This window comes from Solanum dulcamara, chromosome 11, assembly GCF_947179165.1.
Source record: "Solanum dulcamara chromosome 11, daSolDulc1.2, whole genome shotgun sequence".
NCBI lineage: Eukaryota > Viridiplantae > Streptophyta > Magnoliopsida > Solanales > Solanaceae > Solanum > Solanum dulcamara.
The window spans coordinates 54639331-54758710 of record NC_077247.1 but is presented as its reverse complement, the minus strand read 5'-3'; the positions used below and the strand labels follow the sequence as shown (position 1 = coordinate 54758710).

At 33.1% G+C, this 119380-nt stretch overlaps 13 protein-coding genes, 1 long non-coding RNA gene, 1 other non-coding gene and 1 pseudogene across 31 annotated transcripts; 4 read left to right on the top strand and 12 right to left on the bottom strand.

Annotated features, from left to right (window-relative positions):
- Positions 1 to 10922: 10922 nt before the first annotated feature.
- LOC129874743 (probable carboxylesterase 17) lies at positions 10923 to 11976 on the bottom strand. The gene has a single exon (XM_055950089.1). It carries the CDS (start codon positions 11949 to 11951, stop codon positions 10923 to 10925), a length of 1029 nt encoding a protein of 342 aa, XP_055806064.1. The 5' UTR covers positions 11952 to 11976.
- A 4506-nt stretch (positions 11977 to 16482) lies between these two features.
- Positions 16483 to 25370, bottom strand: LOC129873596 (T-complex protein 1 subunit zeta 1). The gene is made up of 15 exons (XM_055948721.1): positions 25100 to 25370; positions 24936 to 24999; positions 23868 to 24003; positions 22889 to 23040; positions 22737 to 22784; positions 22239 to 22331; positions 20193 to 20299; positions 19992 to 20106; positions 19820 to 19906; positions 18391 to 18595; positions 18169 to 18263; positions 17606 to 17674; positions 17383 to 17490; positions 17180 to 17298; positions 16483 to 16958 (listed from the first exon to the last, which is right to left on the bottom strand). Exons 1-15 carry the CDS (start codon positions 25231 to 25233, stop codon positions 16883 to 16885), a joined length of 1608 nt encoding a protein of 535 aa, XP_055804696.1. The 5' UTR covers positions 25234 to 25370; the 3' UTR covers positions 16483 to 16882.
- A 1403-nt stretch (positions 25371 to 26773) lies between these two features.
- On the bottom strand, positions 26774 to 33708 carry LOC129873660 (uncharacterized). 7 transcript variants are annotated; one of them, XR_008762737.1, is made up of 6 exons: positions 33244 to 33708; positions 32415 to 32620; positions 28902 to 29879; positions 28760 to 28808; positions 28423 to 28497; positions 26774 to 27563 (listed from the first exon to the last, which is right to left on the bottom strand). It is a non-coding gene; the product is annotated as an uncharacterized LOC129873660 (long non-coding RNA). The 7 variants fall into 7 exon arrangements; XR_008762740.1 differs by having other exon boundaries at positions 29045 to 29879; XR_008762735.1 differs by having other exon boundaries at positions 28760 to 29160; positions 29237 to 29879; positions 33244 to 33707.
- A 6603-nt stretch (positions 33709 to 40311) lies between these two features.
- Positions 40312 to 46246, top strand: LOC129873143 (ultraviolet-B receptor UVR8-like). The gene is made up of 11 exons (XM_055948174.1): positions 40312 to 40493; positions 40584 to 40728; positions 40825 to 40935; positions 41028 to 41088; positions 41499 to 41617; positions 42143 to 42228; positions 42336 to 42537; positions 42871 to 42924; positions 43798 to 43908; positions 45261 to 45317; positions 45770 to 46246. The coding sequence occupies exons 1-11, from the start codon at positions 40465 to 40467 to the stop codon at positions 45965 to 45967; spliced, it is 1173 nt and encodes a 390-aa protein (XP_055804149.1). The 5' UTR covers positions 40312 to 40464; the 3' UTR covers positions 45968 to 46246.
- A 26-nt stretch (positions 46247 to 46272) lies between these two features.
- Positions 46273 to 47407, bottom strand: LOC129873144 (membrane protein PM19L-like). 3 transcript variants are annotated; one of them, XM_055948177.1, is made up of 4 exons: positions 47096 to 47407; positions 46835 to 47012; positions 46704 to 46752; positions 46273 to 46600 (listed from the first exon to the last, which is right to left on the bottom strand). In XM_055948177.1, exons 1-4 carry the CDS (start codon positions 47226 to 47228, stop codon positions 46475 to 46477), a joined length of 486 nt encoding a protein of 161 aa, XP_055804152.1. In that variant the 5' UTR covers positions 47229 to 47407; the 3' UTR covers positions 46273 to 46474. The 3 variants fall into 3 exon arrangements, with proteins under 3 accessions (XP_055804152.1, XP_055804151.1, XP_055804150.1); XM_055948176.1 differs by having other exon boundaries at positions 46704 to 46747; XM_055948175.1 differs by having other exon boundaries at positions 46704 to 47012.
- A 713-nt stretch (positions 47408 to 48120) lies between these two features.
- LOC129874280 (RHOMBOID-like protein 9, chloroplastic) lies at positions 48121 to 50940 on the bottom strand. 4 transcript variants are annotated; one of them, XM_055949540.1, is made up of 8 exons: positions 50875 to 50940; positions 50763 to 50797; positions 50279 to 50659; positions 49997 to 50171; positions 49743 to 49908; positions 49137 to 49307; positions 48555 to 48709; positions 48121 to 48475 (listed from the first exon to the last, which is right to left on the bottom strand). In XM_055949540.1, exons 3-8 carry the CDS (start codon positions 50583 to 50585, stop codon positions 48220 to 48222), a joined length of 1230 nt encoding a protein of 409 aa, XP_055805515.1. In that variant the 5' UTR covers positions 50586 to 50659; positions 50763 to 50797; positions 50875 to 50940; the 3' UTR covers positions 48121 to 48219. The 4 variants fall into 4 exon arrangements, with proteins under 4 accessions (XP_055805515.1, XP_055805516.1, XP_055805517.1 ...); XM_055949541.1 differs by having other exon boundaries at positions 50279 to 50651; positions 50875 to 50930; XM_055949542.1 differs by lacking the exon at positions 50763 to 50797 and having other exon boundaries at positions 50875 to 50894.
- A 2735-nt stretch (positions 50941 to 53675) lies between these two features.
- LOC129872721 (uncharacterized) lies at positions 53676 to 54852 on the bottom strand. Its single transcript, XM_055947640.1, has 5 exons — positions 54639 to 54852; positions 54510 to 54554; positions 54097 to 54396; positions 53769 to 53941; positions 53676 to 53684 (listed from the first exon to the last, which is right to left on the bottom strand). Exons 1-5 carry the CDS (start codon positions 54850 to 54852, stop codon positions 53676 to 53678), a joined length of 741 nt encoding a protein of 246 aa, XP_055803615.1.
- An 18-nt stretch (positions 54853 to 54870) lies between these two features.
- On the bottom strand, positions 54871 to 66483 carry LOC129872341 (uncharacterized). 4 transcript variants are annotated; one of them, XM_055947308.1, is made up of 9 exons: positions 65547 to 66483; positions 62040 to 62336; positions 61747 to 61872; positions 60920 to 61000; positions 60499 to 60552; positions 59095 to 59169; positions 58916 to 58983; positions 58160 to 58386; positions 54871 to 54963 (listed from the first exon to the last, which is right to left on the bottom strand). In XM_055947308.1, the coding sequence occupies exons 1-5, from the start codon at positions 66433 to 66435 to the stop codon at positions 60524 to 60526; spliced, it is 1422 nt and encodes a 473-aa protein (XP_055803283.1). In that variant the 5' UTR covers positions 66436 to 66483; the 3' UTR covers positions 54871 to 54963; positions 58160 to 58386; positions 58916 to 58983; positions 59095 to 59169; positions 60499 to 60523. The 4 variants fall into 4 exon arrangements, with proteins under 4 accessions (XP_055803283.1, XP_055803284.1, XP_055803282.1 ...); XM_055947309.1 differs by lacking the exon at positions 54871 to 54963 and having other exon boundaries at positions 57805 to 58386; positions 59086 to 59169; XM_055947307.1 differs by lacking the exon at positions 54871 to 54963 and having other exon boundaries at positions 57805 to 58386.
- A 4482-nt stretch (positions 66484 to 70965) lies between these two features.
- LOC129874688 (allene oxide cyclase, chloroplastic-like) lies at positions 70966 to 72147 on the bottom strand. The gene is made up of 3 exons (XM_055950013.1): positions 71872 to 72147; positions 71646 to 71767; positions 70966 to 71558 (listed from the first exon to the last, which is right to left on the bottom strand). The coding sequence occupies exons 1-3, from the start codon at positions 72092 to 72094 to the stop codon at positions 71157 to 71159; spliced, it is 747 nt and encodes a 248-aa protein (XP_055805988.1). The 5' UTR covers positions 72095 to 72147; the 3' UTR covers positions 70966 to 71156.
- A 7098-nt stretch (positions 72148 to 79245) lies between these two features.
- TRNAD-GUC (transfer RNA aspartic acid (anticodon GUC)) lies at positions 79246 to 79317 on the top strand. Its single transcript has one exon. It is a non-coding gene; the product is annotated as a tRNA-Asp (tRNA).
- A 129-nt stretch (positions 79318 to 79446) lies between these two features.
- On the bottom strand, positions 79447 to 81295 carry LOC129873397 (geranylgeranyl pyrophosphate synthase 7, chloroplastic-like). The gene has a single exon (XM_055948484.1). It carries the CDS (start codon positions 80762 to 80764, stop codon positions 79646 to 79648), a length of 1119 nt encoding a protein of 372 aa, XP_055804459.1. The 5' UTR covers positions 80765 to 81295; the 3' UTR covers positions 79447 to 79645.
- A 17-nt stretch (positions 81296 to 81312) lies between these two features.
- On the bottom strand, positions 81313 to 82792 carry LOC129873398 (geranylgeranyl pyrophosphate synthase, chloroplastic-like). The gene has a single exon (XM_055948485.1). The coding sequence runs from the start codon at positions 82601 to 82603 to the stop codon at positions 81512 to 81514; it is 1092 nt and encodes a 363-aa protein (XP_055804460.1). The 5' UTR covers positions 82604 to 82792; the 3' UTR covers positions 81313 to 81511.
- Positions 82793 to 88779: 5987 nt separating this feature from the next.
- LOC129872334 (probable NEDD8-conjugating enzyme Ubc12-like) lies at positions 88780 to 91169 on the top strand. Of its 2 annotated transcripts, none has more exons than XM_055947289.1 (6): positions 88780 to 88985; positions 89915 to 90029; positions 90210 to 90318; positions 90440 to 90518; positions 90609 to 90725; positions 90817 to 91169. In XM_055947289.1, exons 2-6 carry the CDS (start codon positions 89921 to 89923, stop codon positions 90952 to 90954), a joined length of 552 nt encoding a protein of 183 aa, XP_055803264.1. In that variant the 5' UTR covers positions 88780 to 88985; positions 89915 to 89920; the 3' UTR covers positions 90955 to 91169. The 2 variants fall into 2 exon arrangements, with proteins under 2 accessions (XP_055803264.1, XP_055803265.1); XM_055947290.1 differs by lacking the exon at positions 88780 to 88985 and adding an exon at positions 89038 to 89094.
- A 610-nt stretch (positions 91170 to 91779) lies between these two features.
- On the bottom strand, positions 91780 to 96474 carry LOC129872333 (uncharacterized). Its single transcript, XM_055947288.1, has 4 exons — positions 96033 to 96474; positions 93069 to 93692; positions 92777 to 92958; positions 91780 to 92557 (listed from the first exon to the last, which is right to left on the bottom strand). The coding sequence occupies exons 1-4, from the start codon at positions 96116 to 96118 to the stop codon at positions 91959 to 91961; spliced, it is 1491 nt and encodes a 496-aa protein (XP_055803263.1). The 5' UTR covers positions 96119 to 96474; the 3' UTR covers positions 91780 to 91958.
- A 3166-nt stretch (positions 96475 to 99640) lies between these two features.
- LOC129874258 (anthocyanidin 3-O-glucosyltransferase 5-like) lies at positions 99641 to 101008 on the top strand (annotated as a pseudogene).
- A 1384-nt stretch (positions 101009 to 102392) lies between these two features.
- Positions 102393 to 110902, bottom strand: LOC129874539 (aminopeptidase P1-like). 2 transcript variants are annotated; one of them, XM_055949837.1, is made up of 17 exons: positions 110673 to 110902; positions 110520 to 110583; positions 110257 to 110396; positions 108372 to 108656; positions 108148 to 108270; positions 107744 to 108049; positions 106909 to 106995; positions 106385 to 106452; positions 106148 to 106214; positions 105183 to 105317; positions 105005 to 105085; positions 104245 to 104299; positions 103944 to 104048; positions 103799 to 103870; positions 103255 to 103379; positions 102805 to 102998; positions 102393 to 102721 (listed from the first exon to the last, which is right to left on the bottom strand). In XM_055949837.1, exons 1-16 carry the CDS (start codon positions 110763 to 110765, stop codon positions 102837 to 102839), a joined length of 1968 nt encoding a protein of 655 aa, XP_055805812.1. In that variant the 5' UTR covers positions 110766 to 110902; the 3' UTR covers positions 102393 to 102721; positions 102805 to 102836. The 2 variants fall into 2 exon arrangements, with proteins under 2 accessions (XP_055805812.1, XP_055805811.1); XM_055949836.1 differs by having other exon boundaries at positions 102393 to 102998.
- Positions 110903 to 119380: the final 8478 nt, after the last annotated feature.

Genomic DNA, 119380 nt, shown 5'->3' with positions numbered 1-119380 from the left:
CAACTCAAACTACTTACCCTTAATAGACTCGTGGTCCAAACTATTTACCCTCTTACCCCGCTTTCTCCCTTTTAATTTCCTCCTCTTTGATACCATCAGAGTATAATATACTCTGATGGTATCAAACGTGTATTTACGTCAGTGCCCCTTCACTTGTTCTTCTTTGATACCATTAAAGTATGTTATACTTTGATAGTATCAAGCAGATTCTTCTTGATACCATCAGAGTATAATATACTCTGATAGTATTAAGAAGAAAGAGACGGTGCTTCAACGAAATTGTTTGATACCATCAGAGTATATTATATACTCACATTGTATTAAATGCGCGAGATAGTTAAAAAATAAGGGATATGAAAAATAATGGAGTATTCAATGGTAAATAGTTATAACAATAATTATCCCTTTTAAAAATATATGTTTTTATTTATTATTATTTATATTTCATTTACTTTTTATTCTCAACATTTACTTTTTCATATTATTTATTTATTTATTATTCTATGTTTTATTTGCATAATTTTGTTAGTATTCTAATTTTCAAATTAAAGTAGAACTCATTTTTAAATAAGGTTATGGACTAACGTTTTTCTTTTCTTTTAAATCATACTTGCGTATGTTGTGTTGAAATTTGATATACGAGTATTTTGTTAAATTTTTGGTTTTGAATTTAGAAATTATTTCATATTTTTAATTTCATTTGTTTTAGTAGTATTGACTTGATATTTCACATTGCAAATCATTTATTTTTTCGTTAAACTTGATATATTATTTTTTTGTCAGATCTTTTAATAATTTTATGACATTATATTTGTAATAACAATATTTTTGTCGCACATACATTTTATGATGTTCATATAAATCTTATATTTTTAGTTTTTATGATTAAATTAATTAAAATATACTAATTTAAAAAATATAAATAAAATAGTTTTTATAATATTAGTTAAGAACATATATTTATTAATTAACATATATCTTAAATATTTAATTTACTATCATTTATAAAGGTCCTTATTTGTCTAATATAAATTTTAAAATTTAAATAATTAACTTTTATTTATAAAATTTAATATAATCTTATAATTGCACTTGTGCAGCCAAACAATACGCTAGTAATTATACTGTAATTACATTCTGACAAACAAATAAGTCATTGTAATTATTATCCTAATAATTACGCCAATTCAAATAACTAGGTGGTTTTCCAAATAGCCTCTTATTGTTTGCTTTTTTGTCTAGTCTTTCTCTTTTCTTTTCTTTTTTTGTTTATCTATTTTTGTTTTTGTTTGCTAAGTCGATTCAATTTATTTATTTATTTTGCTTTTTCTAATTTTATTTGGTTAATTATTTTCTTATATATATGTAAATCTATTTTTTTTTTAAATTATGTGTTGTTTGTTTTTTTCTAAAATCTATTTTTTTGTTAGTTATTTTCTTTTTCAAGATAATCTAAGTTGTGTCTTGAAATACAATTTTTAATTGACTGTCTTTGAGTTAGAAGAAAAAATTCATTCAAGAACTTGTTAACAATATTATTCAGTGAAATTTCACAAAGTGGGGTATAGAAAAGATAGGATGTATGCAGATTTTATCACTATTTATCTAAGGTAAAGAGGTTGTTTTCAAAGATCCTTAGCTAAAGCTAATCAAAGCAATAATTTTTAAAAATTGGACATGACAACTAATAACATAGCAATCCGGAGCATATATGCAAGGAAACGTAACAGCAACAAAACAAGGTGTGATTACCTAAATATATGAATAGGTGATATCAGGTACCCAGAGAAAAATATTATATGAATAGGCAAATGATAAAACTGACACGGTGCTCTATACTACTACCAAGCCAAATACATAAATAAGTTAGTAATAAGATAACTTTTAACTTGTATTAACCTTCAATCCTTATTTGCGATCTCCATACTATCATGTCTAAAGTCATGTCCTCGATAAGATAAATATGTGTCATAACATGTTTAATCACTTCTCACTACTAGTTCTTCGGCCTACCTCTACCTCTCTTCGACCCTGCTATATCCAATCTCGCATACTTACTCACAGGTGCATTCACACATCTCCTTATCACATATCCAAATCATCCCAGTCTCCATTCCAACATCTTATCACCACGGAGTCCATGTCTTCTTTGTCTTGGATATCCCCATTCATAATTCTATCGCTCGTAGTATACTTACACATCCATCTCAACATCTTCATTTTCTCCACTTGCATTTTTCTGACTCTAGGACTTCTTAACTAGCCAACTCTCAGCTCAATACAACAAAGTCGGTCTAACCACCACTCCATAAAACTCTCTTTAAGTTTTGGTGACACTTTATCGTCACAAAATGGCAGATGCAAACCTCTACTTCATCAATCTCCTTATTTTCTTTGATTAGAGACCCTAAATACTAAAATCTTTCGCTATCTAAGAACTTGTTACATTACTTTTAAAAATTAATGTTTTCAAGTAATTTATTTTTGGGGGGTTTCATTTGATGTTTGAAGGAGTTGCTTCACTATTATTGTCCCGAAAGATTAAGTGTGCTTCCATATTATTATATCTCCTTTTAAGGGAGGTTGATATTGTTTGACAAAGTGATTGCGCATACAACAATCACGTTAATATTGATTTTTACCTTTAAAGAATTATTTTGACAAATTTTATTGTTCTCCCGTTGACGATACTATACCACTTCCTCGCTCATATCCACGACATAGCTATGACCACGACCATAGTAATTATTTTGTCTTGATTCAGACTATCATGTGTTGATGTCGCTTTAGAAAATGGAGCAGATCAGTGGAATAGACTTCATAATTTTTCATCAACAAGTCATTATGATAGTATTTGTATATAATTTTAATATGAAACTTACTTTGTGAATAGTAGAATTATACTTAGTTATAGTTTTAAATCTTGAAATCGAAGATGTATCGACTCATTTCGAGCTTTCGATAATACCGTACGTTTTAGATGGTCATATCGATCCTTTAAATTAATCCATAATTCAAGAGAATCTTTCACATCTAAATATTCAAATTTAGTCCTTCGTGGAAATGATAACAAAGTAAAATCACAATCTTTACTTTATCTTGACTTGATACTTTATTTTCTTGTTTTACAGTATCTACAAAACCTATAGCGTCAAGATGAATTTCAACATTAAGTATCCATAACAAAAAAATATTTTTGATAATGTCAAGTAGCATAAATTCAAACTTTAATAAAATTAACATGATAAAAACTTAATTTATTTGGAAAACATTAAAGTTTTGTGCTTACAACATATTATAAAATTAGAGAGAGGGAATCAAGAAGAGTGAGTTTTCTCTCACTTTTCATGTCCTTCTTACTACATTAACGGCCTATTTATAAGTCTAAAAGTACACCTGAACGCAAAGTTGTTCATTTCTTTGGACATTAAAGATGCCACATGGACACTCATTCTACACAACATACTCATTTTATTTTTTTACTTTTATTTTTGACCTCTCTTCAAAATTGGATGGTTGATGTATTTCACTTATCCTTGTTGTCATGAAAGAATTCGTAGTTTAACTTCTCTATATAAACTAAAAAAGGTAAAATGTAATTATGCCTTGACAATATAACTTTTTCTCAATTATAATTTAAGTCAGAAATATTATTGAATTTGAAATATATAAATATTGTTATTGTTATTACTAAATAGATGCTCACGCAAAGTTTTTTTTGTTATTCATAATAATCTAATTTCTTACTATATGTCTCCTATTTTAATATTAAAATAAGTGAAAATTACTGGAAATATTATATTTTAATAAATTGTATATTTTCTTTTGTATTATAACTACTAAGTGAAGAAATTGATCATAACTACTACTAAGGCCACTATCTCATGATGTTCTTTCCATGATTAAGAAAGTAGCCATTACTTCTTTTTCAACCATATATATGTGCCAATAAAAATCACATGTTGATCAAGATTACTTTCATAACATATATAACTAAAGTATTGACTTTCTCAAATAATGACAAATCAGAAAAATATTATTATCAACCAAGTAATATCAACCAAGTAAAATGGTTGTCCACTTAAAATGGTGGATAGTCCATTTACTTTTTAAGTGGGTAAAATGCCCATTAATATTTTCCTCCACTTGTAAATATGGCTATAAATATAGCCTTAAACTTCAATGTAAAACACACACAAACACATAAAAGAAAGAATTACTATTACTCTCTCCATATTACTACTCTCTCTATTAATACTTTCTATATACCTATTCTCTTGTTCTTCTTCCTTTATAAAATTGTCAAGTTAGTTAATTCATAACACGTTATCAGCACGAAACACTAATTTTTCAGAAAATTAACTTCTATATCAGGTATATCTACTAAAGAAATTTAATTTTTAAGTTATCTTTGTTACTTTCAAATTAATTTTTATCATGTCAAACTTGTCAAAATTGGAATTTGTGGCACTTGATATTTCTGGTAAAAATTATTTGTCATGGGTACTTGATGCTGAAATTCACCTTACCGCTAAGGGTCTTGGTGATGCTATAATTGAAGGAAATGCAGCATCAAGTCAGGATAAAGCAAAGGCTATGATTTTCCTTCGTCATCATCTAGATGAAAGCCTAAAAATGGAATACTTGACAGTGAAAGATCCACTTGAATTGTGGAAAGACTTAAAAGGGAGGTATGACCACCTCAGGGCAACGGTATTGCCAAGGGCTCGTTATGAGTGGATGCACTTACGGTTTCAAGATTTTAAAACCGTAATTGAGTATAATTCTGCTGTATTTAGAATAACTTCCCAATTAAAATTATGTGGGGAAAATATAAATGATGAGGACATGTTAGAAAAGACACTAACTACTTTTCATGCCTCTAATGTAATATTACAGCAGCAATACCGTGAAAAGGGTTTTAAAAAATACTCTGAATTGATATCATGCCTTCTGGTGGCTGAACAACATAATGCCCTTTTAATGAAAAATCATGAAGCCCGTCCCACTGGAACTGCTCCGTTACCGGAGGCAAATATGATAAAAGCACATGGCCAGTCTGAAAGAAGACATAATAAATATCAAGGTCATAATAATGTGCGTGGGCGTGGCAATGGCAGAGGACGATATAATAATCGTCGTGGTGGTGGTCAACATAAAAGGGAGAACAATATCAGTTCTCAAAATGGCCCTTCAAAAAGTAACTGTCATCGTTGTGGCATGAAAGGCCACTGGAAAAATGAATGTCGGACGCCTGAGCATTTTGTAAGACTTTATCAAAATTCTTTTAAAAGAAAGGCAAATAGAGGTGGTGCCTCTTCTTCTAATGCTCGGATAGAGTCACACTTGGCGTTCGAAAATAATGTTGAGGCAAGGCCTTTGAATAATGATAATATTGAAGCAAATATGGCCTTAAGGGATAATGATTTTAATGACCTCAATGATATTACTCATTTGGAGGTTGAAGATTTTTTTAAGGATCTTAATTGATGTTTAATTTCATGTTTTTCAATATGTTATCATGTACTTCGAATTATTGTGTTTTTACGTTTATGTATTTGAAGAAAAAAAAATAATAATCAAGGTTACATTTTTATGATAATTGTATATTATTTATTACATTGTGCTATTTTACAATGTTGTAATTAATTACTATTAGTGTGCTATTATTTAATCTTAATATCATATTGTTACTAAAAAAAAATATTCGCCTTATTTAATGTCATTATAATAACTATTTATTCTTGTTAATGTTTTAGACATTAATAATATATAATGATTGTATTATTTTTGTCAATAAACAAATTATCTATACATGATGAATAATATTATATTAATATTTTATAATATTTTATATTTATTTTTAATACTTGTGTATAATATTTATTTAAGGTTAATAAGTATATAATTCCATAAACTAAATTATTGTAACATTCATCATAATTGAATCATATAATTTTTTAAATTCTAAATTACCATAATTTAACTTTAAAAAAAAAGGACTTATGTTTTTCTAGCAAAATTGTTACTTATTTTATTTCTTACAATGCATTTTTATTTTATGAAGATAAATAAATTTATCAGTCTTCAATTGGATTCAAGATGAATAATGGAGATATGTGCATTTTGGATAGTGCCACAACTCATACGATATTAAAAGAAAAGAAATATTTTTGTCATTTGATTATGAAAAAGGACTATGTCAATACAATATCTGGTAGTACAAAATTAATTGAAGGCTCTGGAAAAGCAACCTTATTACTACCTGGAGGAACGATATTGGTAATTGATAATGCATTATATTGTAGTAAGTCTCAAAGAAACTTGTTAAGTTTCAAGGTTATTCGCCAAAATGGCTATCATATTGAGACTGCAAATGAAGGAAAGGTTGAATACCTTTATATTACTACAATAAATATGGAGAAGAAAATTGTGCACGAAAAATTACTTGCACTTTCTTCTGGGTTGTACCATACAAATATTGGTACTGTTGAATCACATGCCATTGTAAACAAAAGGTTTACTGATTCTGATGATTTTATCATTTGGCATGACCGGTTGGGCCATCCCGGTTATAATATGATGCGCAGAATTATTGAGAATTCACATGGGCACACTTTGAAGAATCAGAAAATTCTTCAATCTAAGGAATTCTCTTGTGTTGCTTGTTCCCAAGGAAAACTGATTATCAAACCATCAGCAACTAAGGTTGGGATTGAATCCCCTGCGTTTCTGGAACGTATACAGGGTGATATATGTGGGCCAATTCACCCTTCATGTGGACCATTTAAATATTATATGGTCTTGATAGATGCATCTACAAGATGGTCACATGTGTGCTTATTATCAACTCGCAACATGGCTTTTGCGAGATTGTTAGCTCAAATTATAAGGTTAAGAGCACAATTTCCAGATTATGCAATAAAGACAATTCGTCTTGATAATGCTGGTGAGTTCACATCTCAATCATTTAATGATTATTGTATGTCGATTGGAATAAAAGTTGAGCATCCGGTCGCTCATGTACATACACAAAATGGTCTAGCGGAATCATTGATTAAACGCCTCCAATGGATAGCTAGACCATTGCTAATGAGGACAAAACTTCCTATTTCAGTATGGGGGCATGCTATTTTGCATGCAGCAGCACTTGTGCGCGTAAGGCCAACAAATTATCATGAATTTTCCCCATTACAGTTGGCGTTTGGAAGGGAGCCAAATATATCCCATCTTAGAATATTTGGGTGTGCGGTATATGTCCCAATTGCTCCACCACATCGCACAAAGATGGGTCCCCAAAGAAGGTTGGGAATATATGTTGGGTATGAATCTCCTTCTATTATAAAATATCTGGAACCTATGACTGGAGATTTATTTACGGCAAGATTTGCTGATTGTCATTTTGATGAATCAGTATACCCAACATTAGGGGGAGAACATAAGCAGATGAAAAATGAGATAGATTGGAATTCATTGTCACTATCTCATTTAGATCCTCGAACAAATCAATGTGAGCAAGAAGTTCAAAAGATGATTTATTTGCAGAATATTGCAAATCAACTGCCGGATACATTTACTAACCTTCCACGGGTTACTAAATCGCATATCCCAGCTACTAATGCTCAAGTTCGAGTTGATGTCCCGGTAGGACAACTTATTCAGGCAAATGAATCTAGACCACGCTTAAAACGTGGAAGACCATTTGGTTCCAAAGATAAAAATCCTCGAAAAAGGAAAGGAATGAATGATCAAGATGATCATAATTTGGAGGTGAGTGCTCAAGAAGAGCCCAGAGACACAACAAATGGTGATACCACCGAGGAGGTCCAAGTACCTGAAAATAATGAGAATGAAGAAATCTCAATAAGTTATGTGTCGACAGGAAAACGGTGAAACCGAAATAATATTGTGGTCGATAATATTTTTGCTTATAATGTTGCCATTGAAATAATGCAACAAGATAAGGATCTTGAACCAAAATCTGTCGATGAATGCAGACAGAGAAATGATTGGCCAAGATGGAAGGATGCAATTCAAGCAGAGTTAACTTCACTTGAAAAACGTGAAGTTTTCGGATCAATAGTTCGAACACCTGAAGGTGTCAAGCCAGTAGGGCACAAATGGGTTTTTGTGCGTAAACGAAATGAAAAGGGTGAAGTCGTAAGATATAAAGCACGACTTGTAGCCCAAGGTTTTTCGCAAAGACCTGGCATTGACTATATGGAAACATATTCCCCTGTGGTGGATGCAATTACTTTCAGGTATCTAATGAATTTGGCAGTTCATGAAAAGCTTGAAATGCAGTTAATGGACGTGGTCACTGCCTATTTATATGGCTCATTGGACCACGATATTTTTATGAAAATTCCCGAAGGGTTCAAAGTGCCTCAAGCATACAAGGATTCTCAAGAAAATTGCTCAATAAAACTTCAAAAATCCTTGTACGGGTTGAAACAATCAGGGCGAATGTGGTACAATCGTCTTAGCGAATATTTGCTAAAAGAAGGATATAAAAATGATCCAATTTGCCCTTGTGTCTTTATGAGAAGGTCTGGATCTGAATTTGTCATAATAGCAGTATATGTTGATGATTTAAATATTATTGGAACTCCAGAAGAACTTTCAAAGGCAGTAAAATTCTTGAAAAAGGAGTTTGAAATGAAAGATCTTGAAAAGACAAAATTTTGTCTTGGTCTATAAATTGAACATTTTACAAATGGGATATTTGTCCATCAGTCAACATATACTGAAAATATTTTAAAGAGATTTTATATGGATAAAGCACACCCATTGAGTACTCCAATGGTCGTGAGATCTCTTGATATTAATACAGATCCGTTTCGGCCTTATGAAAATGATGAAGAGCTTATTGGTGCTGAAATACCATACCTTAGTGCAATTGGTGCATTAATGTATCTTGCCAACAATTCTAGACCAGATATAGCTTTCTCAGTAAACTTGTTAGCAAGATTTAGTTCTTCACCAACACGCAGACACTGGAATGGAATTAAGCATATATTCAGATACCTTCGAGGTACCATTGATATGGGATTGTTTTACTCAAATGATTCCACGTCACAATTGATTGGTTATGCAGATGCGGGATATTTATCTGATCCCTATAAAGGTCGATCGCAAACAGGCTATTTATTTACATGTGGTGGTACAGCTATATCATGGCGTTCAACAAAGCAAACTATGGTTGCCACTTCCTCAAATCATGCAGAGATAATAGCCATTCATGAAGCAAGTCGAGAATGTGTTTGGTTAAGATCAATAACTGAACACATTCAAGAAACATGTGGTCTTTATTTGACAAAAGACGCTCCAACAATATTGTATGAAGACAATGCTGCATGTATAGCTCAACTGAAGGGAGGATACATCAAAGGAGACAGAACAAAACATATTTCACCAAAATTCTTTTTCACTCATGATCTTCAAAAGAAGGGTGAAATAGATGTCCAACAAATTCGTTCAAGTGACAATTTGGCGGATATGTTCACCAAAGCATTGCCAACTTCAACCTTTGAGAAAATGAGATACAAAATTGGAATGCGTCGTCTTCGAGATATTAAGTGATATTTTCATCAGGGGGAGCAAAATACGCGCTGTACTCTTTTTTCCTTAGTCAAGGTTTTGTCCCACTGGGTTTTCCTGATAAGGTTTTTAATGAGGCAGCACTCAAGGCGTATTATCAGATATGTGTACTCTTTTTCCTTCATTAGGTTTTTTTTCCCACTGGGTTTTTCCTAATAAGGTTTTAACGAGGCACATTTCTCGTGGACATCCAAGGGGGAGTATTATCAACCAAGTAATATCAACCAAGTAAAATGGTTGTCCACTTAAAATGGTGGATAGTCCATTTACTTTTTAAGTGGGTAAAATGCCCATTAATATTTTCCTCCACTTGTAAATATGGCTATAAATATAGCCTTAAACTTCAATGTAAAACACACACAAACACATAAAAGAAAGAATTACTATTACTCTCTCCATATTACTACTCTCTCTATTAATACTTTCTATATACCTATTCTCTTGTTCTTCTTCCTTTATAAAATTGTCAAGTTAGTTAATTTATAACAAATATATCATTCTAGTATACATATTCTAAGTCGCAGCATTCACAACATTAATTAATTTGCACACTAGATATAGTAAAAATAATTAAATCATTCTACATATCCAATCAATACTTACTAGTAGGGCTGAACACGAAAAATCAAAAAATTAAACCAAATCGATAATCAAATCAAACCGGAAAAAAAACCCGACATTTATTTGGTTTGATTTGGTTTGGTTTTTAAATTTAAAAACCGACTATATTTGGTTTGGTTTTGGTTTCAAGTCTAAAAAAACCGAAAAAACCGAACCAAACCGACTTTATATATACATATTTTAAAAATTAAATTTGTATATATATGTGTGTGTGTATTTTAATTTTTTTATGAAAAAAATATAATTTATATTGAGTTTTTATATTTTTGATCTTGGGACATTCTTTTGAATTATACTAAATAAAGTAAAAATAAATAAAATGTGGACTTCATACGCAGAAAAGTTACTCACAATTACAAATAGTAAAACTTTAGGTGAGTCATTTTCTATTATTAAACATGTATGCGTCAATCTTGGCTAGTAGCTACTGGCTACAATGAAATTTATAATAAGAAAATACTTTTGAAATTTATTTTCTGTTTATTCAAATAGTGACTACAAGGTATATTAAAAAACCGACAAAAACCGAAAAAACCGATAAAAACCGACAAAAACCGAATAGTAAAAACCGATATAGTTTGGTTTGGTTTGATTTGACAATTTGAAAACCGACTCAATTGATTTGATTATTTTTTAAATAAAAACCGATCCAAACCGAACCGTGAGCACCCCTACTTACTAGTATAGTTGACTACCTTAACTTATTGATTATAGATAAAGGCCTTGAGATGTGTCATCATATCTTGAGTTGTTGGTTGAGAGAGTGGAGAATTATGCAGAATATGAAATGCATGTCCCACACCTTTATAAACATGTTTTTCCACTTTAATTCCAGCATCTCTCAGTACACTACACATTTCCAAATTCCTATCTTTGAGTATGTCCATCTCCGATATACAGATCAACACAGACGGCAGTTTTATATTATTACTATTCCTTTTGGGGTTACACCACGGATGGTCCCGATTCGAGCCCACTGGCAACGCGATTCGCCAATAAGTATCGGAAGCAGATAAATTCAAAGCAGAGTATGGAGGCTGAACTGAATATTTTTCAGAATGAGTCCGGTATTCGCCTCCGAAAAATGGTTGGATTAAAATAAGCCCTTTGAGACATAAAGGCTTGAGATTATTATTAGACGAATTGAGCCTAACGACTACGTGATAAGCAATATTTGCACCAGCACTGTCACCACTAATGAACATATTTGAAAAATTGCATTTACTAGACCACCAAGTTTGTTCCTTGGAATTAGCTATGGCTTGATTTTTTAGCCACGTTATAGCGTGGAATCCATCGTCGTAAGCAGCAGGAAGACGATTTTCAGGTGCTAATCGATAATTGACTGACATAATTACACATCCAATTTTCGAAGCAAGAGTTGATAAGAAATCATGGTAACATTTCCATGCAGCAGAGCCTACGGAGAAACCGCCACCATGAAAATAAACAAACAAAGGCAATTTCTTTGAAGTATAATTGGTAGGGAGGTAAATTCTGGACCATAAATTAGTGGGATTGTGAAAAATGATATCTTTGGCTGTAACATCATGAGGCAGGGAATTATTAGGTGGGACATTTGGGACAATTTGTGGTCTTTCAATGTGGCCATTGTTGTAAACTTTTATAAGACCTTCAATTTCTTCGACCACAACTATTCCATCTTGTTGTTGATGGTCTTTTCTTACATTGACATTTTGTCTTGGATCGTATGAAATGGCAGTCACCATTTTTTTTTTTTTAGAGGATGATGAGTAATTTGGTTTTCTTTGCTGGGGTTTGGTGGCTCTATGTGTTGGGACTCTAATTTGGAGCTCCTTTTATAGAGAGGTTCGATACCCCACTCAGCAAAAGGTGAAGTAAGAAAAGTCAGGGATTTTACTCATTTTAGGCACAAGATGGATTATTATTTTTGGGGGGTCAATGTAGTTGATATATACTACTTTTTGGGTCAAAATTACTTGATACTCATTATATTGATTGTCAAAATGTATTACACGCAGTGGAGTTATAAATTATAAGTATTTTTTTCATTTTTAATTAGAGAGTTTCTTAAATATTGAATGAATTTAGAGTGTTTTATCCTCCAAATTAGTGGGATTTTTTTAATGCAAATTTAAATTAGTCGATCTTAAAATGAATACTTAATAAATTATATGGATGGATGATGGATCACTGTGCGCCCAAAGAAAAAGCCGTTCAATATTCATAAGAGTATCACCGCATTAGTATTCTTCGTGAAGCTGTCAAAATGAGTTGGCCCAACTCAATTCAATCCAACCCTAAAGAACTAGCGAATTAAATAGGTTAGGACTTAGGACAGACGGATCCTTTTAATAAAGGGCCTATAAAATAGCAGCTCAATCCAGCTCTAAGCGGGTTACGAGTTGGGACGGGTTGACCCTTCAATCAAAAGATGGACAACATTGACTTATTAAAAAGACTATCGAACATTGATGAACACGTTAAAAATTCACATGTCCATGAGTTACACACACTTTAGTGGAATAATTACAAAACAACAGAATATGCAAGATACAATAGTCAACACTCATAAGATTCATCAGAACAACATATATTACATAATCATTTTTTTTTCATAAACTAGACAAGAAAGGAGAAATGAAAAATTAGGCATAAACACAAGTGAACGATGTCAAAGATTCATCGTTATAATAACCTCAATTGTCTAGTTGCTGAAAATTTGGCAAAATAAAACACTACTTAATATATATATATATATAATAAATATTTGTAAAATTCACGATCCACGGACTGACCTTTAAGACTGCGGGTTGAGCCTATGAGGCCGGCGGGCCAAATGAGGCTGGGTTAAAAAACCTCTCTCTTAAATGGGCCTATAAGACTGGCGGGCCAAATGAGGCTGGGTTAAAAAACCTCTCTCCTAAGACCTCTGTTTAAATTTAGCTTTAGGCTACGGATGTGTTTGAGCTGTTCCTATTCCTGTATGCACGTGAAACACGACATGACTTGTTGTATACGACCGGATAAAAAAGAAATAATGTGATTCTAATGATGCTTTTGGTATTTTATGCATATTTAGCTATATGTATATGATAAAAAGTTAATTTTCTATTAACATGACTTCTGCATGTGCATTAGGTGTAGATAAATTTCTATTCCTATAATCTACATGGAATTTATCCGTCATGTCAATAATGCTCAATTTATTAATTTACTTTTTCTTATTATGACTACTATAGGATATTTTTGACATTTTTATTAGCATAAAATAATATGATTTATATTCACGCACTCCATTCTTCAGAATTAATTTGATATATTTTTATCTATTCTAAAAAGATCGACACGCTGGATTTTCACATCTCATTATGCAATTAACATGACTTGTTATATATACATATTGTAGGCTCGACTGGATAAGGAGCAACTCAATATAATCCCACAAAGTGAGGTTTGAGGATAGTAGAGTATACGTAAACTTTATCTTTATCTTGGAGGTAGATAAGTTGTTTTCGATATTTCTCAGCTCAAGAAAAAAATAATTCAAAACAGTACGAAAAAAGAAATAACAAAAGTGGTGAAATGACCATGATAAAATATTATGGATAACATGACAAATCATTTTCAACAGTAATTACAACGAAATAAAAATCGAATTACAAGAAAAAAACAAATAGCAACTGAACACAAAGGATCCAAGAAACTACAAAGAGTAGTCTACTACTAATCCAAACTGAAGTTGAAGATTAAAGATAAAAACCTTTGAAAAAAGCCAAGAGGTCGAGAACCTTCCATTAAACAGCCAAAGAGAAAAAAGAAAACAACAAAGGGAAGCCTAGCTATCTATTTCATGGAGTATCTTTTTTTTAAAAAAAAAAAAAATTCCCCACTTGCATTTGGACTTGATCTTTACCATAAGATAAGGTTAAACGTAAAATGCAAATCGGTAGACATAACTTAGAATAGGGGGGAAAAACTTAAGTTTTATGCACATATAATGCACACACTTTATTCACAATTAGCTTAATTTGATTTATAGTATCAAATAACTTTTCATAGCAAATTTAAAATGACAACTCAAAATGTTAACAATATTCTAGTAGTATGATGTATCTAACTAATTAAATTGTACGGATATTATAAATTGTGATCGCATATAAAAAGCGTGACATGCTGCAAAAACGATAAGGATGACAAAAAAGAAACCTTATTTATCCTTAGAGATGCAAGCATGCAACTATGCAATAGGGACAAGTGATGAGTTAGTCAAAAAAGGAATAAGTTGCGAAAAGATCCATTTTGTGGTTCGTAATATAAGATTTATTTATAGGAAAACCGCTCCTTAATTATTAAAAAAATTTCGGTTCGTTAGAATAAATACTATATCTGCTGTGAGAAGTGAAAAGATCTTTTGATAGTTGAATTGTGCTTTTTTGATGCATGGCATAACCGCACACGGCACATCCCGTAAGTCTATGTGATTCCAGCAACAGCACACATTACATCTTTATAAGAATAAAATCTTCTGCTTGGGACCTACGAAATTTTTTAAAGGCTAGCTATTTAGTACAAGCCAATCTTCATATTTAGTGAGTGCCAATTTGGTAACACGCTAGGAAAAGTAGTGTCCATTAACTATTTCCAACAGATGCCAAAAAAAAAAAACACCTTAATTTGATCTCCTTCTCATTTATCTAAGTTTGATGAATATGTATATAGTTTCTTAAGATTTATGGTGATGAGATATATTTATTGTAGATAAGGGGTCAGTATTGATTTAGTCTTTGTCAAATGTCAATTGGGTGGTTCACAAAATTATTCTTCCATGTGCGAATATACATAATAATGTAGTGGAACTTATCCCATTCAAATATATAGATATATCTGTTAGGCACCTTATTTACACAAGGATTGAGTGGGCTAATAATACTACAGTGTCAACGTTGACCATCCTTTTCAAATCTCCTATACCTTTCAATAAGATTATTTTTTTGCTAAAGACAAAAGAGTTGACCTATATATTTACTCGAGCTCTCACACCCTTTCTTGTTGTGGGAGGCGCAGGGGAACAAATGCCTATTTGAATTGACTTATTTTAAATGTTTTAAAGTATTTTTAAAGTGTTTGGATAAATTTAAAAGATGCTTATAAATATTAAATTTTAACGTAAAATATTAATAATAAATCAAAAGTCATAATTAGAATTTTAAACTTTATGAAGTCAAAAACAAAAGTCAATCCAAACAGACTCTAAGTTCCTCATAGTTTTCAGAGTATTGTTTGTTTTTCTTTTGTTGGCGACTTGCAATAAATGAATAAAATCCAACATTAATCATCCCTTATTTTTGGAGTGTCTTTATAAGAGTTATACGTGAATCTATGTATTATTATTTTATAGTTATAGAGAATAGAATACAAACATTGACTAGTAATACATGGATTAAACATTAAAATGACAAAACAAACCTACATAATAGAGAACAAACTTCAAGAAAGTGTTGAACAAAAATGTACATCAATAATTCTAGCTGTAGCCTCTAGATCGAAGGTAAAAGAAGCACTATCGACAAACAAAATGTCAGTCACTAGAAGACGACAAAATGATCAAATGTAAAATCAATTCCCATTAATAATTTACGTCCATCGTTAGAAGCACTCAGCACATACATCCACTGAATATATGTCTATTCCATGAATTTGTGAGAGAAGACGACAAAATGATCAAACGTAAAATCAATTTCCATTAATAATTTACGTCCATCGTTAGAAAGACGACAAAATGATCAAATGTAAAATCAATTCCCATTAAATAATTCACGTCGATCGTTAGAAGCACTCAGCACATACATCCACTGAGAATATGTCAGGGTCGTTTGGTAGAGTTACAAGAATAATGCTAAATATAATATATTAATAATGTTTGCATTAGTTATACTTGCGTTAAATATTTTTTATGGATTGTTTAGTTTGATATATTAAAAATAGTATGCATTGCATAATTTTTTCAAAAAATATTTATTTACAATATACCCTCCACAAATGTGGTGAGAAAGATGTAAAAAAAGATTTTAAGAGGCAATTGAATCTTTGGCCATACATTAACATGCAATAAATTCCATTGCATTACTAATACCTAAAAATTCATGGTATTAGTAATACCACCTTAATACACAATAAAGTGTACAACAAATACAAGTATTAGTTATACATAGCATGAAAAAATGTATTAAAAAAGATACTACTAATACACATTATTTTTAATTGAAAAAGAGTTGATTGATTGAAACCTCTTTTAGATAGATTTAGGTGGAGAAATACAAGTACCGAAGACGTTAGATATAATAATGGTTCTAATTGTGGAATAGAAGGAAGACATGCTAAAATAGGCAACTGATGAACAAAATTCTCCACCACCATGAAAATGAAATTCACAACCCTTAATTCGTTTACTCTGCACTCTGCAGTGGAGATATAGTCCTATATGCAAAGCCAAGCAAAAAATAACGCTCATTTCTCAGATAACCACCCCTGGTCTCGTACACCAACTACACCCATTCGGCCTGCCCATCTTCTTTCTAATTTCATTCTTTCACCAAGAAGCACCAAATGAACGCCATGAAAAAAAGGAAACGGGAAATCACTGTCCTACGGATAGTAGATGTACATGAAAAGAATGCTAAGTTGGTTTCCGCATATTACGTCCTGCGCGAATTACTTCATCAACAAGTAGCAGCTGAGATGCAATGACAGGGCTGCAAAGGAAAAATAGATTATTGATCAGGTGCAATACAACGGAAACTCAGCTTTTGTAGGGTTGGCGAATTTAAAGGGGAAAAGGAAAAAGAAATAACAGCAAATATTAAGCTCCAGTGCTCACAGAAGAGAAGATTTCTCAAAGAGTAGAGATATTGAAACATGAATTACACATGCTCATACAACAGAACATTACAAGTAATAAGTAACCTCCACATACCCAGAATTCACAATCTGACGCTTAACAGCATAATTGTCAAATATCCCCTCCATTTGGGGATCTATAGGTTCTCCAGTGTGCTGATTTAGTCCAACAATGTTTCCTTTGTCATGCTCTCCCTGCAAAAAGATGAGAGTCAGGATGATATTTTAATTCATTATTGTTGCATTCATGAACATGGAGCAAGAGACTAATTCAGATACCGTCAGCGCTATAATCACATCTTGAGTATCAAGGCCAGAGTTCTCAGCAAGTGTTTTTGGTATCACAAGGAGGGCATTAGCAAAAGCTTCCACACCAAGTTGGGCCCGCTTAACAGATAATTTGTCATAGGCCAAAGTAAGTCAGAAGATATATACAAATATACAACACCTGAATATATCTTGCAGAGGGAAGTATTTAGACAGCAATAAACTGTGCGCATACCCCTTTAACAGTTTTCTTCACTTCGTTGATCAGGTATTGTCGAGCTGCAACTTCAAAGGCCCCAGCACCCTTAAAGTGATCACACAAGAATATACCTCAGGAACAGAAGACGCAGTACTTCATTCTCATGATATGAAGAGAATACACTACTTAGAATGAGTGAATATGCTCAAACTTCCTAACCAACTACAGGCACATGGATGAGAATTCATACACAAAGTAACATCTACTAATTAGAGATAGAGCTCAGATAGGAAGTCTACTAATGCCTTCCTTTTCATACTGTTGTAAAAAATAAAAACCCAAGATAACAGATGACAGTTCCATTTTTTCAAGTAAAGCCTTAGCCAAGATGAAATCAACATCAATACATAGGAGCCAACATGTTTATAAATGCATGTAAAGCATCATAATTCCATGCACATAAGTTTTGGTCCAAAGATAGATAGACAGTCAAAATAATACACAAACAAAGCAAAAGTCATGAAGTGAAGGCACTTCTACATGGAAATTACACAAAATATTCATTTTCTAGAGTTCCAGGCATCAATGGACTAACATACCAGTATAACTGCTTCATCTTCAATGGTATTTTTGACTGCTCTGAGTCCATCACGAACAGCATCTTTAATTTGTGCTATTGTATGGTCATTTGGCCCTGGATAGAAAACAACAGTATTTAACAAGACCAATTCCTCAAACAGTGACATTACACAGACCATCACAGCAAAACAATAGAGTTCACATGAAAAAACATGAAACGAAAACCAAATAAGTCAAAATACCTTTTATGAGAATAGTGCAGGAATAAGGATTTTTGACATTTTCTACAAATGTGTACTTCGCTTCGCCAAGAACATGCTCATACACCAGACCGGCCCAGCCAAGGCACTCAGGAGTAAGGTCATCAACAGAGTTCACTGCGTCACCGCCACATGCCAAAACCAAGCGTTCCATATTTCTTCTCTTTGCTCTTCGAAGAGCAATTATCTAGAACATGAAATGGGAATGATACTCCGTACGTTGGAAGGTGAAAATAAGATTCTTCAAGGTCATCAATCATTCAAATGAAACATTTACGTCACAAAATCTAAACTTTGGCATCTCAAATGCTATTATGGAGCTATAGAAAACAGCCTCCAAGAGAGAACAAATTTTCGTGTTGAGAAATGTGACAATGCATTAACATTTGTTAAAGATAAAAAGAGAATTGCATAAAAGAATGGGGAAGAAATGCTAAAAGGAATGCAATTGTATTTAGGGGTGTCAACTTAGGACAAAGAAACTTATAAACGTATCAAGGGATGTTTATAAACTTTACTTTGAATTTAATGGACTAAATTATATGAAATTCGCTATATTTCATAGAGCACCATCTTTTTAAATATTTTAAATGGTATTTGCATTTTCTATTGAGAAATTCCCATGTTACTTCTCTAGTTGTTGACATTGTAAGTCATATATAGGGGTATGGTCAGTTTCTAATTGTTACGAGTAGTTTAGAACCATATGAACCTCACAGGTTCATAAAATTATATACTTTTTTTGCATTATATTAAGGTTTGTTATTGTTTTATATAACAAATCAAACATTCGAATAATAGTGTAACTCTAAGATGAAGCTCAAGAAATATTAACAAGCCGTTCGGTATTTTGTACTGATATCGAAGAAAACCGAGATGATTGGGACGGTTTTGAAAAGTTTAAATTTGATTATGCGCATTAGAATAACCGAAAGATTGATATGGTATAATTTTTTAAAAATAACCGACCGAACCATACCATTGACACCCCTAATTGTATTCAAGCATACAGTGGCTGACCTTGGTCTACTTAGGACAAACAAACTTCTGATAAACTGTCAACTACGAGAATGCAATACCCTAATATTTCTATCGACACCAATCCTTGCATATAAGTGGGATTACAAAGGCATCCATGCATGTGTTCTCCTGGAACCTTCAGTAGGTCCCCATCATAGCTGCTCCCTTTTTAAGTTAGAAATTCATGATAGGCAAGTATCTTCAATGAGTTTTTTTAATGATCGAGAACAGTTACCCAGAAGGTCCAAAATGGCAACAGAAGGAACCAGTATGTTTCTAGTTAGAGCAAACAGGCAAAACCAAGTTGAAGAAGCCACATGCCTTCGACAACTAAATGATTCAGCTTGATAATTTATTAAAAACTGAATAAACTAGAGCGAAGACAACTTACTCCTTCCCGAGCGAGAAGGTCAAGGGATGTTGGATCAATCCCTTTCTGATTGATAACAACAAAGTTGTTGTCAGTCCCTGAACAAACCTGCACGCAACCAGAATAAAGGCTGTAATAAATATTTCATTACATAAACACACACATGGAAAATACTCCCAACTAAAGTGCAGACCTTGTTTTTAAGATCAATGATCTTTTGCACTCTCTCATCAACTGAGCGCCTTTCGGCAGCAACCATTGCTTCCCTCTGCTCCGCATTCGAGTAGAAAAACCCTGCATTTACTTCACTGAGAAAGAGAAGTGTGTCAACTATGTGAACTCAATAAGTCCAAGTAAATACATGTAATATGAAGCTGTGATGAACAAAGATCACCTCTTCTCATATTCCAATGATACATTACAAGTCATAATGTAACAGTTCTCAGCTCGTCTTTTCATGTCTGGATGTCTTGAACCATGGTCGAGCACAAGACCCTCAACCTGAAAGCAGAAGGAAAACATGAGTACTGCAACATGTTGAATCTGTACTCACAAAGTTCAATTTTCAGTTTTCATAGTCCAGAACAGATGGGTCTGTGGTTGACGCATTTCTAAAGGAGCCTGTCCTAGGTTGATGGTTTTAATAGGCTGACCAATTGGAATAACACCAATTTGATTATTTTTCCAACTTCCCTCATAGCTTGGTTGTTTCTCCGTTATTTTCCTTCCATTCCTCTTTATTTTTGTGTTGCAGATATTCTAGAAATAAAGATAATTATTTCAAGAATTCAAAATTTACATTAAACAAATGGTTAGTAAGCAAAGAATGAATTGAACTTCGCATCTTTTAGCTTTTCATGAATCATCAAAATCCCCAATATTTGTCTTTTGAACATGAATGACGTGTGCAGTTATGGGTGTGATAGAGCTATAGAAGCTCCACTAAAGAGGTAGGATTTATTTTGAGAAAGGAAAGAAATATACATGGTAATGTAGACAAGTTTTCTTGAAGTTAGGAAAATAGAGAAAGGTGCAGGAAACGATATAGAATATATTGCAAGAGAAAAAAAATATTCATGAACCAAACACAACCATTATTTTTGTTTCCTGAAACTGCATCTTAGATAGATAAACTAAGAGACATATCATGCAGCAACACCAACGAGGACAAGTACATCTAATAGAGCCAATTCGGGGCATGAATGCCTTGTATATGTGTCATACACATGCATATCGCAATTCCTCCACCAATGTTAACCTATATACTAAAGAATATTCATGACACACAACCACTGAATATTGTTATAATATTCACTGTTAGACTTTTAGTAAGGCATCTTTCACTTCCCAGACGATCCTCAGAAATGAAAGGAAAATTTATTTAGCACCCTCACCTTTTAATTTTAGTATATCCTGTGAATAATCTTAATGTCCTAAGCATATATTTTTTTTATGACAAGGGAAACCCGCAGCCGCTACCCTTTGGGTAAGCACAGGGTAAAACTCCCGCTCCTATGCAATAGCTCGCAAACCACACATGAGAGATAACCCGCACTAGGCAAACCCGGTGCAACGAGCTCGACCCAGAAGGAAAACCCCTTGCTTACACTAGCAAGGGGTTTCGAACTTGAGACCTCCAACATGGAAGTCCCAAGCCCAAATCACTGAGCCACTCCGAAGGGTAATGTCCTAAGCATATTGAATCAAAAGGAATCAAATATTAAATTTAACAGTTTCCTGTAAGCAGTACTTGTATTTAGAAACTTGAAAGATAAATTCAGCCCACTTTCATCATAAAATTTTAAGTTAGTTCATGAGAAATTGTGAGCAGTTCAGCTTTTCTCTTTTACAATCTAACTTGAAATACATAACTTGTGCAATCCTACAAGTTGAAGACGAATCAAAATCTGATATCTGCTATAATACTTAGTTATGTTATCAATACTTGACAATGTTGTCAATTATTGGATTTCATATTATCATATGGTGCATTCTGTACATAACAAGAACAATAAACAGATTAGAAGTTTAAAAAACAGTAGACAAGAACTATGAAATGTGTTGCAAGTACACTTGGCATTTCAGTTGGAAATTATCATTATATGTATAACAATGACAATTAAGCATGTGTTTAGATTATGGGTCGAAGTGTCGAATGATATTCCTGGTCGACTGGCAACAATAATGAGAAAATGAGAGGAAAGGGTCAAAGCAGCAACTGGATGAAGGAACAATGTTCAATTACAGAGGGAAAAAGAAAATTTACAGTGCAGGCATTTCTTGAAGTTACATGCCTATTTAAGGAGATCTTATGATTTAAATTCGTTTATTATCATATCAGTATCGTACTCTTTAATCTAACGCCAAACAATGGAACACATGAATCACTCTGTAAAAATGACAACAAAGATTCAGAAGTTATAAGTAGCATTTTACATACCAAACGAGTGTCAACATCAAACTTATGGCGCATGTGCATTATTTCAACCATGAAAAGATCAATAGCTTCTTCGGGCTTGCGGATGCAGAGCACCTGTCACACAAGTTACAGGAACTCTAAAAAATATCAGGAGAGGGGAGAAACCCCCCCGGAAGATTATAACAGCAAAGGAATGCTAACTTCAAAAAGATGAAGAGACAGATAACAAGTAATGTCAGTGTACCACGAATCAGTAAGCAAAAGCAAATTCACAAACATGCTATCTATAACCCGTTGTTCTTTTCTTTTCTTTTTTACAACAAACTGGTCTAGATAGAGTGATAAGAGTAAACTCCCTCTGTCAGAACAATATTTCACTTTCTAAAATGATATTATCAGTTTCACTTGATCCTTCCCTTCACAGGAACATGTCCCAAATGGAACAAACCAGGATAAATAAGGACCAAATAGTCTTAAATATAAATCTTTAAGTGCCTAGAAGCAAGGAGTAGCACTCACAGCATTCACAACAATATCTGTCAGTTGATCAGCCAGCGATTCATACAACTGCACGAAACCATAAATTGGTATAAGCTCTAAGAATACAGAAAGGGCAGGGCATTTAAGCAGAAGGACTATAATTCACATCACATTCAGAGTGCAGAAGAAACCTTTGTTCTCAATGTTGTTCTTGCTACCATCTTCAATATCTCTTTATCTGGCTCGTCACCCATCACTACAGGAGTCTTAAATTTTTCAAGAAATTGCAGTGTTGCTCTTTTTGCAATTTCAAAACCATCAACTAGCACACGAGGATGCATCCCTGCAAAAAAGTTCCAAGCACTTACAACCAAAATTAACTAAAGGATACATTTGAGGAGGAAACTGCAACAGTCATCTTTGGCAGGGGCGGGTGTCAAATGGGCGGGTTGAACTGTATTCGGGCGGGTCAAAATGGCTTGGGTTAATAAATGGACGGGTTATTGACGTGTCCAAAAACTACTTGGGCTGAAATGGGTTAAAAAGTGGGTCAAAACCCAACTCGACCAATTATTACTAAGTTCTAATTACTTCATTTTCCTTTTATAATTTTTGAGTACCTAATAAAGTTATTATTTTTCTTTATTATGGTTATCTATTACATATCAAAGAAAAAAAATGTATTTTAGAAAATACTTGACAAGATTTCTCATAGATCAATTTGGACTAGCTATCAACCCAAATTTTGATGGGCTGAGCTAATAGATGGGCAGGTCCAGACCAAACTTGGGGGTTGGGCGGATTATGATTTCATGGGCTAATTTTGTCACATCCAGGTGCAACCAAAAAATGACCTGAATATGATAACTTAACAGATCACCCAAATATTAACATTTCCCAGAACATGTGTATGAACAGACAAGCCAAATGTAATCATGAAATAATTAGCTGCAACACGAACTTTTCACTACACATCTATACAATTAATTTTCTGAATCTTTCTGGATTTTCCATTTAAGGTTGGATTTCATATTACACCGGGTAGTTCAACTGACATTTTATAATCGGATGAATGTTTAGCTTTCCGTAATAATGTCTCTTTTATATCACGAACGACAAGATACAAAAAGAAAACGCAACAGTTGCTGGGAAAGAAAATATATAGCAAACCTTCATCGATGCAACGCTCAGATTGCTTCATGAGCTCTCCAATGAAAAGCACTGTAGATGTAGTTCCATCACCACTTGTATCATCTTGAGCAACAGCAGTCCTAGCAATCATTATTGCAGTTGGGTTTTGTATTTGCTGCAATTTTTTACGCAGAAAATTACCAATACATAGTACTAATTGTTTGTCATTTACAATTAACATCATCAAAGTAATATTCTTCATTTAGCTACATAAAATGAACAGCAAAGGAAAATTGTCCACATAACCAAGACCAGCTTCCATACTAAAAAGTTGTAATAGTAACACATGGCCTAGTTTCAACTTCCATTAGAGCTATAACAGATGAACCACAAAGAAAGATGCTCTATGCAAACGGGACCATCTTAAAAAATGTGCTCCCATCAAATGAAAAGATGATATGCATTAGCATTTCTAATCTTCGGTGTGAATATTTAGTCCCCGAAAAATGCCCAGTACTTTAGCATTGTGGACAAGTAAGATTATCATGTGGTTTATCCTCCATCATTACCACAAACTGAATATCGTACTAATGTGCCAGCCCAAGCCCACCTTGCTCTTCCAATCCCATTTTGAGAGTCGTTCTAGATCTATTGGATTTATATATGCAGCACAAATTCAGACATCAATTTCTCAACTTTTTGTGGATTAATTTAACATATTTATAGAGTACTTTACAAAGAACTATCAATCACAATCTTTACAATTGTAGATTTTTTATATGGGTCCTAGTTTCTAAAGTTATAGATATTTGAAAATTGTTTGGGCAAAGTACTGTAGTCCTCCGGAAGGAATAATAGAGCCATGATTTTTTGCTGCAGAGGGAGTAGCATTTATCTTGTTACAGCATTGACTGCAAATGTGTAAACATCCATCAACAAACTTAATTATACATATCAATACCATCCACACCAATATCAAGTAATTTTCAGGACACTTGAAGTACAACATTGACTGCAAATAAGTAAATCATACAGCAAAATATCTAAAAACAAATACTCCACCGATATAGCTGAAAAAAGACAAAGAGTATAACAAGGAAAACTCACCATCTCCTTCAGCAATGTATTTCCATCCTTAGTAAGTTTAATGTCACCGGCACCACCAACAAGCCTAGCAATTACAAGTATACAAATCTCCATAAAATGACCTAGAAAAACATAGACACTAAACCAAAATAAAAAACCTCAAAACAGAAGAAGGTGCAGGTCACATTTTAATGGTGCCCTTAGGGCCGAGATTGGTCTTGAGAACATCCTGCAAACCCTTGGCGGCATTGATGTTCATGTGAAGCGCCGCCGATTTGTTGAGTACCTCAGCATTTGGATTCAAAACCTTAACAGACATCTGCACTTGCAATGGAGTTTCAGAGGTTAAAGAGATCGCAGTAAGAATGAGAGAGAAGCGGGAGTATCGAAGAGTGAGGGCTGGGTTTTGAGGACTTTCTGGAAGGGTTTTCTTTTGTTCTGTGAAAATGGATAGATCCGGTTTAAACCGCCCCGATCGAGTGAAGGATGTTTTCTTTTTCAATTACAATTTAAAAAAAAACTTTGAATTTCTAATATAATTTATTTTAAAAGGTTTTTAAAAAAATAATTTTTAAATAAAATGAAACTAACCCTAAATCATAAACACCAAAAATTTAACTCCAAATCATAAACCTTAAACTTCTAACCCTATTCCACAATCGACAAGTAAGGATTGCTCAGTTGGTTAAGTACCTACACCTACGACCGATAGGTCCTGGGTTCGAGTCACACTGGAGGGAAAGTGTGAAAACACTATAAATCCTCCAAAATGGGGGTAAAAAAAAAAAAAAATCCACAACCGTAACTCTTAACCATAAAATTTGAACCCTAAGCCATGAATCCCAAACTTCAAACCTATAACCCTTAACACAATCTATTCACCAACCACAATCCTTAGCCCTAAACTTCGAATTCTAAAACATGAACTTCAAATTCTTAATTTTTAACCCTAATCATATTCCACAACCATAAAATCCTAACTTTGAATTTTGAACCCCAAATCATGAAACTCAAAAATCTCAAACTCTTAATCCTAAACTTCTACACTATTTCACAATTCCAATCCTAAACTTCTCTATTCCACAATCTCCTTACTACTGAATTTTGAATCCTAATCATGAACGGCAAATCTTAAATTCTTAATCCTAAACTTTGAACTCTAAAATATGAACCCCAAACTGAAGTTGGTATTCTCAAAAATATCGATCAAAAACCGACTTCTTAGCTAAGGTTAGAAAAAACCTAATTGCGTTTCAATATAGACGTCCGAAGGTCGATTTTTACCAACCTCTAAAGGTCAATTTTAATTTTAAGTTGAAAAATCATGAATTTGATTTTTTTATTTTGTTTTATTTTTTGACTTTCAGAGGTTGGTTTTATATATTTATTTTTTTATTATCTTCAACATTTCCATCCTTAGGAAGTTGGTTATATAATAAAAATTTAAACATATATTATATTAATACTGACCTCAAGAGGTTAGTATTATTTAATATTTATTTTTTTCAAATTTCAACATTCGGAAGTCAATATTATTTATTTTTTGAAATTTTGCCTTCCGAAGGTTGGTATTATTTAATTTTCATTTTCTTACTTTAATTATTTTCGACTCCAGAGGTTGATTTTTTGGATAATTTTGCCCAAAAACCAACTTCCGGAGTTTTTTTTTGGCAACAAAATTGGCAGCAAATTGCTGCAATTTTTATTGCCCACCTGCATTTTCAATACAATAATGCACATATTCAACCCAATCAGCTCAAGAAGCCGCCGCCACGATATTTTTCTACATTTACGTTACACTACTTCAAAATAAACTTAAACTCATTCAAATTAAACTTAAAATCATTCAAATTAAACTAAAAATACAATCAAACAGTTACATAAATGTACGAATGAAAACAATTTCCAGGTTCTCTCAGTAATTGTCGTGTCTATCAGGAAAACAAAGCTTACAGTTCCTATAAATGGAGAGGGATTACACGAATGAAAAGGACAGCACCAGAAGAATCTCACATACAGATGACTCAAGTAAGCTTAGCTTGCCCTGTTTTAGGATCTTATACTATGTGATATTCTCCATAATGCTAATTAATCTCATCAACTTGAACATATGACACACCCTTGTAACTTTACAGGTATATTACATCAAAATGTAGCCCCCCTTCCAAAAGTATTACAATTTAGGAGGCCTATTTGTACTTTTTGTTACAAATAGTCTAAAAGATAAAAAATATCTTCAGTCTGTCCTAACACTTTTTGTTCTTGTAACTTGAATGAACAGGTTTCTTGATCGAGCTGCAGTTATAACCCCATCAGACATGCTGATATTACCAGATAAAAGTGAAATTCCTAACCGATGGAGACTCTGTACTGTGACACAAGTTGAAGAGGTCAAATGTGTTCTAAGGCTACTGCCAATATGGTTTTGTACAATCTTGGGATCCAATGTCTTTGTGCAAGTGCTCTCTCTTCGTCGAGCAAGGATCTGCAACGAACACAAGAATAATGATCTCGGGCTTTCATATCCCACCAGCAAGCATGGCAACATTTGACATCATAAGCACATCTTCCTTCATCATTTGCTATGAGAAGATCTTGATTCCTCTGTATGTGACACTGACCCAAAGTAAGCCTAAGCTCCCAAGTGAGCTACAAAGAATAGGGACAGGGTTACATTTGCTCGTGGTTACATAGTTATTTGAAGAACAGCTTTAGACAATATTCAGATTAAGCTATAACACATATTACTGTATGTCAACCAGTTAAACAACTCGCCACAAAAGATGTTTTAAAATGAAAATCTGGGACTCATGCACAATTTTGCATCTTGAATTGTTCCAACCAAAAACTACAGGACTTAAACGTTGTTTGCATTTTCCCCCCTTTAACATGCTTAGAATGACTAGACATGTTTTTTTTTCCCTAGATAAATCAAATGGACATCATCTAAACTTGAGGCAGACCATATAGTCCATTTTAAAGGTTCCTTTACCTCGCCGTTTCCCTTCCCCCTCTTTTCTCAATTAAAGAAGAATGAAAGATTCTTCAATTAATTATCTGAAATCAATCAACATGGCACTCTTATGCTACTATGAAACTAATAAATGATCTCTTAAATAGGTGTCAAATTATACCTCATTAAGAAGCTAACCCAAACTAGTCAATTCTGAGATTTCTCCTTTGTCATTAGCTAACTGAAATAGTGCGCCAATTGTAATCTAGTATTATAGTAGTTATTATTTTCTTTAAAAAGTAGAGGATGTGATATGGAAATTATAAATCATGTTTGGAGCAAAGTAAAAAACTGTCCATTGTTAAACTTACCGAAACATTTATGAGTATAGCTAGTGTCTCCGTCCCAATTATTTGTTTTTTATTTAAGAAAAGACGATCATTTCATGGGGCTAAAATGAAATCAACACCAACTTCTTCAAATAAAATCAGCAATGAATCAGTGATGTAACCACGAAACGGATCACTGGAAAACAATAATACTACACAAAATTACCTAAAGAAGACAACTATGCAGCCAATCTCGTGTCTGTGAAAACGTTGCAACTGATATGTCAATAACAATCAAGCCCTATTTAGAAAGAATACAGTCACACAGGGTGATAATTGTGTTAATAACCCAATCTTCATTATATAAAATAATCAAATTGAAGCAAATAGAAAACAAGCATCATACATGTGATGTGAAGGAACACATGTAGTCTAAAATAACAAGCATCATACATGTGATATAACACTGGTTCATCAAGAGTAGTGGCTAAATTTAATAGAAAATCAGCCACTTTATTAGCTTCTCTATAACAGTGTGAGAAGGTAAAAAAAAGAATTTGGACCTTCACTTGAAAAAGATTCCATCACAATTCAATGAGTCAATGAAAGGGCCTGGATACAGAAACAAAGTGTAAGTACAAGCACAAGAATTTCCATAAACTTGTGTGTTTGAATTTAGTATGACAGAGATATATAAATGCTTACAAAGTGAGAGCGAATATCATAAAGTAGAGCTAATGTAATCAATAATATTCTGCAGAGTTGCTATTTCCACAGGATCAGTTGTACATTAAATTTCTGACCCTTTTAATATACGAAGCTAATTAAGAGTAGATTGAACACATTACGGTGCCATTGGATATGTTTCTCAAATAGAGAAATAAAGGAAAAGATGATCCAGTATGTGAGTAGTTTCCTCATGTGATACTTGGAGTCGGTCTCAATTGCTCAGATTGAAGCATATCTGAAAGAATTGGTGAACACCAGTAAAAGCTGAAGCAAAAATATACTAGAATACTTGAAAGAAAAGTGAGACTTACAGAGGATAGCCCAGAGCAAGTAGGGGCCTGCAAATTACATGCAAAATAACAACTTAGTTGAATCATGCAAATATGTACTACTCTATAATGGTAATATATACATTCAACAGTGTGCAATTTTATATCATAGAAATACAATAGAACTACACAACTTATAAAGCAACTCTATATACCTTTAGTTGGATTGTGTATACATTTGGTGATTAGAACTAGTTAAAAAATACTTTATGAGAAAGAAAATTTGCAGTAATTTTTTCTTTGAAGAGTTATGAGGGATAATTTGCACAAGTAAAGAAGCTAAAAAATATCTCAAATAAGAAGGATCACTTCTCAAAACAAATAATTTAACTAATCTGTAAATAACTGAAAAACTTCATATAGATGAAAAATGAATAAAATAAGAACGAGAGAACCATAAATGTAGAACACATAACTTGTGTTGTTTGCTTTTCCATAACATGACATTTGCTGCATATGAGCAGTCCACATATAAAGAATATCTGGGAACGCATAACCTGGACGGATTTGAGGAGTGCTGCGACGGTGGAGGTGCTGCAGTGTGAGAGTGGGGCACTGCGATGGTGGAGGGACTGCCAGTGGAGAGCCTACTGTGAGAATGTTGCCAACTAGATTCTTTTCCTGTCTGAACTATGAAAGGTACTACTAAGAGACACATCAAATTATCAAAACAAAGGTATTCTTTAACCCAAAAGGAAAAGCTTCTTAAAAGTAGTGGCTAACATATATTATCATAGGAGACAATGTATATCTTTAAACCAAAATTTGCTTAAAGTGTAGAGCTTCATTTATGATTAATTTCTTATGAATGAACCACGATGAACTTACCTCTTCTAAGCATTTTAGTAAGGCGCCTTATTTTTTACTACATTATTTTCTCTGTGTTGCTCTACAATAACTTAGTTATTGATCTAATTTAATTACATTCACGTACAGAGTAATGAAGTTCGCAGTATCACTGATACCTGATATAGAAAGATACTTCATTTTTTAATTTATTATGGATAAATATTTGTAATTACTTTATAGTGAAAGAATCTTAAGTTATTGGGGTGTAGAAGTTAAACCCTTTCAATATAAAACATTATCATACTTGAAGGAAAGGGACTTGTCCGATTCGATGTAAACCTGGTTGCACTTGAATATAGGAGGACTCAGAGCTTGACCTCTTTAAGTTACCAGTACCTCATCCAAAATAGTTGACAAGTAGGCATTCATCATAATGTGACTATTTGTACGTTGATCACCAAACTACAACAATCTTCCTCTTTTATCCGGACTTATTACTCTCGCAGTTATATTGTTTAATATATATTATTTGCTATGAGCTAACCTAGTTGTTTATTTATCATCTCATAAAGGAAGAGGTAAAAAAAACTTAGAATAGTTTGAGGATTACCAAAATCATAACAGACTAGAGAATTATAGCGTGAAGCTTCATAAAACTAGATTAACAAGAAGAGAAAAACATGTATGATGCAATAATTATAGTGTATACTGGTAAGGGATTACAAAATCAGGATAGACTAGAGAATTATAGTGTAAAGCTTCATAAAACTAGATTAACGAGAAGAGAAATACTTAACAAACTAGTAAAGGAGGATGAAACCAACTTGTTGGAATGTAAGAATGGATAGAATCATCTTCAGTACACAAGTTAATTTACATGGAACAATGAGCTCAGTACACTCCTAGCATCAGCTTTGCTTACCGAAATATTGCACAAACTAAGTCTAGCAATCAATAAACAATTTTGATGGAACAGTTAATTTACGCACAAAACTCATGGCTATATACCTACAAGTACCACAATCCACGTCCCCTTCCACAACCCAACTCAACCCAGAAAAAAACACAGCAACACTCACATTCTATCAGTTCTGATTCTTTATTTAAGCTTCAGTTACACAATGTTTGAAATAAGTTTCAGAAAATAAAGATGAGTGGACCTTAACTCCATTTTCAAATTTATCAAAATATGTTAAGAATTCAGCAAAACTTTAACTCCATTTTCAAATTCTCACAGAAAGATGTCGAACCCTACCTGAGAAGGTGCAGAACCACTACCCTAAATTTGATCGACAAGGGCGAAATTTTGACGGAACTGCTAAAGGGAGAAATAAAGGCTGAAACCTAGGTTCTTTCAAAAATCAAAAACTGTGGCAGTCAAATTAACATAGCAGTGAAATAGAAAGAATAGAGATAATTATGCCTACCAAGTGTTGTATGGAAATCAAACTTTGTATGTGTAAATTTTACAGACTTTCTTGCACGAAATCTTGGGGTTCTGAAGGACTCCCAGTATTGACGGAGAGAACGATACTGAGGTCACTGGTGAATAGAGAAACCTAGTTCCTGGTGCGCGATAGAAAGGGGGAAATATTTTTCCCTAAAGATTTAGCAGACCCTTCTAATTAAACTAGCCTGAGAAGAAGTGCTTGTCATGCTTTGTTTTCCACATTTAGACAGGTATATATACTTCAGAGGGAGGAATGTGAATGTTGAAGAGAATAAGCTATAAAGTGTACTAAAAGGTTTGAGAATGTGGGTGAGCAACTAATCCTGTATTAACAACTACAATCAGTACTACAATTCCTTTCCCTTCTAAGACTGATTTGCAAATGGTTTACACGTACTTAACTTTTTGAATGTATCAGATATGACAGAGACAAGTATCCCGCAAGAAGTGTGACAGATGTTGGCTGCTTGTGAATCAGATTTAAGTTCCTGCTTTAACCAAAACATATAACTTCATGCTCACAGTTAGGAGGTTTAACTTTAATGAATGAGGCTCAGATCTGTGCTTAAGCTCAGGCAAAAAGTGATTCTAACGACGCCATGGCTGCAAAAACCACCAGAAATTCTGGTGGCATGCCCCGCCAAGATACGGCCGGATAACGGTAAATGCCCGATTAATCAGCTCAGAAGGGAATAAAAATTGACATAAATCATCATTGCCTCTTTCAAGCCATCTGATTATACTCACCCTCATCGCTTCCACCAGCAACATTCAATGATATGGCGGAAGCATTAAAATAAAGAAAAAAAAGAGTGGAAGGGCATAGAAACCCTTTGACGATATATAACAACAATCCAAGCAAGCTGTTAATAATATAACTCCCTCCAATAAAATTGATAGAAGAATAGTTGGGATTCTTACAGTAATACAGAAATTATTGGCTGAATACAGAGAGAAGCAATCACCCATTCAATGAACAATCATCAACTCTCTGTAGGCTCATTCTATCCCTTTTGAGCTTTTGCTTTGTTCATTTTCCCAACCGTTAGTTTCCCTAAACTGACAGAGAAAGTTAGGCTCAGATCTGTGTTAAACTCATGCAAAAAGAGAGTCCAACAACACCATGGCTGCAAAAATCACCAGATAATCAGCTCAGAAGAGAATAAAATTGGCAAAAATCATCATCGCCTCTCAATGCCTATAGCAACAGATACCAGGTGGAAAGTGGGCTAAGTACACTACTTATAAGAATAACAAACATAAAAAGAACATCATGGAGAAACGAAATAGAGTTGTGATATACGAATGGAACATCATACTTAGAGGAGAAAAGGTATATCAATTTTCATATAAAGCATATGGCCTCATCATCAGAAGTAGCAAACAAAGGAACATAAGAATTCATTGAAGAGCCTCACCGGTCACTGCTATCGACTATAAGATGTTGAATTTTTCTTAAAGAGAATGCATGCAAGAATTCCAAGAAAATCTGACAATGTCGAGTTCTTGAATTTTCCTTTTTCAGTTTACTACTTCTTTTAAAATACTTCTTGAATTTCCTTGATATGTTCCATGAAAATAAATTCTTAAGACCTACAATTTCTTAAATATGCATTTAAGAATACCAATGTAACTTCAAAAGGCCAACAAGTTTTTGAATTTTTCTTAAAAATTCAACATGCAATATCGAGTTCTTGAATTTTTCTTCTTCATTTTAATGAATGGAAGAATATTAAGAGCAGTAGAATACCAATAGATAGATTGGCGGGAAAATTGATTTAGGGTTTAGGATTTTGATCGGACATCGTCACCGGAACAGTTAAGAGCTGCTCTGGTGGAGTACTCTAAGATGCGCCGGTAGCGTATATAGATGGAAGAATACCACTAGACAGATCGGTCATTCGCTTAATTCTTGAAAATCCTTAAAAGACTTCTGCGAGAATGACAACATAATTTTCTTTAAAAGATTTCCTGAATTTCCTTAAAATCGAATACCAATGTAACTTCAAAAAGCCAACAATTTCTTTCTGGAAAAATGCATACAGATCAGCGGAAGACTTAAGCATGATTTAGGGTTTTCATCGGACACCGTCACCGGGGCAGTTTATATCAGCAAGACAGAAATCTGGTGGCGTACTCTAAGATGCGCCGGTAGCGTATATGATAAGCGGGATTTCGTATTATGATATGGTGGTGAGTTCTAAAATGCACAGGTGGTGTCTCATTTGTAGTTTTCGAATTAGTTAATACACGCGGAAAAAAAAACTAGTTAATACAAAATATATTATTTTTCAAAGTTTTTATTCTAGAGCCCGTTTGGATCAAAACCAACTTAAAGTCTCTTTTTAGCTTTTTGACGTGTTTGTCTAATGCTAACTTTAAGCCATAAATTTCTTAAAGTCAGTCAAAAATGAAAAGTTAGAATTTCTAACTTTTTTTTTCTAGTGCTTATTAAAGCCATTTTGTTTGACCATGAAAATTACTTTTATATCCCTTATATTTTAACTAAATTTCCAAACTACCCTTTTTATTCTTTTAACCCTAAAATTCAAACACTTATTTTCAACATAAGCACTTTTATCCAAACACTCAACTGCTTATTTATAAAAATAACTTCCAGCACTTCAAAGTTCTAAAAGCACTTCATACCTAAAAATTATTTTTTTTAAGCCCATCCAAACAGGCTCCTAGTACTCCACTTATTTATTAAAAATAAAAGGGGGGGGGGGGGAAGGTTTCGAAATAAATTGAACTCTTACCCCATTTACAATTTAGTAGATCTTTCTAATTAATTTTATTTGTAGTTAACATAGAATGATTTTTTAACGTGTCTTTAATTCGTTATGTGGTTATTCTTTTCTTTTTGAATTCTAAAAAAAAATGCCATGTCGCCGTTGAATTCCATTTTGAGAAAAATAGTACGAGTGATACCACAATATTTAAAATGAGGCGAGTGATATCCAGCAAAATCATCATGCCGCCTCGCCTCATTTTATTCAAAATGGGTTGCAACGACATGACAACTCTTTTTAGAATTCATAAAAAAGAAGAGTCGGCACCTAACGAATTAAAAGCGCATTGGAGCACCATTCTACACTACATAACATATAAATTTATTTTTTTATAAAAAGGTATGCAAAATCATGAATTGGGTAAGGGTTCAGAATGTGTTAGGCACCTTTCGAGGTCCACAAATATGGGTCCCACCTGGATCTCGTGAATATGTTGGGATTGATGTGGCAAACAATATTCACTAGCTATTATTATTAATTAGAGAAAACCTATATGATAAAGGAGATAAAATTTTATTTTTTGAAATAAATAAATAATTTAAACATAAATTAATTAAATAAATATAATCTAGGTGATAAAAAATGTCATGAAATTTGAATAGGAGTGACAGTAGCTTGAATTGATAAGATTGGAGATTAAGATCGTATGAATAGTGTGAAAAAAAGATAGAATGACTCAAGTTATAATGGATATATGTGAGAGTAAAAGGATCTTATCTTCGAAATGAGAAACACAATTGGTTTTGCTCATAATCTGTGAGTCTTTGCAATATTTGGCTTATGATATAACTAAATAAAACTATTAGAGTATATATATCAAATAAATGACAAAGTAACTTATAAACATGATGCAAATTCTCATTTAGACTATGATATTTGGCTTTAAAAGATAAGGATGGCGTCTTAGACGATGATGTCTTAGAGCCATGATACGTCAAAGTGAATCTTTAGATCATGAAATAATGTCTTTAGACTATGACGCATTTGGAGTATGATAAACAAAAAGTAAATCATTAGACCATGAAATGATGTTTGGAGACCATGAAAGTGATGTATTTAAACTATGACGCTTTTGAAGCATGATAAGCATAAAATAAATTATTAGGCCATGAAATGATGTTTGCAGGCTATGAAAATAATGTCTTTGAATTATGACGCATTTGGAGCATCATAAGCAGAAAATAAATCCTTAGGCCATGAAGTGATGTTAGCGGACCATGAAAATGATGCCTTTAGATTATGTGACGCCTTTGGAGCATGATAAGCGGAAAGTAAATCCTTAAGCCATGAAATGATGTCTTCAAAGTATGATGTCTTTAGATCATTGAATTATAATTAAAGATAATACACCAGATAACGCAATTTAGTAGGCAAAAATAGTAGGCTCGATGCAAAAGCAATTTTCGTAGTTTGATGCAATAGTGACTCAATGCAGATGCAGTTATTGGGCTCAATGCGATAGTAATGTATATGCAATTCTTGAGCTTGATGCAATAGTGGTTCAATGTATATGCAGTTCTCGAGAACAATACAATATCTTCCTTCTTGTCACCATACCACCAATAGCCTACCACCTTATCTTATGGACACTCTCAAAAAAAGCTTTTGACTTAGTTGATTTCGATTATACCCTAATCTCGAAAGCCCTAAAATTTAAATTATTGATTTATAATTTTCTCCAACTGTAGACTCCGAAGGCTGCTGTTGAGTTAAAATTCTCTGCTATTGAATTTATTAGTAACAACTCCACGATGACTGCTTATATGTTACATGCAATCAAGAGGTCAAGTACAGATTTTCCCCTTCTCGTCTATTTATTATCGCGATTATAAGATGACTTGCATTGAGAAACAAGAATCATCTATCCCTGTGAAAAAGCTTGAGAAAGATAAAAGACAAATTAGAGAATGTTTCTACCTATCTTATGATATTATTTTGATAATTTTTTAAGAAAATTGAGGGTAAGAATAGTGATTATATCACTAATTCAACCAGGACAAAAATTATACGTCTTATCCTTTATTTCAATAACCTACTCTTGATGCCAATAATCAATGTTAATAACACAATTGAATAGAAAAGAAAAGAAATTCACAATTTTTGTATATTTTGAAAGTGAATATCTTTTGTCCAAGAAAGATTTGTTGGAGATTACTTATGGATTGATAAATAGCAAGGTGAATTTTATATGGCCTATAAGGCTCCAAAAAGGGAGAAATCTTGAACTTGAAGAGATATTGCCTAAAGATTTTTTTCAATAGGATAGGAAATAGGGGACAAGTTTTTAAAGGATGGACCCCACAAGTAAAAATCTTGGAGCATTCGAATATTAACAAATTTGTGAATTCTTGGGGATGAAATCAAGTAATAAAAAGCATGAAATATGATGTTTCGATTATCTCAATGCCTATTCAAATTGATCAATCAGTTAATTCTAGGCTTATTAAAGATGTTGGCAATGTTGTGAGGGATAGTAATGAAAAAATTCATAGTGAGAAAGTTGCAACCATAATCAATCAAGTTGTGCTTGACAGGGATGGTTAATTTGTAAGGCAAAAGACAAAGGACATAAAGGAAATGATTTGTTCAAAAGGAGGAGAAAGAAATTTAAGTTGCCAAGAAATCGAAAAAGCTACGCTCTAAGAAATTCTAGTACTCCTAGTATTTTTTTTAAAAAATATTTAGATGCTTATATTATATAGTATCGTACTAGCTAGGGTAGTTTTCTTCCTCTTTGGTTAGGATCTTTAAATTTTGAGTTGTCTAATTGTTTTTCCTTTAAATGTTGGACATTCTATTGTCTTATTATAAAGTTAGTCTTATATTTCTTTTTATTTTAATTCCATGATCAACGAAATGGTCATTCAAAAGATGAACTTTCAGCGCAACAAATAATGGATTTTGCCGTAATAATATAATTCTCACTATATTATATTTAGCAACAATAATAAATATGAATATTTATAATCAATACTCTATATAAATGTCGTTAAAAGTTTTAGTAACTCTGAATGCAATGACATTAACTCAATTGCTACTAGAGTTGGTATAAGAATTTAGATAAGTTATGACTCCAGCATAAAAAAGAGCACATTAATTTTAAAGTTGTGAATGATTGATACAGCTAGTTCTAAGATTTTTTTTCGTAATTATTCTTGAATAAGTTGTACTCATTGATTTTGACCGGAAGAAGGATAGTGCACCATTCATCAATCCAATCATACTATATTTGTCTATCCCATCCTGCCAAGTAAGCAAGTAGCCTTCATTCTATAGAATACCATCTTAAAATAGAATCAATAATAGGGAATACAATAACTCTATCCTTCTGAAAAATTCCTTTTGAGATAATATTTTTTAAAAAATCTTTTGCTGCTAAATATCTTGTAGTGTTCTAATTTCGAAATTTATTTTCTCTCTATAGTTCAATAACTGTCTTGAGAGATGCATAGATTTTTTCCCCACTAACTTGTTGATTTTAATTCTGAATTATGTGTGTCGCACTTCACATTGAGTGCTCTTTTTTTTTTTTTTTCTCTCTCGTCAAAATAAAAATAAATGGATGAAGATAATAATCAAAAAGAACTTCTGGTGTCTCAAACTATTTTGATCGGATTTCCAACCAATATTTTTGTTTTTCACCTTTTCTCACCAAACAGTGCTTTGTAATTTGTGAGGTCCATGCTTTCAATTAATCATATTTCAAGTCTTTTAACAGTTATTTAGGGTGGATATAAAACTAATCTTGATCTAAAATTGTTTTAATTTATGATTTTGATAAAAAAAAATGTCGTTTTTGTTTCTCGATCACATCGTGTGGTCGTACAGAAACTTATAATGCCCCCTACAATACAAATTTATTTTTGGATAATGCAAGGTCTTATTGATTCATCTTTTTAAGTTGAAGATCTGTTGATAAAAAATTACGTACATTGAATATACGGGATATGTTGTTGTTCTATTCATCGTGTCAAATAAATTAAGATCATGTTTAATATCCGATAATAAATATATTAATTAAGTGATAAATAATTACCGTGCTTCTATATTTACATCATCTTTATATTTAACTCGTTTGAACACACATTTATTTTAAATATATAAATGATAAATAGATAGTACGTTTAAAGTTGAGAAAATTAAAATGACTGTATAAATAAATAAGTTAACGTTCAATTCTACTTAACGTTTATTTAGATTGAAAATTATCAAGTCAGATGGATTAAATAGTTCATCATAATCCAACTAGCCTTATAAGAAAATGAATTGTATCTTTTTGGTGGCGTTAATACATTACAGATTAACTAGTTTATGAAGCATTCTCTCCTGTGATATGAGGATGCTAAGATACTCTATAGGATTGTAATAAAATATTTTCGATATATTCAATTTTCCCCTCCTTTTCTTCATTTTTTTAACGGGGAACATGATTTAATCAATAAGTTATAAAAATTATAAAGAATATATATTTGTATCAAATAAACATTGATTATCCCATATTATGGGAATCTTTATTGAAGGCATTTATTACCATTATCACAAATCATAATTTAATATGCATATAAGCTTAACACAAAATTATCATTTTGTAAAGCTACATAATACATTATTCTAAAATCGTAAAATGATATTTTAATAGCAATTACTAATAACACAATTATTAGCTATTACAACTAGTCAATTACAACGAATTACAATGATCTGTCAGTGCAAAAAAAATAAAAAATACCACGTGTGAAAAAGAATATATAGGAATAAGTTGAGATTATAAATAAAATTTTTTATATAACAATAAAAAAAATGGATAAATTTTAAAATTTTAAAACAGGTCAACGGTTAAAATAAAGCAATTTTTGAGATTTAAAGATTTTGATTTTTAAAATCTCTAATAAATAAATAAATTATACGATCAAACAGATATTTGAAATTTCTTTATGAAAAAAAATACTTTCAAAATCTAAGCTAAACGTAAATTTAATCTATTACATCCAAGTCCCATGTTTGGTTTTCATTTTTGCAAACCCTCTTCGATGCACCTTATTTCACTACAATGTTTCTTAAAAAAATATTCACGAGTGCTTCGATTAAAGAAAATGAGAGGGATAGAGGAGCAATATGAATATATTTAATTTAATAATAATAATAATAATAATATATTCAGTAAAATTTTATAAGTGGGTATGAAAAGAATCGAATATAGGCAAATTTTATTACTATCTCATAGAGATAAATATACTATTTTTAAAAGACTCTCAGCTCAAAAACATCAAATATAAATACCAAGAATAAAAAAATAATATAGAAAAACATAATAATTAACAACGAAAACACGGCAAAGCTTATAAAATATATTTAATTTAATTAACGATAATAAATTATAAACTAAAAATATAGGTGACTCAATATATAATAATTAAAATAAAATGTCCTTAAAATATAATAGTAGTACATATCTTAGTGGAATAAAATAAAGTTTATTTTTGAAGCAAATGACTCAACTAACATGACTTGTGATACAGAGCCCGTTTGGATGGGCTTAAAAAAAGTAACTTTTATGTATGAAATGCTTTTAGAACTTTAAAGTGCTGAAAGTTATTTTTATAAATAAGCAGTTGAGTGTTTGGATAAAAGTGCTTAAATGAGGAAAATTATGTTAATTTTAGGGTTAAAAGAATAAAAAGGGTAGTTTGAGAATTTAGTTAAAATATAAGGGATATAAAAGTAATTTCCATGGTCAAAGAAAATGACTTTAAGCACTTAGAAAAAAAAAAGTTAGGAATCCTAACTTTTCATTTTTGACTGACTTTAAGAACTTTCTGGCTTAAAGTTAGCATTAGGCAAACACGTCCAAAAGCTGCAACTTAAAGCCAATCCAAACGGGCTCACAATAATATTACTATTTCACCTTTAATTAAAAATATCGAATTTAAGTCTTGCTGTGATCGGGCTGCACGGGTCCACACTTTGCGGAAACCAAAAAAATAAATAAATAGAGAATGCATCATTATATATATGTATTAGCGGGCGCCTCCACTCAACCAGTCCACTATATAGAAGAGATAAGAGAAGAAGCCAACATTTTTATGCACACACCCAACACCGATTCTTGAAAATCCGAGTGAAAGCTCCAACTTAGCTGTGCAAGAAACAGAAAACTGAGAGCAGCCAGCAACAAGTATATGGCTTCCAGAACCGCCGTCATCGCTTGGTACACCAGCTGAAACTTTTCTTACTCCCTTAAAATTCATAAAACTAATCACTATGTTTAATTTATTGTATATATGTGTTTACTGTTCAGGGGCTCTGGAGAAGATGGTCAATTGGGTATTGGAAACAATGAAGAGAAAGAATGGGTTTGTTCAATTAAAGCTCTAAAATCCGAAAAAGTTTCTTCCCTTGTTGCCGGGAGTAGAAACTCTCTTGCTATTTGTGAAGATGGCAAAGTATGCTCCCAATTACTCTCCTTTTTTCGCTACTGATTAACTTTCTTGCTTTTTTTTTATGTGTGATTTTGGTTTCTGGGTGTGTTTAATAAGCAGTTATTTACGTGGGGTTGGAATCAAAGAGGGACCTTGGGACACCCACCTGAGACCAAAACTGAGAACATTCCTAGTCAGGTTAAAGCTCTTGCCAATGTGAAAATTGCTCAGGTAATACTAGTGTGCCATCGTTAAATTTTAGTTGTGCAAAAGAATTCCTGGAGTTTATTGGTGTAGGTTTTATTGGATTTCTCTGATTGCAGGCAGCGATTGGTGGCTGGCATTGTTTGGCGGTAGATGATCAAGGCAAGGCTTATGCTTGGGGTACGCCTTTGCTTTATTCATCTTTATCCTTATTACCATTTTGTCTCTAGAACAAGAAGGGTTACATACTTACATTAGTATTATTGTATTCCAAATTTATCAGTTAGGGTGACTTTTTTTCCCATTAAAGAATACACAAAAGAAATAAAAGTTTCATTTCTTTGGGTTTGGTAGATTGTATCCACAAAGTTAACATCTTTAAAATTTGTCGTAATCTGCTTTAATAGGATAAGACAAGAAGGGCTCACCATCAAAATAGTTAGGATTGACTCGTACGAATCCTCCATACGCATTTTGCCTCTGGTTTCTTCCAATACTCAGCAATCTGCTTTAATGGTTTAGTGTTCAAATTACTGGATTCTGGTGACTTGGAGCAGTTATTTATTTTTTCAAGTTCATGTCCCTTGCAGGTGGTAACGAGTATGGGCAATGTGGTGAAGAACCGGAAAGGAAAGATGACACTGGAAGGCCTATAAAGAGAGATATTGTGATCCCTAAGCGCTGTGCCACTAAGCTTTCTGTTCATCAGGTGACATTCTCATTATATTGGTTCATTTCATTTGAGGAGCTGGACGTGTGAAGTTTCTTTCCTTGTTTTGTTGTTTGATGACTCTTCAAATGATGATGCAAAGAGTTGTCCTTGTTGGTTTTTGGTTGTGGATCTTTATAAATGCTTAAAAAATAATGGAGCTGCAGGATTCCTGTACTTGCTGAGTACATTCTGGATATTTACATGTGTTCTCTAACCTCTAGTGTCTGGGTCTAAGCCTCATGCCAGCAAATTTGCTGCTAACTCTTGAACTTCTTCCTTTTTGAAAATCCATTCGATAGAAATAGCTTTAAGATACAGGTTCAAGCTCATTTGCTCAATATTCAATTCAATTTCATTAGGGAGAAAAAAATTAATTTACTTAGAGGTTCTCACCAACCAGATCTCAATACACGCAGACCTGTTAACTGCTTTTTCCCTTTCATCTGGATCTTAAATTATGTGCAGCAATATTGAATGTGTTGCCTTCTTTGCCAATTAACTCCTAATTTCTTTACATAACAGGTAGCTGCTGGTGGTACACACTCTGTTGTTCTTACAAGGGAAGGACAAGTATGGACATGGGGTCAACCATGGCCTCCTGGTGACATGTATGATCTATTCTAATCAATGGTCTCTAGTAACCATGAATCCATGATATGTATGATAAATTATCTTTTTGTTTAAGAATTTATCAGTGATGCACTAAACCTTGCAGAAAGCAAATTTCTACTCCTGTCCGTGTACAAGGTCTTGCAAGTGTGAGATTGATTGCAGTAGGGGCCTTTCATAACTTGGCTCTTCTTGACGACGGAGTTCTAATGGCATGGGGTAATAACGAGTATGGGCAACTTGGAACTGGGGATACCCAGCCAAGATCACAACCCATTGCCGTTCAAGGGCTATCTGGTCTCACTTTGGTTTGTATTAATCTGTTCTTTTTGTTATTTTGATTATGATTTTGTTTGGAAGATGATTTGTACTTGATCATTTTGGTCCATATTCTACTTCTCTTTATATTTCTCAAGAAGTATTTCCGTGTGTTGCACATTAAGTTGTTCATCATGGTAAAGGACCAGTTGTCAGTCTAGTTTCTTTGGATATATCACCTTACCAACAAACTTGCTGCTTGAAAAATAACAAGCCCCTACCTATTATATTTTCTAGGACAGAAATGGGCCAAAGAGTTATAATGAGTATATAAGATGTATTAATAAAAGAAGTATGTAAGATATTTCTATTTTCATGTCCAGGTTGATATCGCAGCTGGAGGATGGCATTCTGCAGCTTTGACAGATGAGGGAGAGGTATATCTTTATTTTAAAGTTTTATGTTAGTTCTGCATAATATTTTTTGCTTTGTGTCTCATGTACTTCTTTAACAACATTCAGTATATATGTTCCTTCAAGATAAAATACACCTCCGGCTGAACGTTGTGCATCTGACCATATGTCATTGTTATGGTATCTGATCAAAAGATCTCCTGATCCCTTTATTTCCGGCTTGCGCAAAACCAAAGTGAAAATACTTTGATGATTTGTGCTTTTCTCCCCCTTCTATAAATCTTTTTACATACTAATAATATAGTTCTATGAAGTTACATATAGTTGGAAATATGCATTTTGTTGATAAGAATACATCAGCTTTCTCTCTCATGCTCAAAAAGTGATACACTCTTGGATTGCAAAGGAGGTTGTCAGTATTCTAACAATCTCCTCCACGATGCATGACTCTCTTTTTGCACTTGGAAAATTGATATTGAAGCATTGGGTTGTATGGCAGGTTCCGATGTGGAAGGCCGGTTTCACTCCAAAGCTCTTGAGATGTGAAATATTGTAGCCTGCTTTCTTTAAAACTGCTCTGTTTTGTTAATTATTATCTACCAAAATGATGTAATATATAATCATAGTGCTTGGTTAGCAAATAGGTCCAATATGAGGTCTATTTGGCGGATAAGTTGTCAAACTTTAGGTCCGTACTTTTGCTTTGTAATGGCCATCATTTTTGTCGGTAAGATTGCTTATGGCAGGAGTTCACCTAGATCACTGTGCAGACCTGGCTACACGTTCTCCCAGTTTGCTATCCTGTGCCTTGGAAGAACCTCAATACAGAATCATATTCTCATGATCCTCTATAGTCAACAACCTCTGTCAACTGTGTGTTAACTCTGCTTACTGCAGGTTTATGGCTGGGGAAGAGGGGAACATGGTAGACTTGGATTTGGGGATGACAAGAGTAGTAAAATGGTGCCGCAAACGGTTCAACTTTTAGCTGGGGAGAACATTGTTCAGGTGAGTTATTAGTATCCTTCATTATCAGCGGGTCTCTTTTCTGCTCATCACTATGGAAGTCACTGCCCTGTGCTTCGTCCGCACTCTCTGTGTATCTGATGGAGGTGCGAAGCCGTGGAATATAACTTGCATGTCCAGGAAAAATGAGGACTGCAGTCATGTTCATTATTTTTAGACTTTTTTTTTTTTGATAAAGTTTATTTTAGACTGAATAAGAACGCCGCCTTTGCCAGAATCTTATTTGAGACTGAAATATTGCTCATTAGCTAATTGGCGCAAATATGGCAGGAAGTCGCAGAAGTTTCTAGAATTAAAGGACGCTAGTTTATACAAAATTATGTGCAGTTTAAACTATCAGTGAATATTGCCAGGAGTATTAATCACTGTCAAAGAAATGCAAAAATAATTTAGATTCATATAGTTCTTGAAAAAGCATCCCAAATAGCACCAGGTAAAACATATAGCAAAGAAAGAGATTTTAATGTACGATAAAAATGCAAAACGCAATGGAGCAGCAACAGAGAAACACGGCCAAACTTAAAGGATGAAATAAAAGAATCAAGAGAACAGTCAAGAGTGGAAGTCAGACTTGGACTGATGAAAAAGAAGTAAAAAGACCGGAACTCTTGAGAAAGAAAACAGTGAATCAGTGGTAATAAAGGTGGAACAATGCTCTTTTCTTCGTCAAATTCAGCCATTCTTCCTCATCTAAAGTTTGAGTAAGAATGTGGATTTTTTCTTCTGAGTTTGATTGTATATTTTACATTGTCATTGAGCTCCCCAGGTGAAAGGTAGGGGAGCTAGCTTCAGCAATTTGTTAGGCACTTAGGCTTAAAGTCTCTAATAGTTTTTGCCCATTACAGCTCTGCCCCAATATTTCTCGTCAATTTTGGGGCATACTTAGTATCCATTTGGCATTCTAAAATAGGACACTTGTGACCAAACCAATGGGCGCGGCCAACTGACCAAGGAAACACGCGCCCTAAAAATGAAAAAAATGCAGGAAAACCAAAAAAAAATGTTCTAAAACTTGGCAGCTTGTGTGACCAGTTGATGTCTGATTCCGAGATGCAATATTATATTTTGTATCTGTGCTTGTTAGTTCATCATAGAGAGTGGAACAAGAGTAAACTGATTGTGAATGCTCATGATTGAGATAAGAATTTGTTTAAATATTATATGATCTTATCCACCCTTCGATTATGCCCATTCATTTATTCATCTCCGTTCTCTGAGAAAATTGTTGCTTTCTGTTTCTAAGTGTACCATGATATCCAAGACACAGGTTCACAAGCTTTTAGTGCTTCTCCCTCTCTAGTTTTCTGAGGTGAGTTCTCTTTCTAATGATGCAGGTTTCATGTGGGGGCACACACTCTGTTGCATTAACGCATGATGGTCGAATGTTTTCTGTGAGTACCAGACACTGATTTCCTTCTAATCTTTCAAGTTTGCATAAGCTAGGCTCATGTTAAAGCCCATCTTTTTACTTGCTTAAAATCTTTAACGAAAACATGCAATTGTTTTGCCCAAAACTCTTTAGCCAAGTCGTTATAGCAACAAACATTTGAATAACATTCTTGTGGGCAGTCCGCCATCCCCTTTTAAGCTTTTGGAAAAAGTTGAAACAACAGTTGAACACGTATATTTCTACAATTTGTAGACAACATCTCATATTTCAATTATGAAACATCCAATCCATCTCCAAGGGAGAGATATATCGGAAAATTCTTGGGGTGTGACACTTTAAACATTAGATAAACAGATTGGATATACAGGCGTTTGGTGATAATTACCCAGTATTACTGTGTTTTTGTACTTGGAAGATAAAATAACAACTGATTGGCTATTTGTCATGTTGCAGTTTGGACGGGGAGACCATGGACGACTAGGATATGGTAGAAAGGTGACAACTGGTCATCCATCGGAAGTTCCAATAAATATTCCGCCCCCAAGTGAAGTCAGCAGCGCTGAAGGAGGACGTTGGTGCGCTAAACTCGTTGCTTGTGGTGGCCGCCATACTATGGCTAGTGTAGAGTGGCAGGCATTTGAGTCTGATTAGTCACTATAAAAGTGCCAGTTTTAAGTCTGAATTCAGGTAGGTATCTGATTCAGCGTCGTCACTGTTGTATGAGGTGGTTGTACTTGTATTATTATTGAGCAGTCTATGCAACTGAGGTGGTAAGTCCAGATTTTTTCTCTTTCTGGTTGGGTTGGCGATTACTGGTCCCCTTCTGGGAACTTAGTACTGTCTGCTTCTGTTTATGTACTGGTTCTATGTTGTGAATAGCCTAATTCTGCTGCCTGCTTTGTTGCTTATATTGGAATTCTATTGCCAGTAGTACCATTCTTCCGCACACAACAGACTTAAGAAAACACTTGAAATGCTAACATATTTTCATTGTGTTATTGGGCATACAAAGTACCAAGCAGTCCATCTGGAGACCAGATTAACAGCGGTCCTGCACGTATTTTAACTTATATAGACTGATGTTGTAAGCAACTTTGGTATTTTAATCATCGAGGGTGCAATTTCAGAGCTGGAGCAACGAAGGCTGACTTGAGGAAGCTAGTGTTGAGGTCCATAGGAACCATAAACAGGGCCGTACCTGCTGCGAAAGATCCCAGCGTGCAGCAACAGTATATAGAGTAATTGACTCACCATAGCTATGGTGATCAACGCTTCCAAAGTTTGCTGTCCATTTTACAAAAGAAGTAGAAGAAGTGAAGTCGAATAATATTTGTAGCTAAATATGAAATGGTAGTAGTAATTAATGGAGGTTTACAGAGACAATTACCAGACGTTTCCCTCTGTGACCTCCCATAATTATCTGCTTGCAAACTAAACTGCATCATCATCAGTTGATCAATTTTAAAGATATATTTTGGAAACAAATTGAGTTTGCAAATGATCATGAATAGAGAGTACCCAAAAGCAAGAACAGTAATGGACCAAGAGATGATAGCTGAAGAAGCAGCAGTAGCCAAAGTGTGACACGTCCATTTTCGGAGATGAACAAATCCAGCTAGCATAGAGGAAGCACCCATCACTCCCCCAATCAATGCAAACATCAACATAAAACTTGTCGATGGATTCCCACCTAAATCTTTTTCACAAAACACGACACGAACAATTAATATAATACAATTCAAACAAATGTTATAGTATATTTTATGGAAATTAACTTACGAGGATGATTCTGTTCGCCATCAATGTATTTGTTAAGTGACCAGCCAGCGAGTCCTAGTACAATTAAATAAACTACTAAGTTTATGACCAACAATGGTCCCATAAGGCTTCTCCCACCTCTTCCCACCGCCATTAATTCATACTTTTGCTCATAATCAGATTACCATCAATTTTGTTTTTCCTGAAAATAGGAGTTGAATATTGTTGGATACGTGGTTGCTTCACCAGGACGACATTGCTACGTGTCAGAAATATTTGATATCAATACCTCTGGTGGGCTGCATTTTATGAATTAAGCCCACTTTACACTCTCTCTCTTTCTCTCTCCAAGCCCATGGTTCCACCACCCTGGGCCTCAATAGGTTTTGCCTCAGCAGTGACACTTTTTGACTTTTTAAATTTCTACATTTCCTCGCGAAGGGTAAAAAATTGGAATAATTACCCACATGGTCATTCGACAAAAGTAATTATTAAAAAAATGATCATCTGTTGTATAGATATTATAGTTAGTGTATATTTCATGTATAGTCAAGTTATATTCAGTTTTTGAGTGTATCATAATGTATATTCAGTGTATAACTCATGTATAAGTAATTTATATTGTATAATCAATGTATACTTTATATGACTTTTGCAAGTTATATTGTATAGTCATTGTATATTTTCTATGATTTTAGCTATTTTTTATGTAAATAAAATATGACTATATTTGTTGTAAACTAATTAATTTATTGTATATATTTAAAATTGTCCCTAAAAATTCAAAACCATTCATTTTCAAAGTTCCTTACATTACACATGTATTTTCCTGTGAAAAGGCTTTAGTCGGGCAAGTAGATTCATCTATTGATCAATCTTTATATAGACTTTTGTCATGCTTGAAGTTTATATTTTATATAATTAACAACCATTTAATAGTGGGTCACTTGTAACTGTGTATTTCTTTGTTTATACACTTGTTTAGAACCAACCAAAACATGATGATTCAATTGTACACGAATTTGCAGAGATGAACAGTAAGAAAATTTTGTAAAGCTCATTTATTGAAAATCTGTATATAACACAACACGCCTATTTACAAAGTATATGGGGTTTTAAGCATCCAGCTTCAGCTTATATATGAGTTAGAACTTGTCTCCAGCTCCAGCTCCAGCTCCAGCTATAGAGTTGAGAGGAGGTTCTATTACCAAAAGCAAAGAAGCAAACAGCAGAATAAAGACAGAGAAGTAAATAAGGGATTTACAAAGATCTGAATTTTGTTTAACCAGTGTGATTCCTTCTTTTTGATAACTTTCTGAAGATGCAATATTTTCCACTTGAGGAGTTGGACATATAAGATAACCATATGTTATTCCCATCAATGTTGCTCCAAAGTGTGCCCTGCATACATCACAAACATTGTCAATTTCTTGGTTAAGTTATTATAGAAAAGTTTTTCTTCTCCCTTTAAAGTACTAACCAGTTATCTATAGGCCCAAAGTTGCTTAGCACAAAGCTGAAAGCAGTTGCTATTATTGCCTTTTCGATCATGCTTTTAGGAGCTTCTTTTCCTAGCATGTCTTTGTTCTGGACTTGATATATAAGCCAAGCTCCTATTAGAGCAAAACCAGGTCCCTGAGAATGTGACAGAGTTGGTCAAATGGATCATAAAAGTTGAAGTATGACAAATGAAGAGACAAGAATTTTCAACTAGCTAAGATGTGTACAAATTCAAATTTTAAAAGTGTTGTGATAAAACAGATCAGACTTGTTTCCCATAATCGTTCGTGTAGGTACATGGATAGCTGCCACAAGAACATACAATTTTCACAGTTTTTAGATGAAACCAGTTTTCATTATACAAAGATTCCTTTGGGGCACCATAGAGAACTCCAATTCTTGAATTAGATTTTCATTTTCCAAGTTGATAAACTTACAGACCTTATAATTTACTAAGATATCAAGATGCTTCAACTCCAAATTTCTGAAGATGACAAGATCATTTAAAGCCAAATAGGCTGAACTTGTGGAAAATTTCTAATATAATGGCAATGGAACTTACAGTTCCTCCAACAGTTGGCTCCGGTGTGTGAAGAAAGCTGATGAGGTTATCAGAAATTCCTCCTAGAAGATATATCAGGAAAAATGGAAATGAACCGTATGCTTTACATACTTGAGGCCCAAAACTTAGAAGCACCCAACAACCAAGGGCTATGTGAAGGACTCCTGAGTGCTGCAACATAGAAAGATCAACAATCAAATTAATTGGATTTAGCTTATATCCACCTACATGTACATTATCAGAGTAATTTAACGAGCTATCGAGTATTACTTGTCATATCAGTAGTTATTTGTAATTAGACCTGATATTGTAAAAAAACGTCTGTACCGTCAGTTAAACTCTTACTAACTAACCTATGTTCTGTTCGTAACAACAAATTAAGCTTTTTTTCCCTTATAATAGTTGCTACATATGTAGTTTTACTTCTGTATATTTTGAATAACACTAGTCCAAAGAGAACAAACGTCAATTTTCTGTGTTGTTGCTGGTACAGTGGTACCATTACATCTATCAACCATAAAAAAACTTAATGCTATAATCTTATTGTGCTACAACAATTCTAGGGCAATTAATTACGTAAGGACGAACCAATTTTCAATCTTGTACCAGAAACATCGGTGTTAGAAGCCTCCACCATTCACCAAGTAGGATCAAATGATTAATCTTTGCGCCATATACCATTGGTAGTGACAACATCCCTATTTCCGAGTTCCTGACTGGACTAGCTGTCTCGAAGAGGAATACTGCAATGTTAATAGAAGCCAGTATGCCTCTGCATCAACATAGGCAAAAAGCATTAGAAATGTGCATTACTGAAGTAGCAGTTGCAAAATTTCAAAGGGATCAGGTTGATGTCTTACATAAAGTAAAAACTAGATGATTCTTCGTTCGAACTCTCAATATCCTTAGCTTTTAACTTCATGTACTGTTCTAGTTTCTTAGCCCTGCCACCTCTGTTGATGATTTTCATTGAAAAATATGAAGCTTCTTCAATTGTATTCTCATCCGAAGGTGAGAAGGTATGGAATTTTGGCTCTGCACCAGAATTAAGTATAAAATACTATCAACTTGAAGGTTACAAGATCACAACAAAGTAATTGATATAAAGTTAGTCCATCAACTAGCAGTTGTTGCATTCTTACCTTTTCCCTGAAAATATTCCAAAGATGGTAGTGCCTTCTCTGCCTTAAGTAGATGATATTTTCGTGTTACCTTTTCTTCTCCCGTGCTATCATGAAGCTTTTGGAAGTAAGAATCCAAGGCTCTCAGTTGCTTCTCCTGACTACTCAATGAAGATTTCACTGTCCAAAATATTCTTCTTTGAGAAGTAGGCGAAAACTGGTCTACAAGGGGAAACAATCTGTTATTCTCCCTATATAATATAGGGACAACTTTTTGTGGAATGCTTCCCCTGCTATGGACTCCTCCTAGTAATACTGTGGAGATCATTGTGCTTTATTCAGCAATATACTGAAACGTCACCTCTCTCGTACAACTTAACACATTTTAGACAAGCTGATATACTTGTGCAACAAGAATAAGACTTGTGTCAGGATCAATAAGGGTAATAATTCTTTCAGAGGTTTTTTAGCTTAAGAAATATCATTCTATGTTTGTTTGGCATACCTTAGTATTTAACAAATTCATTTGTGGACGGACATCTGAGGAAATTCAAATAAAGGATCATGAATGTGTATAATAAAACAGGACACCTTAATAATAGAAGAGTTGTACGTACCAGCGTTCTCAGTTCCATTGAATGCTGGGATTATTTACAAGATAAAACTGGCTCTACATTAAAGATAACAACTATTACAAATTAAAGAATTAGAAAGATCCGAATGAAATTGTACCTTATCTCAATTGTCCCACTAAAACTTTGCCAACTGTATTGAAACACTCCCATATCCACTAATTGGCCTTTGGCTAGGTCCCACTAAATCTACTTCACTAAACCGGGATTAATGCTCCAAAAAACTAAAGGAAATGACATTTCAAGATACGTCACAAGTTAAAACTAAAAAGAAATCTTCAGAGGGCTACAAAACAAAATCTCTCAAAACAGGATTAATAAAGGTTTTTTTAATCATAAATCAATGAAATTTTTTGTTACAAAATATGATTTTTCTATCCATTTTCCATCGAATTAGATGAAAAATAAATTATTATTGAAATATTAGGAACCTTTTTAATTTTTATGTGTGAAAACACTAGTATTTTTTTCTCATCAATTTAATCAAAATATATAAGAAAATAGCGAATGAATATTTTTGAGTAAAAAATTTCAATGAGAAAATAGTTAATATTTAGTAGTGATTTCAGAAGGGCAAAATATAGGCTTGACCTTCCTGGCTTTAAAAAAAGCAGCTTTTTCAACATTCCCATTCAAAATTCAAGGTATTCTCTCTTTCAAAATAGAACTTTGCGAGCAATAATATAAAGTTTCACCATATATTAATCAGAAACCGTGCAATCTTGGACATACATGGTTTGAACTGAAACAGTATGTTTGAATAGATTCTTCTGTAGGCACAATTTTTTTGTTTCTAACGGAAGCACGTGATACTCAAGTATACTGTTCATGGGCTCAAAATATTTTGGTTTACATTTAAGCGCAGTACTGTTCATATTTATTTTCGAGTTTAGAACACAACAACTCTCTCGGGTTAAATTTGTTTGTCATGTACTTTTGACTCTTATGGTTTTAAATTAAAAATATATGAAATATATTAAAATGTCATTTTATCTTGTGGTGTTAAACATGTCAAGTGAAAAGTTGAAATTAAAGAGTTATTAACAAAAGAAAGAGACGTTCTCTTTTAAACGGATTAAAAATAAAAGTAAGATAAATAAATTGAAATGGAGGAATGTATATGTTACAAGGAAAAAGAACACCAGTACATATATAACATACCTAGAACTAGAAGGCAAATGAAACATGAAAAAAGAATGTGTAGAAAAAGAAAGAAGTAACGATCGATGACCCTATATATTCAGTTCTGATTGCACTTTAATTTCTCTCATAGCTAGATTTTGTAGTATCTTCTAAGAGAGAAAGAGAGAAATAATATATAATAATAGAAAGAAAGAATCTTTCTACTATATATATATATATATGTTGTTCCATTTAGCATCCATTTATATGGCAAAGAAAGATCTTCTTCTTCTTCTTCCTCTCCCTTGATTTACTATGTTTTTTCTCTTTCTGCTGCTGCTGCTGCTTTTGTCTCATACACAAACTTGGCCTCCATGACAAACATCCTTGCCTGCTGCATTTAGTACTGTTCTGCTCCTGTTTTACTAGTTTGTAATTATTAATATTTCTCTCACCTTCCACCTCATCCTCATTGCTTTTTGTGTCTTCTTTCCCTCTTGCTTCTTTCATTTCCACCTATTAAATACAATATTCAATGTCACCATCTATGTTTAATTAATTTGCATGTGATTCTCAACTCATGAATGTACTTACGTACGTATGTAACAAAACACTTCCATTGGGAAATTGATTAACTATAAACACTTCAAGGCGCATCTAAGACTTTTACAACATAGGTGCATCTCAACCAAAAAAAAAAAAATGTATTAAGTGGGAATTGGTTCCCAGTACTCTAGATAAATAACTTAACATTCAACTAAATATACCATTTAGCATGGGTGCCAATAGATAAACCATATCAATTTTAAAAATATATACATAAAATATCTAGTTAATTTACAAAGAGAACATGAGTTCACGTCCTCCCTATTTTACCCATTAAATTCACCCGACTATAAGTATGACAACCAGTAGACATACACTAAATGCCCAATATAATATTAGTAGGAAAGAAAGAAAATAAAAGAAAAGGTGAGATAAGGTACTCAAAAATAGAATATATACTTATATATAGTAAAATCCAATTTGAGGAGGGGGTGTTGATATGGTACTCGAAAGAAACTTTTCTTGCATGAAATATTGAGAAGTATTAGTTGAGAAGACGACAATTCCTGAAGAATCTTTTAGGTGGAAAGAGCATTTATAGCTTTTTTGGCTTCCTAAAGTGACTTTCTTTCCCTACTAGCAGATGAGCTTGTATAACCATTTCCAGTAAAAATGAAACTAAAAAAGAAGAGGGTGGGGACAAGTGAAAGCTAGGATGTGTCACTTGTTCCAAGAAGTTAATCAGTGCCCACAAAATGCAAGTGAATGAGTTCTGCATGTGCATGGGGTACTTTATGCTGAACGATGCTTTAGGAACCAATAGTATTAGTACTACTTCATCCGTCCTAATTTATATGATATAGTTTGATTTGATACGAAATTTTAAAAAGACTTATGATACTTATAATCTAAAATAAGTCATAGATTTTATGTGATTATCAACCATTTCATTAAAAAGTGAAATAGGCATTTTAAAGTTATATTATTAATAAATGTAGAAATATATCATTGTTTTTTAAACAGACTAAAAAAGGAATATTATATAAAGTCCACCAGTTACCTAGTAGAATTAATACTTCAAGTATAGCAATTCATGCGACCTAGTCAATCTTGATAATCTAGTCTCCCTGCTACAATAAGCTAATGTAAAACTTTTTTTTATATTATTAGTGTATTTTAATTTGAGGAGGGGGTGTTGGATAATTTATTACCTTTTCCTCAGATTTGACTTGAGGAGTAATGATAGGTGAATCATCAGCTACACAGCGTTTTTTTGATCTTTCCTCAATGGATGGAGTACGAGCAGGACTTGGACTTTTTGAACTTAAGACATTACCTGGTGTACTGCTCTGTGTTTCCACATCTCTTGTAATGTTACCCTTCTCTAGAATAATAAAAATGTACAAGTCGTGAGAATGTGAGATTAGGAACTTGGAAAATAACGCGAGCTATGTTGTCAGTGTAAAAAAAGGACTTTTACACTATCAGTATAATTGTAACGTACTAACGAGGAAATGGAAAAAGAACAAGTGTGTGTACCTTTCCTTGGAATTTGGATTTTTAGTTCATGCGGAGGTACTACTTTTATAGGAGGACGTTTTGGATGGAATTGTTGAGTGTGATATTGAGAAGGATAAATCAAAGGTGCAGACATGGTGATTTTACTGGTTGATTGTCGAAACGATCTCCCACTTAATGTTTTTGCAGATAAACATTCCAAAGGAACTTCCCCTGATAAAGGATTGCAGATATATTTCTCAGCTTCATTCCACTTGGAATTTAAAGCCAATCCATCAGGTGACATGTATTCCCAACTGTATATTGTTTTTGCCTGCAATGCTACACTCAAGAAAAAAAAATTCAGTCATGTTGAAAAATGGAAGAATTCAGAAGTGAATTTATACGAACTTACTAACTCTAGATTCTGAATTCGCCTATTCTAAAGGCCTTACCTTTAAGGGCAGTGGTAAAAGAATAAGTTGATGGGTCAATTTCATCTGTGATAAAAAGATTAAAACTTTATGAGAAAATAGTAATAAAACAATCATGAGGAGGGAAAATGGGAGAAGTAGTTTTATTACCTCTTAAGGTGTAGCCAGGGGAAGAAACAGTACTAGAAATGGAAATGTTTGATCTAAAAGATTTTGCATCTTCTCTGAAACTTCTAATATAAGAAGCTGAAAATCTTCTTGAATTTGTGTTTTCTCTGCTAATTTTGGCCTTAAGAGTCCATTCTCTCAGGTTAAAATCAACATCGTCTCGCCTTCTTGAATTTCCAATAGGTGATTGTGCCATACTAGTTTCTAGTTTCATGATGATGAAGTTTTGCTGTGGACTTAAAAAGTTGTTCACTTTTTAAATAGAAGGAAGTAAAGGAGGATATATAAATTTTCAAAAATCTTCTGCCTGCAGAATCAACAAGAAAAAGATGCTAAAAAGAGCAGCTACTCAACAAGTAACTTCCAAAAAACTAAGCCTCAGAGATTTCAAATTTAAATTTTCCTGTTTTTTGACAGCAACCCACACCCTTCTTTTGTAAACAAATTTTTGATAAATAAAAACAAGAAAAAATTATGAGCTGAAAAGTGGGCCAGATATATATTTTTGTGGTTTATTTGCAAACAAAAATCAAGTGGAATGTCTAATCTGATATTGTATTTTACATCAAAAATGGAGGGGATGTTTGGTGACTAAATGCAACAGAGTAGGTAAATTTGGGTATATCAAGTATATAATGATCAATTGTTCATCTCTCATTTTCTGTTGTGTCACTAGTTTGTTGCTCAATTTCTAATTTAGGGGTTGGGAAATTGTACTATAAGGACATGCACATTTTATTTTTGGTTTGTCTTGATACTTGGTAAACAAATAATATGGGTATGGCTTTGAACTCTAGGTTGATTCACCTAAACATTTTGTAGATGAGTGTGATTCAATCTTGGTTTTATTAACTTTCTTGTCCATCTCTAGTTGAAGAAGCTATGTAATCTCTTCAATTTGGAAATCTTGTTTCATAATAATGCTACCAAATGTACCTGACACAATAACAATTATACTGATTCAAGTATTACAAACAAGTTTTTCAACGTCGAAGGTGTTGAAAATTTTCTCGAGAAAAAGATCTCAAGAATGTGACATTTCACCTCATGTTATCAAATGTACCCGAGACTCTAATTCGAGGGTCTATCAGAAATTGTCTCTTTACGACCTTCACAAAATAGGGGTAAAGTTACATACGCACCACCTTCCTCATATCTCACTTGTGTGATTACATTAGATATGTTATTGTTTGTTATTTGCATCCTGATTAAAAAAAATGATCTTAAATTCATGACATTTTTTTAAATCTTTGAATAGTTACTAATAAACCTCACAAAGCTTTTTTTGTTAATAGAAGCAGCCAACATTGAAAGAGACAGAGAGGCAGAGATACCCGCCTTGCTACATTCAAAAATTCAAAAAAGAGAGACTTGATTTTTATTATGCAAATAAAATTCAAATATTTTTACTACATTGAAATTTGCATTCGAATAAGGACATTTGTTGGTGAGGTAATCCAATGTATGAACTTATCCTAAAAGATATTTGAGAGGAGTATAAAAGTTAATGACATTGTTCCTCAGTGTTGGGTTATTTTCATTATGGGTTGGAAAGATAATATTGAAAGAGAAAAGCCGAATAACTAGTTCTAGTGAGAGGGTGAAATTTGGTTCGATAATTTATAAGTGGTTATTAAAGATCATTTTTTCGAATAAATAAATAAAATTTAGTTGGGTGTGTGGACATCCTGAGGATGTCAAGATCATCCTCGTAAGAATTATGGGGGCTGGGTAGTAGTAAATAGGTCCATCATCTCGTGGGCACATAGTTAATGTCAGTTTTTGTCTCACCCATATGCAACGTAGGTTTCATTGGCAGTTTAGATAGAAATTCACTTCTCTTTGAGCCAAGTTCATCCTAGAAAAAAAAATGTTGGATCATTTTCGACTGTTGCACTTCTTTCATTTTATAATGAATGTCTTTTACACAGTTCTGATTTTCTTTTATTTATAATGTATAAATAATTAGAATCGAAAATCATGAATAATAAAAGTCGTGCCAGTAGTCAGGGGAAATAATTTACTTATTTGACGCTCCAAAATGTTGAGTGCAAATGGGAATCCAACTTTTATTTTTCCTGTCCCTAATTTTGAATACTGATTTACCTAAACTTGTTCAGCCAAAAGACAGACAAGGAATTGATGTTTAAAGAATCTTTGCTGTGCAACAGTGCAATTCATGCGGACCACAATTCAAACAGCAGCAAACAGATAAAAAAGAACAAAAACATCAATTACTTTTTCCTTAGGGGTCCGTCCTTCCTTATTTTTATAATAATTTTTCATATTTTTTTAATTAAAAAATTATATTAAATAATATAATTTTTATATATAAATTTATTTAACTAATTCTTATGTTTATTTCTATTTTTATTTCTCATAAATCTTTTTTTTACTTTAACAAACTTAAGATGAAAATTCTATTTTTAAATTAAATAAAAAAAATATATTTTTAAATACATATAAACATCATGAAAATGCACACATAAAAATATTTAAGTTAAAAAAAATTATTTTTAAATACACAGGGACATCATGAAAATGCACACATAAAAACATTTAAGTTAAAGAAAAGATTTATTTTTAAATACATACGAATATCATGAAAATGCACACATAAAAATATTTAAATTAAAGAAGATGAAAGTTTTATTTTAAGAATAAATATTGAATAACAAAAGCTTGCAAAGAAAACATAAAAAACTAAATAAAGTATAGAGTATTTTGTAAACAAATAACCTATTATTAAAATTTATTCAATGCATATTATTTTAAATACAACAAACCAAACACTCAATAAAAAATAATCACAACATAACCTATCCACAGGATAATTACAGTTTAAGATTCATTTTCTCAGAAGTGAAATCTACAAAGTTTAGGTTATTCACACACATATGTTCAACCAATGCCGCCACCCCCCCCCCCCCCCCCCAAAAAAAAAAAAAAAAAAGGGGCAAAACTTTTGAAAAATATTCGAAAGACGACGAATAAAGTTAAAAGAGTTTAAATGGAGGCGCTATCAATTGAAATACTATAGGACACCAGTAAATGTCCGGTCAACAGTTGATCATCAGCCAGAAAAAAGTATAATCTGAATTAAGTTGCATAGAGTACAGAACTTAGAACAGCAGTGAACAGCCATAGATGGTGAAAACAAAATCTTATATTCAACTTAAGTCACCAAGTTGAGTTCTACATCAGAGAAAGATAAAGCAGTAAATAGTTGCGCACCGACTTAATATCCTTGAGATGATTTTCGACTACAATCAATTGTGAAAAGGCTAAAGACTATTTATTCCATAATCTATGGTCTGGGAAAAACGAGGAGGATAATCTCACGGAGTATGACACCTTAAGTTCAAAGCTCTAGGTATCAGAAAACCATAACCTCATCTCCAACATAGCATAATAATTTCTAGCAAGCTTATTACAACAGACACAAGCTAAATTCCCAAAAATAAGCCAATAGTAGACCAATATAATGGCAGAAGCCCTCTTACCACATATCTTAACATAGATGTTTGGTCTCATACCCCATCAATGTTGAGAATTCCAGCAGCAACGACCTGGAACACATGCAACAATTGTATCATCAAACACGTGGCTTCAATGATTACAATGCACTTTGATCTCTGCTGTAATGGAAGCCATGCAGCACAGCGGGCATCAATTGCTGAAAGAGTTGACCTTGTCCAACAGCCACTAGTCAGATCCTCCAATAGCTTCACTGCCAATAAAAACACGATGTAAGATTTATGTTTCTTATACAACCTACTTCTTCTGCATTAATTATATGGTGTGTCAAAAAATACTCCAGAAATTAAAATATGAAACCAAATGACTACAATTCTACTCAACCACAACAGGTGAAGATCTTATTGAGATGGCTCAATTTATCCACCCTTTTCACAAGTTTTCCAAGAAATAATGAAATATAAACCAGATTAGAATCCACCATAAAAGTAGTAATTCTTTAAAGTTGTCCACCACCACAACACACTTAACATCAAAAACATGCATTTATCAATTTCAACGTGCATTCAGTCTCGGTAGCATTCCAATGTGATCAATATTTTGAAGCATTAAATAGTTACAGTTAAACAAGTTGTGGGGAACATAGAGTATGCTACACGATGCACCCTCTGAAAGATCCAATTTCTCAATTGGTCTTTCGCAAACGTTTTACTACATCTCTCTCTGATACTGAGAAGTCTATCATCTCGTAGAAACAATGAGAAAAAGATAAAGATCCTTACTCCAAGAGCTCAGCCTCCTTCACTTGATATGAACCACTTGATAGATATTGACAACTACAGCTCAAAGACTGTTCAGTACCCACAAAAGAAGTACAATAACCAGGTGAAACAAATGAACATGACCAAGTTCTAAACTTGAAGAAGGAATCTATCATACACAAATCGCTTACAATACTTACTCCTCCCACAAGAGTACCCCAGCAAAACCACCCAATTGGCATAACTTGTCTATCCAAATGTGAAACATGAATTACCTGCAATGCAGCCCAAAAAAGGGGGGGGGGGTTAAATTTAATGTTTAAAGCACTATAAAGCACTGAAAATCATGAAATGGAGTACTTTCATGCAGAGCAAAAGACAGGGGGCCCTAGGTATAAGGAACCTGAGATGCACAATGAGATTTGTCATGAAGATCAAGCCTTATGGAGAAGGATCGTCAGTATAAAGTATGGATTGGAGGGTCATTGGTGAACCAAAAAGTCACAACAGCTTTTGGTGCTAGTGTTTGAAAAATAATCAGGAGACTAGGCAAGTTTTGCTGCTACTACAAACTACAAGTTTGGGAGTGGAAGGAAAATGTCTTTCTGGAGTGACAAATCAGTTGGTACACAAACATTAAAAGAGTAACATCCTGACCTATTTAGTTAGTCCTGACACCTGATGCAACCATCCACGAGGTCAGGGACAGCAGGGATGGAACTTAAACTTCAGAAGCTTAGACTACTCAATGACTGGAGAATTAACAGGGTTGCTGAGCTTTTTAAGGTTTCGGAGAAGTTTCAGGGTACAACAGCCACTGAAGAATACATACGGTCCTGAAAACATATAAGGATGGTTAAAATATGATATAAGGCAGCTGTTCGTGTAGTTGGTTGTCAGAAAGGCATGGCTGACACAAGAAAATTTGAAGAGGAGGGGTTAATAGTTATGCTGTAGATGCTTTTTATGTGGGAGGGAATCAGAGACCATCAATCATCTTTTCATTCACCGTGAAGTCACTGATGGGGCAATTGTTTCAATATGAAAGGAATTAAATGAGCTATGACAAATTAAACTGGGGAGATCTCCTAGAGTGCTAGAACAACATAGGAGGAACAGTGAAGCAGAAGAGACGTTGGAGTTCAATCCCCAGTAAGTGCATGGTGGACTGTATGGGGGGGAAGGAAGTCAAGGTGTTTTGAAGGAAAACACTGCTTTACACAGACTGTAAAGATGAGCTGCATGATATCATTTTATTTTTGGTGTAAAGAAGAACTTTTGGAGGATGTAGATGCTTTATTAGATATTATTGAATCCTCGTTAGAAATCGAGGATTTCTTTTGTTTTACTATTGATCTGTAAATATGGTTCCAGCACAGCCTTTGTGCTGGAAGTTATTTTAATAATACTCTTACCATTTTCAGAAGAAAAAAACAAAAAAATAGTTTCTTCCCACGAGCAAACAAAATAACGTGCTATTAACAATATCTTGCTGAGGCCAATCAATATAGGAAATTTCTGGTTGACGCCCTTAAGAAATTAACTTATCAGATAATCCAATATATGTAGAATAAAAATGTTGATGAAGGAGAGAACTCACTGACCACAAAAAAAAAACACTCAGCATCTCTAGGAAATTGCATATGCAAACATGCTTCCTGCAAATAATAGAGGGTGTGAATGTGATCAGATGAGGTTTCATTATAATAAAAGAGTTATTTTCCACCAATGACTGCAATGTCTAGGGCTAATGCTTCATTCCAGCAATGTGATCAACAAATTAGACAGGGAGGATGTCAGCAATTAATATTTAAAAAGTTCAAAATAAATGACCAACGGTTCGCATACACGAAAGAATACCCTTGTATTGGATGAACTCAAACATGTTACTTTAACTTTCGAAATTGACACTGTACTCCTTTTTTTATAAAGCATGCTAACAACCTTGATTGAACTTTGACTCTTTCCATTAGTAGGATAAGATAAAGGGATGCATGATCCATATTGAATTTTAGTTGTGCATACCTTGTCCAAGAAGCAATATTGTATTTGCAGACAAAGCTGCAATTTCTTGGACCTTTTCCCTAGAAAATATTGCTTGCACAACTACATAAATATAAAACAAGAGAACAGTTACTTAAATTGGCTAATAGCTCTAATGTTACAGATGAAGATCAGAATTGATAGAATCATATAATAAAGGGTTAAGTTAACAGTGATCATAGAAGGCCAGTCATGTTTAATGAAATTAATTCATCCCACCTGAAATAACCTCAAGGAAAAGAACATTGCAATTTTGAATAAGCATACAGAATAATTGAAAGACTGAGATACACTAGGAATCAGAAGATTATACTATTCAGAGGGATCCAAAAAACTCGGGGAGAAAAAGAAGACAAGGATTTATCTGGCCATATGATCCATTAGAGATTTTTTAAAAATGCTCACTGTAAACCAAACCACCAATCACCTGATGGAAGACAAATACAGTATTAATGAACTCTGAAGGCACTTTTGATATGGCATAGTCATGAGCACCTTGGGAGGCTAATGGAATTAACCCATGTACCCTCCCAAATGCCACTTGGATTGTACAAGTCACAATGCACTATCAGTGGAATAAAAGGAGCTGATAATACAAAGATGGCAATTGTAAAATAAACAAATGAATATTCTTCACTGGTACATATTATCATACAAGCAAAAAAAAATACGTCAGAAGTTTGAAGTGAGTGCATACTTGGATTTATATCACTTTAAGAGGTGACTGAATCAGAAATATTAAATGCATTATTTATGATATAAAATGTTTCTCCTAAATTAGAAACATAATAATACATGGAAAACAATACCTGAAGTTTGTACAAGCTTCTCTGCAGAGTCTTTGCTGTCAGTTTGATTGACAGAGGCATCCATGTCAGTCACCACAATCATGTGTACAGTATGAAGTGCATCTGATATCCAAACAGTTTGTGATCCTGAAAAGGACTTCCAATGGCATTACAAAACAGAGAAAGATGAAATACTATGACATCACCTTTTTATAAACATTTCTGAAGCAAGATATCAATAAATTAGCCTGGCATTATGTCCCAAAAAAATAAACGAACACAACATTATTAAATTGAAAAGGATGGAAATATACTTGTAGAAGAATCCGGAAGAACAGCGAGTTTTCGAACTTTGATGTTGTGAGTTAATTGTTTCATGTGATAAGGAGTCTCTGATCCATGGACATAAGTTGCAAGGAACAAGAGGTGAATATTTCCTTCGGAATCCAAGATCAGAACCTTGGTTGAAGATAAGGCCTGGATTCCAATTGCTTTTGCTGACTTAGCCGGTATCTTGATAGACTCAAAATTATCATCCTTGTTCTTGAATGCCACGAAGTTTGCAATCCCCTCTCTGGAATCTTGTCTGAGTCTTACAGACCTTAACTTTGCTGCAAGTTAGAATGCACAATCAGCAGCTGTAGGAATTAGGAAATGACAATTGGAGCTTCAAGATCTTAACATGATGGAGATATCACAGAAAACTTAAAAGAAATACATAAATGATGTCAAACTACATTTTTTCAATAGCAAAAACAACCGGTGTACCTTAGTAGTAAGATTAAAGACAAAAACTACCCCAAATAAATGGTAATGGAGCAGACCGGAAAATGAGTAGCAACTAGGGACAAAGGTTTTACTGGAAATAAATATAGCAATCTCCTACAGCCTTGTCGTGCATTCATATCTTTGAGAAGGCAAAATAAACAGAGTAGGAGGAACAAAGGACAAGAAATGGAGTGTCAAGTGTTCTGCACCAAAATTCAAAGAACGGAATTAGGGCTAAAGTCTTCAATTCAGTCGTCAGCTTAACTAATTCACACCGCACTCTACGTCTTTAACAGCGACGTCACACAAATCCAGGGTGTCATACTTTGTGTTGTAGTATTTTTCGTTAAGCAGGATCTGTCAAAAGATGGGGGATAAGGGCAAACATAGCAACCTGGCGTGTTGGTTGATTTTTTGAAACATAGAATTTACTCCCGCCACCCCAAATCAGGGGGGGATTTACCTTACGTCGAGGGGTGTCAAGTGACAATGGTTGGTCGGAATTTTTTATTAAATATGTATACATAATTGGAAGGCAAAATCTAAATAAAGGACAAATATAATGAAGTGACACTACTTAAATCAAAGCGCAGAGCAGCTCATGTGGTCAGGAGCCTCAACTTTCGGTTAAAGGTTGGGAGTTCGAAGCTCAGCAGCACCCTTTCTTTCCACGTTCCCTTTTTAAATTAATTTATTCTTCCTGAAAAATTACAAAATGTATTGGCTGCTTTCTTAGTCAATGATTTTTTAATTTATTCTGCTAGACACATAAACATACTAAAAATTTTCATTAATAAAAAATAAAAAATTCTAAATTTTAATATGGCGTTGTAAAAAATTTTAAATTTATTTTTATTTTAAAATGTGACACTGCTTAGGAAAAATCCTGCATAAGCCACTGCCCAAAATACTTGACCAACCCTCTTTTGCCATCCTTCTAAGAAATATGAGTAATATTTTTCAATGGAAGTTTTCTGCATCATAATTCCTACAATTCGAGTAAATATAACTAAAGCTACTTCACATTATCTCAAGGTCGATTAAACATCTTTCTAAGTAACTACTTCAACCTTTCATGCTTCAAAAATATATTTTAAACGTCTATGCAACACAATGCAATATGAGTAATCGGTTCAAAAAATACTCTTAGTGCCTGCGCGGGTAAAAAGTAAAATCAGATCAAAGCAGTGTTATCAAAAGCAAAAAGCGCAAAGGGGGAAACACATTCAAATATATATGTTTAGTCTAAGACTAATAACTTGTAAGCATGAATGACAAATATATGAACAAAAAATTGAAAAATAATTACGATAAAGTGAAATATCAATTGTTTAGTGTCGTCTCTTCAGAAGAGATTCATTGACAAGGAAAAGTATGTCTTAGAATCTTGATGATGACACTGTAGCGCACATTAAGCGAGGCGAAGCGCTCCACACATTTTGAGCCTCGCTTCAGGGCTTAAGCGCGCTTTAAGCGCGCCTTTGATAACACTGGATCAAAGCATCACCATCATTCCCCACATAAATATGCTAATCCAAGACTTTAAGTAAAGCAGATCATTTCCACGAAAGCTTTATTTTATTTAGTTTCTTCACTTTCAATGATACATTTCTGACCAGGATGTACTTAGCGTTCAAGACAATAAATGTATGTCTTTATCTCTTGGAGAGGGAAAAGGATGGAGATATTCATAACAGACGAGGAGGGAAAAAAGTTTATCATCTAAAGAGAAATCACGACATAAATTAAAGCCATAACTTTGATAAGTCAAACAAAATACTACCACAGTTACGACTACACTGGATATGTTGTTGTTGCTATAAAGTAAGTAGTTAATGGCATCAAGAAGATGTGGTAGATACAAAAGAGAAAGTTGTTAGCTCCATTACATGATTTATTTCTAACATAAAATCAGAAAAATGATGAATATTATTTACAGAAGACAAGCTACTCCCGTAGAATAGATTAAGCAGACATTTAGCAATAAGAATCCACTGTATCCATTCTGCTCTGTTCAGGTTCATTTCATTTTAATACAAATAAAGAGTTTCGTAAAACTATACATTGTGTCAACCTCACTCTTATCCCTAAAGGGATATACAAGTATCTGACCAGATTAAAGTCACTCTTTCATGAACAACTGGCATGATGCAAGTATAACAACAACAAAACCTTAATCATAATTAGTTGGTATCACTTACATGGATCCTTTTATATAAATTGTATTATGTCCTTTACCTACATTTGCTTCAATCCAATCCATTGGATATAAAGCCAACCTTTCTCCACTTGGTCTTAGATCTACTTTGTCCTCTTTTACCATTCTAATCATTATATTGTTGCAGCTATGAATCGGCACATATGGAGATCTCGCACAACATAATAAACCATTTTAAATAACATCTTATTTTATCATGTATGGTTGTTATTTGTGCTCTCTAACATATGTGAGAATCACTACTTTTGACAAATTTTGTGTATCTGCACATCCATCTTAACATCCGAATTTCAACAAGATTATGACATGCATCTTAAAGCTCAAAGATGATCACTCATGAAATTGTTGGTATCAGACTATTCTAATGGGGTGTCATTTACTCAACATACTAGGAACGCACTGTTTTGAAGATAATCTAGCATCTCAAACCCCACGAATTAAGGAGTTATGGGTCTTTCCTACCGGGAGGGGATGGTAGCTAAAGTTGCCAGATAAATAACAAGTGCCTGTCCATTGTATCTGAACTTTCTAAGCAGCTATTTCTACTTAGAAACTGATCCAAGCAATGTGTACATGATATACCAACCAAGGTCTTGCCATTACATACATAACATACACAGACATGCTGGAGCAAACACAGTAGAAATGTGAGTAATATAATAGATACATGTAACAGATCCATGTCTTTTTGCAAAAACCAGTACTACATTTACTGCCAGAATCGGAATTGCAATCTAAAAACAATGCAACAGTTAAAAAAAAAAAACATGGAGTCCCTATGCTAATCTTCTAAAATAGCTATGGAAGGACAGCAAACCAGAAAGTATTCCAGCACCTGATTCAGTGCGGTTCTCGATCCTTTTGTCCAATACACCATTGGAAGGAAACTTCAGTTCTGTTTCCACGCACGTCAATTTGCTACCAACAGCAGAACAAATCTCAGCATTAATACCATGAATCATCCCATTTCGTATAGGTAGCTTCTTTATCTCCATCTTATCTTTTTCTAACCCAGCATTCAAACTTTTCTTAGACGCACCCTTGTCTTTCTTAACTCTTCCTTTGACCAATGGCCGCAAGGGGAATACCCTGACCCCATTATCTTCCCCCAAAATCAGGAACCCAAAAGAAACACTCATAGAAAACACCGACAGAGAACAATCAATCACAGCACACTTGATTAATTTCAGTTCCTCACCCCCCAGGTGCTTCACAGCAAAAACCCAAATCTTACCATTCGAAATAGAGTACAAAGCAAATACATTAACATCCGCAGCCAATTTCACCGAAACCCCATGAGAAACCCCAAAAATCACCCCGAATTTACTCTCATCAAACTTCAAATCAGTGTGATTGCATACAACTTTCGCCGGAGTAAAAGACTTCCTCTTAGAATTAAGGATATAGAAACGAAGGAGAAGCGCGGAGCCTCCAGAAATAGGAGAGGATATGAGAAAGAGGGTATTAGGATTAGGGTTCCGTAAAAGGAGGAAGGCTGCGGCGGATATGGGCAGAGGGAGGGTGGTTTGAGGAGGAGGAAAGGAAGAGATAGAGAAAGGAGAGAAAGAAGGGTAGAGAGATATAGAAGAATCGGAATGGAAGAGAGCTAAAGAGAGAGAAGAAGGTTCAAAGAGGAAAGAAGAAAAGTGTGGTGGTGGAGAAGGGAAAGAAGGAGAAAAGAAAGGGGGTTTTGGAAGAAAAAGCTGATGAGCTTCAAGTACCATTGTTAATGTGAATTTCTGATGAACTTCGACCGAAGAAGAAGAAGAAGAAACAAGGGGAAAATAAGGTAAAAGAGACCTTTGAGAGTTAAATGAAAGATAGGGGATTTGTATTTTTTTTTAATTTTTTTTATTATAAATTTTTAATTAGATGTTAATTATGAAGAGATGGGGTTGAATTAGAATATTTAAAAGTTTAGGGTAAAAATTAAAAAATCAAAAACTTTTAATAAAACCCTAATTTTCATTCATTTACTCCACTTTTTAAACTTTTCTCTATTTCCCTCTTCTCTTCTCTCTTCTGTTCTTCATTCCCCTCAACTCTTCTCTCTTCTGTTCTTCATTTCCCTCTTCTCCTCTCTTCTCTTTTCTTCATTTTTTTAACGCTCTTTTTTTTTTCTTTCATCTTCTTCTTCATTAACTTCTTTACTTTTTTCCTTCTCTGTTTTTCCCTTTATGTTTAAACTTTTTGTGTTTCCATCTTCTTCTTCTTTGGATGTTTCATTCTCATTTTTTTCTTCACTTCGATTTGATTGTGAAAACTATATTAAAAAATTGATGAAAAGAGATGAGAACAGAAGAGAGGATATGTTGTAAATGTTTATATAAACATGAGTTGTTCAAGCAACCAAGAAGATATTTAAACAACCAAAAGTTGTTTAGTTCAAACAACCAGAAGATATTTAAACAACCCTAAATTGTTTAGTTCAAACAACAAAAGTTATTTAAACAACCAAAAAATATTTAAACAACCAAAAGTTGTTTAGTTCAAACAATCAGAAGATATTTAAACAACCCTAAGTTGTTTAGTTCAAACAACCAGAAGTTGTTTAAACAATCAAAAGTTGTTTAGTTCAAACAACCAGAAGATATTTAAACAACCCTAAGTTGTTTAGGTGTTTTTTACAACCCTCTTATATGTTGGACCTATTTGTAAATAACAAAACTTTGGGGTGTATAAAAATATTCTTTTTAAAATTAGCATAACTCATTAATCACTAATTATACTAGAGTCCCTTTTACCCAATTTTTAAAACTTGTGTCCTATATCCTCAAATAGATAACTCAAAAATCTCTTTTAATTAAAATCCCCAAGAAACAAGATTGGATTCTGGACCGGTTTTTTTGTGGCAACGTTAACGTTGATGTTTGGAGAAGGAGGAGACGAGACGCACGAGATGTAGCTAAACCCATTTACTATATTCATAAAATCACATATTAATATAGTATAGTCAAATGTGTTCGATGTATCAATGAGATAAATAAATTAGGTCACTTACAAAATAATTAATTAAAAATTTAATAATAATAATGAACAACTAATATAAGTTGAATTATACCTGTAGTACTGTAGAAAATAGTATATAATTTTGGTTGAGATATTTTTGACAAGTTTGAAAGGTTAAAAGGATGGAAATTAAAGGAGACTTATGGAAGATCATGCCTTATAGGTTGTTTTTAATTAATTAAACGATATACTTGGCATGTGAGTGCTTGTGGGGATCATTGGGGACTCAAAATTGACAAGCACCTTTTGAGGTGTGGCCTGATTTGAATTTGAAACTTTAATGTTAGTGGTCTCAAGTTTAAAACTAGGAGTTTTTCTTTCGAATCAAGCTCGTCACATTGGATTTGTATAATGCAAAATTATCTCTTTTAGAATTTTTACCCTATACGCATCCAAATAGCAACTATGAATTTTATTGTCATAAAAAAAAAAAAAAAACTGGCAAGCGTGCCTATAGCATGCCACCAGAGGAGGGTACTAGTAATTTCTGGCAGGAGCAAAATCAACGAATTTAGGCGAAGTAAAAGATGTACGTGACTAAATTGAAAGCTTTTTTATTTGGTATCAAGTGGTGCATCACAAATGACAAAATGCAGTTGAAGCCGATCGAGAATGGTTTTAAAATAATGGTTGATTGTGTTATCAACAATTCAGATATTAATTCCTTTGAGGCAGAGGAGATCAAAGATCTTTTTAAATGAAGAAGCTCACTTATTGGCTACATATGGTAACAATTTGGATGAACTAAAATTATATTTTGGCTAGAATAATCTTTCTCAACAAGTCAAATACTTCACTAATATGGATAAGTGGTGTCTCCGGCCTGCACTTGGTATATCTAAGAGGAAATAATCAGTTTTGATTACTTCTAAAGCAATCGTACTAATATAGAGTATACATCATTTTCGACTTGTTGTGTGGAGATAAATTTATTGATATTGGATTAGAAGAGCTCGAGTATACTCATAGTTGCAGAGTGTAGACTTCGCAGAGGTCGCGATGGTGCATCCGAGGAGGAGAGATTAATAGACTTAGGAAATTCTTGAAATTGATATATCACACAAATATTGATTTCACTAAAATTAGATTTGAAGTTTGAAATTATATTTGGTAATAAGTTTTCTAAGCAAAGATTTAAAATCAAATTGTATTTTTTCTAATAACCATAGGTAAAAACTATCAAACACTTTCTTTAACTCTTATACAATCTTAACAAACAAGTAGACCTACTTAAATTAGCGATTAACAAAGAATTCCTTATCTTAAATTTTTTTCATAGGCCACATGGATTAAATCTGCCAGCAGAAGACATTTCAATTTTTAGCAGACCATTCTTTGTATTATCAAATCTTCAGCATATTTGTAATCTTCATTTGCTAAAAAAAAACAAAAACTGCACATTGATATACTTAATCGTGATTTATTGTATTCCAACGGATAATTACAATCATTATGTTATTGTAAATCTACGTACTGGTTGGATTTCTTTCTTAAAAAAATAAGACCTTGAATTTCAAGTAATAAATAGGCCCATCAAGTGCATGAGCTCCATAAATTAAATAAAATTAATATAAAGAGTCAGTTGGGGTAGGGAAAACGGCATCCAGTATCCAGTATCCAAAATCTAACTGATTTTATATTCTTAAGCACGTGTTAATGAACACAGATTATTAAACACTCCACCTAATTTTATATTCAGTGTTTTTTATATTATTATAATATGTATTCAGTGTATAACTCATTTATAAGTAATTTATATGTATAGTCAGTGTATACCTTTTACGACTTTTGACAAATTATATTATATAGTCACTATATATTTCCTATGATTTTAGCTATTTTTATGTAAATAATGATGCCAAACTTGTCCGCCTCAGAAACGCGAGCAGTTGTAAAGTACTGCTCCATATCCCAAAGAAAATTTTCCATCTCTTTAGCCGATCTTGAACCAGTGAAAGGTTTTGGTTCAGGAATTTTCACCTTAGAGCGGTCCGCATCATGGCCTGCTTGGGGAGCAGCAGCCATCGCCCTACGTAGTATTACCACTTCAAGGTTTAAGGTTTCGTTCTCCCTTTTCAGACCCTCGATCTGACCCGAGGACGGCTTGCGGAAAATGATTTCGCGAGACGACCTCGGGTCAGATCGAAGGTCTGAAAAGGGAGAACGAAACCTTAAACCTTGAAGTGGTAATACTACGTAGGGCGATGGCTGCTGCTCCCCAAGCAGGTCATGATGCGGACCGCTCTAAGGTGAAAATCCCTGACCCAAAACCTTTCACTGATTCAAGATCGGCCAAAGAGCTGGAAAATTTTCTTTGGAATATGGAGCAGTACTTTACAACTGCTCGCGTTTTTGAGGCGGACAAATATGACTATACTATACTAATTAATTTATTGTATATATATTATCAATTTAAAAGAAGACAAATCATAAGTGAATCACATGTTATGGACTTTAGGATCGTGTTAGGTGTTCGTGGCTGCTTTTGTGTTTCTAATTAATTAAAGTTAGTTGCTAATATTCTCCAGATTTTGTTTGGTAAGAAAGGGAAAGGAAAGTGGGAGGAAGCATCTTAATGTTAGAGAAAGTTGAAAGAATTTTTATTTTTATGATTTGTTTGGATTGGGGATTCATACAATTTATATTTTCCACTATTATCCTTATAAAGTCATAAATATAACTTTTTTACAAGTAATATAATTTATTTCCTAAAAAATATAAAATTTTAATAACAATTTAATTATTTTAAATAATAAAAAATCTCTCAAAAATTCATATTATCATAAAATCTGGTAGTTGAAGTTGCGAATAGGACAAGTGAGGCTTGCTCAGTTGGTTAAGCACCTCCACCCACGATCGGTAGGTCCTGGGTTCGAGTCACACTGGAGGGGAAGTATGGAAACACTATAAATTCTCCAAAATGGGGTAAAAAAATTATAAAAAAAAAAAAGAAGTTGCCAATAGCCATAATGATGAAAGGAAAAGATGAATGCACCCAATACCACACAACATAAAACACTTTAAACTGAAAACAACTTGAACTCATGAGCACTACCATTATATGGAAAAAGAAAAAAAAAAGGTGAGAAAAACGTGTCATTTTCAAGCTTAATAGGAGTGGTAAACATTAATGAAACTTTGAACAAATATGTCCTTGCACGACCAAATTTTATTACTACCAATTGCCCTCGTTTTTTCATTTCTGTACCTTATACAGGAATAAAGTTGGAACTTACACTAGGATAGAATGGAGAAATAAAAATTATTAGGCATATATAATAAGTACAGAATAGTTAATCGAACAACAATAATTAAGATACTAAAAATACAAATCAAAAGGACAATTATTTTTCTTTTTTAAATTCTACAACTCATCATTATTGATTATTCAAAAGGACCCCAAGAAAAGTGGTGATTGCCCATCAACACCCCCCACTCAATTAGTGTAATTTTTCAGTGTGGCCCCAGGCTCACAAGCTTTAGCTTCAGGTGCTGGCTCCACCGTCGGCGACGGAGGAACCGCCTTACACAACAACTCAGACGGCAGATCCGGAATACCCTTCAAGTCAAAAGTGTAGAATAGCTTGAAAGGGAAGATGATTTGCTGCAATTTTACTTGACCGGAAACCCCTGAAAATATGCCGGATCCACCGGTGACGGCCAGATAAGTGTCCTCATAGGTTAAGTACGATCCCTGAACGGCGATGTGACCGTAATCGCCGAAGTAAAAGCTGTAAATAGCTTCATAGCGATCCCCTTTCTTCTCCTCTTCGTGCTTGATCAGAATGCATAGTCCAGCCGTTATTCCAATTCTCTTCTTTAAGTCTGCGGTATATAGCTGCAACATACCAAGAATAAGCAAAACAGGAAAAAAAAATCAAGAAAAGATTCCTTCTTTTTGAGTATTTTGATTGCAAAAACATACTTTGTTGCTAAAGGGGACAAGATCTCCGAGTGAATTGACATTCTTTTGGCTCAATCGAAGATAAGCAGGGCTTCCACGATCACGTTCATTGAGCTCGTAGACACTAAGTTGTTGACCTTCAGCTGAAACCAAGAAAATTCCCACCCCCCAAAAAAAGAAAATTAAGTATGACAGACTGTACTCAGGGTGTTTTATAAAATGTGATAAAGAAGTAAAATATTCTTACTGTTTGTGGCATCTGTTGCGCTGCTCTGGAGCTTCCAGTGAAATGATCTAGAGGCAGTAGTGGAGGTGGTAAGTCTATGAGTTTGAGAAATGAGAGGGTTAGGGAGTTTAAAAGATTGGATCTTTTGCGAAAGAGAAGTAGTAGTTGGGAAGGCAGAGGGTAGCCTATATGAGGAAGAAGAAATGGTTCTAAGAGCAACAGAGGCTGAGGAAACAGTGGCCATGGCTGAAGAAGAAATGAACTTGCAAAGAAATTTGAATGAGGATATTGGTGGGGGTGATTTATTAAATAGAGTGGTGATGGGGTCCAATTTCCATGTGAATTGATTAAATTATTAGTACTACTAATAACAATCTTACTTGATGGACGGTGAAGGATGGGAGTTGTGTGTGGATGTCAGGGAATAGTCAAAGAAGCTTTGGAGGTGTCAAAGAATAAACAACTTCGTTTTTCCAATGTGAAAAATAGTGTCTACACGTGTTTCTCTTGTAGTTGGTTGTCTCTGCTGTTTTTGAAGTAGCTATTCATTTGTGGGCTTGACCTTGGTCTTCCCAGATTATGTTGTCACTTCTACCCTTTCAGCAACCAACTTATAAGTATATATCTATTGTTACAAAATAATATATGTATATGTTATTTTTCATCATAATTTATTTTCATTATATTTTATTCATCATCATAATTTGTTTTTACTATATTTTATTCTCCATCATAATGTATTTTTATCATATTTTATTTCTTCTTTTAGGCTTATAAATAGGCATTCTTGTAAGCATGGATAAACACACAAAAAGAGAAAAAAATAATAAGATTACTCATTTGTTCTCTCTTCCTCTTCTTAAGTTGATTTGTCATTTTAGTTATAACATATTATCAGCACGAAGTCTCTTATAAGATATGCAAAGTTATCTTCATTTTAATATTTTTGAATGGATGATTCATTGTATTGAAGTGCAAAATAAGAGAAGCACGAGATTTAGTGTAATCTAAGAATGATAAAAAGGGATATTCAATTATGCATAGCAATAAACTGTTATGACAAGTATAAAAGATAAATAAAATGAAAGATCGATTATTAATACTGGAGACATATTTTTTAAGTGGCATGGAGTTTGAGATGTATTTTCTTGAAATTCAATTCACTTATTCATATAATATAAGGTGGTAGTAGACTGTATTAATTAATGAAAATAAATTTTCTTATTAAAATACCATATAAGTTCTTCTTAATTTTTAATAGTTAAAATTTTATTAGTTTAATCTAATTTAAATATTTTTATGATAGTTTTTATCATGTCAAAATTGGATTTGTGGCATTTGAAATTTCGGGCAAAAATTATTTGTCATGTGTACTTGATGCTGAAATCCACCTTACCGCTAAGGGTCTTAGTGATGCTATAATCGATGGAAATGAAGCATCAAGTCAGAATAAAGCGAAGGCTACAATTTTCCTTCGTCATCATCTAGATGAAAGCCTAAAGGTTGAATACTTGACAGTGAAAGATCCACTTGAATTGTAGAAAGTTTTAAAAGGAAGGTATGACCAACTTAAGGCAACAGTATTGCCAAGGGCTCGTTATGATTGGATGCACTTACAGTTTCAAGATTTAAAACTGTAATTAAGTATAATTCTGTTGTATTTAGAATAACTTCTCAATTAAAATTATGTGGGAAAACTATAAATGATAAGGACGTGTTGGAAAAGACACTAACTACTTTTCATGTCTCTTATGTGATATTACTGCAGTAATACCGTGAAAAAGATTTTCAAAAATACTCTAAATTGATCTCATGCCTTTTGGTGGATGAGCAACATAATGCTCTTTTAATGAAAATCATGAAGCTCGTCCCACTAGAACTACTCCATTATCGAAAACAAATATGGTAGAAGCACATGACCAGTCTGAAAGAAGACAAAATAAAAATCGTGGCCACAATAATGTGTATGGATGTGGCAATGGTACAAGATGATATAATAATCATCGTGGTGGTGGTCAACATAAAAAGGAGAACAATATGAGTTCTCAAAGCGGTTTTTCAAGAAGTAACTGTCATCGTTGTGGCATGAAAGACCACTAGAAAAATGAATGTCGGACGCGTGAGGATTTTGTGAGGTTTTATCAAAATCCCTTCAAAAAAAAGCAAATAGAGGTGGTACCTCTTCTTCTAATGCTCGGATAGAGTCACACTTGACATTTGAAAATAATGTTTAGGCAAAACCTTCGCATAATGATAATATTGAAGCAAATTTGGCTTTGAAGGATGACGATTTTAATGACCTCAATGATATTACTCATTTGGAGGATGAAGACTTCTTTAGAGATTGTAATTGATGTTTAATTTTATTGTATGATTTACAATATGTTGTCGTTTTTATGTACTTTTGATTGTTATATTTTTACTTTTATCTATTTAAAAAAGAAAATAAAAAAGAGGACTTATGTTTTCTAGTAATATTGTTACTTATTTTATTTCTTATAATGCATTTTTATTTTATGAAGATAAATAAATTTCTCAGTCTTCAATTGGGAAAATAAATATTTCTCTCATTTGGTTATGAAAGGGGTCAATTTAATACAATATCCGATAGTACAAAAATAATTGAGGCGCTGAAAGAGCAGCCTTATCACTACCTTGGGGAACAATATTGGTTATTAATAATGCTTTGTATTGTAGTAAGTCTCAAAGAAACTTATTAAGTTTCAAAGTTATTCGGCAAAATGGCTTATCATATTGAAACTACTAATGAAGGAAATATTGAGTACCTTTATATTACTACAATAAAAATAGGAAAAAGATTTGTGCATGAAAAATTACATGTACTTTCTTCTGGGTTATACCACACAAGTATTATGTGGTTGAATCACATGCCATGGTAAATAAAAGATTTATTGATCATAATAAATTTATCATTTGGCATGACCGGCTAGTCCATCCCGGTTATAATATAATGCGCAGAATTATCGAGAATTCACATGAGCACACTTTGAAGAATTAGAAAAAATTTCAATCTAAGGAATTCTCTTGTGTTGCTTGTTCCCAAGGAAAACTAATTATTAAACCATCAACAACTAAGATTAGGATTGAATTCTCTGCATTTCTGGAACGTATACAGGGTGATATATGGGTCAATTCACCTTTCATTTGGACTATTTAAATATTATATGGTCTTAATAGATGCATCTACAAGATGGTCACATGTGTGTTTATTATCAACTCGCAATATGACTTTTGCGAGATTGTTAGCTCAAATTATAAGGTTAAGAGCACAATTTCCAGATTATGCAATAAAGACAATTCGTCTTGTTAATGCTGGTGAATTTACATCTCAATCATTTAATGATTATTATATATCGGTTGAAATAAAAGTTGAGCATCTAGTTGCTCATGTTCTCACTCAAAATGGTTTAGTAGAATTATTGATTAAACACCTCCAATTGATAGCTAGACCATTGCTAATGAGGACAAAACTTTCTCTTTCGGTATGGGGGCATGTTATTCTGCATGCAGCAGCACTTGTGCGTATAAGGCCAATAAATTTTCATTAATTTTCCCCATTACAGTTGGCTTTTAGAAGGGAGCCAAATATATCCCATCTTAGAAAATTTGGATGTGCGATATATGTCTCAATTGCTCCACCGCACCGCATAAAAATGAATCCCCAAAGAAGAATAAAAATATATGTGGGGTATAAATCTCCTTCTATTATAAAATATTTGAAACTTGTTACTGGAGATTTATTTATGAAAAGATTCACTAATTGTCATTTTGATGAATCAGTATACCCAACATTAGGAGGATAACATAAGCAATTGAAAAATGAGATAGATTGGAATTCATTGTCACTATCTTATTTAGATCCTCGAACAAATGAATGTGAGCAAGAAGTTCAAAAGTTGATTTATTTGCAGAATATTGTAAACCAACTGTTGGATGCATTTACTAACCTTCCATGGGTTACAAAATCGCATATCACAGCTGCTAATGCTCAAGTTCGAGTTGATGTTCTGATAGGACAACTTGTTCAGGCAAATAAGTCTAGGTCATGCTTAAAACGTGAAAGACCAATTGGTTCCAAAGATAAAAATTCTCGAAAAAGAAAAGGAATAAATGATCATAATTTGGAGGCAATTGTGGTGGATAATGAGAATAAAGAAATCTCAATAAGTTATGTATAGATAGGAAAGAAGTGAAATTGAACTGATATTGTGGTCGATAATATTATTGCTTTTAATGTTGTTATTAAAATAATGCAACAAGATGAGGATCTTGAACCAAAATCTGTCAATGAATGTAGACAGAAAAATAATTGGCCAAAATGGAAGGATGCAATTCAAGCAGAGTTAACTTCACTTGAAGAATGTAAAGTTTTCGGATCAATAATCCGAATACGTGAAGGTGTCTAGCCAGTAGGATACAAATGGGTTTTTGTGCGTAAACGAAATAAAAAAGGTGAAGTTGTAAGGTATAAAGCATGAAAAGCTTGAAATGCACCTAATGGACGTGATCACTACCTATTGATGTGGCTCATTGGACCACGATATTTTTATGAAAATCCCGAAGGATTCAAAGTGCCCGAAGCATACAAGAATTCTCTAAAAACTTGTTCAATAAATGTTTCAGAAATTCTTATACGGGTTGAAATAATTAGGGCGCATGTGGTACAATTATCTTAGCGGATATTTGCTACAAGAAGGGTTTAAAAATGATCCAATTTTTCCTTGTGTCTTCATGAAAAGGTCTGGATCTGAATTTGTAATAATAACATTAGATGTTGAAAAAAGAGTTTGAAATGAGAGACCTCGAAAAGAAATTTTTTTATCTTGGTCTACAAATTGAATATTTTGCAAGTGGGATATTTGTCCATCAATCAACATATACTGAAAATATTTTAAAGAGCTTTTATATGGATAAAACACATTCATTGAGTACCCCAATGGTTGTAAGATCTATTGATATTAATAAAGATCTGTTTCGACCTCATGAAAATGACGAAGAACGTATTGGTGCTGAAATACCATATCTTAGTGTAATTGGTGCACTAATGTATCTTGCCAATAATTCTAGACCAGCTATAGCTTCTCTATAAGCTTGTTAGCAAGATTTAGTTCTTCTTCAACACGAAGACACTGAAATGGAATTAAGCATATATTCAGATACCTCTGGAGGACCAATTATATGGGATTGTTTTACTCAAATGAATCCACGCCACAATTGATTGGTTATGCAGATGGTGGATATCTGTTTAATCCCCATAAAGTTCGATCGCAGACATGCTATTTATTTACATGTGGTGGTACAACTATATCATGGCGTTTAACAAAGAAAACTATGATTTTCACTTCTTCAAATCATGCAAAGATAATAGTTATTTATGAAGCAAGTCGAGAATGCATTTGGTTAAGATCAATAACTCAACACATTCAAGAAACATGTGGTCTTTCTTTGAAAAGAGATGTTCTAACAATATTGTACGAAGACAATGTTGCATGTATAGCTCAACTGAAGGGATGATACATCAAAGGAGACAGAATAAAAACATATTTCACTAAAAAAAATTTTTACTCATGAGCTTCAAAAGAAGGGTGAAATAGATGTCCAACAAGTTCGTTCAAATGACAATTTATCAGATATGTTTATCAAAGCATTGCCGACTTCAATCTTTGAGAAAATGAGATACAGAATTGGAATGCATCGTCTTCGTGATATTAAGTGATGTTCTCATCAGAGGGAGTAAATACGTATTGCACTCTTTTTTCCTTAATCAAGATTTTTATCCCAATGGATTTTTCCTGATAAGATTTTTAATGAGTCAATAAATAATGCGTATCAGAAATAAAGATATATACTTGTTCTTTAATTAGAACCTTTATTTTACATGGACATATAAGGGGGAGTATTACAAAATAATATATGTCCATGTTATTCTCCACCACAATTTATTTTCACTATATCTTATCCACCACCATAATTTGTTTTCACTATATCTTATCCTCCACCATAATTTATTTCAACTATTATATATTTCCACCACATTTTGTTTATTCTTTTAGGTCTATAAATAGGCATTCTTGTAAGCATGGATGAACACACAAAAAGAGAAGAAAACAATAAGATTACTCATTTACTCTCTCCTCCTCTTCTTAAGTTTATTTGTCATTTTATTTATAACATCTATATTTTATTTTAGAATAAGTTTTTGAAGTAGAAAAGGGATTTAGACCTTTCAGCGAGATCAAACCACAAAGTTGAGTAAAAACCCAAATTCTTGCCAAGAATCCAATGAACAAACTAGATCATTAAGGTAAGCAAGAAGTAAATTACCACTTAAATATGCCTTACTTCATGATGTACAAGCAGAAGATAGATATTTTTTATGATATATTACTTTGGCTCATTACAATTGTAGAAGTTGTTGAAATGCATTAAGTAACAAGAACACGAGAAATTACTTTTCAATATTAGTGAGGATAAAGGCGAAGAGGGAGCCCTTATTTTTACTTCTATGCTCCGCACATGTATATATGAAATTGTAAGATTCAACGTAAAAAAAATAATGAAATAAAATACTCTTTTAATAACTTTTCCATTAATACGACAATTTACCAAAAGAATCTCAAGGTCAATGCAAAAGAAAGAGAGACTTAAAAACAAAAACAAAACAAAGATTATTTCCCATGAGCTAATTGCGTCATAATTGAATTTCAATAAAGGTTCTTCTAATATATAGATTTTGACCTCGCAACACAACAACAAATTGTATCACCGTAACCAAAATGATGATTATGGATTATTTGTGCATGGACCCAAGTATTTCCCACATATCTCTTCTTCTCAACCATTTACATGATTATCTACATTCAATAATAAATTAAAGGAGTTAGTTAATTAGGAGAAAAATACACATAAACAATAAGCAAAGAAGATTAGAAAAACATATAATGACTCAAGTCAAAGCCAAATTAATAAAATTATTAAAGTGATCAGATTGAGGTTTAAACAATTTTAATTTGTTACAACAAACGGAGACCAAACATAACTTACCATTATTTGTCTTCTTATTATATGTTAATAAAGTATGAATACGAATTTTGATATCTATTTAAGACATTTATAAAAATTCACATATTTATATATTTTTTGGCCATGGTAAAGGTGACTTGACACATCTCTTAGGTCAATAAAAACTTTGTTGTTTTCATTTCAATTAATGTTAAAAGCCTAAAAGTCTCTACTAAATAAATAATCATTTGCCTTCAAAAGTATTTAGATATCGAGTAATATTTATTAATGTGTTCCCCTATTATTTATAAAGTTTTTAAAGTAATTAATTATTTATAATATAAAAGAATTTGGTCTACAGAAGAATAAGCAGTCGTTGTAGTATAGTGGTAAGTATTCCCGCCTGTCACGCGGGTGACCCGGGTTCGATCCCCGGCAACGGCGTATCCTTTTTTTTATTTAAAAGCTTTCATTCAGTTTTTCCATTGATTGCCTTTTTTTTCGTAGTAATTTCCATCATTTTTCTTTTTTCCAAAGAGAAGAGTAACATAGACATAAAAAGATATTCATAAAAACTAACATCCACAGTGCTACATATGGGATTTTAACATATGAATTTACCAGCGAGTACAACATTAAAAAGGTAAGCAGCATTCATATTTCCTGATAAATCTCATGGAGCTGAAAGAGCTCTGCTCTCTACTATGTCCTTACATGAAAATAATGTGCACAATCAAAGTTAAATAATATGGGCATAATCATCCAAATGAGATCATTTTTGCCGATTAAGAACGAAATCTGCCATAGCAAGTAGTGGAGCTACCTTTTCTAGATCAAAACCAACAAGCTGCTCCTTGGCCTCCTTATTAAGTTTTTGAGCATATTCTTTGGACTTGTCAATGCCAATCATCTTTGGGTAAGTCAATTTGTTAGCCAACAAATCCTTCCCCGCTGTCTTTCCTAATTGCTCAGAGGATTTAGTCACATCAAGAATGTCATCCACAACCTGAAACAGCAGTCCAAGACATTTGGAGAATTTCCCAAGTCTATTAATCTCCTCCTCGGATGCACCACCAAGCATTGCTCCTACAACAGCCGCAGCCTCTGCAAAGTCTGCAGTCTTGTGACGATGAATATACTCGAGCTCATCTAATCCAGTATCAGATTTACCTCCACATAGCAAGTCAAGCACCTGGCCAGCCGCTGCCCCCTCTGGTCCTATCAATCTTGCTAGTTCTCCAACAGCACGAACCATTGTTTTTGGGTGTACCCCTTTAGTGGCTGTTGTCATATACTGAAATGCTAAGGCAACAAGGGAATAACCAGCTAGAACAGTGACATTTTCGCCATAAACCTTGTGATGTGACAGCTTTCCTCGACGGAGATCATCGCTGTCCATGCAGGGAAGGTCGTCGTGCATCATACACATAGCATGTATCATCTCCATTCCACAAGCAGCAGGCATTGCTGTTGATTCTTGGCCACCAACAAGCTCACAGGCGGCAATGCAGAGTACAGGGCAAAACCGCTTGCCTTCAGAAAGGAGCGAGTATCTCATTGCTTCATGGAACTTGATAGGCTCTCTGATTGGGACAGCAGCATCTAAGGCTTGATTGACAGATTTGATCTTTTGAAGCATATAACTTTTGAAATCAAAGTTACTTCTTGTCTTTCCAGCTTCTCTGCATTTGTTTTCATGTTTGATAACTTCAGCTTCATTCTTGGAAAGATCTGTGCTATTACAAAAGGTTCTTCCTTTTGGGAGGAATATAACCTCTGTTGTTTCCTCTGAAGAAAGAAGCAACTTTGTTCCTGCAGATCTGAATTTATCTGGAGTATCTCTTGTACTCAGTTTTGCAAGACTGCGGATTACTCCTTTTAGCATAGACATGACTCTTAACTTGAGAAGTCTGCTAAATTGTTTCTCTGATCTGGTGAATGACTATGTAACTTACTATAATATGACGGATTTACTGAGGAACAAGCATTCAAGCCAAAGCAGTAGGGTGGAAGCTATCTCAGAATAAAGTCAAACTTCTCTTGACTAACCTTTTTTAATTACTAATAGGATTGAGATGAGTTCCAAATATACAGACTGGGTCCCTCAAGCCAAAAACTTATGGGACCTGTGCTGTAACGCATGAGTTGGCTCTTTCGTATTTTGTTTATACCATTAGAGGGTGGGTGGAAGATTTTATCCACATAATGGTCTCACTGGCAGGACTTTAAGATATATTGATTTCCAAAGTGAAAGCCACCAAGGAAGTGCTGCAACAGCCAAAGGAAAGAAATGAAACAAATAGTAGAAAAAGGTGCTTATATCTTATATGAAAGCAAGAAATAGAGTTAACAACAAATGGGCAAATACATCCACAGCTAATGATGTGAATAAGGATTTATATCCCAGATATCAATTGAAAAACCATGACATTCTTAAAGTGAAGGAGAATAGAAATGGCGTATTGGCCATTATTTCATTCAAGAAGTTAGAAGTTTGAATCTTTAAATGTACAGACTCATGTCCGTCCTCTCCTTGAACTAACTTCTAAAACTTTAAATGTACAAATTGGTTGACCAGAAATTCATGTTTTCATTGTTTAATACTATCAGGAATCACTGAGAATCCTGTTGTTACAATTTAATTCTCTCTATAAGCAATATAATTTGCAAGAGCAAACAGTGGAGCTGCTTTCTCCTGATCAAATCCAACAAGCTGAGCTTTTGCATCTTTGTTTAACTCCTCAGCAAACTCCCTAGACTTCTCAATACCTATCAGTTTGGGATAAGTTACCTTATCAGCAACCAAGTCCTTCCCAGCTGTTTTCCCCAATTGCTGAGAAGACTTTGTGACATCAAGAATATCATCCACAACTTGAAATAACAACCCAATACATCTTGCAAACTTCCTTAACTTCTCCACATCTTCATCTGCTGCCCCTCCTAAGATAGCCCCTAGCACCACTGACCCTTCTAACAAAGCTGCAGTCTTGTGCAAATGAATGAACTCTAAATGCTTTAAATCAACATCAGAAATTCCCTCTGAAATTATATCTACAACCTGACCAGCTACAAGTCCCTCTGCACCAATACACTTAGCCAACTCACCAATCACCTTCACAATTCTATCAGAAGGAACCCCTTTTGTTTGAGTAGCAATGTGCTCAAAGGCTAATGCAAGAAGTGCATCCCCTGATAAAACAGCCACATCCTCACCATAAATCTTGTGATTTGTTGGCTTCCCTCTTCTAAGATCATCATTATCCATACAAGGAAGGTCATCATGAATCAAAGACATGGTGTGAATCATCTCAACAGCACAAGCTGCTGGCATGGCTGTGGACTCAACCCCACCAACAAGCTCACAAGCAGCTATACACAACATGGGTCGGATTCTTTTCCCACCAGCAAGAAGAGAGTACCTCATGGACTCATGAATCTTGACCGGCTCCTTCAAAGAGACTGCAGATTCCAAAGCCTTGTTCACAGAAATAGCCTTTTCAAGAACGTATTCTTTGAAGTCCATTGCTTGTTTCTTGCTCTTGCTTTCCGCATCTGTTTGCTTCTTGGTAAGAACAGCTGAGACAGAAAGAGAAGGAGGGTTAGTGGAGAATTTCATCTTCAGATGAGGCATGAATCCAGGAGAGCAAAATCTGGATCTGCCGTTATTTACAACGTCACAAAGGGCATAATGGGTGTGACCCCAAGTCGTAATTGTTGTTGAAAGACTCATTCTTTCGATCTAATTTCTCAATAATTTTTCTGAAAGAAAGAAAGATGAGAAGGAAGGAGGAGGAGGTTGCAAGACTACAAGTTTAGGATATCCAAACCAGTATAAAAGTCTCCAACATCAAGGGTCCACTACTGGGTAGTGAAGAGACACAACTGCACATATAAAAAAAAAGTTCTTGGAGTGAAAGTTGGCCAGTTGAGTGCCTAATTTGTCATCTCAAACTCCTACGAGAAAGAAATACGTAGCTTATAATTTTGTTAGGTTAAAAAATTATGATAAATATTTTTTTTAGATTAAAATTAAAATAAAAGTAAGTCATTTTTAATTTATAAGAGTATTTGACAAATGACTTAAAATAAGTTAAAAATCAAAAGTAGGACTCTTCCTATTTTTTATTTTTTAACTTATAAGTCATTTAAGTTTGAATTTTTATTTTTTAACTTAAAAGTTAATTTTTTTTAGTCAATCCAAACGGGCTCTTACTCTTAAAAGGTATGATGGATTTTGACTAAAATACATTTAATGGTGATTTTGTTTTGCTTTTAAGGTTGTTATATAGTACTCCCTCTGTTTCCATATATATATATATATATATATATATATATATATATATATATATATATATTATCCTGTCCTTATTATAAATAGATGTTTCATAATACTTATTATTTCATAAAACTATTACATAAACAACACTATTATTCCTCTTTTTACCTTGAGAGATATTAGTATTAAAGGTATGAATTTGACCAATATAGAAAACTAAATGATTTATTCATATTCATTGATCAATTTTATTAATTAAAATAAATTAATTTATGTTCATTTATTGAAAACTAACTTCAAGATAACACTAAATAAAGGTACAATGACAAATTTATCTAATTTCTTAAGAAAAGTAAAACTTAAAATAGTGACATAGAAATAAAAACGGAGGGAGTACATCATTAAATTTGTACATTAATTTAGGAATGTGTCAAGGATAAATTTGAGAAAAGGAATTAAATAGGTTTTGGGTTTTATCAAATATCAATTATCTTAGACTAATTTTTAGGGGTCGTTTAGTATATGAGCTAAAAATAACAATTTTGGTAAAAAAAAAATTGAATTAATTTTATTTTATATTTAATTTGAGATTTTAGCTAATTCTCAATTTCTTCTATTCCATTATTTGTGCCAAAATGGTAACTGGTGGAATTATTTTCTATATACAATATGGAATAAATTAATTCTATAGAATATCCTTACTTATTACATCTCGCATACCATACAATCCGACAGAGGTTAAACATCAATATGTTGGATAAAGGAGAGTAATATTTTATGCATATTTATCATACATAAAAAAGTAGTAAATCAAAAATCACTTAGGAGTCATTTGATAGGGTATAGAAGAACAATGCTAAGTAGAATGTTGTCACGCCCCAAGGCATGACCGGTACTCAAAAATCATCTCTGACCTCTGAGAGAATCACTTAGTCTCATTACTCATTCGTTCATCAGCAGAAGACTTAAGTGAAAATAAGATTACTTATGTGGGCTTGCCATCATCAACATCAAAGGAAAAAAATAGTCCTTAGAAAAAGTAGTTTCAAAGGAGAACTACTCTAATTATATCATCAAACTCTGTCTATGAAGCCTCTAATACTATCAGACGCTGCCAATAACATGTCCATAGCTACTTCAAAAGAAACATAATACTCAATAGTAATAAAATGATAAAGAGTTTCTCCGAATATAAGAAAGACTCACTAAATAATTGGAAAGTAATGATTTTCAACGATGTGCCTGTTGAGGATCTCTAACACCTGTATCTGCATCATAAAACGATACAAGTCGAATGACGTCAGTACATAAAATATACGAGTATGTAAAATTGCAGGAAAGTAAGGGCAGATATCAAAAAACTCCTCTCAAGAAGACTCAACTCAGAACTCAACATCATCTCAACATCAATATGTAATGCAAGTTTAAAAATAATAATAAGCAATGCTTACTTAGTTGGAAGTTTCTCTAACCGACAACTATCACTTATGAACTAGTGATGATACAACGAAGCGATGCCATTGCCACATCTATCCAATACCTTGCCAGAATAAATGACATCACTATCTGGATCAATCATCAAAGTCCTCTTTTTGGGACTTAAGAGGCATAGCCTCTATCCTACGTTGGCTACATAGTTCTGAATTTTGAGTCAATTAAACTCTTACCCAACTCGGTGCTCAATACTACTCCAAAAATATGTGCTCATATTAACCTCATCATCTAGTCTTATTGGACTTTAATTTAAAATATCAAACTCATCTCAATGCATCATCATCATCATTACCTCTTCATCAAATCATTGTACTTCAAAACATATTACTCAAAACATCATTTAACCCAAAAAATCAAATTCATTTAAACTCAATGCTTTTGCTATTTCAAAACTCAATGTTTTACATATATAGTATTAATTCAAATTCACCCATATTAATACTTGTGTCATTCTAATGAGTTATCAAACACACTGATAATTAAGATAATATTAGTAGGTGACAAAATTCTATAGAGCTTGGTTTTAATGTGAGAAATAGTGGTGACGCCAGCATAGTAATGATGGACCTATCGATATGAATTGTGGTGAAGTGGTGAAATTATTTTATTTTTTATTAGAGATTTTAATTTTGAGTCTTGAATATGATTTTTTTTTTATTGAAAGCGTCATCTCTAAATGAATCATGTTATAATATGTGGTAAAAAAAGTTATGGTGGGCCTCGTGGCTACCTCGTCCTTCGATTGGCTACAACAGTGTAAGCTACTATGCTTTATTGGTTCTTCCATTTTCTCCACTCGTGTGTCTTTCCAATGATACCCTTTTTCCTTTTCTTTTTTCACAATTCATTTTTTAAATTATCATGTATGTGTATATTTTTTTTCTTTAAAAAGGAAGCCTTACAATAGCCAATTGTTATAGGACGCGTTTGGTTTCTTACAAGCAAAATGCAAATGAAGTTATGGCGTCTTTTTTGTTGCTTTCTGAAGTTGGGAGAGATTGTTTTGGCAGAGATAACCTAAATATTTTGGATAAAAACAAAAAGAACGAAGTAAGTTACACGTTAGGATGTTTCTGTTTTACCTAGGTATTATAATGGTCATGGTCGAATCATTTCTGCACATACCTAACAAATTAGAATTTGGCCAAGTTTTAATATTTGACAAGTTTTAAAAATTTTAAAATTATCTTATATTTTTATATTTTATAAAAATATTTATTATTTATTAATTTTAATTAATAATTATTTACTAACTTACTCTATTAACGAGGTCAATCAATATCATTAAATAACATTTTTATTTATTAGTAAATAACCAGACTATTTCGAAAAAGAATAATTTAGGTGACAAGATTAGAAACAAAGAATAATTTATTTTTAATTCGACTAATGTATTGTTATTGCCCATAATGTTATTTTTTTTTTATTGTTGATTGTTATAAATTATGTTATAAGATTTATTTTTAACGGAACATGTTCATTATAAAATAATGATATAAACTTATGAGTATTTAATAATTTTTAGAATTTACGGGTACAAAATAATATTTTTGAAATAAACAAATATTCTTGGGAAAATTTGTAGCCAAATACATGGTGACACTTTACCAAAACTTCACAAAAAAATAACCTGCTAAGAATATTTGGAAGTTTAGAGCCAAATGCTAGCTTATTTCTTTCATGTGGGGTTTACGGCGATTGATTCAGTAAAATTTTATATGTTTTAAATTTAATTTATTATTTTTTGATTTATGGATAAACTAAACTAATAATCAAATTAATACAATATTTATTATTGATTTTTGATATTTAACGGTTCAATTTTTTAGTTAATTGATAAGAAAATACTCATATAATTGTGTTTATAAAATAAAAATAGTAGCAAGAACATGAAAAAATTTAAAAATATATTTTAAAAAATATTTTTCTTCGTACCAAACACACCCTTAACGAAGAAATAGCCTAATAAAGTACACCTTTTATTTCATATTACTTAATACTCCCTTTAAAAAACTTTAACTAGGGATATATTTTACTAAATTAATCCTATTAATAATTCTTTAAAACTTTAAATTTGGCTATTATTACATATATACTTATTTAATCATATGCTTCTTACTTCCCGTGAATTTTTGCTCAATAAAATATCATGGTCATAGAGGAACTTAAATTCTGGTGTGAGATACTCTTGGGGGTGACAAATGGGTGAATTAGATTGAATTTGGATAAATTGAATATGAATTGAGTTAAAATGGATTGAATTAAAATTCACCCATATAAAATATGGGTAAATATGAATTTAGTCAAATATGATTTGAATAAAATGGTTGTAACCCACATTAATCTCCTAAAGCCAAAAAAATATTAAATCAAAGTTAAATTGTTAATACCTCAACTCATACTACCCCACCCCTACATTATTATTATTATTTAAATGATTTTTCATACAAAAAAAGAAATTTATTTATTTTTACTCCGTCCCCCACCCCACCTCCCACCATACCCCCCCCAAAAAAAAAAATTGCCCTCCCAACCCAATCCGTCAGCCATACCCCCATCCCCACCCCTCCCCCAAAAAAAAATCCAAAAAACTTTAAGTTTTTTTTTGAAAAAAATAAAATAAATTGCCCACCCTACCATCACCACCCCTATCCCACATCCATATAAGATGAACACAACATTTATTAAAGTTTTTGGAGGTTACTCTAGATTAAATCCCAATATGCATGTATAAAGACCTATATAAGGATAAAATATTTTTTTGAAGAGTGATCTCGAAATCACATAAGCTCTTTGAATATTTATAAAGAAATCAAGATATCAAATACTGCCTTTGTCAAAGTCGTCCCAATGTTCCAAGCGATTAAATTTATCGCAATGAGATCTAAATCATCCTATATTCAAGAAATACGATGTTAATATCTTTCAAAAGATAAATTATTATTTTTTCAAATTTATAATGACATTTTTTTTACAAAAATATAACCTAATTGGTCAAGTTTAATATTTCCAAAAAATTGATGAAATCACAATTTGAAATTTCAAATTCTATTTTTTTTGGAGAATTGTGTGATGTAAATTATTATTTGCAGTTATGTTGAAATTTTGTGCAAATTTTATAAACAAACACCAATTTGAAAACAAAAAATTGAATTCAAGCTCCCAAATTCTATGGCCAAACGCCATCTTTATCTTCCATCCTCCTTGCTCCTTTACTTTTTCTTTGCCGCTTTAATCTTTTAATCACATTTTTGCTTTAATTCTCTTCATTTTCATACCGTTTTATTTCTACACGTTTAAAACATAATATTAAGCACAAAAAAACATAATTAATACTAAAATGATACGTATTAAAATATAATACAAATAATGATTAATTATATGCATTATAAACTCAACATCAAAGCTCCCTAAACAAGAATTATCTTTATCGTTTTACCTAAAAAGGATTAAAATATAAATATCAATAATCTGACAACTTTTAAAATTTCTCAATAATATCAAATGAATTATATTTTTTTTTTCTGGAGATCTTAATAACTTATTTAGTTGACTATCTAATTCTTATACTCTAAAAAAGGATTATATTTATCTCTGTGACATTAAATCCGCATTTTTACTTTAATTTTCTTATTTGATTTACGAGGTATATTTTTTCCAATTAAATCTATTAGCTCATTTATTGAGAAAAAAATATATTAGCCTATTTATTAAATAAGTTAGTAAATCAATTCCAAAAAAAATTATGTCCCGAAGGATCCCTATAGAAAAGGTAAGGTGAGACATGAGATTTAACGCAATATAAATAAATATATTATTTTTAGAATACAAAAGTAAATATGATCTCAAAGTTGGATGAAGAGAATAAATACGTTGATTTAATGTCGTAGTGGTAACTATGACCCATTTTGAGAGTACAAAAATAAATATGTTTTTTTCGAGAGCATAAAGACAAATATATTAATGACCTGAGGATTTAAAGTAAGAATAAATATGATCTTTTTTGAGACTATAAATATGTCCTAAATTGGAGGAAAAGAATAAATATATTAAAAAATATAATAAAGAAGAAATATGACTTATTCGTGAAATTATAAAAACAAATATGATCCTTCTCCGTTTCCCATCCCCCGTATACCAGATGTAATAAAAGAAAATTCTAAAAATAAAAAAATAAATACATTTGTTTTCGAATATGGAATAGAACTTTAAGACGCCCATTGTATGGAAACTGGAAAGAGAGACAATTTTTACTTCCCCTAAAACAACTTTTCGTGCCCTCGTCTCCGTTGAAGGTTTTTGTTCAATCAATTCTCTCTGCGCTTTCTTCAAGAGTCAAAAGGTACCATCACCCCGAATACCCAACTCTTTCTAATTTGTTCCTCTGATTTAAGGGTTTATGGTTTGTTTCACCATTGTCAATTCTTGAACAACTGGAATTTTCTTTGCATGTACTAATTTTCGCCCCCCTTTTGCTGTTGGGTTTTGTCATTTATCTTCTTGTTCTAAAAGATTGAACTTTTAGTTAGGTTTCTTGAATTCTTTCTTTTTATCCGCCACCCTTTGCGTTATACATGCCTTTTTGGTGTTTTGGGGTTGAACTTTTAGTTAGGTTTCTTGAACTTTTAGTTAGGTTTCTTGAATTTTCTTGGATAATTGATTGATACTGAATATAAGGATATTTATAGGAAAAAGTTTTGCTTTCCGTACTGCTTCTTCGTTTTATGTTGCTGACATTAGATTGGATTTTTATTTATCTGTTTATTTTAAATCCCTTTTCCATGTAATTTAGGACTCTTGTAATGGTTCTGTTGATAGCTACATTCATCTTTACCGCTGTGAGTTATTGAAATTTTGAGAAAAAAATTAACCTTGATTTCTAAAGAAAGTTACAGAGTTTTGCTCTAATTAGGGTGTACATACTGAAATATGTTGTAGGAGTCTTCCCTATCATATACAGAACCATGAACTTGCTTAAAAATACATTGCTCCTCATGTAGGAGTGAGAAGTCCCTTCCATTCTTTTTTTTTGTTTGAAGATGGTTTCCACAGGTTATTTACATTGATCTTCATGACCGGTACAAATACACTACTTTGCCCAAGTAGAGCTGGTGGTCTACTGAAAATTGAATCATCTTTCACTTTCATCATTGCTGTTGGTTAATGATCCTTTGTAGAACTACACTGTCTGCATCTTGTGAATTACGTTTCCACTTTTTAAGTTATTTCTGGACAAATATGCTCATGGAATTGATTTGTAATTTGTTTTAGGAAAAAATGATCAGATTGTTCAAAGTAAAAGAGAAGCAAAGAGAGGATACTGAGAATGGCAATGCGAGGGGCCCTTGTAACAAGCAGACTGCTGGGGAACTGCGTCTACGCAAAGGTTTTGATCACATTATCTTTTTGCTTGATCTTTAACTCCTTTATGTGATTGCACTATTCCACTGTATTATTCTTTTCATGGTCTATCATTGGGTTGTTTCATATGGAACTTCCATTCAATCTTTGTTATGGTGAATTTATTCTCACCTGAGACTTATCCCCTTCAACTTACTTTTTGCAGACATTACCGAGCTGAACCTGCCCCGTTCTTGTACAATATCATTTCCAGATGGAAAGGATAAGTTGATGAGCTTTGAGATTAAAATTCAGCCAGATGGTGGATACTATGCGTAAGTAATTCCTTCTGCACAGCTGATAGCACCCCCCATTCTCCCCCTTAATATATAGAGTTTAGGACTTGTATATTGTGTCGATTCTCATCCAAATAAAAACCTGGTTTTGTTGTTGCAGTGGAGGAAACTTTTTGTTCTCTTTCCAGGTTCCATCAATCTATCCACATGAACCACCAAAAGTCAAGTGCAAGACCAAGGTACAGCTGTTTTTCCTTCTTTTCCACTCGTATATATTCTGACATGCACCAGAGAAAATGATTCTCATTAGCTTTCTGTATGAGATGTAGGTATATCATCCTAATATCGATTTGGAGGGTAATGTATGCCTCAACGTACTTAGAGAAGATTGGAAACCTGTTCTCAACATTAACACAATTATCTATGGATTGTATCTTCTTTTCACGGTACATTATGATTCTCTGCAACATCTTCTTAGTTTGTCACATATATATACAACAAATATACAATCACTTTATCCCTTCTACACATGTGCAGGAACCAAACCATGAAGATCCCCTTAATCTCGAGGCTGCAGCTGTGTTGAGAGATAATCCTGAGTTGTTTCAATCAAACGTGAAAAGGGCTATGCAAGGTGGAACTGTGGTCAATATAAGCTTCACGCGATGCGTGTAGCCTTTTCTCTGATGCTGGCAATAGTGTTTCCGATCAGATGCTGTACCATTTTGAGGCTTGCTGGGTTGTATGTGGTGTCTGCAAACTTGCAGTGCCATCTTATCTGAGTGTCTGATTTTCATGGAGTATATAAATTTTAGCTTTAACTTCTTTGACGCGTATCGATTAGCGAATATTTTTTAAATAAATATCATCATTATTTAGGTATTTGGAAAGTATTGATCTCCTTTATTCTTTCTTTCTTTCTTGAGGGGGGGGGGGGGTCTTGGTTGAACGATAAAGAAATGAGAACCTATAGACAGATCTTGGTCGAAACAGATATCAATTAAGTGGGCAGGTTGGTTCCTATGCAGTGCTTAGTATTCAAGTTGGGAGTTCTTCTCATTTACATCTAGAAAAAGAAATGAACTGTTAGGTTGGCTGAACAGCATTGTCATGAACACAAAGAAAACCAATGGGAGAGCAATATAGATGAAAAATGCATTGTCTAAGAAGAAAACTTCACTATCTAACTCCCGTTTATAGTGTAAAGACTGGTATTAACAACTTAATCGTGCTAAAAGGGATGCTACGCAAAGTTCTGTTGCTTTCTTCTAACTTCTAAAAATAGCAGGATTTACAATATTACATAGACAAACAGGCAAACCCTGTCCCCTCACCTTTCTATTCCAGTTAGCCATTGCAGAAGCAGCTACTTCAGTGTTAGAGTGCCTGATGCCTACATATCTTTGTAAGGTGAAAGCGTCTGCTTGTTTTAGTACCATTACATTTTTGAATTATGAGTATCATCTGTTCCTACGTAATCTGTTGTCCTGATGCATTGCCGCCACCAAATGAAATATCTGCAAAATTAAAAGGGAATATTTTGTTTTGGCCTACAGCAGTGCAGGAGCATTTCATCAAAGTGGTCATAGAAAGAAACCCAAATCCAAATGAACTGAAGCCAGATGAACCCAAAGAACCAAGAAGAATGAATAAACAAAGAAATGAAAAGCGTGGAATCGTCATATCATCTCTGTTTCTTTTGCAGCAACAAGTCTTGCATTCTCACGGTCCTGCTTGAATGTCCAATACAAAGGAGTGTAAAACAAGCAACATAAACCAAAAGGCACGGCCATCATTGAAAAGAGGCCTTTTGACAGTGCTAAAGCCTCTCTTGCAGACCCTAATACTGGATCAACAGACTTGGCATCATAGCCATACATTTTCTCAGCGAGAATCCCTACAATTGGAGCAGCAAAAGAAGAAAATGAACCCTCAAATGCCCGATCAAAAGCATAAATCATGGTGCGGTGCTTTGAAGGCACCACTTCTGCAAACATGGGACCGTTTGTAGCCGTAGCACACCAGCTGATTGTGAGCCCCATTATGAATAAAGTCACAGCAAATGTGGAATAGCTGCTTACGGACGGGGGGATAATTCGAAGAAGGAACCATGAGAATGGGATGCCCATAAAAGAACTAAATTGAGCACACATGATGCGTCCTGAATGAGGGTATATTCGAGACATTTGGTCTGCAACTACTCCACCGAAAAAGGAACCTAAAGCGCATCCAGCAGCAAATAGACTGACAAGTGCTGCTGAACTATTATGATCAAAACCTGCATCAGAAGTTCATGATCACCATTGATGCAGTTAACACTAAACAAAATGTATATAAAAGGGCAGCCCGGTGCACTAAAGCTCCCGCTAGGCGCAGGGTCCGGGGAAGGGCCCGACCACAAGGATCTATTGTACGCAGCCTTACCTTGCATTTCTGCCAGAGGCTATATCAGCACAAGAAAATCCAACATGCTAATTCCTGAAAACCAGCCACTTACCGATTAATTCAAACCATAATGTAAAGAAAACAAAGGCTGTCCAAGGTAGGGATCCAACTAGACCCTGCAAAACAATGAACTGAAACGTTTGGAGTTTGATGACAGTTTTCATGGCTGTCCAGGACTCCATCCAAATTGACACTGAATTGATATTTGAGTGTCCTTTCTCTATCAATTCATCCCTAGCATGAGAAAGGAAAACTCAAAAATTAAACCAAAGAGTAGAAAACTCTTAACAGCATAGGAAATGGAACAACTGACGAACATAAAGCCGTATATACAAAGCAACTACCTGTCTGAGTGTTTTGAAATATCACGCTGGCCACTGGTTTTTTTCCTTGGGTCAACAACAAAAGAGAAGACCAGAAATCCTATAAAAGTACTCAAAGTTGCCATCACGACGAAGGCAAAGCGCCATCCTGGTATGCCCCAGAATTCATGACCAGCCATAACTGTAGCTATAGCACCGCCTCCTATCCCACCCACAGTACCAATTAGATTAAGAAACCCAAATCCCGCCCCTCTGACTTCATCCTTATAGCTATCAGCTATGAAGGACTGCAAAGCAGGTATCACAATTGCCAGACCGAAGCCATTTACTGCTCTCCAGAAGCCAACCTGCAGAAAATACTTGCTCGCACCCACTGCACCGGTTGATAGGGCCCAGAAGAGGATACCAATTGCAAGAACCGTGGGACGGTCATAATTTAAAACTAAAATACCTGCCAGTGGTGAAGCAATTCCCTGCACAAAGTTCCTTATGAATGTAAGAAACCCAAGATCAGATGGTCCTGCTGTAAAAGCTTCACTGACTTCTTTATAAACAGCTGGAAGGAGATTCTCATCAGCGCGCTCCATTATAGCGGCCATGTTGATGATGATTAGGGAAATAGAGATACCAAAAATTGTCCTTGTTCTGTATTGGGCCAATATATTAAAATCTAAAGTAGAAATGCTACACTAACACGTACTATCTTCTCCCAAAAATCAAATGGATTGAAATAGACGGAATTATTTGGGGCTAAACAGTTTTTTTCAAGTTGGTTTGTAATCAGCATATATTAGGAACTGAACAAAGAGGGGTTCACATTTTCTGTGGCAGGAAATATCATCTCGTTGTAAGATCAAAAAAATTTGATCAGCAGAAAGAATAAAACTTGAACAAAGTGCTTCTTGCAGAGTTGCAGTTGATTGATGTAACATTGTACAAAACCTATATGCAGTAAAGAAAAACAAAGTAAACTGAAAGATAAATAAAACATGCAATAGAAACCGCCACTTTCTAATTGTGAGTTGGAAGCTGCTAGATTTGACCATTCGCAATCAGCCTTTAATATCTGTAAGTTTTATTTTTTTGTAGAAACTGTACCTGATTCGGACCTACACACGCTTAGAATAACAGTTTCGGATCATGCTAAGAGACCAATTATAGCATCATTATTGTCATCAAATATAATAGATGAATAATCCAAGACTCTGGAGGATGAAAAAAAGAGAGCAATAAAATTGATGTAAATCTATGGATTGCTTGAATAGAGATTTGACATCATTTCCACGAATGCCCCACATAGCTTATTAAGTCATCCATCTTGTGTCTCACCGCTTAGGTCTGTTTACTTTGCAGTATCTACATGTCAACACTGTTCAAAATACTTTTTTCTTCTATAGGTCATGTGGGCATGTTAGTTCATCTAAAAGTTTTTCAATCTCTAAATTCGCTAAACGTATAGTATTCAATATTTGAAAACATTAAAAGGTAAAAATTACAAACGAGAAAAAATAGCTTGACACTGTTATAAAAAAAAAATCTATAGCTGAAAGTCAATCTAAACCAGGGCACAGGACAACCCTGTCTAATTGATCGAATGGGTGGCTATCAACATGTTCTCTGAAAGTTGGAGTTTTCAGGAGGGTGTTGCTTTACAATGTGCTGACATTCAAACAAGAACGACAACTAAGACACGAAGTTAGAGAACATTCAAGCTAAAATCATTTTTCCAAGCAAATAAGAGAAAAATGTGTGATAAGTAGCATGTCAAATTGAAATACAAATGAAAGATTAAGAGGTCCAAATTCAAAGTTTCGGCCTTATCAAGAGGATCTATTTTTGTCCATCCCAGTGTAGTTCAAAATGAGACTAATGATGGTTTATATAACAGCATACTCAAAGCGAATCTCAAAGAAGCAGTTGCATTGACTACTAATTGACAAAACATCAAATCCTATTACCCAGTGCAATATGTTCTACCCTGACTAGAAAGCCTAGAGGAGGAGTGGTATGAAAGCTTATAACTCAGTAGAAACAGGAAATATACATGGTGACTAACTAAGCACTGAAACATATGTTCCTCATTCAAGGTAAATTACCTAAATTTTAAAACTCAGATTGTGTTCTGATAAAGCTTGTCAGAATTTCATAAATTAGATCCCTTTTGCACTTAGGTCATTCAATTGCATCTAACTTCAACTGAAATCAAGTCGAAACTTTCCTTTTCGTAGGTAAACTTAAGTAAGAGATTTTCTTCCTCTCTTGCAAGCCGCTTTGTCTGCTGATCCACTTATCACTTGCTCTACTTCCATACTGCCTCAGTTGTTAAACACTAATGTCTCAAGTGTTTCCACTTGTGGAAAATAACTTCATCAACTCCAGACTTAAATGATAAATTAAAACTTCTAACTTTTTTTCATTCGCACCTGATAACCTAGGGATCAATATTGGTATCTCTCTTACAAAACTGTCAACTAGAAGAGAGTGTCTCACTAACTGAGGCAAATCCTCTCATATAAAACTTCCAATTCTCGAGAGACCTCATCGAAAACATCCAAGGATTACTCTCAACACCTAAAATAACATAACAGGAAGCAACAACCTTAATGGAACAACTACTCTAATACTATACTAACTGGAAGAAAAATCTGAACCCACAAACAAAAGCTGCCAGAGGAGAATAAGGTCCCTAAACATACGAATAAATACTCCATCTGTTCTATTTTATATAACAATCTTCCCGTTTAAATTTATTCAGAAAAGAATGATATATCTTTCTGTATTTCAAAACTCTTAACTTTAAACTTGTCATTTTAGCCTTAATTTTATAGCCATAGTAATGTCACTACATGTGTTTAAGACCAAAAGTTCATATGAACCCTATATAAATTGAAACAGAGGAAGTAGAAACGAATCCGAAAACCATAAAGAATATAATAATCTCAACGAAACAACATATTTCAAGTTGCAATAAGAGTGAAATCTGACCTCATGGTGGAAAGGTGCCTGGGGAGCAAAGATTTTGGTGGAAAAACAGAAGAATGTAATCTGGAAGCTCTAGCGCTTAATCCCATCAATCCCAAAGGAAAAAGGTCAACCTTTTGCTGTTGGCACTAGCCATTCAACGTTTATTTGCTGCAAGATTCCATTTTTAGACAACCCCAGATGAAGATTTGAGATCTACTTACCATAGAATATTCAAAATATATGTACATCCATTAATTAAACGTAAATATGTGCGTAAAAGATTCAATAAAAAGAGTACACAATGAGTATAAATCTGGAAAGTAAGAAACGTTATGGTAAAGGATCGAGAGATTTATGCAAATCTTTTTCTTAATTTGTTTGAGATTAGCAAATCCTTAATTAAGACAGAATATTGGAGTGGTTTTCCACAAAGTCAAGGCCAGACGTGTAATAAACTGACTGCTCTCTGCAGGGATGTCTACTTCTTATTTGACATTTGTGGCCTTCTTAACTGCACTTATTTTAATTTTAAGATGAAAATTGTAGCATTGTAGTAATTTTTTGCACCGTAGTTAATACTCCGTTGCCTAACACAATTAATATTAGTTGTGTGAGATACATACTAAAATATTTTCCAGCTAACACGTAGATTTGGTCCTATGGGTGTTTTGGAACTAGTACGGGTCACTAATCACCATTTGTACCTATAGCTTGCTGTCCACTTCGTTATAAAAGGTGAAAATTGTCAAAATTATTTTTTAACTATTTAAAATAAAATATATATATTTTAAAATTATTTTATCGCTCAAAAATATCCTTCACGTCATATTATTCACCCACTTCTATGAAATGAAAGTTTCATTTCATTTGTATTAATTTACATCACATATGATCTCCACATCAACATTCACCACACCCCATCAATTAAAAGACCCAGATTCACCCATTGAAAGACCTAAACGCATCCTTAACTCCCATAGTTATAGTTTCCTTGACTCCCGTAGTCGTGGCTACCATAATTAATTTGCAGCAGTTTTTAAGCAACCCCCGTAATAATTTGCGGCAGTCAGACACTCTTGGTTGTTGGCCTAGCTTTAGGAAGAACACTTCAGCTACTTCCCAAGCATCTATTAATCACGTTGAACGTACGATTATGTTGCTCTGCAACTCACTCCAAGCTCGACCGCACCCATCTTCTTTCTAGAAAAGCACCTGCTTGATCAGGTAGCACATTTGCTTAATTGCCATTTTGGAAAAATAAACATATCACCCTTTGTTAGATATGTCTACGGGATGAAAACTATAGTTTAGCAAATTAAATAGTTAATTAATAGTTTGCTTAAAAACTGTTGCAAATTAATTGTGATAGCCATAACTACGGGAGTCAAGAAAATCATAACTACGACAGTCAAGGATGAGTTTGAGTCTTTTAATGGGTGAATTTTTGTCTTTTAATTAATGGGGTGGGGTGGAATGGGATGGGGTGCTTATGTGGAGATCTTAGGTGACGTAAATTAATACACATAGATGCCACGTTTTATTTCATCAAATGGAGGAATAGAAGTGAGCCAATAATATGACACGAAGGACATTTTTGATCCAATAGTATGAAAAAAAGGGTATTTTCGAGTCAGAATATAATTTAAGGGTATATGTGCTGTTACTCTTCCTGTATTAAGGTTAGCAAACCAGAAACAATAAAGATGAAAATAAAAAATAGTATCCGAGTCCACAGAATTCACTGTATGTTTTTAAGAAATTTAATCCCCTCACTGTATCCGAGGTTATGAATTATTTCCTCCCAAGATAAAATGGATAAATTATTAAAGAAGTAGCGGTACCTCAAACTTCAATAATTTCAGCGAACTCAAAAGCCAGCAACAAAATCATACAAAGACTCAACTTTGTTTGAAAGAAAATATATATGTAGAAGAAAGAGAAATTTAATTTTTAAAAATGAGAGGAAAATCCTCTATTTATAGACAACAAAGAGTAGTGTGAACATGTGCTTATTGTGGTTTATCGGAACAGACACAATTTATGTCTAATTCATTTTTAACCCGTATTTTACCCAACCCATTTCTTACCCATATTGTAAATCCGTCCATTTTTGTCTAATTCATTTTTAACCCGTCCAAATTTAATCCAATCCGTCCATTTATCACCACTGGCAATAACCCAAGTATGGTAACACTTATCTCCCATCGTACCGACCAGTTTAACAATTCCTGTGCTGCTTGTGAACCTTACCAGTCACCACTGACACGTAGTCAAATTAGTTAAAAGGACTCATTAATGTGTAGTTTGAAGTTAATATGAGGAATGAAAAATAAATATGTTACTTACTACGATATATTATTAAACACACTGATGGTATAAATATGATTTCAGTACTACTCAAGTACTGATCTGTTCTCATGAAATATATTATTTACAGTTACCAATTTTTTATTTTATTTTTTTTAAAATGTTCCAAAGAATAACTAAGAGCCCGTTTGGATTGGCTTTAAGTTGGTCAAAACTAACTTAAAGTCCCTTTTTAGCTTTTGGACGTGTTTGTCTAATGCTGACTTTAAGCCATAAAGTTCTTAAAGTCAGTCAGAAATGAAAAGTTAGGATTTCTAACTTTTTTTCCAAAGTGCTTAAAGTCATTTTCTTTGACCATAGAAATTACTTTTATATCCTTTATATTTTAACTAAATTCTCAAACTATCTTTTTTTTATTTTTTTAACCTTAAAATTCACATCATAAGCACTTTTATCCAAATACTCAACTGCTTATTTATAAAAATAACTTTCAGCACTTCAAAGTTCTAAAAGCACTTTATACATAAAAGTTACTTTTTTTATGTTTATCCAAACGGGCTCTAAATGATCAAGACAAACAATAATGAGGTTGGTTCATTACGAAATTATTTGAACCCCAAACTGTAAATTACAGAACACATAAAGCTTAACGTAGACCAATATCCAGCGCAAATGTATAGGCATCACTTAGTTGAGTTCAAATGGAGCGTTGTAATCCGTTTTGAGATATAACTGAGTTGAGTTAAATTGCAGTGTTGTGGACTACAACGCCCTTGTTGACGATCTTTTAATTACCCAACCCAAAGTAAACAAATCTCAATGAATACAATAGAATTCAATAATGAGATTAATTTATATAATTAATCTTTATGATTTCCTTAATTAATTAGAATTGAGGCGCAGTCATTAAGTATTGTTGATGATCAATTATTTATAAATTACGTATTATCCCCACACTATCAATCACATGCCGCGAATGAATACGTGAAGTCACCAATAATTTAAACTCTTTTCGTCCCAATTTATGTGACATTTTTTGGATTTTGAGATTCAAACAAGTTTATTTTTTATCATAATTTTTTTATATATCTTTATTGACAATCATTGTAACTTATATTACTTTTTACGTTGTTAAATATTCTCCGTCCGAATTAATATTCAAAATTAAACTATGTAATTTTTGAAAAGAGAAATATGCCACATAAATTGAGATAGAGGGAGTAACATGTTTGCTCAATAAATAAATCAATCAGGACAAACAACTTTTTTCATTCTCGATCTCCTCATTTTCATTATATACCTTCATCTCATCTTACTCTCTACCATTCACATTTTTTTTTCTTCAAAAAAGTAGTTGTGACTATGGGTAGCTCACAACAACTACTTCATGTTGGTATACTCTCAAGTCCAGGTTTAGGCCACATCATCCCCGTATTAGCCCTAGGAAACCGTCTCGCCTCCCTCGACAACGTCTTGGTCTGTTTTTGTTATCACCTCTGACAGCTCTCTGGCCGAAACTGAGATTCTCAAATCCGCCAATAAATCGAAGCTGATTGATGATGAAGTGGAAATACCAGCTTGTACGTGAAACGTTACATGTCGTTAAGTCCCCGATATTTGCAATGAAGCATATTCTGGACGCTCTCATTGTTGATATTTTCTCTACTGAAGCCTTGCCAATTGCAAAAGAATTTGGATTACCTAATTATATGTACATTCCATCGAATGCGTGGTTTACTGCTTTGACTGTGTACTGTCCGGTCCTTGACGTAGAAATTGAGGGTCAATATGTAGATCAGGATCAACCGTTGAAAATCCCGGGTTGCAAACCGGTTCGACCGGAAGACGTGGTTGATCCAATACTAGACCGCAACAATCAACAATCAGGATTATCTCGAGTACTTGGGGTTGGGTTCTGTTTGTTGGATGGGATTATGATGAACACTTGGGAAGAAGTGGAGACCGGTACACTCAAATTAAGCGTTTAGAGAAAATGAAATATTAAAAGAAATCGTGAAGTCACCGGTTTATCCGATTGGACCGTTGTGTAGATACGACCAACAAATCATTGATGGTCGGAGTACTGGAGATGATGATCGTAAGAATTTTGTCCTAAATTGGTTGGACGTACAAATTCCTGCTAATTCAGTGCTATACATATCTTTCGGGATTGGTGGGACTCTCTCGTCAAAGCAATTAACTGAGTTAGCTTTGGGGTTGGAATTAAGTCACCAGAAGTTCATTTGCGTGGTGAGACAAGTCATTTTTCACGACAGGAAAATGGGGAGACGGCACACCTGAGTACTTGCCAGAAGGTTTTCTAACACAGACAAAAGATTTTGGATTAGTGATTCATATGTGGACGGATCAAGCAGGAATTTTGAGCCACCCATCAGTTGGGGGATTTTTGTCACACTGTGGACGGAATTCTAGCATTGAGAGTATAACAAATGGTGTGCCAATGATTGCGTGGCCGTTATATGCTAAACAGAGACAAAATGCCACTATTCTTACGGAAGAACTTGGAGTGGCCGTTAGGCCAAAGGTATTGCCGGCCAAGAAAGTGGTGAAAAGGGAAGAAATAGAGCAATTGGTGAGAACGGTATTAATGCAATATAAAGAAGGAAAGGAATTGAGGGAAAATGTGAAGAAACTGAAGATGAGGCAGAGAAAGCACTAAGTGTAGGGGTTTAGCATCAGTCACAAAATGGATTCCACATCAGTCCCTTCAAATTTTTTTTACGCGCTCTTCAAACGTGATAAAACATTTTATGCAATGTCAACAATGAATATTTAAAAGATACAAATTATGTATGGTTAAAGAGTTTAATAGAAAGACAACATAATTAAGGTGTCTGAGAGAAAAATCCAATCAAATTCAAAGGCTTATCTATGTGTTCAACCTAATCTTTAACTTGTCAAAAGTTTAACTCACCTTGTCATGGTGCAGCAAACAAGATTAATCTTAACTAGTCTTGTCATGTCCCACTTTCTACTTTTGCCCTGCTGCATTGAGTCTTTTTAAAAATTTCAAATGTTTCTTTTTCTCACTTTGCCCGTGTATAAGGATGGAATTACTAATATAGCGAGAATCGTACCAACAACCTTGAAGATAATTTGAACATCATTGACCACTAAGTTAAGCTTCCCAACGATGTTATAAGGATTCATTATAGGATATATATGCATAAAATTTAAATTTGACCTTATATATATAAAATGCAATTTTTCAGCGATGAATCTCCTTCTTCCCACTTGATTTTGCCCTTGCTTATAAGCACTCTTAATTTATCTATGTGTTTGATAAACACTCAAAATTACTTATAAGCCAAAACAAATCAAAAGTCACAAATCAATCAACCCAATTTATAGTTTTTAAGCATATAAACACTTTTGATATGACCAAATATTTTACTCCCTCACCCTTAATCATTATTCTAATTCTCAAAATAGAGTTCCCAGAATAAAGATTCTAACTTTTCTTTTTCTCTATATCCATTATTCCTCTTTTCAAGGATACATTTAAATTTATAACTTTAAATATAAATTAAGATAAGAACAACTTTTCAACATTTTTTACACCAACTTCATATTAGTAATTTCAATACTTCTATTTAAATACATAACTACTTATTTAATAATATTTTTCGACGCATAAAACTTGTCAGTTATTTCCTATCAGCTAATCCGAACGAGCCAGATATGCCGGAGAAAAGGAGGACAATAGTAACTCTTTTATTCGGCATTTTACAATATCAGATCCTTGATTGCAACTTAGAGAAGGTGTTATTAGTTGAGTCAACACTTTCTCAACCATTTTAATTAATAAGTAGAATTTTGTTTATTTAGATGATCAGAATGGTCTTGATCATAGGGAAAAGGGAAGGCATTTGCTTCTACAATATCTTCTTCCTGGAATGAGCCCATGTCAAAGACAATAACTAACAGCTTGCTTTAAATGCGATTATAAGTAGCCGTTTGGTCAAATAGATTTCTAAGTATTTTTAAAAAAATTTGAAGTTGCGTTTGATTATAATTTTTGTTAAAAGCTAAGGACTTTGGACCAGATTCCAGCTGTATGTTTTAAATTTAGAAAACTTTATGTGCCCATTAAGCAGTTTTGAGCTTTTATTACAGGTGATGTTGTTGTTACCTATTAATGCAAATGGAGTTCAAAGATAATGGGAGCTGTATACAATAAAACAAAGTTGGGGGAAGGAGAAGAGTAAAACAAACGAGCCAGCAAAATGAATACGTATTAATTCCGTCGAAACGCACCATAGACTTGTCGCATCTTCTTGATGTGCACCAATAGATCTCTCAAAATGTGTTGACCCCGTTCTGAAATCGACAGAAGCTAAATCTTTCATCTCCACTAGGCAACAATAAATATGGTAAAATGCCTGCACACATTAGCGCATACATGATTTAACTACATATGATTAAAGGCTTGAATCTGGAAAAGGATCCGTAGCCTTTGATTAACCTCTACTCCAATCCCCTAACAAATGCGGCATCTCAAACTGCAATGGGTTCAGTAGCCTTCTTCAGCCATTCCATCTCAGATGTATTCAGGTAAGGAGTAAGAATTTGCCTACATTTCATATGGTATTCATTCAACCATTCAATCTCTTCAGGCACCAGAAGGCTCACGTCAATTAGTTTCCTCTGGTATGGTGCCTACATTAAACAAACAAGATTCTTGCCTTCATGACACATAACATTTCCAACCTATAGAATTAGGAAGTGGCATATACATCATAGGAAAGTGAAATCAAAGTTTTAAAGAGACAGAAAGGGAAAAGGACAGAGAATGTCTTGCTTCCTCTTGGACTGCAAAAGTACAATCGCACCACACACTTGTACATCTAGAACATCCAGGTAGATGCATATCACATGTGTACATAGACATAAAACATGCTGTTTACAAACTTACCCAAGTTATATGCTCAAAGGATAAGTAGCCCTTGTCGCCAAAGTTGAACTTCGTATTGCCCTCCTTGACAATAAGAACATTCTCTATTCTTATACCAAAATTCCCGTCTTCATAATAACCAGGTTCTGAAAAATACCATATGAATGTTAAGACTCTGAAAAGCTGAAACAAGAAAACTATAAAGATGTGCAGAAGAATCTAGAAAGGTAAAACTATTAGATTATTGAGCAAGCTGGACAACATGGGAGGGTATGACGAGGTTTTGCCTGTTTTTATTGATAGGCCTTTCTTTTACTAGTACAACTAAAGAAGCATTACATTTCCCCTGATCATATCAGTTCTCTAAGTTGTAGATCTCCAGTAAGCAACTTCAGGACCAACTATGTTAGGATAGGATATTTACTAATGCCCGTCCTTCATAAAGTAGCATTTCAAACCTACTAATTCATGTTAAGAGTGAAAATACATTCAAGTATGCAGAGGCATAAATTATGCTACGGAATAGTTTACTTCATAACTCGTAATGTAATAAGATCCTACTGACCATCTGTTACAGCCATTGAAATTTGTAGCGGCACATCCCGTGCAGATGGTCTGAAACTAATATGATGAGGCCCTGCCAAAAATAAATTAAATGTATTATAAATTGCTCCTTACAAGTACCTCTTCAATCATAATGGCAAGTTTACCTTCATGTACATCTAAGTAAGACCCGATCCCGTGTCCAGTACCATGCCTATAGTCAAGACCATATTTCCACAAAGGAATTCGAGCAAGAACGTCAAGAGCATGCCCTACAAAGAGTAATCAAGCACAATGTTCTAATAAGCCAACTATCTAGGGCCACATCATTTGAATAAAATGAAAATGGTAAGCATACGCCTCTTAATAATAGCCTGTGGATTTAGGCATTGGTACATCCAACCACTGAAGAAAATTTAGTAAATTACAGAGATCGAGTATATTAAGAAGTATTCCACATAATCATACCATTGGTTCCATTAGGAAATCTGGCATTTCCCAAAGATATATGTCCTTTAAGAACCTACATAAAATAATGTAACCTTTTAGCCATTTAAGCAGTATTGTGAAAAGGAAAGAACAAGAATTTCCAGTATAAGACAATCAATCACACAATGAAAAACCAGCATAGTATGAGAAGTTAAAAAAAACAAAAGGAGAGAACAAACCCACATGCATATATAAAAAAAAAACTGATTGAAGTATTGCATACATTATCCTTTCTCAGCCACCCCTCAAAAAATAAACCAGAAAAGAAAACCTTAAGAAAAACAAAGGCATTTTACAGAAAAGTTTCAGCAAGAAGTTTCGACTTGCTGTTGCTTCGTTTACTCATAAGACAACTTTTGCTCCTTCTTAATTCTTATGGATTTCAATCAACATTCATTGCAAAGAAAGAGAATTTCCCACAGGAAAGCATATGTAATGCATATATGTTAAGACTTGAATAAGAAGGATTACAAGATACAAGCACTGGAATAAAAGAGGTAGAGATCTCTAGGATGATAATGCCTCCAATAGCTTCTCCAATCAAGGCTTAAAATGGATTAATGCTTCTAGGATGATCTTAAGGAAGTGTGACCATGTGTAGAAGGAGACTGGACATAGATTAGATCAGCAACAGTAATCTGAAATCAGAACTCTAATTATGAAATTCCACTCCATCGTGCATGGCCAACATCGTTTGGCATCATAAAAATGCATAACACTTTTAATAGAGTTCACATACCGCCGTGTAACTAGATTTCTCATGTGGAGTAGGTCTTCCAAAATGAACAGTCCGTGTAATATCAGTTGTTCCATCCAGATACTTCAGCAACACCATCATATATATAGAAAGAACACATGTTAAATATAGAAATATGTAAAGTAGCAATCTCGAATATATGTTCTGAGTTCTCACATACCTGTGCTCCAGAATCGAATAGGTAAATGCAATCTGGATCGAGTTCAGCACATGTTTCTGCCTCGGGTTTATAGTGGATAATAGCCGCATTTGAGCCAACAGAAGAGGTAGTTGGGAAACTTAATCCTCTAAAATGCTGCAGATGTAGAGGAGCAACATTATCCCAGTACATTAAGATAATGGTGATACTATGTTGAGAAAACAGGATTCTTAATAATTTTGCAAACTTCAAGAAAGATCACACCCATCAGAAAAGGAACCGAGCTACAATGTTGGAAGAGTTCAAGGCAAAGGCTTCTAGTTAATTGAAGCAATTAAACATTATCCCAAATTATCTCAAGTACTCCTGATACATGTTATTAGCATTTTGATAATACATATTCGTACTTTCTACCTCCTTTTGTTTTTGGCCACCCTTTTCTATTTTCGAATTTCACTACACTCACTTGCAATGCGGATACAATAGAAAAATGAGACAATTTCAAATATATACAATAAACTAATTAGTTTACAACAAATATAGCCATGTTTTATTAACATAAAAAATAGTCAAAAATCATAGGAAATATACAGTGACTATACAATATAGCTTGCAAAAGTCATAGAAAGTATACATTGACTATACAATATAGATTACTTATACATGAGCTATACACTGAATATACATTATGATACATTCTATACATGAAATATACACTAAGTATACATGAATATACACCGAATGACCATTTTTTTGGTAATTAAAATGACCGAATAGCCATCTACTGTAATTACCCCTAGAAAGATTAGCATGTCATGTGGTTCTGAATACAACATTGCGGTAAAACAGAAGCAACAAACTGGAAATAAACTCTAGAGTCATCAGCTCAACAACCTAGATGATGATAACTTATACATAAAGAGAGTGATAAGAGTATAAAACAACAAATTTCATGCTAGATTTATCATCAGAATACAACCATTTACCTCCTTTGATGCACGGAACTCCTCCAGTTTAGCACTCACAGAGACTTCTGTCAATCTTTTAGTCCCCCTAACATAATAAATTAATGCAAAAGTAAGGTACAATACATGGACCCACTACTAAGGAAAACAGTATAATATATCCCATGCTTCATGAACTAGCATCCTTTAAAGATCAATTCCTAGCATGGACCTACTCGCCAAAACCATGAAATAGTACAAGAAACCAGAAAAACTTACAGTTGTTTCTTCTGTTTGGTACTTTCAGCCTCCATGAAATAACCAGATGCCCCATAAATTTCCTGCATCTGGAAAATTTGAACAAGGTTAGAACTCATCTTGCCAAGCTACTGAAACCATAAATAGCTTGAATCAAGTGTTTCTACACCTAAAAGCGAAGACGTCCCTGCTAAAAATATAAAATCCAGACTATTTGCAAAAAGGCATTGCAAGTAGATCTAACGTCTTTTTCTGACAGATATTATCCTTCTACTCTTCTAGTTTTGCAGAGACCAGAACTTCTAACCCCAACATATTTGGCTTTATCAGTATATAACAACTTACACTCTTCACTCGTGTAATGATTAAAAAGAAAACATACACCCACATATATACATAGATGCGCGCGCGCGCACACACACACAATGAAATACATACATACACACATGCCTACATACATATAGAATCTAAGGGAGCTACAAATGCAGTAGGCGGCAGTACCTCACAAAGATTACTAGAAGATCAACTCTAAGAATCTGGAATACCTGCTTATCAAGCCAGACAAGATATTGCACAACAGCTGCCCCATCCCGAAAATGGGCCTTCTTCAATCCTTCTATCTCAACAGGGTTCTAGAAATTATAATATCGTAGTTTAGCAATCAGCAGTAAGCTTGAGAATAGAAGTAAGATCAAAAACACAGATGATATTACAAAATCCTAATAAACTTTTTCTGGGAGATGGTTAGTGTAGTAAACTTACCATCTCCACACAATAAAATCTTCTAGTACAACACTCACTTTTTTGATACCAACAAGAAAGAAATTAAATGGAGGAAAAAAATATTGCAGTGAACAGATCATAGCAGATGTGGAAAAGACAGAAGAAGACAAAGACAGATTTGGTTTAATCTCATAAACATGAAGAAACTAGTATGTTAGAGAGTCTGATAACTTCAGAAATAACTATAGTTGGGAGTAAACTTGGAACTGGAAGAAAGCAACTGTATCGATAAAAGACCACAACAGAAGTTGGTGCTTAGCGAGAAAAAAATAGTTAAAGGTGTCAAATTAGTCGGATAAGAACGACCGTAGGCTCACACCAGAATCTTCATTTTTGAAAAAGAAAATAGTTTGACACCAATAAAGCATACAGAGGTAATGCATAATAATGGAACAACAAATGCTCATCAGGCTCACACCATCAATTGTCTTCATGTACTTCTTTGCTATTATTTTTCTTCTGATGGAACAATTGATCTACTTGACCCCTAGCCAACCAAACAAAGGTGGTGTGAAGACCTACGAGACTTTCAACCACCTAAAATGCTCAGACAACGAACTTTAGGGGATAAGTATGTTCTGGGGTAGTATTAATCACCTTCAGAGCTTTTGCAAGGGACAAAGGTGATTGCTGAAAGAGAACTTTATCAGCACTCAGTTTTGAATACAAAGCAAAGCAGCATGATCGAGGATCAACCCAAATGAGGTCATTTACAAAATCAACAGCATGACTAGCACCAATTCCTATATTAGTGGCATTTGTAACATCAATCTTTGGGTTCCCTTTAGATCTCTTAGTTGAGGAGCAAGAAGTGAGTTGATTAGATGCAAGGAGGACCACGTCTGAGCTAACATCAGTATAATCCCGCACTATAATTCCATTTTCTTCCATGTAAGAGTTTGCCTGCATGGTATATACATGCTTACTTCATAGTAGAAAAATGTAACAAAATGCAATTGCATTCAGTTTAAAATGAAAAGGTGATGTCATGTAGACGCAACCTCAGGAGACAATTTTTGCTTATCCACATACAAGAAGGCTGAGTCTATAGTCACAATCGCAAATGCATGAACAACTGGGCAATAAGATACATCACTGCCACGGACATTATATAGCCATGCAACCTGTAAATTGGCAATAATATTGGAGTAATGAAGAATATCCAAGACAAGATTAGCCAAAGCTATAAGATGGAAAGAATGTGGGTCCATGGTTACACATTTACTTCATCAAGTGCTGTTATAATCATAGCACAAGCTTTTCCCAGTACAAGCTCTTTCCTCAATTCTTTCAACTTATCTGCAACAGACTGACCAGCAAATTGCAACAGATGCACAATTACAGGATTTGCTTGGGCAGGTGGCCGATTTTTCCAAACTTCATCAACCAAGTTCCTAGTCGTTTGTACCAACTTTTGTTGTTTCTTAGCAAAAGCACACTCCCATTTCTGTGCAGTATCTACTGATACACACCATGTATCAACACCGATGGCTGCATCCTTTGGTAGATTCTAGTAAAGCACATTATAAAATGAATTAGCATATCAGCTGAACTTCAGGGTCACAAAGTTCACACTCCTCTAGCTTGCAATTTCAGATTAAAATAATAACACCTTGTTGTATAGGATACAGTGACTAGAAGAAAAAACTTGTACATGGGAGAATAATTGTTGAAATGGTACGGCATATCCTTGTCAGTAGGAGTGGAGAACAAATCACAATAGACGAGACAATAATATTCTCATCTAATCAAATTCAGTTTGACATACTAAATTCCTATATTGTCATTCGGTTATTGCTGCCAAAGTTTTAAAACAAACTATATATCTACTGAAATAATTAAAGAGAGGCAAGTGTGACACTGTAGAAAATAAAGATCTAACAAATATAAGAGAATCAAGCTGAAATATGATCCATGAGAACTGACAAACAAAAAATGTGGTCTCATACACCTTTGCCTATTCCATATGACTCCGTGTTCTGGAATACATAATGAACAGTCCACAATAAAAGATTGAGATTTCGGATTCAATGCACTCAAGAGTTTTAAAATTGAATAGGTAATAAGATCTCAGATTATTTTAAGACAGGAAGCTTATATTATGGCAAGACAAGATTAGGATAGTACATGAATCAATTGAAGGGATGTCATTCCAAAGGAGAATGATGTAATGACTACTTCTACATGGAAGTTCTAATGAGCATATTGACGAGAACAGAACCTTTGAGAAGATTAATATATCAACAATGAGATCAAAGGACATTGTTCAGTTTAAGTATGTTAAAGATAATTACACAACTTCACACACGATACTTGGAATTTCAATTATTTATTTCATTTTCTTTTTTCATTTCCATAAAACTTACTCTCTCCGTTTCAAAAAGAATGACCTACTTTTCTTTTTAGTCTGTTTAAAAAAGAATGACCCATTTTCTTTTTTGGCAACACTTTAATTTCAACTTTCCACGAGTCATATTTAAGGCCGTATAATTAAAGGTCAGTTTGATACATTTGACATAATTATAATTTAGGACCATAAAATTGAAAAGTCTTCTTTATTTTCTTAAACTCCGTGCCAAGTCAAACTAAGTCATTCTTTTTTAAACTGAGGGAGTAATAAATGACAGTCCCGGTCAGCACAATTGGCTGAATCAATTGAGGGTATCCATCACAGCTTAGATACAAATAATAAAACATAAGTACTGTAGGAACTCTGTGGAACTTTTGTCCGGTATAATCAGTGGCGGAGCCAGGATTTTCAATAAGGGGCTCAAAAATCTGAAGAAGTAGACACACGAACTAACCGAAGGGGGTTTGACATCTACTAATTATACATAAAAAATTATTTTAACCATGTATAAATAGTATAAATTTTTGCTTAAGGGGGGTCGGATGAACCCCTAGCCATAATGTGGCTCCGCCCCTGCCTGTATTTACATATAGTGATTTACTAATTATCAAAACCAACAAAGTAGGCGTCAATGAGTCTATGCAATGGTAGTTTTGATGCAAATTAAGCAACAAGCAAGACAAGAGTAATCTCACTATAGAATAAGCACAAAGTAATGCAGGTAACTGAATTTACTAGAAATTAGGAAAGGAGTAGTCACATCGACCATCCAGATATCAACGGGAGGGTCTTCTCCCATACGCATGAGCTTCCACTGGTCACTAAGCTGCTGAGTTGCCTGTAAGAAGTACCGCCCATCGGTCCACAAAAGTGCTTCATCCAATGTTATAAGAGCCAAACCTAGGAATAATATTCTGCTTAATTTCATACCAACCAATGCAAACTTATATAATCAGCAGTGCCAAACGAAAACAATACGACTATTAAATCAGCATCGAGTGATTGAGAAAGAAAAAATAAAACCAGCAGTTCCGGTGAATCCAGAAACAAATGCGCGCCTTTTGTCCCGTGCCGATACATATTCGCTCTGTAATATCATCCAATAACGCATTGGAAACGTAAGTCCAATGAAATCACAAAAAAAAATTGCAAGAGTGGGAGAAAGAGTGAAGGAACCTGATGATAATCTTCGGAAGGAACAATCAAAGCGTGAAGAGGAGGAGAGTGAGAGGACATTAAAGACCTAAGAGCAGCGAGTGTGTCCGCCATCGTCGCTTTCAGTTTTCAAATTACCAATTCGAGTTTGACTTATATTCTATAGAGCAGTAGTAGTAGTCTACTCCATGCCCATGGCACCAACTTCAATAACCCAAGTCATGCTTCTCCGGAAATTAATATTAGCAGAGGCTTTTAGGTCACAATGATTTGAAATTATAAGATTAAAATTAAAGTTTGAATATGTCATTTTATTTCATGACATAAAAATAAAATTTAATAAAAAATTTGATTTGGAAATTTACTTCACATTTTTCAAATATAAAAATTGATCCACAGATTTATATTTTGTAAAAATAAATAAATTAATATTTTATATTTATATATTTTTTTACAAGAATACTAAAGGCGTGGTGAAATTTTTACTGAAAATTAACATGATAATATAGTTATTAATAATATTAACCAACAAAAAGCTCAAAGAAACAATTTCAAAAGAGTAGTACAGTATAATTCATGTTCTATTTTTACTTATTTGGTAAGATTATATAAAGAATTAGGATAATTTTCACAATTTATAAATTTTTATATTTATGAAAAAAATACAACTTAAAATTCAAACTACATATCTAAACAAAACTTCAATTTCATCACATATAATAAACATTTCACATGATTAAACGGCCCTAAGTATAAGTTGAATGGATCAATCTGAACCAACAGAAGCACTGACACATAGGATTTTCTTCTTTGCCTTCGTGTAGCATTTTTTAGAATAAAAATATATATTTTAATTTTTAAATTTATTAACTATGTAAATCATATTTTTTTCTGGTCAAATTCGTAATATAAAAAAATACTTGAAATGAATATTTTGATTATTATTTTTTATTTGACTAAAGATAATAAAATTCTAATCAAATTCTTTTGATATGTTTGGTCAAAGACAGAAGAAATACATGCCATAATCATTACATATAAAGAAAATAAAATTTTCCAACAAATATTTTACTAATTTGAGTAAAAAAAAAAGAACAATGCATAATTGAAATAAAAACTCATTATAAAAAAATACGCATTTTTTATATAAAAATACATTGTCTGAACTTCAATGTTTTAGTTAAGTCTTCTTTTTATTTGAATAAGATAAATAGAGTTTTAACTAAGTTATGTATATTTGATTTCAAACAATGAAAAAAATATACAGTTGAGAGAAATAATCATTTGATTTAAGAAAAGAAATTGGGATAGATTATATAATGTATATAAAAAAAAGGGGGGGTAATATAATTAGAAAAATAAATTATTATATTAATTACATGGACATTAATAATTGAAAAGTACCATATTTGAGAGATGAGTTTTAAATTTTTCTTCTCTTCCGTGCGCCTAAAAGTGTTTCACACTCTTTGACACATCAGCATGTAAGAGAAACGTGACTATCAAATTATCAAGTTCGTGGATAATTATACTAATATATAGTTTTGATCTCCATAAATAAAACTTATAAAGTTTAAAAAAAAAAATTGATCTATTCAACCGTACCTATATTGTTAGGTCTATTTTCTATTTGTAACGATCTATGAACAGATAGATTACCAAAGTATGCGTTAAGAATCTGAAATGGAGGAGAAGTCTAATGAGATTTTTGGCATGTCTAAATAGTTCCAGTAATCTTCTAATGTAAATTGGTGGTAATTAATTAATTTACTATTTTCTCTATTTTTATTTATTTATTTTACGTTTCTTTTTAATTCATTTCAAAAAATAATATTTCTTTTCATTTTTGACAACTTTTAAAGGGAAATTTACATAAATATACTATATTAAGAAAATATTTACCATTTATAGTAGTAATATTTTTTTTTACTGGACACATATAATAATTTATAATCCTGTTTTAATACAATTTTAATATATATTATCGAGAGTAATTTATAAAAATAATATAATACAAGTTTTATTCATGGATAATATATTTATCACACTTTAATACACTTATAATACATTGTGTCAATTTCTTACCAAACAAACATAATATATTTTAAAACACTTATAATACATTTATATTGCATGCATAATTCACTTTTAATACATGACAAATATATCATAATATTAATATGTATTGCTATAGATGATAATAAATAAAAGATATCGCTAAAATTAGTAATTATTTATTAAAAAAGTGCTCACTCACATAATTTTTCCAATTTTAAATGAACAAATTAAAACAAAAAAAAATATTTGTTTTCGGTAGAAGAAAGTATCACAGATTCAAAATTTTGTAGTAATTGTTAGTTACTTAGTTACATTTAGCATATAATCTTCATCTTTTGGTAAGTAACGAAGGATTCCTGATTGACTAAGGAAAATAGGACAGCAGTAGAGGGCAATGGGCTTTCTCAATCCCATTATTTAAGCCCAACAATTGCCCTAATAGGCCCAAAAATATGATGATTTTTAATTGAGTTTGCTTTTGCTTCTTAATTTAATGAAAATTTATGAGACAAATTATCTTTATCTATGACTTAATTTTTGTCTCATCCCACATAAATAATGTAGAAATAAAGTTATGTGTAGTGTCTAGTTTGCTCGACATAAGTATAGAAAATGTTTGCCACGTTCAACATATACAAATAAAACTTGTGAATTATGGTGAATTTTTATTTTGATAGACATAAGTTCAATTGAAATTAAGTCAGATAAATCATTATTATTATCTTATAGCTTTCTCGAAAAATGTAGACACCTGCCTTGTTTTTATCACCACTAGCAATTCATGTAGGCTTAACATCAATTATGTAATTTCTATGGACACTCAACTTTCACCTTCCAAGATTGTTGAAACATAGATTTTATGTTTTATCTTTTTGTTCAAAAAAAGAACTCAACATGGAGGAACCTCCCAGAATATGCTAAAAATCAGTAAATTGCTGTACAGTTCACACTTTTCTTATTGCAGTAGCGAAAAAAAAAAAGTTATATATATACAGTGAAACATCGATAAAGTAATATTCGATAAAGTAACAATCTCACTAAATGAATAATTTTTTCCAGTCTCGATTAGGACCAATTATATTAAAGTACTAAATGTATTAGATAATAATTAAAATTAAAGTATTAAAGGCCCAGAAAAAATATAAAGTAATAATTACTAGAATACATTAAGAATTTATATATATTTAATCAGTCAATAATACTAGACCAATAACTATTGGTTAAAAATGATTTGTGTACGCCTTTCAAATGATAAGAAGGCATTATACTTGAATTATTATTTTTAAACATCTAGCTTTTTTCTTTTATAGTTAACATAGAATTTCTTCATATTCTATATACATGAATACAATTAGAAATATTAAATTTCACTAAATTCGTCTAGCTTTCCTAGATTTAAATAATAAATATGTAAAAACTACATTTTTTAATTTTCTAGATTTAAACTTTTGAAATTCTTAATTAAAATTATTTTTTTATGACACATACTGCAAAATACTCATTAAAATAATAAATATTTATTTATGTATTTATCAGTAAATTAATATTTTCAATAAATAAATAATTTTTTTTTTCAATTTCAAACATATGAATATGAATTTATAGAGGTTTTACTGCTGTGCCAGCTTGGACCACAAAACCATTTAGTAAAAAAAAATCGAATCTAGGACAAAAAAAAATCGAATCTAGGACAACTGAAGAACTCATGTACAATCCGTTCTTTTATAATCTTAATTAATGTGGAAGTAACTTCTAGATTGTTAAAAGATATATGGTCTTAGATCAACATTCTAACACCTGTACAAATATTGAAAAACAAAAACTTGTGAGTGGGTGATCATGTGCTCAAAGTTAACAAATTTGCTAATTGAAGAATGCAAAGAATTGAAATGACACGCAGCTCATTTCTCAACCATGCATGTATTATACTATATATAATAAAGTGTGATTATATTATTACTCTTAAGGTACCTACTTTATTAATTGATTGATTAACTATAGGGATTTGTTAAGCAAAGAATCAAATGGTACGTACACGTAGTCAAATTAGATTTTTTGGAGATTTTTTTCCGTCTTTATTAATTAAAATGGTGAGTAATCCTACTTTATGGTTGTTTAAGTCACTCAGGAGCTGTATAGGACCCTCCCTCCCTTAAAGGGAAGTTATAAATTACTCCAATATAGCAAAGAGTAAAGTCAAATTTTAAACTACTGATGCAATTTAATCTGTCATACAAGATTATTTGACTTTATTTAAAGTTTTTTTTACCCCAAAAATTACTAGTACAGCCTTTAATCGAGTGAAGTGGTGTAGCTTAGGCAACTCAAAAGTCATAATATAACCTATAAATGTATAATATGTCTCAAATTAAGGCGTAAATTAGGGATTGCTGAATTTTAGTGGCATGTAATTAAGTAGAATACTAAATGGAGGCCGTTGGCAAATAAGATTTCGCAAAAAGGGGCTCAAACTCAGAAGAGAAAAGCCAAACAAAAAAGATAATACACATTCCGTTCCCATATTAGCTTTCCACGTTATGATAAATATTATCTCAAATTACTTAATAATTTACAAATTAAAATAAAACTAATTGTATTTCCCAATTTACCCCTACAATATTTTTTAAGTGTAAAAAATTTTATAAGATTCCAAAAAAGTTTTTTTATGGGGTAACTTAGTAAAATTATTTTTTTAATTTATGATAGAGATAAGTATTGAAAACACGCCAAGTTTCTAAATTTGATGTGAATTATTATTTTAGTCCCCCAACTATTGACAATCTTAAAACCACTCATCTACTTGATTAAATGAATTTACAAACATCCTTTTATATATATATATATATATATATATATATATATATGTGAAGTTTCTAATGATTTTTAGTTTTTTACATACACGTAGATATAGATATATATAGTAAAGTAGTTATATAAAAATTTAAATGATCTATACAAGCTATAATATATGAGAAAGGGGCAGAATGATTAGCTGGTGTCAGCAAATATGCATATCTAAGATTTGTTGGAATCCCTTAATATTGGAAATAATGCTAAATGAACACACACTATATCATCTTGTGTGTGTTATAGACTTATAGTGGCGTACTAGTTGTCATTTGTCAACAAGAAGGGTTATATAAAGTTGGCCAGTTAAGATAATAAAAAAATTAGGCAAATGTCATTATTGAATTAAGATCGTAATGAAGGGGGGTGATTGGGATTAGTCGAGAATTAACTGTTTAAGTCCAATCGTTAATTAGTTGGTGCTTAACATTATAATAACAAGTCTAAAAATGAGAAACATAAGCTACACTTGTGGGGAAAGACATGACCCAAATTATTAGTTTAAGCAAATTGATATCGTATTTATATTGAAAGACTCATATCATCAAAAGCATATGAAAGGGAATCCTCCCACCGCCATGCGTTAATCTTCTGAATTTCTTTTGTTATTTTATTTAAAGTTTATTTCTACACATTTACCCTATAAAAATTACTTGTACAATTAGGTTATTCATAAATAATTATCAGTAAATCTCTGGCATGCACATTACATGTTAAACTACACTTATACTATAACAAAACACATTATCCATATATGTTATCCCCTTCGACTAATTTTACTTGTTCAAAATGGTCTTTTAAATATATATTTTACTATAATATTCATGACCATTAGTATTTTAAAAATATTCTAGAAAAATAATTTAGGAATTGGAAGTTAATATTAAGGGTACGTAAAATATAAAGAGAGATTATTTTCTCTTGATATATTGAAATAGTTAAATTAAAGTAAAATTTTGATTTTATTTTTAAAATGAACAGATGAATATTTAAATCCCTAGATAAAGTTCTACTCAATAAACAACCTCAGCTAGAAGAAAACACCTACACATAACCTCTTCTTTATTTCTCTCTCTTTGCTTTATCCTTATCCTTTCGTACCATCTTTACGTGTGGTTTAATCCTTGTTAACCTTGCTGGATTAGGAAAAATATCCTTACCCCAATTGTCTTGTTATTCTTGCTTAAGATAACACCAACTGATAATTATATAGGACTGTCACGATGTTAATTCGAGTTTAAGTTAGTATATATTAACACTATATCATTAAAAAAAAAAAACTTAAAATCAAGGTGTTTGTAACAAAAAGAAAAAGCAAAAGCAAAAGAAAATATACAATCACTATTTAGTTCATCCGAATTTATTTGACACGTAGTACTATGGTTCTTTCATAAAAGGAAAACTTCACTCTCCACCTCAAAAATAATATTGAGAATATAGTTATAAATGTATAAGAGATAAGTGACAAAAACACATATAAAATATCTCTCTTTTTGAGTTTCATATCTAAATTATTAGGAGTGTGAATTTCATACCTAAACTATCATTTCTCAATTTGATAAACATACCTCAGTGGTGTGTGTAATACACGTTCTCTATTTTTTGATTTTTTTTTTGCCATATGGCTAAAATACTACATTGATAAAAATTAAATAAACTATTAATATTAGTTAAAACCTAAAACTAAAGTATTTCTATCCCCAAAAAAAGAAATTACTTTTTTAAAAAGTTATTTTTTTAAAAAAAGTTATTGTTCTCACTCATGTGTTTATATCTAACACAAAACGAGAAAAAAATTTGAAAGCGGAGGATTAGGTATGGCTGGGTAAAAAAAAATAATTAAAAATAATATCTAAATTATTATTTGAAGGGGGAGGGGAAGATGAAGTAAGAATTTTTTTAAAAAACTTTTATAAAAGAAATTTAGAAAACAAAAATAAAACAAAAAAAATTTGGGGGGCGGGGGAGGGGGGAGTATGGTGAGAAAAAGTGGTGGAGTGGAGTAATAAAAATATTTTATATTTTATTTTATATTTTTTTGAGGGTCGGATAGTAATACGTTAATATTTAATTTTAACTAATTCTAAGAATTTATTTAATTTTTGTCAAGATGGAATATTTTTTCTACGTGGAGTGTGATGTGACAAATTTTTTAAAATGAAAGAGAGAGTGTAGCACACATATCATGGTGAGAGTGAAATAAAAGAGAGGAGTGTGTTTCTCAAACTAATAAGTGATAGTTTAGATATGAAACTCACACTCCATATGAAACTCAAAAAAAGAGGATAATTAAAGTGTATTTTTGACACTTATCTCAATGTATAATGATGAACTGAATTCAGACTATACCTCATGAGATACACCAAGCAGTGGATAATTATAAGCTTCCATGATCCGACTTCTTCTATGACAAAATGATGGGTACAGACTAGAGACGTAATTAAAATTTTAAGTTTATGAATTTTGAATTTTAGATTAATGACTTTAAATAATAATAACAGAGTTTTAAATTTAACACGTATACATAATAAGTTTCTAAACACAAATATATTATTTAAATAAATATTTATAAGTTTCTAAACACAAATATATTATTTAAATAAATATTTATAAAGTTCGGCATACACTTTCTCACAAGATATGGAGGTGGGAGTATTATGGAAATAGATGGGAACAAGTGGTAATCGAATATATGTGTTGAATATTTCGTCACATGCATGCAGGTAGTACAGACTGTAGCAGCATATGTTGTTTTTGTCAACATTATATTTCACGGAAAGTGTTTTATCACTAAAAATATATTACTGTCGTAGATAATAACTTGTTTTATATCCAAGAATACAAATCTTATAGTTATTATTTTTAACCAAAAAAAAACAGCGCCAGGTGATGGTACAATATAACTAGATATAAAAAAGATGATGTGGATGATAATGATTAGGCACATAAGTAGCCATAGTTCAATTATATTCCCAATGTTCCCACGTTAGCGAAATACTTAATAAGATAATTTATTTATTTTTACTTGTGCCCCTAACTAATTTCTCTTTGCAGTAATTATTTATACAAATGGCCTTCCTAACCACCTTTCCCAAAGATTTATTAATCGCCTTTTCTATCACCATTTCAAGTTTTCAATCCATCTAACACTAATATCAATTATATATATATCTAAGGACTGGTTTTGGGAGTCCCATCATTTTGTGTGGCCACCATAGTTTATCTATTCTTATCTCTTAATAATTCTTAATTACAAGTAATTCTAAACTTTCAACTCATATTTTGCCCTCGATAGAACTTTTTTCGGTAACCCAAATATATAAATAATCACAAAAAATATTTTAAAATCTAAAAATTTCTTTAATTCTTTTTTCAACCTATATTTATTTTTCAAAACTTATAATTTTTTTTAAATAAAAAAACTAAACTAAAAGCCGAAACAAACCAAAACAACTCATAGACTAATTCATTAAAAATATACATGAAGAGAGTTTAATTGTACCATGAAGCACTATTTAATTAAAAAAAAATTGTACCATGAAGCACTTAAATAGTTACAGCACATCCATTACGTAAAGTTGAATCTCCTCATTTGGCTTTTGTTAGCAAATTAAAGTCTAAAGTGCAAATTGGCTCACTATGCCCTTACCAATTATTGATCGCATGTGCCTAGTCACCAGAACTTCAAGAGCTAATCAAATCAATATTTCATGTGACCTATTGATAGATTTCAGTTTAAACTAAAACTATGAGTTAAAATGAGTAACTCCAAAATATTAAATTGAGATTTGCTCTTCATCTTTTTTGTTGATCAAATGACATCT

Bases quoted from the DNA above. Each gene is read 5' to 3' on its own strand.
- LOC129874743 (XM_055950089.1), bottom strand. From the start codon at position 11,951: ATGGTGACTGCCATTTCATACGATCCAAGACAAAATGTCAATGTAAGA.
- LOC129873596 (XM_055948721.1), bottom strand. From the start codon at position 25,233: ATGTCTGTTAAGGTTTTGAATCCAAATGCTGAGGTACTCAACAAATCG. The intron at 23,041-23,867 runs GTTTGCTATATA...ACTTTTTTGCAG, and splicing joins TGAGCGTTGCATCGATGAAG to GGATGCATCCTCGTGTGCTA. The intron at 17,491-17,605 runs GTATGCGCACAG...TTATCTGTTAAG, and splicing joins TGAAGAAAACTGTTAAAGGG to CGGGCCCAACTTGGTGTGGA.
- LOC129873143 (XM_055948174.1), top strand. From the start codon at position 40,465: ATGGCTTCCAGAACCGCCGTCATCGCTTG. The intron at 40,936-41,027 runs GTAATACTAGTG...CTCTGATTGCAG, and splicing joins CCAATGTGAAAATTGCTCAG to GCAGCGATTGGTGGCTGGCA. The intron at 41,618-42,142 runs GTGACATTCTCA...TTTACATAACAG, and splicing joins CTAAGCTTTCTGTTCATCAG to GTAGCTGCTGGTGGTACACA.
- LOC129873144 (XM_055948175.1), bottom strand. From the start codon at position 47,228: ATGGCGGTGGGAAGAGGTGGGAGAAGCCTTATGGGACCATTGTTGGTC. The intron at 47,013-47,095 runs GTAAGTTAATTT...TTTGTGAAAAAG, and splicing joins TGGCGAACAGAATCATCCTC to ATTTAGGTGGGAATCCATCG. The intron at 46,601-46,703 runs GTAATTGTCTCT...TAAAATGGACAG, and splicing joins GTCACAGAGGGAAACGTCTG to CAAACTTTGGAAGCGTTGAT.
- LOC129874280 (XM_055949540.1), bottom strand. From the start codon at position 50,585: ATGATCTCCACAGTATTACTAGGAGGAGTCCATAGCAGGGGAAGCATT. The intron at 49,909-49,996 runs GTAAGACATCAA...ATGTTGATGCAG, and splicing joins TCATCTAGTTTTTACTTTAT to AGGCATACTGGCTTCTATTA. The intron at 49,308-49,742 runs GTACAAGATTGA...TCTATGTTGCAG, and splicing joins TTCTAACACCGATGTTTCTG to CACTCAGGAGTCCTTCACAT.
- LOC129872721 (XM_055947640.1), bottom strand. From the start codon at position 54,852: ATGGCACAATCACCTATTGGAAATTCAAGAAGGCGAGACGATGTTGAT. The intron at 54,555-54,638 runs GTAATAAAACTA...TTTTTATCACAG, and splicing joins CCCTGGCTACACCTTAAGAG to ATGAAATTGACCCATCAACT. The intron at 54,397-54,509 runs GTAAGGCCTTTA...TCTTGAGTGTAG, and splicing joins TTTTACCACTGCCCTTAAAG to CATTGCAGGCAAAAACAATA.
- LOC129872341 (XM_055947308.1), bottom strand. From the start codon at position 66,435: ATGGTACTTGAAGCTCATCAGCTTTTTCTTCCAAAACCCCCTTTCTTT. The intron at 61,873-62,039 runs GTATATTTCCAT...AGTCCTTTTCAG, and splicing joins TCTTCCGGATTCTTCTACAA to GATCACAAACTGTTTGGATA. The intron at 61,001-61,746 runs GTATTGTTTTCC...ATATTTATGTAG, and splicing joins GAAGCTTGTACAAACTTCAG to TTGTGCAAGCAATATTTTCT.
- LOC129874688 (XM_055950013.1), bottom strand. From the start codon at position 72,094: ATGGCCACTGTTTCCTCAGCCTCTGTTGCTCTTAGAACCATTTCTTCT. The intron at 71,768-71,871 runs GTAAGAATATTT...TCTTGGTTTCAG, and splicing joins CGCAACAGATGCCACAAACA to CTGAAGGTCAACAACTTAGT. The intron at 71,559-71,645 runs GTATGTTTTTGC...GGTATGTTGCAG, and splicing joins TTGTCCCCTTTAGCAACAAA to CTATATACCGCAGACTTAAA.
- LOC129873397 (XM_055948484.1), bottom strand. From the start codon at position 80,764: ATGTCTATGCTAAAAGGAGTAATCCGCAGTCTTGCAAAACTGAGTACA.
- LOC129873398 (XM_055948485.1), bottom strand. From the start codon at position 82,603: ATGAGTCTTTCAACAACAATTACGACTTGGGGTCACACCCATTATGCC.
- LOC129872334 (XM_055947289.1), top strand. From the start codon at position 89,921: ATGATCAGATTGTTCAAAGTAAAAGAGAAGCAAAGAGAGGATACTGAG. The intron at 90,319-90,439 runs GTAAGTAATTCC...TTGTTGTTGCAG, and splicing joins CCAGATGGTGGATACTATGC to TGGAGGAAACTTTTTGTTCT. The intron at 90,519-90,608 runs GTACAGCTGTTT...TATGAGATGTAG, and splicing joins AAGTCAAGTGCAAGACCAAG to GTATATCATCCTAATATCGA.
- LOC129872333 (XM_055947288.1), bottom strand. From the start codon at position 96,118: ATGGGATTAAGCGCTAGAGCTTCCAGATTACATTCTTCTGTTTTTCCA. The intron at 92,959-93,068 runs GTAGTTGCTTTG...TTCTCATGCTAG, and splicing joins ATTTCAAAACACTCAGACAG to GGATGAATTGATAGAGAAAG. The intron at 92,558-92,776 runs GTAAGTGGCTGG...CTTCTGATGCAG, and splicing joins ATTATGGTTTGAATTAATCG to GTTTTGATCATAATAGTTCA.
- LOC129874539 (XM_055949836.1), bottom strand. From the start codon at position 110,765: ATGGCGGACACACTCGCTGCTCTTAGGTCTTTAATGTCCTCTCACTCT. The intron at 108,050-108,147 runs GTTGCGTCTACA...TATACCATGCAG, and splicing joins AGCAAAAATTGTCTCCTGAG to GCAAACTCTTACATGGAAGA. The intron at 105,318-106,147 runs GTAAATGGTTGT...CTACATCTGCAG, and splicing joins AGTTCCGTGCATCAAAGGAG to CATTTTAGAGGATTAAGTTT.